Source organism: Delphinapterus leucas, chromosome X, assembly GCF_059928025.1.
Source record: "Delphinapterus leucas isolate spDelLeu-1000000601 "Yukka" chromosome X, BTC_Dleu_Yukka2, whole genome shotgun sequence".
Classification (NCBI taxonomy): domain Eukaryota; kingdom Metazoa; phylum Chordata; class Mammalia; order Artiodactyla; family Monodontidae; genus Delphinapterus; species Delphinapterus leucas.
The window spans coordinates 77,040,603-77,184,781 of NC_143150.1; the positions used below are offsets into that span (position 1 = coordinate 77,040,603).

General features: G+C 38.8%; 1 protein-coding gene across 1 annotated transcript; it reads right to left on the reverse strand.

Annotated features, from left to right (window-relative positions):
* Window positions 1–20,955: 20,955 nt before the first annotated feature.
* On the reverse strand, window positions 20,956–108,906 carry HEPH (hephaestin). Its single transcript, XM_022564087.3, has 20 exons — window positions 108,656–108,906; window positions 106,575–106,819; window positions 105,381–105,593; window positions 96,860–97,042; window positions 95,523–95,777; window positions 93,158–93,326; window positions 91,869–92,005; window positions 78,941–79,072; window positions 76,293–76,504; window positions 75,142–75,292; window positions 72,570–72,782; window positions 65,788–66,001; window positions 64,100–64,239; window positions 63,193–63,324; window positions 31,800–31,906; window positions 30,456–30,681; window positions 27,883–28,022; window positions 26,866–27,028; window positions 23,959–24,003; window positions 20,956–21,609 (listed from the first exon to the last, which is right to left on the reverse strand). The coding sequence occupies exons 1-20, from the start codon at window positions 108,895–108,897 to the stop codon at window positions 21,377–21,379; spliced, it is 3,552 nt and encodes a 1,183-aa protein (XP_022419795.2). The 5' UTR covers window positions 108,898–108,906; the 3' UTR covers window positions 20,956–21,376.
* Between the last annotated feature and the right edge of the window lie 35,273 nt (window positions 108,907–144,179).

Consider the following 144,179-nt stretch of genomic DNA (forward strand, 5'->3'; position numbering starts at 1 on the left):
AGGATTCAAATCAATAAAATTAGAAATGAAAAAGGAGATATTAAAACTGACATTGCAGAAATACAATAGATTATAATAGACTACTAAAAGCAACTCTATACCAATAAAATGGACAAACTGGAGGAAATGGGCAAATTCTTAGAAAAGTACAACCTGCCAAGACTGAGCCAGGAAGAAGTAGAAAATATAAATAGACAATCACAAGTAATGAAATTCAAACTATGATTAAAAATCTTCCAAAAAAATAAAAAGTAGAGGAACAGATGGCTTTACAGGCGAATTCTATCAAACATTAGAGAAGAGCTAACACCTATCCTTCTCAAACTCTTCCAAAAAACTGCAGAGGAAGGAACACTTCCAAACTCGTTCTATGAGTCCATCATCAGCCTGATACCAAAACCAGACAAAAATATCACAAAAAAAGAAAATTGCAGGCCAATATCGCTGATGAACACAGACACAAAAATCCTCAACAAGACACTAGCAATCCGAATCCAACAACACATTAAAAGCATCATACACCATGATCAAGTGGGATTTATCCCAGGCATGAAAGCATCCTTCAATAAATACAAATCAATCATTGTGATACACCATATTAATAAATTGAAGAAAAAAACACATGATCATCTCAATAGATGCAGAAGAAGCTTTTGACAAAATTCAAAACCCATTTATGATAAAAACTCTCCAGATAATGAGCATAGAGGGAACCTAACTCATCATAATAAAGGTAATATAAAACAAACCCACAACAAACATTCTCAGTGGTGAAAAAATGAAAGCATTTCCTCTAAGATCAGAAAGAAGCAACGGTGTTCACTCTCTCCACTATTATTCAACATAGTTTTGTAAGTCCTACCCACAGAAATCAGAGAATAAAAAGAAATAAAAGGAATCCAAATTGGAAAAGAAAATTACAACTGTCACTGTTTGCAGATGACATGATACTATACATAGCAAATCCGAAAGTTGCCACCAGAAAACTACTAGAGCTAATCAATGAATTTGGTAAAGTTACAGGATACAAAATTAATACACAGAAATCACTTACGTTCCTATACACTAACAACGAAAGATCAGAAAGAGAAAATAAGGAAACAATCTCATTCACCATTGCAACAAAAAAATAAAATACTTAGGAATAAAACTACCTAAGGAGGCAAAAGACCTGTATGCAGAAAACTATAAGAGGCTGATGAAATAAATCAAAGATGATACAATCAGATGGAGAGATATACCATGTTCTTGGATTGGAAGAATCAACATTGTGAAAATGACTATACTACCCAAAGCAATCTACAGATTCAATGAAATCCCTATCAAAATATCAATGGCATTTTTCACAGAACTAGAAAAGGAAATTTTACAATTTGTATGGAAACACTAAAGACCACAAAGAGACAAAGCAATTTTGAGAAAGAAAAATGGAGCTGATGGAATCAAGCTCTCTGATTTAAGATTATACTACAAAGCTACTGTAATCAAGACAGTACAGTACTGGCACAAAGAAACAGAAATATAGACCAATGGATCAGGATAAAAACCCCAGAGATAAACCCACGCTCATATGGTCACCTAATCTATGGCAAAGGAGGAAGGAGCATACAATGGAGAAAAGACAGTAACTTCAATTAATGGTGCTGAGAAAACTGGACTGCTACATGTAAAAGAATGAAATTAGAACACTTGCTAACACCATACACAAAACTAAACTCAAAATGGATTAAGGACCTGGATGTACAGCCAGGCTCTATAAACTCTTAGAGAAAAACATAGGCAGAACACTCTTTGTCATAAATTGCAGCAGGATCCTTTTTGACCTACCTCCTAGAGTAATGAAAATAAAAACACAAATAAACAACTGGAAACTAAGTAAACTTAAATGTTTTTCACAGCAAGGAAAAGCATAAACAAGTGGAAAAGACAACCCTCAGACAGAATGGGAGAAAATATTTACAAAGGATTAATCTCCAATTATAGAAACAGCTCATGCAACTCAATATCAAAAAAACAGACAACCCAATCCAAAAATGGACAGAAGATCTAAATACACATTTCTCCAAAGGAGATATACAGATGGCCAAGAAACACATGAAAGGATGCTCAACATCACTAACCATTAGAGAAATGCAAATCAAAACTACAATGAGGTACCACCTCACACCTGTCAGAATGTCCATCATTAAAATCTACAACTGTTAATGTGCTGTTGGATCCTGTTTGCTATTATTTTGTTGAGGATTTTTGCATCTATGTTCATCAGTGATATTGGCCAGCAGTTTTCTTTCCTTGTGACATCTTTGTCTGGTTTTGGTATCAGGGTGATGGTGGCCCCATTGAATGAGTTTGGGAGTGTTCCTCCCTCTGCTATATTTTGGAAGAGTTTGAGAAGGATAGGTGTTCGCTCCTCTCTAAATGTTTGATAGAATTCACCTGTGAAGCCATCTGGTCCTGGGCTTTTTTTTCTTTAGGAAGATTTTTAATCACAGTTTCAATTTCAGTGCTGGTGACTGGCTTCTTTAGGCTTCCTGGTGGAGGGAACTGGTGCCTGTGTTTTGGTGGATGGGGCTGTATCTTGTCTTTCTGATGGGCAGGGCCATATCCAGTTGTGTGTTTTTGGGTGTCTATGAACTTAGTATGATTTTATTTTTTTAATTTATTTTTCAGGTTGTAAATTTCTTTCTTTTTTTTTTAACATCTTTATTGGGGTGTAATTGCTTTACAATGGTGTGTTAGTTTCTGCTTTATAGCAAAGTGAATCAGTTATACATATAGATATGTTCCCATATTTCTTCCATCTTGCGTCTCCCTCCCTAACACCCTCCCTATCCCACGACTCCAGGTGGTCACAAAGCACCGAGCCGATATCCCTCTGCCATGCAGCTGCTTCCCACTAACTATCTACCTTACGTTTGGTAGTGTATATATGTCCATGCCTCTCTCTCACTTTGTCACAGCTTACCCTTCCCCCTCCCCATATCCTCAAGTCCATTCTTCAGTAGGTCTGTGTCTTTATTCCTGTCTTACCCCTAGGTTCTTCATGATATTTTTTCCTTAAATTCCATATATATGTGTTAGTATATGGCATTTGTCTTTCTCTTTCTGACTTCACTCTGTATGACAGACTCTAGGTCTATCCACCTCATTACAAATAGCTCAATTTCATTTCTTTTTATTGCTGAGTAATATTCCATTGTATATATGTGCCACATCTTTATCCATTCATCCGATGATGGGCACTTAGGTTGTTTCCATCTCCGGGCTCTTGTAAATAGAGCTACAATGAACATTTTGGTACATGACTCTCTTTGAATTTTGGTTTTCTCAGGGTATATGCCCAGTAGTGGAATTGCTGGGTCATATAGTAGTTCTATTTGTAGTATTTTAAGGAACCTCCATACTGTTCTCCATAGTGGCTAAACCAATTCACATTCCCACCAGCAGTGCAAGAGTGTTCCCTTTTCTCCACACGATCTCCAGCATTTATTATTTCTAGATTTTTTGATGATGGCCATTCTGACTTGTGTGAGATGATATCTCATTGTAGTTTTGATTTGAATTTCTCTACTGATTAATGATGTTGAGCATTCTTTCATGTGTTTGTTGGCAGTCTGTATATCTTCTTTGGAGGAAAGTCTATTTAGGTCTTCTGCCCATTTTTGGATTGGGTTGTTTGTTTTTTTGTTATTGAGCTGCATGAGCTGCTTGTAAATTTTGGAAATTAATCCTTTGTCAGTTGCTTCATTTGCAAATATTTTCTCCCATTCTGAGGGTTGTCTTTTGGTCTTGTTTATGGTTTCCTTTGCTGTGCAAAAGCTTTGAAGTTTCATTAGGTCCCATTTGTTTATTTTTGTTTTAATTTCCATTTCCCTAGGAGGTGGGTCAAAAAGGATCTTGCTGTGATTTATGTCATAGCGTGTTCGGCCTATGTTTTCCTCTAAGAGTTTGATAGTTTCTAGCCTTACATTTAGGTCTTTAATCCACTTTGAGCTTATTTTTGTGTATGGTGTTAGGGACTGATCTAATCTCATACTTTTACATGTACCTGTCCAGTTTGCCCAGCACCACTTATTGAGGAGGCTGTCCTTTCTCCACTGTACATTCCTGGCACCTTTATCAAAAATAAGGTGTCCATATGTGCGTGGGTTTATCTCTGGGCTTTCTATCCTGTTCCATTGATCTGTCTTTCTGTTTTTGGGCCAGTGCCATACTGTCTTGATTACTGTAGCTTTGTAGTATAGTCTGAAGTCAGGGAGCCTGATTCCTCCAGCTCCATTTTTCGTTCTCAAGATTGCATTGGCTATTCGGGGTCTTTTGTGTTTCCATACAAATTGTGAAATTTTTTGTTCTAGTTCTGTGAAAAATGCCAGTGGTATTTTGATAGGGATTGCATTGAATCTATAGATTGCTTTGGGTAGTACAGTCATTTTCAGAATGTTGATTTTTCCAATCCAAAAACATGGTATATCTCTCCATCTATTTGTATCATCTTTAATTTCTTTCATCAGTGTCTTATAGTTTATTGCATACAGGTCTTTTGTCTCCTTAGGTAGGTTTATTCCTAGATATTTTATTCTTTTGGTTGCAATGGTAAACGGGAGTGTTTTCTTGATTTCACTTTCAGATTTTTCATCATTAGTATATAAGAATGCCAGAGATTTCTGTAATTTTGTATCCTGTTACTTTACGAAATTCATTGCTTAGCTCTAGTAGTTTTCTGGTAGCATCTTTAGGATTCTCTATGTATAGTATCATGTCATCTGCAAACAGTGACAACTTTACTTCTTCTTTTCCGATTTGGATTCATTTTATTTCCTTTTCTTCTCTGATTGCTGTGGCTAAAACTTCCAAAACTATGTTGAATAAGAGTGGTGAGAGTGGGCAACCTTGTCTCGTTCCTGATCTTAGTGGAAATGCTTTCAGTTTTTCACCATTGAGGATGATGTTGGCTGTGGGCTTGTCATATATGGCCTTTATTATGTTGAGGAAAGTTCCCTCTATGCGTACTTTCTGCAGGGTTTTTATCATAAATGGGTGTTGAATTTTGTCAAAAGCTTTCCCTGCATCTATTGAGATGATCATATGGTTTTTCTCCTTCAATTTGTTAATATGGTTTATCACATTGATAGATTTGCGTATACTGAAGAATCCTTGCATTCCTGGAATAAACTACACTTGATCATGGTGTATGGTCCTTTTAGTGTGCTGTTGGATTCTGTTTGCTACTATTTTGTTGAGGATTTTTGCATCTATGTTCATCAGTGATATTGACCTGAAGTTTTCTTTCTTTGTGACACCCTTGTCTGGTTTTGGTATCAAGGTGATGGTGTCCTCGTAGAAGGAATTAGGGAGTGTTCCTCCCTCTGCTATATTTTGGAAAAGTTTGAAAGGGATAGGTGTTAGCTCTTCTCTAAATGTTTGAAAGAGTTCGCCTGTGAAGCCATCTGGTCCTGGGCTTTTGTTTGTTGGAAGATTTTTAATCACAGTTTCAATTTCAGTGCTTGTGATTGGTCTGTTCATATTTTCTATTTCTTCCTGATTCAGTCTTGGCGGGTTGTGCATTTCTAAGAATTTGTCCATTTCTTCCAGATTGTCCATTTTATTGGCATAGTTGCTTGTAGTAATCTCTCTTGATCTTTTGTATTTCTGCAGTGTCAGTTGTTACTTCTCCTTTTTCATGTCTAATTCTATTGATTTGAGTCTTCTCTCTTTTTTTCTTGATGAGTCTGGCTAATGGTTTATCTATTTTGTTTATCTTCTCAAAGAAACAGCTTTTAGTATTATTGATCTTTGCTATTGTTTCGTTCATTTCTTTTTCATTTATTTCTGATCTTATTTTTATGATTTCTTTCCTTGTGCTAACTTTGGGGGTTTTTTTGTTCTTCTTTTTCTAATTGCTTAAGTTGCAAGGTTAGGTTGTTTATTCGAGATGTTTCCTTCTTCTTAAGGTGGGCCTTTATTGCTATAAACTTTCCCTTTAGAACTTCTTTTGCTGCATCCCATAGGTTTTGGGTCATTGTGTCTCCATTGTCATTTGTTTCTAGGTTTTTTTTAATTTCCTCTTTGATTTCTTCAGTGATCACTTTGTTATTAAGTAGTGTATTTTGTAGCCTCCATGTGTTTGTATTTTTTACAGATCTTTTCCTGTAATTGATATCTAGTCTCATGGCGTTGTGGTCAGAAAAGATACTTGATACAGTTTCAATTTTCTTACATTTACCAAGGCTTGATTTGTGACCCAAGATATGATCTATCCTGGAGAATGTTCCATGAGCACTTGAGAAAAATGTGTATTCTGTTGTTTTTGGATGGAGTGTCCTATAAATATCAATTAAGTCCATCTTGTTTAATGTATCAATAAAAGCTTGTGTTTCCTTATTTATTTTCATTTTGGATGATCTGTCCATTGGTGAAAGTGGGGTGTTAAAGTCCCCTACTATGAATGTGTTACTGTCGATTTCCCCTTATATGGCTGATAGTTTTTGCCATATGTATTGAGGTGCTCCTATGTTGGGTGCATAAATATTTACAATTGTTATATCTTCTTCTTGGATGGATCCCTTGATCATTATGTAGTGTCCTTCTTTGTCTCTTGTAATAGTCTTTATTTTAAAGTCTATTTTGTCTGATATGAGAATTGCTACTCCAGCTTTCTTTTGGTTTCCATTTGCATGGAATATCTTTTTCCATCCCCTTACTTTCAGTCTGTATGTGTCTCTAGGTCTGAAGTGGGTCTCTTGTAGACAGCATATATATGGGTCTTGTTTTTGTATCCATTCAGTCAATCTGTGTCTTTTGGTGGGAGAATGTAGTCCATTTTTTACATTTAAGGTAATTGTCGATATGTATGTTCCTATTCCCATTTTCTAAATTGTTTTGGGTTCGTTATTATAGGTCTTTTCCTTCTCTTGTGTTTCTTGCCTAGAGAAGTTCCTTTAGCATTTGTTTTAAAGCTGGTTTGGTGGTGCTGAACTCTCTCAGCTTTTGCTTGCCTGTAAAGGTTTTAATTTCTCCATCAAATCTGAATGAGATCCTTGCTGGGTAGAGTAATCTTGGTTGCAGGTTTTTCTCCTTCATCACTTTCAGTATGTCCTGCCACTCCCTTCTGGCTTGCAGAGTTTCTGCTGAGAGATCAGCTGTTAACCTTATGGGGGTTCACTTGTGTGTTATTTTTCTTTTGCTGCTTTTAATATGCTTTCTTTGTATTTAATTTTTGACAGTTTGATTAAAATGTGTCTTGGCATATTTCTCCTTGGATTTATCCTGTTTGGGACTCTCTGTGCTTGCTGTACTTGATTAACTATTTCCTTTCCCATGTTAGGGAAGTTTTCAACTATAATCTCTTCAAATATTTTCTCAGTCCCTTTCTTTTTCTCTTTTTCTTCTGGAACCCCTATAATTCGAATGTTGGTGTGTTTAATGTTGTCCCAGAGGTCTCTGAGACTGTCCTCAGTTCTTTTCATTCTTTTTTCTTTATTCTTGTCTGAACTAGTTATTTCCACTATTTTATCTTCCAGGTCACTTATCCGTTCTTCTGCCTCAGTTATTCTTCTATTGATCCATCTAGAGTATTTTTCATTTCATTTATCGTGTTGTTCATCGTTGCTTGTTTCATCTTTATTTCTTCTACGTCCTTGTTAAATGTTTCTTGAATTTTGTCCATTCTATTTCCAAGATTTTGTATCATCTTTACTATCATTATTCTGAATTTTTTTTCAGGTAGACTGCCTATTTCCTCTTCATTAGTTAGGTCTGGTGCATTGTTATCTTGCTCCTTCATCTGCTGTGTGTTTTTCTGTCTTCTCATTTTGCTTTTCTTACTGTGTTTGGGGTCTCCTTTTTGCAGGCTGCAGGTTCGTAGTTCCCCTTGTTTTTGATGTCTGTCACTAATGGCTAAGGTTGGTTCAGTGGGTTGTGTAGGCTTCCTGGTTGAGGGGACTAGTGCCTGTGTTCTGGTGGATGAGGCTGGATCTTGTCTTTCTGGTGGGCAGGTCCACCTCTGGTGGTGTGTTTTGGGGTGTCTGTGGACTTGTTATGAGTTTAGGCAGCCTCTCTGTTACTGGGTGTGGTTGTGTTCTTGTTTTGCTAGTTGTTTGGAAAATGTTGTCCTGCACTGTAGCTTGCTGGTCATTGAGTGAAGCTGGGTGCTGGTGTTAAGATGGAGGTCTCTGGGAGATTTTCACCATTTGATATTATGTGGAGCTGGGAGGTCTCTTGTTGACCAGTGTCCTGAAGTTGGCTCTCCCACCTCAGAGGCAGAGCACTGACTCCTGGCTGGAAAACCAAGAGCCTTTCATCCTCACAGCTCAGAATAAAAGGGAGAAATAGTAGAGAGAATTACTAGAAGTAGGAAGAAAGAAGGAAAGAAAGGAAGGAGGGAAGGAAGGGAGGAAGGAAGGAAGAGGAAAGAAAGAAAGAAAGAAAGAAGAAAAGAAGGCAAGAAGGCAAGAAAGAAAGAAAGGAGGGAGGGAGGGAGGGAGGGAGGGAGGGAGGAAGGAAGGATAGAAGGAGGGAAGGAAGGAAAAAAGACAGAAAGAAAGAAGAACAGTAAAATAAAATAAAGTATAATAAATTTATTGAATTAAAAATAATTATTTAGAAAAAAAAGGGACTTATAGAACCTTAGGACAAATGGTGGAAGCAAAGCTATACAGACAAAATCTTACACAGAAGCATACTCATACACCCTCACAAAAAGAGGTAAAGGGGAAAAAATCATAAATCTTGCTCTCAAATTCCACCTCCTCAATTTGGGATGATTCATTGTCTAAAGGAAGGAAGGAAGGAAAGAAAGAAAGAAAGAACAAAAGGAAGAAAGAAGGTAAAGTATAATAAAGTTAATAAAATTAAAATTAATTATTAAGAAAAACAATTTAAAAAAAAACAACAATGGACGGATAGAACCTTAGGACAAATGGTGGAAGGAAAGCTATACAGACAAGATCGTACACAGAAGCATACACATATACATTCCCAAAAAGAAGATAAGGGGAAAAAATCATAGATCTTGCTCTCAAAGTCCACCTCCTCAATTTGGGATGATTTTTTGTCTATTTATGTATTCCACAGATGCAGGGTACATCAAGTTGATTGTGGAGCTTCAATCCGCTGTTTCTGAGGCTGCTGGGAGAGATTTCCCTTTCTCTTCCTTGTTCTCACAGCTCACAGGGGCTCAGCTTTGGATTTGGCCCTGCCTCTGCATGTAGGTCGCTGGAGGGCGTCTGTTTTTTGCTCAGACAGGACGGGGTTAAAGGAACCGCTGATTCGGGGGCTCTGGCGCACTCAGGCCGGGGGAAGGGAGGGGCACGGCGTGCGGGACGGGCCTGCGGGGGCAGAGGCCGGCGTGACGTTGCACCAGCCTGAGGCCTGCCGTGCGTTCTCCCAGGGAAGTTGTCCCTGGATCCCGGGAACCTGGCAGTGGCGGGCTGCACAGGCTCCCCAGAATAGTGGTGTGGATAGTGACCTGTGCTTGCACACAGACCCCTTGGTGGCGGCAGCAGCAGCCTTAGCGTCTCCCGCCCGTCTCTGGGGTCCGTGCTTTTAGCCGCGGCTCACGCCCGTCTCTGGGGTTCGCGCTTTTAGCCGCGGCTCATGCCCATCTCTGGAGTTCCTTTTAGCACCATTCTTAAACCCCTCTCCTCGTGCACCAGGAAACAAAGAGGGAAGAAAAAGTCTCCTGCCTCTTCAGCAGGTGCAGACTTTTCCCTGGACTCCCTCCCGGCTAGCCGTGGTGCACTAACCCCTTCAGGCTGTGTTCAAGCTGCCAACCCCAGTCCTCTCCCTGCGCTCAGACCGAAGCCCGACCCTCACCTCCCAGCCCTGCCCGCCCCGGCGGGTGAGCAGACAAGCCTCTCGGGCTGTTGAGTGCCGGTCGGCACCAATCCTCTGTGCGGGAATCTCCCCGCTTTGCCCTCCGCACCCCTGTTGCTGTGCTCTCCTCCACAGCTCCGAAGCTCCCTCCTCCACCTCCCGCAGTCTCTGCCCGCGAAGGGGCTTCCTAGTGTGTGGAAACCTTTCCTCCTTCACAGCTCCCTCCCACTGGTGCAGGTGCCATCCCAATTCTTTTGTCTCTGTTTTTTTTCTTTTGCCCTACCCAGGTACGTGGGGAGTTTCTTGCCTTTTGGGAGGTCTGAGGTCTTCCACCAGCATTCAGTAGGTGTTCTGTAGGAGTTGTTCCACGTGTAGATGTATTTCTGGTGTATCTGTGGGGAGGAAGGTGATCTCCGCATCTTACTCTTCTGCCATCTTCCCAGCACCCCAGTGAGGGTTTTATTGTTATTATTATTTGTTATTTTATTTTTCAGTTCTTTATTTGCCATGTGGACCTTTTTAATAATGATTATTTCTTTGCCATACTTTCTAGTTTGAAAATTTGATTCAGATATTTTGAAGTGGTTTGTTGAAGCATTTTTGTGATGGCTGCTGTAAAATATGTGTCAGACAGTCCCAGTTCTGATTCTTCTCAGTGTTAGCATCTGTTGTCTTTTCTCATTCATGTTGTGATTTTCCTGGTTCCTGGTATGATGAGTGATTTTCTGTTGTGTCCTGCATATTTTGGATATTGTATTATTACACTTAGAAACCTATTTCATTCTGTTTTTTAGTAAGACATCCTTTTTTTGAGGTAGTATGAGATCTGGGTTGGTTTGCATGGTTAGCTTCCTGCCTGACCTTACTGACACCAACCCAGAAAACGTGGGGTGCTGATTTACACTATGTCTTTGCAGATGGGTAGAGTGGATGCTCAGTTACTCCTGTAACCATGATGACATCTTCTTGCTGAAAGTGGGGCTCCAACTAACAGTTTCTCATTGCCTCCATGTGGAGGTGTAAGATCAGCTCCTTGTTAGGCAGCACTGCCAGCAGGGAAAGGGGAAGTTGAGGACTGATTCATACTGCTTTGTTGTTACAGGACAGATGTGGAAACTCAGCTCCTTACTGGACTCTGATGATATAAGAATAGGCAAGAATGCCTCACCATGCACCTCCAGGTTTATTCATATTGCTTCCAGCTGGGCTCCATCCTCAGCTCCCCACTGGGCCCCACTGACATGGAGATGGGCATGAAGTCTAGCGGTAATTAGCTTTGTCTCATATTACCTCATTAATTCATATTACTGTTGGATGGGGATACAGATCCAGCTTTCTGCTGGATCCAACTGACTCTACCTTGGCAAGGGAAACAGAACATCACCTGATTTTTCTGGGTGAGGGTAGATCAGCTCCCCACTCAGCTTCACTGACACGACCCTGGTTCAAGAATTGGAGCACTGTCTAATTCTGGTGGGAGGGAGATATAAAATCAATTGCCTGCTCCATCCCCAAAACCACCCAATGAGGGACTCAGTGTACTACTGACTTCTGCAGGTGAGGGGTTTAGAAGATCAATTTCTCGCCTGTCTCTACTGAAACTGTGGAGGTGGTGGGCATGTAATTTTCCATAGGTGTTTGGCTGGAGTAGGATGAGTATTGCTCAAAACAGTTTCTGTTGTTAGGCCACATTTTCCCCTGTCCTTTCTAGGAGAAATAATCTCTTCCTGGAGTTTTCTGTCTGTGACTGTTAGCAGTTCCAGGTTGGATTTTTCTGCAGCACCATGTCTGGTATATATAAGAGACAACAAGGTAACCCAGGGAACTCACTAACATGTTCTTCAAATCTCAAATTCTCTAGGCAGCCAGGCTTTATCTTTCCACCTTTAAGAGATTTTCTATGCTTGATTTTTGGATTATATCCAGGGTATTTTAGTTGTAAGGGGTAAACCTGAGGGGAATGAGGCTCTTGCATCTTGGCAGAACTGTAAATCTCTGCAGTTATTTTTAATTCAGGTATTCATTTACTAATTCAAAAACATTTATTGGGCTTCCCTGGTGGAGCAGTGGTTGAGAGTCCACCTGCCGATGCAGGGGACACAGGTTTGTGCCCTGGTCCAGGAAGATCCCACATGCCACGGAGCGGCTGGGCCCGTGAGCCATGGCCACTGGGCCTGCGCATCCGGAGCCTGTGCTCCACAACAGGAGAGGCCACAACAGTGAGAGGCCTGCATACTACAAAAAAAAAAATTATTATTTACTATCTACCACACAAACTGTTAGATACTGGGGACTGGTATAGTTTCTGTTCTCATGAATAAAACATCTTAATGGGGAAGAGAAAGACAATAAATACATAAGCAAATACATTAAAATAGTATTTCAAATAGTTTTATGTGCTATGAATAAATTAAGAGAAGGTATAGGGATAGTAATTTCATTGGGGATGTGTGAATGCATATGTGGCCTTGCTAGACAAGACTTCTATGAGAATATAACATTTTAGTTTGGGTTTGAGTAACAGGAAGCTATGCCAGCTATGCCAATATTTGGAATAATGGTGTTTCAGGCAGAGCAAACATCACCTACAAAGACCTTGAGAAGAAAATAAGCTTACCAAGTGTGAAGAATGGAAAGAAGGTCAGTGGGGTTGTAAGACTGTTGGGAAATAAGCCAATGTGATAGGCAGGAGCCAGTTGATGTACAGTTTTAGAGGGCAGTGTAAGAAGTTTCAATTTTATTATAACTATGATGAGGAGTTTTAAGAATGGGAGTGATATTACCCAATCTATCTATCTTTCTATCTAACTATCTATCTATCTATCTATCTGTATATGTATTTTAACATCATTATTGGAGTATAATTGCTTTAAAATGGTGTGTTAGTTTCTGCTTTATAACAAAGTGAATCAGTTATACATATACATATGTCCCCATATCTCTTCCCACTTGCGTCTCCCTCCTTCCCACCCTCCCTTTCCCACCCCTCTAGGCGGCCACAAAGCACCGAGCTGATCACCCTGTGCTATGCGGCTGCTCCCCACTAGCTATTTTATGTTTGGTAGTGTATATATGTCCATGCCACTCTCTGACTTTGTCCCAGCTTACCCTTAGCCTTCCCCGTATCCTCAAGTCCATTCTCTAGAAGTTCTGAGTCTTTTTTCCCGTCTTGCCCCTAGGCTCTTCATGACCATATATATATATATATATATATATATATATATATATATATATATATGGTCTACAATCTACAGATTCAGTGCAATCCCTATCAAATTACCACTGGCATTTTTCTCATTGTATTTATCCTCTATGGGACTCTGTACTTCCTGGACTTTATTACCTATTTCCTTTCCCATATTAGGCAAATTTTAACTATAATCTCTTCAAATATTTCTCAGTTCCTTTCTTTTTCTCTTCTTCTTCTGGGAGCCCTATAGTTCAAATGTTGGTGCATTTAATGTTGTCCCTGGAGGTCTCTGAGACTGTCCTCAATTCTGTTCATTCTTTTTTCTTTATTCTGCTCTGCAGTAGTTATTTCCACTATTTTATCTTCCAGGTCACTCATCCATTCTGCTGCCTTATTTATTCTGCTATTTACCCTTTCTAGAGAATTTTTAATTTCAGTTGTTGTGTTTTTCATCACTGTTTGTTTGCTCTTTAGTTCTTCTAGGTCCATGTTAAACGTTTCTTGTATTTTCTCTATTCTATTTCCAAGATTTTTGATCATCTTTACTATCATTATTCTGAATTGCTTTTCAGGTAGACTGCCTACTTCCTCTTCATTTGTTAGGTCTGGATGGTTTTTGCCTTGCTCCTTCATCTGTTGTGTGTTTCTCTGTCTTCTCATTTTGCTTAACTTACTGGGTTTGGTGTCTCCTTTTCGCAGGCTGCATGTTCGTAGTTCCCATTTTTTTTTGTTTTCTGTCCCCAGTGCCTAAGGTTGGTTCAGTGGGTTCTGTAGGATCCCTGGTGGAGGGGACTAGTGCCTGTTTTCTGGTGGTTGAGGCTGGATCTTGTCTTTCTTGTGGGCAGGTCCACTTCTGGTGTTGTGTTTTGTGGTGTCTGTTGCCTTATTATAATTTTAGGCAGCCTCACTTCTAATGGATGGTGTTGTGTTCCTGTCTTGGTAGTTGTTTGGCCTAGGGTGTCCAGCACTGTAGCTTGCTGGTCGTTGAGTGGAACTGGGTCTTGATGTTGAGATTGAGATCTCTGGGAGATTTTTGCCGTTTGAAAATCCATGCAGCTGGGATGTCTCTTGTGGACCAGTGTTCTGAACTTGGCTCTCCCACCTCAGAGGCACAGCCCTGATGCCTGGTTGGAGCACCAAGAGCCTGTCATCCACACAGCTCACAATAAAAGGGACAAGAACAATAAAGAAAGGAATAAGACAATAAAATAAAATAAAAGAATGTTATTAAAATAAAAATTAATAATTAAAAAATGTTTAAGTAATAAAAAAAGAAAGAAAGAAGAGAGCAACGAAACCAAAAGACAAATTCACCGATGATAACAAGTGCAAAAGACTATACTAAAAAAAAAACGGAGAGACAGAACCCTATGACAAATGGTAAAAGCAAAGCTATACAGACAAATTCACACACAGAAGTGTACACATACACACTCACAAAAAGAGAGAAAAGGAAAAAAAATATATATATATATATAATTGCTCCCAAAGTCCACCTCCTCAATTTGGGATGATTCATTGTCTATTCAGGTATTCCACAGATTCAGGGTACATCAAGTTGATTGTGGCGATTTAATCTGCTGCTCCTGTGGTTGCTGGGTGGCATTTCCCTTTCTCTCCTTTGTTTGCATAGCTCCTGGGGTTCAGCATTGGATTTGGCCCCTCCTCTGCATGTATGTCCCCTGAGTGCGTCTTTTCTTTGCTCAGACAGGTTGGGGTTAAACGATCAGCTGATTCAGGGGCTCTGGCTCACTCAGGCTGGGGGTGAGGGAGTTGCACACAATGCAGGGCGAGCCTGCGGCAGCAGAGGCCAGTGTGAAATTGCACCAGCCTGAAGCACGCCGTGTGTTCTCCCTGGGAAGTTGTCCCTGGATAATGGGACCTTGGCTCTGGCGGGCTACACAGGCTCTTGGGAGTGGAGGTGTGGAGAGTGACCTGTGCTTGCAGACAGGCTTCTTGGTGGCTGCAGCAGCAACCTTAGCATCTCATTCCCATCTCTGGGGTCCGCACTGATAGCCGCGGCTCGCACCCGTCCCTGGACCTCCTTTAAGCGGCACTCTTAATCCCCTCCCGTCATGCACCAGGAAACAAAGAGGAAAGAAAAAGTCTCTTGCCACTGTGGCAGCTCCAGACTTTTTCCCGGACTCCCTCCCAGCTAGCCGTGGCACACTAACCTCCTTCAGGCTGTGTTCAGGCAACCAACCCCAGTCCTCTCCCTGGGATCCAACTTCCAAAGCCCGAGCCTCAGCTCCCAGCCCCCGCCTGCCCCGGCGGGTGATCAGAGAAGCCTCTCTGGCTGGTGAGTGCTGGTCGGCACCGATCCTCTGTGCAGGAATATCTCCGCTTTGCCCTCCACACCCCTGTTGCTGCACTCTCCTCCATGGCTCTGAAGCTTCCCCCCTCTGCCACCCACAGTCTGCACCCACAAAGGGGCTTCTCGTGTGTGGAAACCTTTCCTCCACAGCTCTCTCCCGCTGGTGCAGGTCCTATCCCTATTCCTTTGTCTCTGTTTTTTCTTTTTTCTCTTTGCCCTACCCAGGTATTTGGGGAGTTTCTTGCCTTTTGGGAGGTCTGAGGTCTTCTGCCAGCGTTCAGTATGTATTCTATAAGAGTTGTTCCACATGTAGATGTATTTCTGATGTATTTTTGGGGAGGAAGGTGAACTCCACGTCTTACTATTCTGCCATCTTGAAGCTCCTCTCCCAATCTATGTTTTTAAAAGTTCTCACAATTTGCAGTGGAAAGGATGTGTAGTGGGAAGGCAAGGGTAAAAGTATGAACAGGGAGGAGGTTATTGCTTTTGTTGAGTTGAAAGTTGATAGTGGCCTGTACTTGGCTGGGGGTGTACAAATGTTAAAAACAGATTGATTTTGGATACATTTTGAATATACTACTGGTAGAAATTATGGTTGTATTGGAAGTTAGGGGTGAGGGAAAGGGAGGGCTGAAGGATGACTCTTACGTTTCCATCTTGAATAGCTTAACAGATGGTTATACCATTTGCTGAAATGGGCTAGAATGGAGGAGGAGCACATTTAGTGGGAAAAAGCAATATTTCTCCATTAGACATATTAAAATATGAATTTCCTTTTCTACATCCTAAAGACACAATACATTCTCAAGCTCCCTGCTGTCATATATGCTGTTAGTCTGGCATAGAATGTTTTTTCACCTATCTACCAAGTTTCTCCTCATCCTTCAAGGTTCAGCTGAAGTATACTCTCTTTGTTATTCCTCCTGATCCCTCCCAGTTATCTGGTTCTTCCATCTGCTTTCAGAGCACTTTACTTATAACTGTCTTCTGTACTGGAAAATGAGCTTGAACAGTTTATTCCTGTATCCTTAGTGTCTAACATAATGTCTGAATTTTATTTTTTAATTGTAACATGAGACTGGATGTAGGTATGGACAAGACGGCTGACTAGGTAGACCCTGAACTCACCTCCTCCCATGGGCACAATGAAACTGCAACTATTCAAAGAGCAACTATCCATGAGAGCAACCTGAAGACTAGCAGAAATGACATGCTACAGCTAAAGATATAAATAAGGAATCACAAGATGAGTAGGAGAGACAGAGCTTCCGTATAGTTGAGACCCATATTCCCTGGTATATGACCACAAAAGGAGAATAATCCCAATTGCACTGGTTCTTCCCACATTGGGCTCTCCAGCCATGTGGTCCTGCACCAGTAAGATGAGCCTCCAGAACATTTGACATTGAAGGCCAGTGGGGCTTTTTGGAGAGACAGAAGACTGTGGGAAACAGAGACTCCACCCTTAAAAGGCACACACAAAATTTAACATGCTCTGAGACTCAGAGCAGAATCAGTAATTTAAAAGAAACCTGGGTCAGACCTGCTTACTGATTTTGGAGAACCTCCTGGAGAGGCAGGAGGCAATTGAAACTCACCCTGGGGACACAGACACTGGCAGTAGCCATTTGTGGGAGCTCATCCCACCAAGAGTACACTGGTGCTGGTAAGCACCATTGTTGCTTATTAGTGCTGGAACCTGGCCCCACCCATCAGCCATTTGGCACCAGTTCTGGGATGCTCCATGTCAGTCAGCTAGCAGAGCAGGGACACAGCCCTACTCACCAGCAGGCCAGCTTCTGTAGGACCCCCCACCCCGAGACCCAAGCCCTCCCGGGATTGGACCCGCCCATCAGAAGACCCAGGAACCAACCCCACCCACTAGTGGATCGTTACTAACCCTGGAACACAGCATCACCCACCAGGGCATGGGCAAGAGCCCCAGGATGCCCTGAGCCTTGTTCCTACCCACCCTTGTACTGACAACATCTCTGGGACCACCAAGGTCATGCAGCCAAAGATGCTGGGACCCAGCTCCACCCACCAGTGGGCTCTCATTAGCCCCAGGACTTCCTGGGCCCTGGCACCACCCACCAGTAAGACAACTTCAGATCCAGAAACTCTGGGTCCCATAGCCAGAGACCCTAGGACCTGGCTTTGCCATCCTGTGGGCTGGCACTAGCTCTGGCACCAGGCCTCACCCACCAGCAGGCAGACTCCAGCCCCAGGATCATCAAGGCGCTGTAGGCAGCTGTGTCAACACACAGTGCAAACACCAGCAGCCTGGCACCAGCCCCAGGATTCCCTTGTCCCTTGCCCTATCCACCTACCTATACCAACTCTAGGGTACCCAGGGTCCTGCAGAGACCCACCAGTGTGTTGGCATTAGCCCTGGGTCATCCTTGGCCCTGGAGCTGGACACCAGTGGGCCAACACCAGCTCTGGGAACATGTGCCCCACAGCCAGGTACCCCAGGACCTAACTCTTCAAGTCAGTTGACACCCAGGACCGAGCTTCAGCTGCTTCTGTGTGAGCACCAGCCCTGGAACCACAGCAGCCTTGCATCCAGCTGTGGCAAGAACCAGCCTGTCCTCTAGCAGGCCAACACCACCCCAGGATGTCCTGGGGCCCCACCCAACAGCAGGTCGACACTTGCTCTGAGATCCCTGGCACCAGAGCTAGCCACCATGGGACCTGGCTATACGCACTGGTGGACCAGCACTAGCCCTGAGATCCCTCTGGGCTCAGTAGCCAGTCAACCTATGACATGGCCACAACCATCTGTAGCTTGGCACCAGGACCTGGAATCCCCTGACTGTGAAAGCAGCCATACCAGGACATGGTCTTGATCACCTGTGGCTCACAGCCTCTGCACAAGGCAGTGTCTGGCAACCAACTGGACAGGGGTACAGTCCCACCTACCAGTGTCCTCACAGTAATCAGCCCACCACAACAGAAGGACCCACACAGCCCACATAGAGGGAACCCAGAAAGTATACTGTCTTTTCTCATTCAAGTTGTGATTTTACTGATTCTTGGTATGATGGAACTCTGAATCATATTAAAACAATCTATTTTAGGAGGCAGTAACACTGTTTATGTTTAGCATAAGTCCTGGCATAATTTTGTGTTCCAATGGCAATGTAACTTTCAGAAACTTTGCTGTGCTCTTCAGTTTTGCTTGGTTTCTCTGGTGTCACTGAGGTTCCTGTTGACCTCTGCCAGAACCATTATTATCTCTGGGTAAGAAAAGGGATTCTCCAGCTTACAGGCACAAAGAGTGCTTCCTGGGCTGCAGCTTACTATGTTGGGATTCTCCTTGCAGTTGCTTCCTAATGTCTAACTGGGGGAGGAGAGTCTCTGGTCAAGGGAGATGAAGAGCAGCTTCCATGGTTACTTGATGTAAGCAAGGCTCCTCCCCAGTCCCTTGTTCCAGAGTCCCAGGCCCACCTGGGGTTGTCCCTAGGACTCCTTTTTGACTTTGGGCTGCATTCTTCTAGGTTAGGTGTTAAGAAGATGCTTTGTTGCCATGTTTCTCTGTTCTTCTTCAGGCTGCCTTCCTCTTCTCTATCTTTTTGAGCCCTTCTATTGTTGTCTTTTTTTTATTATTTCCAAGGTTTATTTATCTCCAGAGAGAGGTGAACCTATGGCAGCTCATCTAAACTGGAAGTCCAATTTATGTTTTTCAAACATCACTTTTCCGCATGGAGAATCAATTGTAGGAGGCTGGAGTGAATGTAAGGTTATAAGCAGGAGGCTACCACACAAATCCTGGTAACAGATGGTTGTGCTTTAGTCTGGGGTGGTAGCAATGAAGACAGAAACAGATGAATAAATTAAAGATATTTTGGAGGAAAAAGAAACAAGGCTTACTTTGCGATTTCTGACTTGAGCAATTGAATGGATGGAAGTGCCACTTAATTGTCAAAAACATCTCCTACATCCCCACAGGGAGAACACCCACTACAAAAATGCATACTTTTCTGTAATACATGGGCTTGAGCTTACATTCCCCAATCAGGAGCAGGGTTACACATTCAGAAAAAACGTATCCCCATCCCACCTACTTCTCCTTGTCTCAGATTCGTGACTGAGACCACCTTCCATTTGCATACAGATTACAATAATTGAGTAGAGTCCCCAGAGTGCACTGAGATTTCAATAACCTTCACGTTAACAATACACCAACAGAGTTCTGCTGTTAAGTGCATTGATTATGCAATGGTTTAAATACTCTCATTTGATTTTATCACTAATAGTCCAAATCTTCTCCCTACTCCACACCCTGATATGTTTCTGAGACTTCCAGTAAAGCTCTCCACAGAACCATTGACCACAGTAAACCAAGATGAATGATGGGCTCTGGCCTGTGTTTTACCCTCCAACTTTCAACATTATTTAGCACCTGAACACCAGCTTTGTGGTTTTCTACAGTTAATCTGTAAAGTGTTGCTAAGTAGGCAGACAGTTTTGCTGGAAAGACAGGAAAAGGAAAGTTGGATTCAATATGGGTAACAAATGATGGAGATCAGTGGAGTTTCCATGATATAGAAGGATGAAGCAGTATTTGGAGTCGAATAGATGAAGGCTTGAATCCCCACTCAATTTTTAGCTGAATGACCTGGGGTAAAATCACTTACTCTCTATAATCATTTGTTTACTAAAAGGTAAAACAAAGTATCACCCTGATAGAACTAAGGGAAGTAAAATGCAATCAGGTATTAGATGCTTTGTAAAGTGTAAAGCACTATGCATTTCAGTTATTATTTTAACTGTCCCTGGTGCCTCTTCCATTTTCCACTTGCCATGTAAAATGGTATTATGGATACTATAGTAAGAATGGGCCATCTTATCCCATCCCTAATCTGTGTCTTGTCTGTGCTCTCTGACCAAGGTTTTAGAGAGGCTTGAACTTGTAAGTGAGAAAGAAATATTGCTTTAAATTACCAGAGGAAGGACTCTACCCTATATAGAGGCCCCCAAAATTGCAGGTAGACCTCTCATACCCCCAACTACCAGAAGACCCCATTAGATCTGTGCCCACCTCTCCTTGCCCAGTGTAAAGGTTTGAACTTAGTTTCAGCCCTCTATTCCCCTCTGGCAACTTTTCTTTGCATTCAGAATACTTTTGGCACTTATGGGTCAAACGATGGTACCTACCACTCTGATTCTGAGGCTTCCCCTTGGGCAGCTTCTTCACTTCCAAAACACAAACTGCAGGGCCCACAAAGGATAGGCAGACCCATTCTATGCCCAACACTAGTCACCCCCACCAGTCTCGCTGAGTGCTCTCTTTTTCAATAACAGTCACAACCTCCCAGAGGCCACAGAGACAATCAAATTCACCAAGTTCACTCTTATGGTGTTCTAACAAGCACTTTAATGTGTAGGATTTTCTGACTAAAACATGGAGAGGACACTCAACATTCCCTTCAGTGCATATGCGCCAAGAACTTGGAGTACTGCCTTCCTGAGGAGCTTTTGCCTCCAAAGGTTGTAGTTGCTCATGACAACAATATTCCATCTACCCACTTAACCAAAATAGTCCACTGCCAAGAAGAATCAAAATACAATTTGGATCTTAAAATCCCACCCCACCCATTCCCCATCAAGACTATGTTCTTAGTCCTAGCTTAGATTTGGATTATCATCACAGCTCACTTAGCCTCAGTTCAAACTGAACTTGCCTAAGTCCTGGAAAGCAGGAGAAACCTAATCAGTGAACCTTACTCTTGGTATCTACTTTGTGAGAGGAGTCAGTTTTTAGAAATTTCCAGACCTTCCAAGTGTCAGTGGGTGATATAATATAGCTGTTGAAATTTGTGATATTAGATACTAGGGGACTCAGCCCCAGATGCCCAAGTGGAGTAAAGAAACTAAAGAAAAAGAAAGCATATCATTTCCATGTAAATAAATTAGTGAAGAAATACTCTTTTGAGTTTGATTCCCTCCTCTGCCTCTCTAAAACCCATTCCCCTTTGACAGTGACAGTGAGGTCAGCTGCTAGTCCATGGCCTGCTGGGAGTGTGTCCCAGATGTGCAGTTCCAGGATCCAGCTGTTATTGCTTGAGAGACAGAAGCTTGAAGCTGTCATCCAGGATGGACCTCCTGTTGCGCCGTAGCTTTCTCTGCCGATGCTGGTACCACACCACACCACCAAGAGCCAGAGCAATGAGCAGGAGAGTGACACCCATGGCAATCAAGACAGAAGTCAGTATCTCGATATCCTTTACAGGGATCTGCATGCCCAGCATCCTCACATTGCTTTCTCCAATGTCTCTGGGAATTGCTACTGAAATGGAACAAGAGGCAAGTGGGAACTCTGGGATGGAGAATACTCTAAAATGTCTTATTTTATAGTCAACTCTGGGAGAGGAGAAATAAGGTCATCCAAATAGGACAGAGGAACTATCCTTAGCCCTCAAAAGATCAGCCAATGATGACAGATACGGAGGTTACAGAGAACTAGCGTAAAAAATGTCATAGCTGAGAAAATTATTAGGAAGCATTGAGGCACCAGTGCCCCCATGGAAAGAGCTAACACTCAGAGTGAGAAGGGCCTTGACATATTTCTTTAAATATGTAAAAACCTGTGATGTAGAAAAAAAAAAAAGAATTGAATTTGGTTTGCGTGGTTCCAGAGGGTAGAACTGGGAGCAGTAAGTAGAAACTCCTGAGAAGCAGTTTGACCCAATTATCTAGCTTATCAATACTCACTTTGACCATTGGACCATGACAAGAGCCTGTCTCTGTGCTGTCTGGTCTCTCACATCTTTGGGTCATTATAACACTGATGTCACATTGATCTTTCTAGGTGAAATATCTAATTTTCTTAGTTCCTGGCATACAAACTTTTGATGATCTCCAATCAGCCTATGGAATAAAGCTCAGACTCAAGTCAGACATTGCAACTCTCACGATCAGGTTCTAACTTAGCCTACTCTTATTTACTATCTTCAGGGATAGCAACTCATTCTTTGTTCTACAGAATGGGTGAGCCTCTTCAGGCTTCCAAGACTTTCTCATGCTGCTCCCATTGCCTGAACACCCTTTCTTCTTCCTCACCATTCTATCTCTAGCTTAAACATTATACGTCTCAGCAAAGCTTTCTTCAATTCAGCTGTATAACTAACAATGGTCTTTCTTTTGTGTGCCCAAAGTACCTGTACTGTTTGTACTCCCACAATTTACTTGCTTGGGCCAAGTGACCTAATCCACCCTCACTTCAGGATTTCAGTCCCCTCTTTTTTAAAATGGGGATAATAACCATACTTAATTCAGTGGTTTATTGTGAGGCTTGAGTGAGTTGATATTTATAAAATATTTAACATAGCTCCTGGAAGACATCAAATGCACAATAATTGATCCGTTGTTATTATTGTTTCCCCACTTAAAAAAAATAACATAGTATCCAGCACTGCAATTATTGTCTCTGTGTCTCATCCCACTTTTAGGCATGAATCTCTTGGAAAATAGTGACTATGTCTTACTTTTGTGGTGTCTCTGGCAGTTAGTATGTGTTTGATGAATGTATAACTGGATGAATCAATATTCTTACAGAACTGAGAGAAGATGAAATATAATGAGTTCAAATGGAAGCTGGGAAACATTCTGGTTTTGAGTTTACACTCTACCACTTACTTCTCTTGTGACCTTGGAAAAATCACTTTCCATCTCTCAGTTTCTCATGCAGAAAATATTGGGCTTTAGTAGACCACCAGTTTTGAGGGGTTTTCCTCACTGTTTAACCTTTTTAACAAACAAGAGCTTATGAGGATGTATGTATGTATGTACACACTGATATGTACAAATGCATATACAAATGTATGCACAAAATATGTATATATAAATATATATGTGTGTATATATATGTATACAAATACATATACATATATGTATGTCACTCTGCTCTCTCTGCTTCACCTTACCTCTCCCTAACCCTCCAGGACATACCCTAGTCCCCTGGTTGACTGTTTATAAGATACTTAGATCATTAGGACCTTTCCAAACAGAGTTGAAAAACCTCCAGACTAAACTGAAAATCTCTAACATCTATTCTAGCCTCTCACAACTTTATGAATATTTCTCAGTTCAGGTACAAATGAGGTAGAGAGTGAAAGCATTATTTGAACCCAGCCTGGATAGAACAAGAAGCTCTATTTTCTGGAAGTACAGAAATGGATGGTTCTAAAGCGTCAACTATTTAGTATTCTATAGATGAAAGATTAATTACCTGGTGCAAACTGAATGGCATTTGTCCTAGTTTCACACTGTCCTTGTGGGGAATTCATATCTGTACTATAGCACCTTCATTCACAACTCAGCAAGACCTTGAATTTTATTTCCCCTCATACATTAGTAAGAGGATAAGATAGCAGCCTTCAACTGAGGATGAGGCAATTTTCCTCAACTCAGGAGGTTGGGCATGGGGGTCAGAGAGAATAAACCTGCTGAGGGAAGCTTAACTGGAAGCTTAACCTTAGATTCCTGTTTTCTGAAATCTTAAATAAATCTCAGGATGTTTTCTGCTAGTATTGAGGTCCACATTTCAGCCATATGAAACTCATCTTCTAGAGGCACTGAACTTTTCCCCAAATGCACAACATATATAACTACCCAATCTGTGTATCCTTCTCCCTACCTTTTCCAGTCTCTTCAGAGATGATGGTGGTAGTGCTTAAGTGTTCTGGAGGAAAAAGAGAAAAGAGGTTAGTCCTATTATTCTTCCTACCTATCCACAGGCTTGTTGTAGGAGGTTAGCAATGGTTGGAGGACTCTCTGTGATATAGTAAGCAAAATGGAGGTGACTGGAATTAACTATCTTGTGATCAAAATCAGCATTGGTATGTGGATTTGATTTTGAGCAGTGACACAAAATATAAGCAAGAGCATAGTCTTAGGAGTCCAAAAGGTAAGTCACCCCTCTGCCAAAATTTACATATTTATTGACACTTTATCCTCATTATTGCTCTTTTTGCCACCTTTTCCCAGCCTTCCTTCAGGAAGCCCCTGTTCTTTGTCAAACCTGCATCCCTACATATTCAACCATTTTAGAATACTTCTTCTTCTTCTTGCTTTAATGAGGCTGAGCTCTTTTCTGAGAACTATACTTCCTTTATATCTTCTCAATACTGCTTTGAGATTATTTATTATTCCTCCCCTTTTTGCAAAGATCCATCTCTTTTGAGGCTTATATTACTTGGCTAAAAAATCACAACCACTTCTTGTCACTGTTACCTAGCAGTTTTCATTCATGGAAGTCTTTGGTACGTGGCTCAGTCTTTCTTGTCTTCAATTCCCATCATAAGTGTTGACCTATCCAACACTTAAGCCTCACAGTTTTTAGACCTCTTAACTCTAACAAATTTCAAATATACTCCAACTCTATCAACCACTCTTATGGTCACATTGGGCTAATTATGCAGACTTGCTCCATCTCATAAGTCTAAAATCTAACAACAGCCTCCTATTCTCTCCATGTTCTAATGCTATTTATTCTATTTCACATGTTATTTTCTCCTCTCATGAAGACCTCTAGCTCCTGGACACTTCCATTTTTCTCACCTCACCAGTTTCATCCTGTTTTTTTCTTCCATTCCTGGCCAGGCTGGACTCCATTGTCTATCACTTCAACTACTAACTTACCAGGTATGTTATAATCATTTGCTGAAACCCCAGTAACTATACTTTCATTGTATTTTTTTCTGGTATTATGATGAATGCTGGTGGAGAAACATCACACAATTGTAAAGATCAGTATTCTTTGGGTCCAACTTCAACTAAGTCCTCAGTGCTGCTTGGCAATAATTAATTTATTTTCCATCACTCAGAGTAACTTTTTCCCCACCACCCAGAGTGGTTATTTCATAACCACTTTGCCCACTCTTCTAAAGCCCCTTACACTACCATCTATCTTTCATTCTCAGTAGATGACTCTGTCTCCTCCATCACAGATGAAACACAGACCATCAGACAGAAATATCTACTTTTGTCAAGCCTCTCACCCAAACCTACACATTGGTCTTTTCTGTTTTCTCTCTTCTTTTAGTAGAAAAAAAATGACCTTACCCCACTCTAATATTTTTTTGTAGCTCTGACTTTCATCCCCTGCTTCTTCCCTGGGAAGCCCTTTCCAACAATTAGTCTTTTATTCCCTGTCTTCAACTCTTCCCTCTGGTTGGCCTGTTAGATTATATGTGATTGGAACAATATCAAATTAGACCATAGTCTGTCAAACAAACAAAAGGTAAATAGGTAAAATTTATGGACTGGCTCATTATTATAGAGAGAGGTAAGTTATTCTTATTCATGGAAGTTCCTTGATGATATGTATTGATGCAGTCTCTTATCTATTAGATGGTCCATATTTGACATGACCCGTTACTACACATGGAGACAATCTATTGCTTTGAATCTATAGCATCTTGATGATATATCAATTCACCACTAGAGTTTGATTCTAAGGACTGACAGGATACAACAAAGAATTATGTGTGCCTGTCTGGGTGGTAGGGAATAGTACTACAGTAGTAACTGGAAGACACATTCTAGCAGTATGTGTTACCAGAGAACAAAGTTTTCCAAAGATATAGGAAATCATAATGTACAATTATTCGTCTCCCTCCCTGGGGGTAAATAGCAGAGTTGTATTTTCTACCCTGGTTTGCTAGCCCTGTTTAAATGTCTAAAGACATTTTCCCACTTTCTATTCCTGCTGACAGAATGTCAATGGCTGGGAACCCCAGAATACCTACCTCAATATAACCAGTTTTCAAAACAGCATGACTTAAAAAAAAAAAAAAAAGAACAGGAGGAAAAACACCTCTCTGGATTCATGTGGGTCCCAAGAGTTTCTATTGAGCCTCTTGCAAGGGGGATAATGATGAGTACTGGATTCAGGTTAAGAGACTTAAGAAGTGAGACTCAATGCTTTGATGGCCCAAGGACACAAAATTCAACACAGCCTACTCTTCTATGTTATTGGTGGTGAACAAAGATTTATTGGTAAAGAAAATACCCTGGCTATTACGTCTCCATATAACAAATACAAGGAAAAAGCTTTTTCCATCCTTGTTAACGTCTGTCTGGGATTAGTTGTAATTGAAGGCTAATATCTCTTTCCAGCCTTAGACAATTCCCACAAAACAAACTAATTAAGGGGTGACTGTTAGAATTATATTTTTCCTTTTTATAAAAAAAGAACTCATTAATAAGATTCCTTTGAAATAGTTAATACCTCTAATAAACTCTAAAATAATAAATTTACATACAAATTAAATGTATTCAAAGGAAGCAAATCTACACTAAGCATCAATGCATACAGCCCAGCCAGGCTGAGTCAATTCATGTGAGCTCAACAAGTATCAAAGAAATTAGGAGGGGACATGAGCAGGGGAGCAACAGGGAATGAGAAATATTGGTTGGGAGAACACTAGAAGGGGTCTGTTCTGTCTTCTTGGGATCAGAAGATGGATGCAAGTCACTTCTTGGATTATCTGGTTCTTACAGGCTAGATACAGTGCCAGAAGATATCCTAATTAGGCTTTACCTCTTTGGGACAAAACCATAAAGACAGTCTCCATGCCAGCATGGACATGGTCTGTAACATGACAGTGAAGCAGCCATGTCCCAGGGTTGCTGGTCACCATCTCCACAACCTCAAAGGTCCCTGGGAACAGATCCACCACGTCTGCCCGGTAGCTCTCTCCACTCTGCAAGAGAGATTGTGGGTGAGAGAGAGAAAGTGAAGGGTAGAGATAGTCTCAGAACTTATAGGAATTAAAAGGCTTGGGTATCCACACCAGAGACATGGAACTTCAAGATTCACAGATCAGAGAACAGCTTAAAGATTCCATCTTATCCATCTCCTCTGTGAACCCACCCATACAAACTGACTCAACAGAGGAGACTCTCTCTCCTCCTACTTTTTCTTAAAGTGTCCCAAAGTAAAGTTCATTTAGTCTTTCATTAGGGGGATAAAAACTAGTATATCCATACATTTTAGCAGGCTTAAGCCTTGACCCTTAGGAAGAATCCACATATTTACTTTAGAAATGAAACTCAGTTTAGTTTCTCCTCTATGCCACCACCTTTATCAGGACTTCTAAGTCTTTAAGTCCACATTAATGCCTACAGCTCTGACCCCTTTTCCTAAGACAAAATTTCTTCTTCAAAACCCACATGTAGTCCCATGTAGGTCCTGAACTGAAGTTCAGGAATGGATTAAGGACTTTCAGAGATTGTGAGACACTACTCTGAAATTTCTTACTCAGGATGACTGCTTACTGGACCTCAAGTCCCTGACTGAGACCCAATTACATTTATTCCTTCAATCTCCTTATCCCATAAATGAGCCATTCATTTCTTCTATATCACAGGGGAAAGCTAAGGCCTGGAGGGCAATGACTGACCTTGGGATACAAAGCCAAACTAGAATTCCCTGATCAATACTCTATGTACAAAACCTTTCTTCTTTTAACTGATTATTATCATGTTTCTTTTTATTCTCTTCTTTCTTAATGTATATCAAAGCACTCTGAGGGACTCAGCCTCTTTTCCAGCTCACCCGATAGAGAAAGCTTTCTGCATGGAAATGGACAGTGTGTAGGTCAATATCTTGTCCCATGGCCATCATGTACCAAGCCACTCGTTCCCCTTGGTACATGGTAAGGCCCCTGAGGTTGGCATAGAGCTTTCCATTAATGGCTGTAAGAGAAGAAAACTATTTTATATCTCTCATTTTGACTTACCACTGCCACTACCCTAGAGCTAATCCCTATCATCTCTGATGATAGCAATACCCTCCTAAATTCTCTCATTTTTATTCCATTTGTCCCTCTCCAGTCTATCTTCCACATTGGTGTTACAAGAGTGGTCTTTCTAAATAACTAATATGATCATGTTATTCTGCTGCTTAAAATACTTTAATAGCTCCCTCCTGCCAAAAATATCAAGTCCATGCCTCCTTAGCTCAGCCAACAAGGTCCTTCAAAATACAGCCCCAAACTACCTTCCCAAACTCATCTACCATTATCTAACATATTTATTTCAATTAAGGTGATTTTTTCACCATCCCCCCCATATGGTCCCATATTCATGTTCTCTGTGTTCTTGCTCATGTTTCTGATCTTCCCTTCCAGAAATTTTCCCTACTTTTATCCATCTTTTCAAAGCCCAGTCATACCTTCATCTCTTCTAATAATACTTCCCTGATCTAGCGCCTCTCAGCACCTCTCATTGCTTGCATTCCTTTCCACATCTGAACTCCTCCAGTACTGTCTGTACCACCCTTTGGAACTCACTAGAAACTGCCTTATACATTTACCTATCTTTTAATTTGTGGAATTTTATATACCCAACTAGGTTGTAGGTTTCTATTAGGCAGGACATAAATGTATATACTATATTCCTTGTATTCTTCAGAACACCCAGCAGACACCTGAGCCTACAATAAATGTTTAAAAAAATACCTGTCACATTCTTGGAATTTATAATGATATTAACACATGGGACTCATCATCTGCCTCTTCCCAGGCCACATCCTATGCTTTAAAAACAACAAACCACTCATCACCATGTTAATTCACACTGTCAAGACTATGCCCAGGATACACACCCCCACTTTTCATGTTCTCACAGAGGGAAGATGATTTATACTCTACATCCCAAGAGAGGAAATAATGGAAGGAACATTTATAGCCTATTTACTCTGGCCAAATTTTGTATTTGAGAGAAGGGACTAAATATGCTCAACTCAGTCTGACCATAGAAAGTGGTGCAGATGGATTTGTTATTCCATCATGGGGAAGATTTTATCCCTGTGAAGGAGGAGGGTATTGTCCCTCTATGTCAATGACAGGATGAAAAATCTATCTATTGTTGGGGTAGTATTAGTAAGCCCATTTTGTTGCAGAACTAAATTCAGTTTGCAAATTAACTTTCTCATTAAGTTTACATTTGATCTTAAGCATCCCTGCCTCTTTCTCAATTGGTTCAGGAATCTGGAAGTTAGAGAAAGGGTATTATTTGTTTGCCCTCAGACACCAACATTATTTTTTTTCTCTAGTGTCAGTACTCAGAGAGTTTTCAACAAATGCTTGATAGGTAGATAGATTGATACCTGAAGAGTTTGGATGAATAAACACATAAACAAAAAGATGGAAATGAGCATTAGCTAAACCCCTGCACTAGCAAGATCTGTGTCCTCTTTCCATTTTGGTTTTGGGCAATTTATTTCTCTGATTTGAAAGGAGCTAAAAAAATTCATTTTGTAAAGTTTGTGAATCACTGGATTCAATGTGAATCACTCATATTTCCATCAAGGGGAAATAGCTAGAATCTGTGTGACAATGAGATACTACTTTTGAGTTCCAGTAGAGTCACTATAAAAGCTGCAACTTATCCTCAAATCAAAGAAATACTACACTAGAAGAGATAGTGAGAAATCACTTCATACATTCTGCTGCACTTAAATTCTCCCTCTTCTTTGAGATTTTCTCTATTTTTTTTAAAGATACACAAATCTCTAGAACAAAGGAAGGCTTGAGTGCACAATTTACCTCCAAAATCCATTTGAGCATCAAGAAGCTCTTATTTGTATGTAATATAACCCAGTATGCTGCTCTCTGAGGCTCTCTCTCCAATCCTTCCATATGTAAATTGAACCTTTGTTTTAAAAATAGATTAAAAGATAAGCTGTCCTTCATTTGACTATATTAGAATATATTGAGAAAACAGATCTCAGATCCAGAGTGGTAAGGAAATAAGATAATATTGAGAAACTAAACTCAGAATTTTTAAGTAGAGGGGCCCTAATCAGCCAGTGCACCAGGTACATTGAGGGTCATAAATGTCCATCTTGCCTTCTCTAATATGTTAAAATGTGCTAGTGTCACCACAGCAAATTTACAGAGTCAGCTTCCTGCTTTCTGGGCACTTGAACTAACGTAGCCCACATTACCTATTTTATGTATGAAATATATAATACTGTAGTAGGAGACATTTCTTCTAATTTGTCCCCATTCCACTTTCCTATCCTTTCAGAAATTATGCTCCCTTGGGTTGTGATGGGCCTATCAGATACCCCCATGCAGCCAGTAGGGACTTCTTTGGAAGAGGGTTAGGTTCTTTTCTACAGACCATGCATTTTATTGCTCTCCAAGAAAGTCTCATCCTGTAGGTTAACATGGCCTGGATCCTGGGGCCCATAAGTTTCCACATTCTCTTCCAGATACCAAGACTGGTTCTCATCAAAAATCAAGAATAACAAGGCAAATTCTCGGTCCATGTCATGCCGTCCTCCATTGGGCTCTAGGATGCCCTTTCGGCAGATGGCCAAGGGTCCCACCAGGCCACTGTACATGTCCTAAGGATAGGAGGAAGAGGGAGAGAGTGAACTAGATGGAGTTGTTTCTGGGTGGTAGTGCTCTACAGAGAGACAGGCTAACATCCAAGCCCATTGTGCCCTCAGCACTTCATCATAATGTCTTGTATTTATAAGCACCTCATCTATATTATCTGAATTCATCCTCACAACAATCTTGGGACATAGGAAAGATATGCTATCTCACTCATGATTTACCTCTGCTGGACTATTCGTTGATCTCCAAACTCACCAATCATTTTCACAACACAATGCCTTTCCTCAGGCTGTTTCTTCTTCCTGTAATGACCACCTCCCCCCACCATATCCCTATCTTTTATCATACTGCTATTCAGCTTTCAAGGCCCAATGTATGTCTACCTATCATTATGTTGCCTTCTCCAGTTTCCCCCTCATTCATCCTCTCCTCCAAGCAGAAGTAATCACTCTCTCATGGACCCCCCACAGCAGTTTCTATTAAATGGTTTTATAGAGCTGCTAATACTATGCTATATTTAAAATTTATTCTGTGTATATATATATATATATATATATATATATATAGTCATATTTTATATATTTAATGTCAACGTTATGTTTATATTCATCTGTCTCCCACAACTAGATCATACTCTTTGAAAATGGGAACTGTATCTTACATTTGTATCATCCAAAGCACCAGGTAAAATGTAGTAGGCTCTCAAAAATAAATGATAGCTGACATCTGCCTGTGGATGGGTGGCTACATAGATAAGCCCATTTTCCAGGAAACAGAGGCAGAATGACTTGCCTAAAGTCACTTCAAAAGCAAGACAGAACAAAATTTGGGCTAGAAACCCAATCTCTTGACAACAAATTCTAGGTTTCTTGAATGATAACATACTGCCTTATATTATCCAAGAAGAAGAAACAAGGAAGAAAATCCTCAGAACTAACATGTGATGCTACCTATTCCTTTCATCCCTCCTCCTAACTACTAGAATAAGCCCAGCATTTGAGGAATTTCACCTGAACCCTGGACTTTAGTGCTGGCCTTCTTACTACATCTGTTTAATAACTTCTTTTTACTAGGCAGCCTGCCCAATTCTGAGACAACTCCAGGAAGCCAATATTGTCTTTACCTTGATGGGATCCACTGCAGAATAATAGATCCAGGAAACACAAGTAGAATCATTGGGCCCAGGGCCAGATCTCTCTGGGATGTTCCACTGGTAAGTGAGAACCTCACCTAGAAGTGGTAACAGGAGTCTCCAATTAGACCAGATCAGAAATTTCTCCCAGTTCCCGGGTATCCCTAAGAGGCTGTGGCAGGTGAGTCCCAGGACCTTTAAGATATTTCTCCATCATTTCCATATCAGTCTTCATTTTATTTTTGTGACTTTATTCTTCTCCCTCCTGGGACACCCTCAACATCTCTTCTACTGTCCCTATCTTTAAATATTCATGTCCAATACTCTAGTAAGGCAGTTCTGCTACTATTCTCCCTGCTTATAATGACCTTCCTTCTTTGGCTCTGTTTTGGTCTCCTTATCCTGCTGCTGCCTCCTAAATGCAGCTGTTTCTTCAAGGCTCTGTCTCTAGTCCTCTTCTCCTCTTTTTCCATACTGTCTCCATGGAAGCTTTAAGCCATCTTTCTGATGTCAATTATGATCTGCGTGTATTGATGCCTCAAATACTTAGCCAGACTTTCCTTGTCATTAAGCTCCAATCCAAAATGGGCATAGAGAGAACGTACCTCAACATAATAAAGGCTATATATGACAAATCCATAGTAGGCATCACACTCAATGGTGAAAAACTAAAGCATTTCGTCTAAGATCAGGAACAAGACAAGGATGTCCACTCTCACCACTATTATTCATCATAGTTTTGGAAGTCCTAGCCATGGCAATCAGAGAATAAAAAGAAATAAAAGGAATACAAATTGGAAAAGAAGAAGTAAAACTGTCACTCTTTGCAGATGACATGATACTATACATAGAGAATCCTAAAAATGCTACCAGAAAACTACTAGATCTAATCAATGAATTTGGGAAAGTTGCAGGTTACAAAATTAATGCACAGAAATCTCTTGCATTCCTATACATTAATGATGAAAAATCTGAAAGAGAAATTAAGGAAACACTGCCATTTACCATTGCAACAAAAAGAATAAAATACCTAGGAATAAACCTACCTAGGGACACAAAAGACTTGTATGCAGAAAACTATAAGACACTGATGAAAGAAATTTAAGATGATAACAACAGATGGAGAGATATACCATGTTGTTTTTTTGGAAGAGTCAATATTGTGAAAATGACTCTACTACCCAAAGCAATCTACAGGTTCAATGCAATCCCTATCAAATTACCAATGGCAGTTTTTACAGAACTGGAACAAACAATCTTAAAATTTGTATTGAGACAAAAAGACCCCGAATAGCCAAAGCAGTCTTGAGGGAAAAAAACGGAGCTGGAGGAATCAGACTCCCTGACTTCAGACTATTTATTTGTTTGTTTGTTTGTTTGTTTGATGGGATTAACAGAAGCAAACTACTTTATATAAAATAGATATGCAAAGAGGATATACTGTATAGTACAGGGAATTATAGCAATTATCTTAAAATATATTATAATGGAGTATAATCTGCAAAAATATTGAATCATGATGCTGTATAACTAAAATTAACATAATATTGTAAATCAAAGACTGAACATTGGGGACAGATGGCAGAATAGGAGGATGTGGAGTTTGCATCTCCTCACAAATACATCAAGAATACATTGGAACAATTCTCAGAGAGCACCTACCGAACACTAGTGGAGGACCTCGGACACCTAAGGGGACAAAAAAATCCTCGAGCAACCAGGTAGGATGAAGGAAAGGGGGAAGAAAAGTGGAAACAGGATGGGACAAGTGCCCCTGAGGGGCAGCTAAAGGAGAGCAGAGGTTCCTACACTCAGAAAAGCTCACTTACAGCAAGGGGAACAGTGGTGACAGAGAGGGACTTTCAGGGGATTGGGAGATTGGAGGGGAATGCAGCAACCAGTATGTGTAAGGCAGGACAGAGTAATACCTATTCACATAGTCTGTGCCACAGCCCTGAACACCCCAGCCTGAGTTGTGTGTAGGAGGGCTGGGTGCTGGAGAGTGAGGTTTGGAGAGTGGACCCAGGGAGGGGGTAGCTGTTGGTTGTGAGGAGACAGCCTGAGGCAGCAGGAGGGAAGGGCTCCACAGCCAGAAATGTTTGCAGAGGAAGCCCAGGCCACCATGGAGGTGAGATGCAATTGTTGAGTGGTGTGCAAAGAGCAGGACTGCCATTGCAATGTCCTTTCCCACCCGTTGGACTGGCCTCCTTGGGCAACGTAAGTTGTGCATGCCTGAGCAGGCTCACCCACCCTGAAAACCAGGGTTCCCCTCACCTGCTCAGGCCTTGGCAAGCCTGCTAGGGCCCCAGGCCTGAGCCCTACCCCTGCCAAAGCCTCCTCTGGCCACATGGGTTCAGGTGGACCTGAGCACAACTCCCCCAAAGCATCCATGGGCTGTGTGGGTCTTGGCAGCCTGCCACCACCCCTGACAAATCTTCCTTTGTCCACGCAGGTCCTGACAGGCTGAGCGCCACCTTTCTCCAAAGCCTCCTCCATCTGTGCCAGCCCCTGAAGCCATGTGCATGGAAGTCTGCACCCCGGCTGGCCTATGCAAGCATGTGTGCTCCAGGCCAGCTTCAGGAGCAGATGCTGGTGAGAGGAACACAAGCAGAGGTGGGGATGACACAGTTGGTCCAGAGACCTACCAAGAGGTCTTGGAGGAACTCCTGGGGAGGTGGGGGTTGGCTGTAGCTCACCGTGGGTGCAGGGACATTGATAGTGGAGGCATCACAGAAGTTTCCATTTTTAAATTTTTTATATTTTTATCTTTAACTTTTTTTTTAACTTTTAAATTTATTTTATTTTATCTTTTTGCTGTTGTTCTATTTTGCTTTGTTATTTCATTTTTATTTTTTCTAAAATATTTTTTATTTTTCTAATTTTATTTTTCTTTTTATTCTTTGTTACTGTCCTGCTCTTTGTTATTTGTTGTCCCTTTTTTCCTGTTGGTTTGTTATTTTGATATTTTTGTTTAGTTTTGTTTTGCTTTGTTTATTATTTTCTTTTGTTTTTATCCTTTTTTCTAGTTTTGATTTTTTGTGTGTGTGTCATTTTTGTGTGTTTGTCTTTTGTTCACTCAGCTTTTCTTTTAGTTTGTTTTTTGATTTTGTTTTGTTTTCAGTTTTCTGTTTGGGTTAGTTTTGTTTTTATTATTGGTTTTGTTTTGGGGGCTCTCTTGTTCATTTTGGTGTCTTCTTTTTTTTTGCTTTCCTTGGGTTTTTTTTCGTTGTTGTTGTTTGTTTGTTGTTTTGTCTTTTGTTTATTTGGATTTGTTTTTGTTGTCTTTGGTTTTATTTGTCTGTTTGTTTTCTTTGTGTGATTGTTACTTCTTATTTTTGTTGGTTCAGTTTTGTTTTTATTATTTGCCTTGGGCTTTGTTTGTCTGCTTTTTGTTTGTTTGTTTGTTTTTGTCATATTGTGCAACTTGCAGGATCTTGTTTCCCAGGCCAGGGGTTAGGCCTGAGCCCCTGTGGTGGGAGCACCAAATTCAAACTGCTGGACTGTCAGAGAACTACAGGTCCCAGGAAATATTCATCACTGTGAGGTCTCGAAGAAGTCCTCATCTCAGCACCAAGATCTGGCTCCACCTAACTGCCTGCAAGCTCCAGTGCTGGACGCCTCAGGCCAAACAACCAGCAAGAGAGGAAAATAGCTCCACACATCAACAAAAATGAGATGACAGAGAAATATGTTACAGATGAAGGAGCAAGGTAAAAACCTACAAGACCAAATAAATGAAGAGGAAATAGGCAACCTATCTGAAAAAGAATTCAGAGTAATGATAGTAAAGATGATCCAAAATCTCGGAAATAGAATGGAGACACAGAACAAGACAAGGATACCCACTCTCACCATTTCTGTTCAGCACAGTATTGGAAGTCCTAGCAACAGAAATCAGGTAAGAAAAAGAAACAAAATGTATTAGAAGAGAAGAGGTAAAATTCTCACTATTTCTAGTTGACATAATACTCTATATAGAGAACTCTATAGTCTCCACACAAAAACTATTAGAACTAATAAAGAAATTCAGCAAGGTTGCATGGTACAAGGTTAATATACAGAAATTTGTTGCATTTCTTTACACTAACAATGAAATATCAGAAAGAGAAAGTAAAAAGTGATCCTGTTTAAAATGGTGTCAAAAAATACCTAAGAATAAACTTAACCAAGGAAGTGAAAGACCTATACACTAAAAGTTATAAAACATTGAAAACAGTAATTGGAGATAATTCAAGGAAATTGAAAGATATCCCATGCTTTTAGATTGGAAGAATTAATATTGTTAGAATGGCCAAACTACCCAAAGCAATCTACAGATTTAATGCAATCCCTATCAAAACACCCATGATATTTTTCACAGAACTAGAACAAATAATCTTAAAATTTATATGGAACGAGAAAAGACCCAAAAACTTCAAAACAATCCTAATAAAAAAGAACAAAGCTATACTTCCAGACTTCAGACAACACTACAAAGCTACAGTTATCAAAACAGCATGGTATTGGCACAAAAACAGACATATGGATTGATGGAACAGAATAGAGAGTCAAAAAATAAACCCACACACCTACAGTCAATTAATCTTTAACAAAGGAATCAAGACTGTACAATGGAAAGAAAGAAGTCTCTTCAACTAGTGGTGTTGGGAAAGCCAGATGGCCACATGTAAATCAATGAAAATAGAACACTCGAACACTTTCTCATACCATATTCAAAAATTACTCAAACTGGTTTAAAGACTTAGATCTAAGACATGAAAGCATAAAACTCCTAGAAGAGAACAGAGACAAAACATTCTCTGACATAAATCATAGCAATATTTTCTTAGTTCGGTCTCCCAAGGCAAAAGTAAAAGCAAAAATAAACAAATGGTACCTAATAAAATCTAAAAGCTTTTGCACAGCAAAGGAAACCATCAATAAAACAATAAGACAACCTGTGCAATGGGAGGAAATATTTGCAAACAATGGAACAAACAAGAGATTAATATCCAAAATATATAAACAGTTCATACAATGCAATATTGAAAAAAGAAAGAACACAATCAAAAAATGGGCAGAAGACCCAAATAGACATTTCTCCAAAGTAGACATACAGATGGCCAACAGTCACATGAAAAGATGCTCAACATCGTTAATCATTACTGAAGTGCAAATCAAAGTCACAATGAGGTATCACCACACACTGGTCAGAATGGCTACCATCAAAAAGTCTACAAACAACCAATGCTGGAGAGGGTGCAGAGAAAAGGGAACCCTTGTACACTGTTGGTGGCAATGTAAATTGGTTCTGTCTCTATGGAAAACAGTAGTTTCCTTAGAAAACTAAAAATGGAGCTACAACATGATGCTGGGCATATATTCAGAAAAGGTGAAAATTCTACTTCAAAAGATATGTTCACCCCAATGTTCATAGCAGCATTATTTATAGTAGCCAAGACATAGAAAACACCAAATTGCCCATCACAGATGATTGGTTTAAGAAGATGTGGTATAGATATACAATGGAATATTACTCAGCCATAAAAAAGAATGAAATATTATTTGGAAAAACATGGATGGACTAGAGAATATTACACTCAGTGAAGTAAGTCAGACAGAGAAAGACAAATACTATATGATGTCATTTATATGTGGAATCTAAAATATAATACAAATGAATCATATACAAAACAGAAATAGACTCACAGATATAGAAAACAAACTTATGGTTACCAAAGGGGAAAGAGAGAGGGGAAGTGATAAATTTGGAGTATGGTATTAACAGATGCAAGCTACTGTACATAAAATAGATTATGAACAAGGGTTTACTGTATAGCACAGGGAAATATATCTATAGCTATCTATCTATATATAACTGAATCACTTTGCTGTACAATATTGCAAATCAATTATACTTAAATAAAAAAATCAGAAATAAAAAAACTAAAATCACAAGTGAATGTAGGGATATTTTACCAACCTCACAGAAATAAAAAGGATTATAAGAAAACACCAAAACAATTATATATCCACCAATTATATAACCTAGATGAAATACACAAATTCCTAGAAATATACAAATTACCTTTCAATACTATCAGTTTTTGATTTCATGTATGTTGGAGTTCTGTTGTTCAATGTGTGCATATTTAGGACAGTTTTTATTTTATTTTTGAGAATTGATCTCTTTATTATATTGTAGTATCTTTCTTATCCTTGGTAGATTCCTTAGTCTAAAGTGTACTTTCCCTGACAGTAGTATTAGCCATGTTAGAGTTTACATGGTACATCTTTGTCCATTCTTTCACTTTTATCCTATTTTTGCCTTTACGTTTACAGTGAATTTATTTTATATAACATATAGTTGGGTAATCTTCTAAAATCCAGTATCACAATATACATCTGTTTTTATTGGTGTATTTATATTTGTTTAAATTTAAAATTATTATTGCTATTGTTGAAATAAAATCTATCATATTGGTAGTTTTTTTTCTATTTTTCTATTTCTTTTTGTTTTTTCCTTCTTTCTTGCTTTCTTTTGCATTAATTGAGCATTTTATGTGATTCCATTTTTTCTCTATTATTAATTCACTCTACCCCTTTAAAAATGATTTTATTTATTGCTCTAGACTTTACAACATATATTAGAATCTATCTTCAAATAATATTATATTGGTTACTATCTAGAAAGAGATCTTTGCAACTGTATATTCCCAATACATCACTTCCAATCATTGTGGCATTTTTTGTCATATATTTTATATTTGCATATACAAAAATACACTACATTGATAAAGTTTTCTTTTAGACAGTCTTTTGAGCACTAAAAATGAAAAAAAAATTATCTTTATTCTATTTCCAGCACTCTTTATTTCATTGTATAGTTACCACTTGCTTTCTGGTGTCATGTCAGTTCTTCCTGAAGTGCTTTCTTTAAAATTTCTTGTAATATAGATATACTAGCAATGAATTCTTATAGCCTTTTTTTCTGAGAATGTTTTTATTTTTCCTTATTATTTTCACAGAACATATAATTCTTCATTGACAGTATTTTTATTTCAGCACTTTAAAAATGTTTCATTACTGCTTTCTTGCTTTTATAGTTTCTGATGAGAAATCTGCCATAAGTTTTATCTTTGTTCCTTTGTATGTAATGTGCTTTTGTTCTATTTTTCTGCCTGTTTTCAAGATTTTCTGATTGTCTTTGGTTTTAGTAGACTTTACATGGCATGACTAAGGGTGTTTGCAAGTGTGTGTGTGTGCATGTGTGTGTATGTGTGTGTATTTATTTGTTTGCTTTTGGTAATTATCCCCGTTGGTCTTCTCAGAGCTTCTTGATTCTGTAGTTCTGTGTCTATTGTTGATTTTGGAAAAGTTTCAGCTATTATTTCTTTAAATCTTTTGCTTGTCCTATCTCTCTTTCTTCTCTTATGATTTCAATTTCATTTATGTTAGTGTCTGATATTATCACGCAGATCTTACATGCTTCATTCTGTTTCTTTTTCCTCTTTTTTGTCTCCTAGTGTTTCAGTTTTGGTAATTTTTACTGACCTATCTTCAAGGTCAGTAGTCATTTTCTCAGTTGTGTGAAGTCTACTGAAGAGACCATTGAAAAGCCTCTCTCTCTCTCTATTTTTCATTTCTAGCATTTTCATTTGATTCTCTCTTATAGTTTTTAATTTCTCCACTGAAATTATCATCCCATTTTGCATGTTTGTCACCTTTTCCATTAGGGCCTTTAACATATTAATTGTAGATATTTTAAAATTCCTGTCAGGCAGTTCCAACATCTATGTTATATCTGAATTTGGTTTGTTGTTTTCTTTGTTTCTTAGAAGTATGGGCTGTCAAGGAACAGGAAGCTGGTGTTCCCTAATCTGCAAATTTTGCTATCCTCCAAATTCTTTTTTTAAGTGAAAAGAATCTAGAAGTCAAAGGCTAAACTGTATGATTCAATTTTTATGACATTGTACAACGGAAAACCATAGGGATGTAGAAAATAAGGAAAGTGGTTGACAAAAGTGGTGGGATTGGGGGAAAGGCTTGACTACAAAGAGGCAGCCTGAAGAAGTTGTTTTAGGGTAATGGAACTGTTCTGTATCTCAGTTATGGTGGTGAATACACAACTGTATGCATTTTCAAAATCCATGAAATTCTACAGTATGAGTGAATTTTACTAAATATAAAGTTATTTTTAATTAAAAAAATTCTAAAACAGAAGTATTAGTCCTTCCCTCTGTTAGAACCATGGGTCTTGACTAGGTCATGATCTGTGTGGTCAGGCCTTAAACTCTGATGGGTAACATATTTTTCTTTGGCTGGGAGCCATGCAAGTTATCAGATGATGAAGTACAACACATGTATGGCTGAACAATTAAAATATCTGGGACCCCTAAAATATTTATATTTGAAATGATTGTCACTTATACACAGAATTCTGCTCCAAGTATGGACAAGATCCTTAGTTATTTAAAAACATGGATTAATGGACCTCATCTACAATCATGATTGCTGAATTCTGAAAGTCAGGATTTTGGTGCATCATGGAAATTTGATAAATGCCTTGATTTCCATTTTAGGCTTTTTAAAAGAGTATGATTTCAATTTAATTTTACTGTAAAATATATTCATTAATGTATAATATATACTTCCTTTAAAAAGGCTAAAAAAATTCTTATAGCAGGAACAGAGATCACTTCAGTCACTGTTGAAGAAGCAATTTTTTCCCTGAGCTACTGAAGCTTTTTAATGCTGATGGGAGTGACAGTGAAGGATACAGAAGTAGCCTAAGAGTTGAACATTGGCCAAAAGAAAATGGATTGCCCAAAAAGAATTCTCAACAACTAGATCACTTATATCTGCTGTTGGAAAACTGCTTGCAAACATCTGGCTGTTAAAGCAGACACAAAAAGCGACCCTCTTTACCAGAGGGTAAAGAAGCCTCATCATCACAGGGTTCTCAGGAGGCAGTCTAAGACACAATGTAGGAATATTCTGAACACGGTTCCTTTCAGGAAAACACCAAATCTAAAGCTACTTATGGGAAAATTTCCTCTGAAAAGAGACCTGAAAACTGGCTGAGTGGTTCCTTCATATTGGCAAATGAAAAAAGGATCACATCGAGGCAGTAGGAGAGGCTGAGACATGGTCTTACCATAAATCCCACCCCAGCTCAACAATCCAGGATTAGGAGGGAACTCACACAACGGAAGCTTCTCCCTGAGAAGCAAAGTGTTCATACCTCATATCAGCACCCTCCCCCTTTAATACCTGAACCTGAAATATGAAGCTGTAAAATATCTGGCTTTTTAAACCAATGGGGCTCATGTTCATGAGATCCAAAGCAATGTAGTGAACTAAGAAATACCTTCTAAATGGCTCATATGCAGACTCACTCGCCCCAGGGCCCAGCACAGAGGTAACCATTTGAAAAGCACTCAGACTTTATGTCAAAGCAATTCATTGCTAATCTTAAAGCACCGACCTGAGGAGCAGGGGCATGTTTGGATAATCTCCATGGATGAAGATGCTGGTGGACACCATTTTCACACTCTCGCTCTAAACTGCTAAAGCTGACAAGAGCTATTTTTTCTCAATGGGCGCCACCTTTACCCACCAACTGGTGGGCACCATCTCTGTGCTCCCTCTCTCTCTCTCTCTGCCTTGATAAAGCTGGCAGGCACTAAATCATTTTTCCCCCAGTAAGTGCCACCTTCACTGTTGCCCTCTGCTACTGTCCAGAATGCCAGTATCTCCCAGAGGGAAGCTTTTATACATGTCTGGTGCCCCAGTTTTTATATCTGGTGCCGTGGTTTATGTGGCTGCAGCCCAGGAGATTCCCCTTAAATGCCTGGCTCTGGTGGCCAGGGGGGGCTTGTGTTCCTGGGTCACATGGGATTGTCACCATTGGAGAGACAGTTCCTGGAAGGCTACCATCCCTGGGGTACTGCACACACAGCAGACTGAAACAAACCCCCAGTCTTTCCTTGAAAGAGGCCTCTTTGTTTGTCCTGGAGTTTTAGCTTTGTGTGTGGAGGGGAGGGCTGTCTTCAGGTAAGGTAAAGAGTTTTCCAGACAAGCAAAAATCTTAAGAAGTTCATCAGTACTAAACAAGAAAACTAGTATGGTGGATAAAAGACAAAAGTAGTTAAAATAACAATAACTACAATAATTAGTTAAGGGATATACAAAATAAAAAGATATAAAATGTGACATCAAAAACATACAATTTGGGGGGGGAAGAGTAAAAATGTAGAGTTTGAGAATGCATTCAAACATAAGTTGTTATCAACTTAAAATAGATGGTTATAAATAGAGGTTGTTATATGTGTCGTAGTAACTACAAAGGAAGACCTATAGTAAATACACAAAAGATAATGAGAAAGGAATCCAAGCATATCACTAAAGAAAGTCACCAAACCACAAAAGTGAGCATGAGAAGAAGAAACAGAGGAACTACAAAACAGCCAGAAAATAATTAACAAAATGGCAATAAGTACATGATAAACATAGGTTTATCATGAACATAGATGCAAAAATCCTCAACAAAATATTAGCAAACCAACATCAACAATACATTAAAAGGATCATACACCATGATAAAGTGAGATTTATTCCAGGGATGCAAGAATGGTTCAGTATCCACAAATCAGTCAACATAATTATACACCACATTAACACAATGAAAGATAAAAATCATATAATCATCTCAATAAATGCAGAAAAAGCGTTTGCAAAATTCAACATCCATTCCTGATAAAAAAAAGCTCAACAAACTGAGAAGAGACGGAATATAAGTCAACATAATAAAGGCCATATATGACAAGCCCACATATAACATCATATTCAACGATGAAAAGCTGAAAGTTTTTCCTTTATGATCAGGAACAAAACAAGGATGCCCACTCTCACAATTTTTATTCAACATAGCATTGAAGTCCTACCCAGGGCAATTAGGCAAGAAGAAAAAATAAAAGGTACTCAAATTATAAAGGAAAAAGTAAAACGGCCACTATTTGAGGATGATATGATCTTATATATAGAATACTCTAAAGACTCCACCAAAAAACTTTTAGAACTAATAAACAAACTCAGCGAAGTTGCAGGACACAAAATCAACATACAGAAATGGGTTGTGTTTCCATACACTAATAACAAACTGTCAGAAAGAAAAATTAATAAAATAATTCCCAGTTATAATTCCATCAATAAGAATAAAATACTTAGGAATAAAATTAACCAAGGAGATGAATGACCTGAAAAATAAAAACCATAAGACAGTGAGGAAAGAAATTGAAGAATACACAAATAAATGGAAAGATCTTCACAGATTGGGAAGAATTAATATTGTTATAATGCTCATACTACCCAAAGCAATATGCAGATTTAATGCAATTGCTATCAAAATTTCAATGGCATTTTTCACAGAAATAGAACAATTCTAAAATTTGTTCAGAACCACAAAAGAATCTGAATAGCCAAAGCAATCTTAAGAAAGAAAAACAAAGCTGGAGGCATCATGCTCCCTGGTTTCAAATTATATTACACAACTACAGTAATCAAAACATTATGGTACTGGCATAAAAACAGATACATAGATCAATGAAATAGAATAGACAGCCCAGAAATAAATCCACACTTATATGGGCAATTGATCTACAACAAAGGAGACAACAATATACAATGGTGAAAAGACAGCCTCTTCAATAAACGGTGTTGGGAGAACTGGACAGCTACATGTAAAAGAATCTAACTAAACTACTTTTCACACCATATACAAAAATAAACTCAAAATGGATATAGACTTAAATGTAAGACCTGAAACCATAAAAATCCTAGAAGAAAACATAGGTACTACACTCTTTGATGTTGGTCTTAACAACATTTTTTGGATCTGTTTCGTCAGGCAAAAGCAACAACAAAAAAATAAGCAAATGGGACTATATAAAACTAAAAAGCTTTTGAATAAAAAACCCATTTTTTCAAAGAAACGAAAAGGCCACCTACTGAGTAGGAGAATATATTTGCAAACAGTAGATCCAATAAGGGGTTAATATACAACATATACAAAGAACTCATACAACTCAACATTCAGAAAAATGAACAACCTGACTAAAAAATGGGCAGAGGATCTGAATAGTCATTTTTCCAAAGAAGACATCAAAATGGCCAACAGGTACCTGAAAAAATGCTCAACATCATTAATTATTAGGGAAATGCAAATCAAAACCATGATAGCAACTCATATCCATTAGAATGGCTATTATCAAAAAGGCAAGAAATAAGTGTTGGCAAGGATGTGGGAAAAAGGGAACCCTTGTGCATTGTTGATGGAAATGTAAATTGGTGCAGCCATTATGGAAAATAGTATGGCAGTTCCTCAAAAAATTAAAAATAGAACTACCATATGATCAAGCAATTCCACTTCTGGGTGTTTATCCAGAGAAAACAAAACCCCTAATTCAAAAAGATATATGCACTCCCACGTTTATTTCAGCATTATTTACAATATCCAAGACGTGGGAACAACCTGAGTGTCCTTCAGTGGATAAAGTTGATGTGATATATACGTGTGTGTGTATACACACACACACACACACACACACAATGGAATTCTATTCAGCCATTAAAAAAATAAAATCCTTCCATTTGTGACAAATGAATGGACCTTTAGGGCATTATGCCAAGTGAAATAAGTCAGAAAAAGTTCAATACCATATGTTCTCACTTATATCTTAAATTAGAAAAAAACAAACAAAAAATAAACAACAAAAAACCCAAGGTCATAGATACAGAGAGCAGATTGGTGGTTGCCAGAGGCATGGGTTAGGAGTTGGGCAAAAGGGTAAAGGCAGTCAAAAGGTACAAACTTCCAGTTGTAAAATAAATGTCATGGGGATGCAATGTAAAACATGGTGACTATAGTTTATACTACTGTATTGCATATTTGAAAGTTGTTATGAGAGTAGACGTTCAAAGTTGTCATCGCAAGAAAAAAAATTGTAACTATGCATGGTGACAGATATTAACTACACTTATTACGGTGATCATTTCATAATGTATACAATTATTGAATTATTATATTGTACATCTGAAATGAATATAATGTCAAATGGCAATTATACTTCAATAAAAAAGAAGCCTCATCATGCAAATCCAAGATTGCTGTTGTCATTACCGTAGATGAACAGTGTCTCTGGGAAATCTGTTGTCTGGGGCTTCAAAACAGACTTGAGGTTCTGTAATGCAGTGATGGGTACCTTTCAGGAGCCTGGTGAAGCAGACCTGATGGTTGTTTTTCTCAAAATCCTAACTTGTGTGCATATTCAATAAGAGGTCTCTATCATATCCAGATATATCCAGTTGACCAATCTGTTACAGAGTTTTACTGAAGACAGTTTTTATGATGTTTTGTGATCAGCTTTGTAAAGTGTTCCAGTTTTAACTTGCGATCTTTTTGTAATGAATTGTTTATAATATGTTGTAGATGTACTTAACTCAGCCCATCTTTCACTTAAGATAGTTGTTTACAGACATAAGTATGTGAGCATTGTTGATTTGGAGTTGACCACCTGTTAATATGCGGAAGAGATAGATGATAGTTCTTGATTCTTGTGATGAATGTCTCTATATGTTAATGATTTGTTGGTGAGCACTTAAGGTAATAGAATTGATATACATGTAATATAGCATGCTTCTGAAATACAATTTATTATTTAATCTAGATGTTTAACACTATTAGAATATAAGCTTTTCCAAGGGTGTAATTTTTCCATGTATAATTTACAGTCTCTTTAAAAAATATATATGGTGTCTATAGAATGTGCTATGTGTATTTATAACAACTATTTATATATTATGGCGTAAGTATTTTTAAATTACATGTTTTACATAGATATGTGGGAAAACATTTTTAAGGTGGGTGTACAGTTACAACTCTAACTACATGATACTTGTTTTTATAGTAGTAAAATATTATGCTGCATTATTACTTGCATAATCCTCATTTCACCACAAGTTAACCAACACTCTAACTTATAATACAGACGCTAAACTAGGATTTAATAAAGATTTTAGGTTAAAATACAAGTTGTTCATGCCAGTATTCTGAAGTAGTAAGTACAGTTTTTCAACAGTGGTGTGATTGGTCTCATAATTGGGTCAGGTTTTTCCTCTCTACTAAGAAGAAATTTACTGAATACAGGAAAATTTGTACGCCATGTGGGAGTATGTATTATAAAACCTTTAAATTTATTTGGGGAAGAGGGTGAGGTGTACAAATTCCAAGCTTATCAGAACCTATACCATTTAATATAGTTTGGGGATTAGGGCATGTCTGGTATAACCATCTTGGAAAAATCACTTTACAGAGGTAGGCTTCAAAGTGGTTTTAAAATGATCCTTCTATTAAAGGTTTTAGTCATTTACATTGACTAAAATTTAAATAAATTTATCACCTTCCTCAAAAAAAGATCCATAGCAAAGGGTGAGAAAAGTTAGTTGTATCCCCCTTGAGATTAGGAAAAAGCTAAGGGTTACCACCACTATCACTAATACTAGAGATCCTGGCAAACACATATGTCAAAAAGGAAATAATAAGTAGAAGGATAAAATACTCGTTTTTTGCAGAATCAACAAACTACAGAATTAATAAGGAAATTCAGGAAGCCTACCAGATAAAAGATTAAATTATAAAAATCAATAGCATTTAACTACATTAGCAATAATCAATTAGAAATATAATTTAAAATTAGCAACAAAAGCAATAAAACATCCATAGATTAACTTAATTAGGCATATGTAAAACCTTAATGGGGAAATTTTCATAACACTATGAAAAAAGTGTTATGTGTCTTCACAGACTATCTGAATAAACGGAAAGTTATTCCAACAAGTGAATAATATAAAAATGCCAATTTTCTCTAAAATAATCTATAAATTCAACACAATACAAATCAAAATCATAGTTGGATTTTGTTGTTGAACTTGATAAACTTACTCTAAAATTTATATGAAAAAATAACACACACTTCAGTCAATCTTGAACAAAGGAGGCCTATCCTCCAAATATTAAGACAAATTTCAAACTTATAATAATAAAAATAGTATGATATTTTTGCAATAACATAATAACATACAAATACAGCAGAATAAAAACTTGGAGTCAGATCTATTTATTTAAAGAAAGTAAACACTGAATGTCCATCAACAGAGGAATGGATAAAGAAGATGTGGTACCCATATACAATGGAATATTACTCAGCCATAGAAAGGAATGAAATTGGGTCATTTGTAGAGATGTGGATGGACCTAGAGAGTGCCATACAGAGTGAAGTAAGTCAGAAAGAGGAAAGCAAATATCATATAATAATATGTGATATAGGCTTGCATATATGTGGAATCTAGAAAAATGGTATAGATGACCTTATTTGCAAAGCAGAAATAGAGACACAGACATAGAGAACAAATGTATGGATACCAAGGGGGAAAGGGGTGGGGTGGGAGGAATTGGGAGACTGGGACTGACACATATACGTTATTGATATTATGTATAAAAAAGACAACTGATGGGAACATACAATATAGCACAGGGAACTCTATCTAATGCACTGTAGTAACCTAAATGGGAGAGAAGGCTAAAAGGGAGGGGATATCTGTATGTGTATGGCTGATTCATTTTGTTGTGCAGTGGAGGCTAACACAACGTTGTAAAGCAACCATACTCCAATAAAAATTCATAAAAAAAGAAAGTAAACTATAAAGGTGGCAAAAACAAGTAAAATGGGGAAGAGCTGAATTGTTTAAGACATGGTATTGAGAAAACTTGCTCACTATATGGAGAAAAAAATTAAATGGATCCCTAGCTAATGGCACATAGAAAGGTAGATTCTGGCATTATTAAAGATCTGAATGTGACAAAATTATAAATAGAAGATAACATAGCCCAATATCCTTGTGACCAGAGGTGGAAAGGACTTTATAAACAAAACTTAAAAAGCACAAACCATGAGGCCAAAATTTGATTACAAATGATGTTCTGTTCAACAAACAACACCATGAACAAAATGAACAGATGAATGACAAATTGGGAAAAGATGCCTGCAATGTATAAAACAGACAACTAATAACTAAAATATAGAAACTCTTGAAAATCAAAAAGAAAAATCTATCTAGAAACCCCAATCTATCTAGAAACCCCAGAATCAGAACACCTCTTACTCCTTTCACTGTATTTGGCTGGCCTGAGGTGCCATCATTTCATACCTGGATTAATCTAATTATCTCGGTCACTTTTTATTGTCTAACTCACTCCCTAAGTGATCTCATGCATATTATATCTTTAAATATCATCTACATGCTGATGACTCTTAAATTTCTATCTCAAGTTCACACCTCTTCTCTAATTTGGCTACACGTGTAGCCAAATACCTACTTGATATTTCCACATCTTAAACTTTATTTCAAACTTCTCCATTTCATTGAATGACAACTATTTCCATTGGTCCAGACCAAAAACCTTGAAATCATCTTTTTCTGCTTTCCCCCTCCCATCTCACATCTAGACCATCAAAATATCTCATTGGATCTACCTTAAAAACCCATCCTAAATATGACCACTGCTCATCACTTCCAAGCTACCATCATCTCATCATCTCTAAACAGAATTACTGCATTGCTTCCTAGATCATCTCCCTAATTCCTCCCTTGCCTACTTATAACCTCTCCTCAACACAGCAATCGGATTGATCCTGTTAAAATGTAAGTCAGATCATGTCGCTCCTCTGTTTAAAATCTTCCAATGGCCTCCCAATCCACTCAAAGTTCCTATTATGGCCTGTAAGACCCAACATAATCTGCTTCCTGCTCTTCTTCCACTTTTAACTTTCTGACCTTTTCGCCTACCCTTCTCCCTGTGGCCTACTCAATTCCAGAATACTAGCAGTCTTGCTCTTCTTGATCAGAACGAATACACTCTTGCTTCAGGGTCCTTACCCTTGCTGTTCCTTTTTCTTGGAATTTTCTCCCCTTCCTCAAATACTCTTTTCATAGTTGTCTCCCTATCTCCTTATATCCATCAGGTCTCAAATTAAATGTCACAGCCTCAGGAAGATTTATACACTTCTCCCTCCACCCTGTCACATTATCTTCTTCTGCTTCCTTCATAGAGCTTACCTAATTTTGTAAATATGTATGTATCTATTGGTTTCTCACTTACTACCTGCTTTCTCCCCTAGACTGTAAAATTCATGAAGGCAGAGGTCACATTGGTTTTACTAACAAATTTGCAGTGCAATATTTATTAGTGACGCCCCAATTTTTTTCATTAGACATTTGTATTTCTTCCTTCATAAATTTCCTGTCTATATACTCATTTTTCTTTTGCTACTCTTTAAAAAAAATAAGTTTCCTACCTGTAGTAACAATATCTTATGCGTTAAACATCTTTTTAGGGTCTCAAACTTAGAAAAATCTATCTCCACCCAGAATTCAGACATATTTTCTTTTAATTCTTTTATTTTTAAGCTATTTTACCTTTAATCTGTTTGTAATTTATTTTAGCATATGGTAATAAACAGAGATCTAATTTTGTTTTTGGAAAGAGAGAACTTGTCCTAAAGCCATATAGTCCTCTCTCGGTATCCATGGGGGATTGGTTCCAGGAACCACCATAGATACAAAAATCCATGCTTAAGTCTCTTATATAAATGGTACAGTATTTGCATATAATCTACACACATCCTCTCGTATACATTAAATCATCTCTAGATTACTTTTAATATCTAATACAATGTAAATACTATGTAAATTGTTGTAAATACAATGTAAATGCTATGTAAATAGTTCCTGGCCCATGGCAAATTAAAGTTTTGGTTTTTGAAACTTTCTGGAATTTTTTTTTATACAGTTGACCCATGAACAACACAGGGTTAAGGATGCCAACCTTCCACACAACTGAAAATCCACATATAAGGACTTCCCTGGTGGTGCAATGGTTAAGACTCCATGCTCCCAATGCAGGGGGCCCAGGTTTGATCCGTCATCAAGGAACTAGATCCCACATGCATGCTGCAAATAAGAGTATGCATGCCACAACTAAGGAGCCCGCCTGCTGCAACTAAGACCTGGTGCAACCAAATAAATAAATAAATATGTTTTAAAAATTATATAAAAAATGAAAATCCACATATAACTTTATGGTTGGCTCTCCATATTCGTGGTTCCTCATCTGTGGATTCAACCAACCACAGATTGGGTAGTACTTTAGTACATATTTATTGAAAAAATCTGTATATAAGAGGATCTGTGCAGTTCAAATCCATGTTGTTCAAGGATCAACTATATTTTCAGTCTGTAGTTGGTTGAATCCATGGATGTAGTTGGTTGAATCAGTGGATATGGAGGGCTGACTGTATTGATCAATTTTTCCTTTCTGCCACTGAAATGCTAGATTTTTCTAATATTAAACTTTTGTATACACTCAGCATTAGAGGCAAGAGGCAAGATTTCTATGCGCTTGTGATAATATTAATACAGGACCACAAGAATGTCTGACTTTTATTAATTACTCCTCTCCTTGAAGCTTTTGAAAAACTTTGACTTAAAGTCCTAAACAAAGCTTCCTCATTCCAGCCCCTTAAAACTAAGATAGCTTGATCTGCAGTGCAGGCATAACACAGAAAACCAGTTATATGAGTCTTAACTCATATAACCAGTTTACCCATTTGCAGGCACAGATCAACTTACCACATGGAAGAGTGAAATAGAGAGTGCTGAGATGAGAGAAAGAGTAACCCTGCCCACTAGTAAGGCATTGTCCAACAAATATCCTGGGTTCTGACTAATCAGGTTAATAACATTTCCTTAGTGAGGAGACCTAAGGAGGGAGGTAGAAAGAAGAAATGTGGGCTAGTATTGGAATAATTGTATTCCCACAGCTGTTGACAAAGATAGAACTTTGAGTCTGTTTCAGGGATTTTTTTGTCCTATTACTTTTTAACAGTACCATGCTGCTTTAATTATTGTACCTTTATAATATGCTGTAATATTGGGTTGTGCTAGTCTTCTCTCATTAATCTTTTTTATTAAAGAGTAGTTGATTTACAATATTGTGTTAGTTTCAGGTGTACAGCATAATGATTCAGGTTTTTTCTGATTATATTCCATTATAGGTTATCACAGATATTGAATATAAATCCCTGTGTTATGCAGTATATCTTTGTTGTTTATCTATTTTATGTATAGTAGTTTGTATCTGTTAATTCCATACTCCTAATTTGTCCCTTCCTCCTTTCCTCTCCCCTTTGGTAACCATAAGTTTGTTTTCTATGTCTGTGAGTCTGATTCTGCTTTGTATATAGACTCATTTTATATTATTGTATTATTTTTTTAATTTCCACATATAAGTGTTATCATATAGTATTTGTCTTTCTCTGTCTGACTGACTTCACTATGTATTATATTCTCTAGGTCCATTCATCTCATTCATCTTTTAAAATACTTCTTGGATCTTCTTGTCCAGCCATTCCTTATTCTTCCAAATGAACTTTATGTACAATCATTTCATTTAAGTATAAAAATGTCCAATTGTGTTTTTGATTAGAACTGCTTCAAATCTATAAATTATTTAAGGTATATCACCTCCTATTAAATAATGGTATTTGCAAAGTTCCATTCTCAGCTCAATGTTATTGTCACTTTACACACTATCTCACTAGGTGATCTCACATATGACCATGATTTCAACTATCATTTATTGTAGTTACTGGTGACTGTTAAAGCTCCACATTTTTACAGATATTTCTTCCAAATTACAAACCCATACTCAAATTGAGTACAGCCTCCTATTTTTTTTTTATTTTTTATTTTTATTTTTTGCGGTATGCAGGCCTCTCACTGTTGTGGCCTCTCCCATTGTGGAGCACAAGCTCCGGACGCACAGGCTCAGCGGCCATGGCTCACGGGCCCAGCTGCTCCGTGGCATGTGGGATCTTCCCGGACCAGGGCACAAACCCGCATCCCCTGCATCGGCAGGCGGACTCTCAACCACTGCACCACCAGGGAAGCCCAGCCTCCTATTCTTTTCAGTGCTCTCTTTTCCACCTGGATGTCTTACAGGTACCTTATATTCAAGACAATCAAAAAAAACTTAATGGGCTTCTCTGGTGACACAGTGGTTGAGAGTCCGCCTGCTGATGCAGGGGACACGCGTTCGTGCCCCAGTCCAGGAAGATCCCACATGCTGTTGAGCGGCTGGGCCCGTGAGCCATGGCCACTGAATCTACGTGTCCGGAGCCTGTGCTCCACAACAGGAGAGGCCACAACAGTGAGAGGTCTGCATACTGCAAAAAAAAAAATAATAAAATAAATAAATAAACTTAATATCTTCCCCCTCTAAATAAACAAACAAACCAACAAACAAAAACACCCCATACTTCATGCTTTTTTATCTTCTTTTGTGAGTGGTACCATCATCTAGGTGCTTAATCCAAAAAATCAGTTTGTAATCCTTAACTCTCTCTTATCCCCTAACACCTGTACAATCATCGTGTCCTATTGATTATCCATTAACATCCCTCAAACCCAACTAATTCTCTCAATCCTCATTTCCTACCACTTTTGTTAAAGTCATTATCATCACTTGTATGTACAACAACCTTCTAAATGTTTTCCCTGCTTCCAATGTATCTCCTTTCTCCTTTTACTCATTTATTGATGATTTTAGTACCTGGATCACCATCTTCCTTTCCACCCCAATCTCTACCACTCTTCTGAGTAACTTTGAAGTCTATATGTATGACTCATCCAACACTCTAGCCTTTCAGTCCCTTGATCTCAATTCCAGTAACTTTCACTTCCACTTTACTTTAGCCCCTGGTCAAACCCCAGACCATCTCGTCACCTGAAATTGCTCTTCTTAAGTCTTAAAATCAATCCACACTCACTGTTTCCACTCCCAACTCTCTCAATTACTGTTTATTCCATTATAATCTGGCTTCTTTTCCCACCAATTTATGAAAAGCACCAGCCATTCCTCTGTTGCTATATCCAATGGGAAATTTTATGTTATCTTATTTAATCTCTCTGAGGAAGCTGAAACTGTTGACCTCTTCATTTTTGAAATGATCTTTTAAACATTTTCGATAAAATCTTATCATGGTATTTCTTCTAACATCTTGCTCACTTTTTCTCATGCTTACCTTTCAATTAGTACCTCCCTTAAAAGTTGGTTTTCCTCAGGGTATCATTCTAGGATTCCTACTGTCCCAATGAATATACTCTTCCAGGGTGACTGTGCTTATTTCTTTGCCTTCAATTACTACTTAAATGTTGATGTCTTTCACACCTATTCCTTCAGATCCTACATTTCTTTTGAGCTTTGGACCTTTATGTCTATTAGATATCTCTATTTCGTTGTCTTACAGACATCACAAATTCAAGAAATTCCAATGTGAACTCACCATCATCCATTCTTCCCCATCCCAAATCAGTTTCTGCCCATGTTCCCTATAGTGGTGAATGACATTACCATATATCTGGTTGTCCAGGCCAAAAATGTGGGAATCATTCCAGGATTTTCCTCCAAATATCTGGCTGTCATTCAAGAATCCTCCTTCTCACCTTCCATACCCAATTAATCAAATCCTGTTGATTCTACTTACTTGATCTTTTTAGAACCCATTCCTCAACGTCAAATTTCTTCTTTCCTTCCACACTATCAATTTACCAATTTACCTGTATACTTACTTCTCATTTTTTAGATTAGTGGTTCTTAAGGTGTGGTTCCTGATCCAGCAACATCAGAATCACCTAGGAAATTGTTTGAATAAGAAAATTATTGAACCCTATCCCAGACCTACTGAATCAGAGGATCTGGGGATATTCCCAGAAATCTATGATTTAACAGACTTTCCAGGTGATTCTGATGCATGCTAAAGTTTGAGAACTACTGATTTAGATCTCAGCTATCACCTACTCTGGGAAACAATCCTTGACCATCCGAACTTTAGATTAGGTACCCTATTCTACACTTCCATGGCACATTTTTAAAGCCCCGATTTAACAGTTAAAACATGGGATTATAATTACCAGTTTACTTATCTATCCTAATAGCCCAAGTTTTTTTCTAGGGTATGAAAAAGTATTATTCCGCACTCTTTCTATAATTTCTAAAATTTCTCCTGCACCCAGTAAGGCTCCAGTAAGTGTTTATTCAATGAATGAATGCATGGAAGATAATGTGGTCAGGATTATGGTAACCCTACATTTAATATTAGAAGTTTAGTATATGACTGAAGTTAGGATTTAGTCTGTACTAAGAGGACAAGAACTTTATCTATGGCTGGGTTTAAGGATCAGTTTGTGGTCTGGTACAGGCCACTCTCTAGTCATGATTAGGAGCTCAGACTATAGCCAAGTTCAACTTCAGATCTAGAGAGGGTTAGAAGCTCAATCTGTACTCAGGGCTAATGACAGTACAAGGCTCCATGTGTGGCAAGTGTTGAGCATGTCTTTGATTAAACAAAAGACCTAAGGTGGTGGAAGATGGCAGAAGAGTAAGATGCGGAGATCACATTCCTCCCCACAGATATATCAGAAAAACATCTACACATGGAACTGCTCCTATAGAACACCCACTGAATGCTATCAAAAGACTTCAGACCTCCCAAAAGGCAAGAAACTCCCCACGTACCTGGGTAGGACAAAAGAGAAAAGAAAAAACAGAAACAAAAGAATAGGGATGGTACCTGCACCAGTGGGAGGGAGCTGTGAAGGAGGAAAGGTTTCCACACACTAGGAAGCCCCATCATGGCCAGAGACTGTGGGTGGCGGAGGGGGGAAGCTTCAGATCCATGTAGGAGAGCACAGCAACAGCGGTGCAGAGGGCAAAGTGGAGAGATTCCTGCACAGAGGATTGGTGCCAACCAGCACTCACCAGCCCCAGAGGCTTGTCTGCTCACCTGCCAGGGCAGGTGGGGGCTGGGAGCTGAGGCTTGGGTTTTGGTCAGATCGCAGGGAGAGGACGAGGGTTGGCGGTGTGAACAGAGCCTGAAGAGGTTAGTGCGCCACAGCTAGCCAGGAGGGAGTCCAGGAAAATGTCTGGACCTGCCAAAGAGGCAAGAGACTTTTTCTTCCCTCTTTGTTTCCTGGTGCGTGAGGAGAGGGGATTAAGAGCACTGCTTAAAGGAGCTCCAGAGACGGGTGCAATCCGCGGCTAACAGTGCGGACCACAGAGACGGAGATGAGATGCTAAGGCTGCTGCTGTCACCATCAAGAAGCCAGTGAGCGAGCACAGGTCACTATCCACACCACCCCTCCCGGGATCCTGTGCAGCATGCTACTGCCAGGGTCCCGTGATCCAGGGACAACTTCCCCAGGAGAACACATGGCGTGCCTCAGGCTGTTGCAACGTCATGCCGGCCTCTGCTGCCACAGGCTTGTCCCGCATCTGTACCCCTCCCTCCCACCGACTTCAGTGAGCCAGAGCCCACAAATCAGTTGCTCCTTTAACCCCTTCCTGTCCGAGGGAAGAACAGACGCCCTCAGGTGACCTACATGGAGAGGCAGGGCCAAATCCAAAGCTGAACCCCGAGAGCTGTACGAAAAAAGAAGAGAAAGGGAAATTTATCCCAGCAGCCTCAGGAGTAGCGGATTAAATCTCCACAATCAACTTGATGTACCCTGCAACTGTGGAAAACCTGATTAGACAACGAATCATCCCAAATTGAGGAGATGGACTTTGAGAGCAAGATATATTATTTTTTCCCTTTTTCCACTTTTTGTAAGGGTGTACATGTATGCTTCTCTGTGAGATTTTGTCTGCAAAACTTTGCTTTCACCATTTGTCTGAGGGTTCTGTCCATCCATTTTATTTATTCATTTTTTATTTTTTTTAAAACAATTTCTTAATAATTATTTTTTATTTTAATAACTTTATTTTATTTTATTCTATTTTATCCTCTTTCTTTCTTTCTTTCTTTCTTTCTACTTTTTCTCCCTTTTCTTCTAAGCCATGTGGATGAAAGGATCTTGGTGCTCCAGCCAGGAGTCAGTGCTGTGCCTCTGAGGTGGGAGAGCCAACTTTAGGACACTGATCCACAAGAGACCTCCCAGTTCCACATAATATCAAATGGTGAAAATCTCAAGGAGATCTCCATCTCAACACCAAGACGCAGCTTCACTCAACGACCAGCAAGCTACAGTGCTGGACACCCTATGCAAAACAACTAGAAAGAAAGGAACACAACCCCACCCATTAACAGAGAGGCTGCCTAAAATCATAAGGCCACAGACACCACAAAATACACCACCAGACGTGGACCTGCCCACCAGAAAGACAAGATCCTACCTCAGCCAAAGGAACACAGGCACTAGTCCCCTCCAACAGAAAGCCTACACAACACATTGAACAAACCTTAGCCACTGGGGACAGACACCAAAAACAATGGGAACTACGAACCTGCAGAATGAAAAGAGGAGACCCCAAACACAGTGAGATAAGCAAAATGAGAGGACAGAAAAGTACACAGCAGATGAAGGAGTAAGGTAAAAACCCACCAGACCTAACAAATGAAGAGGAAATAGGCAGTCTACCTGAAAAAGAATTCAGAATAATGATAGTAAAGATGATCCAAAATCTTGCAAACAGAAGTGAGAAAATGCAAGAAACATTTAACAAGGACCTAGAAGAACTAAAGAGGAAACAAGCAACGATGAACAACACAATAAATGAAATTAAAAATACTCTAGAAGGGATCAATAGCAGAATAAATGAGGCAAAAGAACAGATAAGTGACCTGGAAGATAAAATAGTAGAAATAATTACTTCAGAGGAGAATAAATGAAAAAGACTGTAAAGAACTGTGGACAGACTCAGAGACCACTAGGACAACATTAAACACACCAACATTCAAATTATAGGGTTGCCAGAAAAAGAAGAGAAAAAGAAAGGACTGAGAAAATATTTGAAGAGATTATAGTTGAAAACTTCCCTAATATGGGAAAGGAAATATTTAATCAAGTCCAGAAAGCACAGAGAGACCCATACAGGATAAATCCAAGGAGAAACACGCCAAGACACATACTAAGCAAATTAACAAAAATTAAATACAAAGAAAACATATTAAGAGCAGCAAAGCAAAAACAAAAAATAACACACAAGGGAATCCCCATAAGGGTAACAGCTGATCTTTCAGCAGAAACTCTGCAAGCCAGAAGCGAGTGGCAGGACATACTTAAAGTGATGAAGGAGAAAAACCTACAACCAAGAATACTCTACCCAGCAAGGATCTCATTCAGATTTGATGGAGAAATTAAAACACTTACAGACAAGCAAAAGCTGAGAGAGTTCAGCACCAACAAATCAGCTTTACAACAAACGCTAAAGGAACTTCTCTAGGCAAGAAACACAAGAGAAGGGAAAGACCTACAATTACAAATCCAAAACAATTATAAAATGGGAATAGGAACATATGTATCAATTATTACCTTAAAGGTAAATGGATTAAATACTCACACCAAAAGACAGAGACTGGGTGAAAGGATACAAAAACAAGACCCACATATATGCTGTCTACAAGAGACCGACTTCAGACCTAGGGACACATAGAGACAGAAAGTGAGGGGATGGAAAATGATATTCCATGCAAATGGAAATCAAAAGAAAGCTGGAGTAGCAATTCTCATATCAGACAAAATAGACTTTAAAAAAAGACTATTACAAGAGATAAAGAAGGACACTACATAATGATTAAGGGATCGATCCAAGAATAAGGTATAACAATTGTAAATATTTATGAACCCAACATAGGAGCACCTCAATACATAAGGCAAATACTAACAGCCATAAAAGACATTAGCATAATCATAGTAGGGGACATTAACACACCACTTTCACCAATGGACAGATCATCCAAAATGAAAATAAATAAGTAAACAAAAGCTTTAATGACACATTAAACAAGATGGACTTAATTGATATTTACAGTACATTCCATCCAAAAACAACAGAATACATATTTTTCTCAAGTGCTCATGGAACATTCTCCAGAATAGATCATATCTTGGGTCACAAATCAAGCCTTGGTAAATTTAAGAAAATTGAAATTGTATCAATTATCTTTTCTGACCACAACGCTATGAGATTAGATATCAATTACAGGAAAAGATCTGTAAAAAATACAAACACATGGAGGCTAAAAAATACACTACTTAATAACAGAGTGATCACTGAAGAAATCAAAGAGGCAATCAAAAAATACCTAGAAGCAAATGACAATGGAGACACGATGACCCAAAACCTATGGGATGCGGCAAAAGCAGTTCTAAGAGTGAAGATTATAGCAATACAGTCCTACCTTAAGAAACAGGAAACAACTCAAATAAACAACCTAACCTTGCACCTAAAGCAATTAGAGAAAGAAGAACAAAAAAACCCAAAAGTTAGCAGAAGGAAAGAAATCATAAAGATCAGATCAGAAATAAATGAGAAAGAAATGAAGGAAACGATATCAAAAATCAATAAAACTAAAAGCTGGTTCTTTGAGAAGATAAACAAAATTGAAAAACCATTAGCCAGACTCATCAAGAAAAACAGGGAGAAGACTCAAATCAATAGAATTAGAAATGAAAAAGGAGAAGGAACAACTGACACTGCAGAAATACAAAGGATCATGAGAGATTACTACTAGCAACTCTATGCCAATAAAATGGACAACCTGGAAGAAATGGACAAATTCTTAGATATGCACAACCTGCCGAGACTGAACCAGGAAGAAATAGAAAATATGAACAGACCAATCACAAGCACTGAAATTGAAACTGTGATTAAAAATCTTCCAACAACCAAAAGCCGAGGACCAGAGGGCTTCACAGGCGAATACTATCAAACATTTAGAAAAGAGCTAACACCTATCCTTCCCAAACTCTTCCAAAATATAGCAGAGGGAGGAACACTGCCAAACACATTCTACGAGACCACCATCACCCTGATACCAAAACCAGACAAAGATGTCACAAAGAAAGAAAACTACAGGCCAATATCACTGATGAACATGGATGCAAAAATCCTCAACAAAATACTAGCAAACAGAATCCAGCAGCACATTAAAAGGATCATATAGCATGGTCAAGTGGGGTTTATTCCAGGAATGCAAGGATTCTTCAATATACGCAAATCAATCAATGTGATACACTGTATTAACAAAAAGAGGAGAAAAACCATATGATCATCTCAATAGATGCAGAGAAAGCTTTTGACAAAATTCAACACCCATTTATGATAAAAGCCCTGCTTTCCTCAGGGAAAGCAGGGAAATTTTCCTGAACATAATAAAGGCCATATATGACAATCCCACAGCCAACTTCGTCCTCAATGGTGAAAAACTGAAACCATTTTCACTAAGTTCAGGAACAAGACAAGGTTGCCCACTCTCACCACTATTATTCAACATAGTTTTGGAAGTTTTAGCCACAGCTCTCAGAGGAGAAAAAGAATTAAAAGGAATTCAAATCGGAAAAGAAGAAGTAAAGCTGTCACTGTTTGAATATCACATGATAGTATACATAGAGAATCCTAAAGATGCTAGCAGAAAACTACTAGAGCTAATCAATGAATTCGGTAAAGTAGCAGGATACAAAATTAATGCACAGAAATCTCTTGCATTCCTATACACTAATGATGAAAAATCTGAAAGTGAAATTAAGAAATCAATCCCATTACCAATGCAACAACAAGAATAAAATATCTAGGAATAAACCTAAGTAAGGAGTCAAAATACCTGTACACAGAAAATTATAACAAACTGAATAAAAAAATTAAAGATGACACAAACAGATGGAGGGATATACAATGTTCTTGGATTAGAAGAATCAATATTGTGGAAATGACTCTACTACCCAAAGCAATCTACAGATTTAATGCAATCCTTATCAAACTACCACTGGCATTTTTCACAGAACTAGAACAAAAAATTTCACAATTTACATGGGAACACAAAGAACCTGAATACCAAAGCAATCTTGAGAAAGAAAAAAAAAATGGAGCTGGAGGAACCAGCCTCCCTGTCTTCAGACTATACTACAAAGCTACATTCATCAAGACAGTATGGTACTGGCACAAAAACAGAAATATAGACCAATGGAACAGGATAGAAAGCCCAGAGATAAACCCACACACATATAGCCTCCTTATCTTTGATAAAGGATACAAGAATATATAGTGGAGAAAGGACAGCCTCTTCAATAAGTGGTGCTGGGAAAACTGGACAGGTACATGTAAAAGTATGAAATTAGAACACTCCCTAACACCTTACACAAAAATATACTCAAAATGGATTAAAGACCTAAATGTAAGACCAGGCACTATCATAATCTTAGAGGAAAACATAGGCAGAATACTCTATGACATAAATCACAGCAAGATCCTTTTGACCCACCTCCTAGAGAAAAGAAAACAAAAACAAATATAAGCAAATGAGACCTAATGCAACTTAAAACTTTTACACAGCAAAGGAAACCATAAACAAGACCAAAAGACAACCCTCAGAATGGGATAAATGTTTGCAAATGAAGCCCCTGACAAAGGATTCATCTCCAAAATGTACAAGCCGCTCATGCAGCTCAATATCAAAAATACAAACAACCCAATCCACAAATGGGCAAAAGACCTAAATAGACATTTCTCCAAAGAAGATATACAGATTGCCAACAAACACGTGAAAGAATCCTCACCATCTTTAATCATTAGAGAAATGCAAATCAAAACTACAATGAGATATCATCTCACACTGGTCAGAATGGCCATCAAAAAAAAATCTAGAAACAATTAATTCTGGAGAGTGTGTGGAGAAATGGGAGCACTCTTGCACTGCTGGTGGGAATGTGAATTGGTTCAGCCACTATGGAGAACAGTATGGAGGTTCCTTAAAAAACTACAAATAGAACTACCATATGACCCAGCAATCCCACTACTGGGCATATACCCTGAGAAAACCATAATTCTAAAAGAGTCATGTACCAAAATGTTCATTGCAGCTCTATTTACAATAGCCCAGAGATGGAAACAACCTAAGTGTCCATCATCAGATGAATGGATAAAGAAGATGTGGCACATATATACAATGGAATATTAGTCAGCCATGAAAAGAAACGAAATTGGGCTATTTGTAATGAGGTGGATAGACCTAGAGTCTGTCATACAGAGTGAAGTAAGTCAGAAAGAGAAAGACAAATACTGTATGCTAACATATATATATATATATATATATATATATATATGGAATTTAAGAAAAAAAATGTCATGAAGAACCTAGGGGTAAGACAGGAATAAAGATACAGACCTAGTAGAGAATGGACTTGAGGATATAGGGAGGGGGAAGTGTAAGCTGTGACAAAGCGAGAGAGAGGCATGGACATATATACACTACCAAACGTAAGGTAGATAGCTAGTGGGAAGCAGCTGCATAGCACAGGGAGATCAGGTCGGCACTTTGTCACTGCATGGAGGGGTGGGATAGGGAGGGTGGGAGGGAGGGAGACGCAAGAGGGAAGAGATATGGGAACATATGTATATGTATAACTGATTCACTTTATTATAAAGCAGAAACTAACACACCATTGTAAAGCAATTATACTCCAATAAAGATGTAAAAAAAAAATACTAAAAATAGAGTTACCATACGACCCAGCAATCCCACTACTGGGCATATACCCTGAGAAAACCATAATTCAAAAAGATTCATGTACCAAAATGTTCATTGCAGCTCTATTTACAATCGCCAAGACATGGAAGCAACCTGTGTCCATCATCAGATGAATGGATAAAGAAGTTGTGGCACATATATACAATGGAATATTACTCAGCCATAAAAAGAAATGAAATTAAGCTTTTTGTAGTGAGGTGGATGGACCTCCAATCTGTCATACAGAGTGAAGTACGTTAGAAAGAGAAAAACAAATACCATATGCTAACATATATATATGCATATATATGCAATCTAAGAAAAATAAATAAATAAAAAGGCCATGAAGTACCTATGGGTAAGACGAGAATAAAGACATAGACCTACTACAGTTGAGGATATGGGGAGGGGGCTGTTAAGCTGTGACAAAGTGAGAGAGTGGCATGGACATATATACACTACCAAACGTAAAATAGATAGCTAGTGGGAAGCAGCTGTATAGCCCAGGGAGATCAGCTCGGTGGTTTGTGACCACCTAGAGGGGTGGGGTAGGGAGTGTGGGAGGGAGCGAGACACAAGAGGAAGAGGTATGGGAACATATGTATATGTATAACTGATTCACTTTGTTTTAAAGCAGAAACTAACACACCATTGTAAAGTAATTATACTCCAATAAAGGTGTTAAAAAAAGAATAAAAAAATAAAATAAAATAAAATTTACATACCTTAAAAAACAATGTTTTGTGTATATATATATATATATATATATACACATATATATGTGGGGTGTATATATATATATATATGTATATAGTGTAATATTATTCAGCCTTAAAAAGAAGGAAACCCTGTCACACAATACAACATGGATGAACCATGAGAACATTATGCCAAGTGAAGTTATCTAGTCAGAAAAGGTCAAGTACTGTATGACTTTACTTACATGAGCTACCTAGGTCAAATCCATAAAGACAAGAAAGTAGAATGTTGGTTGCCATGAGCTGGGGAAGGGGGAATGGCAAGTTACTATTTAATGGGTATAGAGTTTCAGTTTTGCAAGGTGAAAACAGTTCTATGGCTGGATGACAGTGATGGCTGCACAACAATGTGAATGTACTTAATGCCACTGAACTGTACACTTAAAATGGTTATGATAGCAAATTTTATGTTTGTTTTGCCACAAATATTTTAAATGGAAAAAGCAGGCAGAAAATCAGTGTTATAGTGACACAATGTGAAAAAGATTCAACCCACTGCTGTTGGCTTGAAGCTGGAGGAATCGGGTGTGAGCCAAGGAATGTGGGTGGCCTCCAGAAGCTGGAAAGGACAAAGAAATGGATTCTTCCCTAGATCCTCTAGAAAAGAACACAGGCCCTGCCAAAACCTTGATTCTAGTCCAGGAAGACCCATGTCAGACCTCTGACCTACAGAACCAGAAGATAATAAATTTGTATTGTTTTAAGCCACACACACACACACACACACACACACACACAAATACCTTAGGTGAACAGTCTGTTCTGAGATTGAAAAATTGAGTGTTTCATAGGGACAAATTCAGACTGGGGCTTAGTTCTGGTTAATATTCCTCTTTCTGTTCGCTAAGGATATATATATATATATATATATATATATATATATATATATATAGTTTTTAAAGGAACAAGCCAGAGGGCTGAAACAGAGATGCTTCACGTGTTCCTTCACTAAGTGTTCCCACTCACCAGGCTCAGCAGCCAGTGGCCAGCCGGTGCTAGATTCTAGCACTCCATGGGCGTGCACAGAGTAGGGCCGGCTGGCATTGTTCTTGAATACCACAGTTAGAATATCACCAACCTCTCCTCTGATAAGTGGACCTAGTATACACAAAAGAAGGAAAAGTCTCATTAGTAGAATAGTGGAACAGGGACATTAAAGACATTAAAAAAGGGATATACATATGAGCTCCCTAGATTTAGGAGTTTGCCCGGAGAAAGTGTCCCAAAACTGAAAGTCACGATTGACTCCATTTTTAAATTCAGAAGTCCTTGAGTTGATACTGCTACCCACAGGGTAAAGGTACTTCAACAAGATTATGCCTCCAATTATCCCTACTTTTCCCACTCCAACTCTGTATAATAGCCCAAGTTTCTAGATATTCAGGGCTCTGTGGAATAATTGTTGGTAAGGAGTGAGAGTTTGACACAGAGTACAGAATTGCTGGGTTCCCTTCAAGGACTAGTGGGTCCCTTCTGTGTGAAGATAAGAATGATGAAACTCATTGGCTCCTATGAAAGTGAAAAAACTACAGCAATAATTGCAAGAGTGTGAGTGTAATACTAGTTCCCTGTACCATTTTTCCTACTCTTCGATGTTCCTAAGTTCCCTTGCTTTTAGCATTGAAAAAAAAATCATCACCCTTACAGATCCCTAGATATAGAGGCCTGGAAATACCTGGTTTAGGTTGCAGCAGAATTCATGAATTACCCCCATATGATTGCTTATTTTCATGGATGATTTATAAAATATGACCATAGTTCCACTATAAGGAAAACTGATAATGGGGAATGGAGAGGCCTTCCTGATATGACATGACCTCCCTAAGCGCATAACAGGTTTCTAGACACTAGGAGAGAAGTGGAATTCCCTTACCTAAGATTCCCAAGTGTTCCTCTGATCCAGTCCTTGGCCGTCGGACCCTGAATGTACCATCAGTGTATTCCCTGAATACAGCTTTCTTGTATCTGGAACCCAGGAGTCCATCTTTGTTGCTCAGGAAGATGTGACCATAACTAGAGGAATCCAAAGAGTGGCATCAGCACCTTGCCCTTAACCCCTCATTTTCAAGTATGGGAAAGCTATGTCAGACCCAACCTCATGTCACAGGTATAAGAAGGTGAGGCCTATTCATTCTAATATCAGATTACACACTTTGGCTGCATATCTGCAGTTAAAGATGGCATATTTCAATATTTATTTATATTTCCTTGTTTGCCATCATCCAGTTATGAATTTATAGTAAAATTAATCTGGTAAGAATCAGAGCCGTGAACTCTAGCTCCAACCTTAATGATGTGTTAGATGGAATTAGTCTGACAAAGAACAAGGTACAGGTGGTAGGAGAATGGAGAATACTAACTGCTTCTGTTGCTGGTGGATAAGGGGTAGGGAGAGGTAGGAAGAAAATGAAATCTTACAGATTTCTCATTATGGGATGTTTTCCTGTTTACAAGAACTTTACTATTCATTTTATCATTTGATCGTCCCAATAGGCTGATGAGGTATGTATGTCCTAGAGGTGGAATCCAGTGATCTAGAGGTGACAGGTACTGATACTATCAGCCAGAAAGGGAGCCAGGGCTTGGATTAAAGGCTGCTCAAGTTCTTTCAACTATACCACATCACTTTAAAGATGAGTAAGCCAGAGTCCAGAAAAGGGAATTAATTTTTTGTAACTTGCAGTACAAGTTAGCAAGAAGGCTTCAACCTTCAAAAACCAACAGAAAGATTGGCAAAGGGTAGTGAGAACACCAAAAATAAACTATAGTTGAAATTGCTAAACTGTACCATAATTTCCATTCTCCCCTCCTTCCTTTTTAGTAATAGAATCACCTAGGTTTTAGCTGAGCACATGGCTGCCTAACCAGAGATTACACTTCCTGGACTTTCTTGCAGCTAGGTATGGCCATATGAATAAGTTCAGGATAATGGGGTTTCAGAGAAAGTAATGTATTACAACTTCAGGTCATTGCTTCACAGACAATGCTGCTTGCCATGGATTTAGTTTCCATTTCTTGATAGCTGGGAGTGACTACAACTGGAAGAGATGTCTTAGTTCCAGAGATGAAAGCAAGTGTTATGGGTGACTAGTTAACCTATCGGTCCCGAACTGCTCATATTTGTACTTAAGCAAGAAATAAAATTCTAACATATTTAAGCCACTCTATTTTGGCCTTTTTCTTCTATACAGCTTAGCCTCTATCTTAATGACATTTTGTCTAGGGACATCTGAGCTTGGGGACATTCAGTCCCTTGAGTAAATTCCCTATAAAATTTAAGTCCCAATATCAGTGCTTCTGGCTAACCAGAGGAAAGGATGCCAAGACTGAGAGCGTGAGGATGTGGGCAAGGTTTTACTTCAGCTCTACAGTATAACAACATAGACAAAGCACTGAGTACCAGCTTACCTGTGTTCTAGTCCTTCCTCTAGATTTGTTGGTATCTTATTAGTTGACTTTAGATAAGTGCCTCCTCAGCTCAGAATTTCAGTATCCTCCTCCATTTCAGTAAAATGGTCCAGAGTCTTTGAAAGTGTGATCACTTCTTTTCTGAAGCCTTACCTGTCCTTCTCAGACTGGTTGTGCCATTCTAGTTCCCAGCTCCTGTCAGGGCAATAGTCCCACTCCATCTCTTCTGCCATGATGTAGTAGATCCTTGCAGCTTGGTAATGTTGACGAGAGTTGGCTTGGTGGCCAGGACACTGGGAGACATTATAGATTGCCCTCATCCCTGCTTCTCTATGGCTGCCTGCCTGGCAGTAAATTTCAAATGTCCCTGAGGTAGGAACAGAGAGAAAAACCTGAATCAAAACACCCCTGTATAGTGTCTGAGGGAGTTCTTACTTCTCTCTAGGCATATTGCAGAGAGTGGGTAGTTTTAGATAAGGTTTTTCCATGCATTAGATAAAAGATTATTACAAGTTTATTGAGAGCAATGAGCACAGAGTTTAAGAGCTCTGGTGCCAAAGCTACATTGTCTGGGTTTAAAACTAAACCTGCCACTAGAATGACCCGCTCCTCCCTGTTTACCAAGGGCTTCTCTAGTTTTAGCACTGAAAGTCCCATGTCCCTGGAAACTCCTCAGTTCTGAGCAAACCGGGATGGTCAGTAACCCTATCTGACACTTATTATCTATATAACCTTCAGGAAAATTTTAAGCCTCTGTGTGTTTCAGTTTCCTCATGGTAAAGTGGGGGGCATTTTACTTAATAGGATTTTTTTAGAATTAAACACAATAATATGTGGATATTGCTTGGCACATTATAGAGTAAATGTTTAATAAGTGAAACTATAAGTAAGTAAATAAAGCTGTAATTATTATTTGAAGGAAGAAATTGACCAATTTTCTCCCTTCCTACCAAGTCTCAAAGAAATAAATGTGGGCTTATATATATATATATATATATATATATATATATATGAATTTCTTGATCACAAGAATTCTTACATCAGAGAGCTTTGGAATGGCTTTCCCTAGGTTTTTTACAATGAAATGTTTGGGTATCAGTCTTAAATGTCTGAATTGTAGAGCTGCCTGGATCTAATCTCAAGATCCAGATTTCTATGTCAAGGACACATAGGCTCATAGACTATTGATCAGGAGAAACTAACTTTTTTACATTTTCCCCAGTATTACTTCCTTTACTGCTGACTGCCTATACCACCACTACAAATTCCTCCTAGCTTTTAAAGGCCTCTATGAACTAGCTGAAAACTATTGATGCAATCCCACTTACCACTCTGTCCCAAACTCATCAGTGCTTTAACTAAATCTGTCCCTGATTGCCCCTCTCACATATCTCATTCTTATCTTGGAATTTTCACTCATGTTATTTTTACTTTTCTGGAATAGACCTGCCCATCCCCTTCCCCATAAATATCTATAAGAGTTCACTTATTCTCCAAGACCCAATTCATGCTTCATCTCTTCCAGAAAGTCCTCGCTGACTACTCTGGCCCACATTGGACTTTATGTTCTTGGCCTCTCTACTCTTAAAACACTTTACATCTAAATCACATGGTTAAGGACTAAGTGCTCCTCTCTTTAAAAAACAGTCCTTTCCACTAGTTTATAAACTTCTTGAAAAAATCTAATATTTTCTTTCCATATCTACTTTCTGACTTTTCAATTTCCCTTATACCCCAAATCTATTCCATCAATAAATCCTATCATCTCTTCCCTCACAGTCATCCTTCTGTTTCCACTCTCACTTTCTTAGTCAAAGCCACTATCGTCTCTCACCTGGAAAACTTCAATGGTCTCACAACTGTCTTCTCTGTTTCTCCCTCCCACCTCAAACATTCTCCAAACAAGATACAGGGTCCTCTTTAACAAATATGATCCAGAGCACATTGCTCCCTTGTTTAAATGCTCCATTCATACTCAGAATACAATTCAAGTTCCTGACTGTGGTCTATAAGGCCCTATATAATATGACTCTTGCCAACCTCTATGATTTCATACGATGTCGGCTTCTCCTTGCTCACTACACTCCAACCATACTGGCCTTCTTTCTGACCCTTGAACAAACCACGTTTATTCCCACCTTGAGACATTTACACTTGCTTGTCCCTCTGCTCGGAATATTCTGCTCAGAGATCTTCATTTAGCTCCTTCCCCCCACCATTACTTAGATCTTAAATGTCACAATCTCAGAGTGGTCTTCCCTAAATAACTTCTCTAAAGCTCCAATCAGTTCATCACACCATTGTATTTTATTTCCTTCATGACATATATCATGATCTGAAATTATCTTATTATTTTATGTGTGTGTGTTTGTTGTAGATCTCCCCTGGGAGTAAGTATCATGTCTATCATTTCACCTCTCTATCCCAGTCTTAGCACATGGAATGTGTGCAATAAATATGTGTTGAGTGAATGAATTTCTGTGCAAATGAATGACTGTATACACTGTCCAAACGTCATAGCTTAGGGGTTGGTATGGAGAAGAAAGTCTGAAGATCACTGGAGGGAATGGGAAAAAATAGAAGTCTTTTTGGGAGAATCATATGACCTAGGACTATCACATCATCTCATATGGACATTGTTGTCCAAGGTGATTCTTTTTTAAAAAACATTTATTTATTAATTTGGCTTCACCAGGTCTTAGTTGTAGCACACGGGATCTTTAGTTGCACCATGTGGGTTCTAGTTCCCTGACCAGGGATTGAACCCGGGCCCCCTGCATTGAGAGTGTTGAGTCTTAGTCACTGGACCGTGAGGGAAGTCCCCAAGTTGCTTCTTTTTCAACGCTTTTCTGCCTTTGGCATATGAGTCTCCTCCTACCTCTGTGACCAATCTTTTTTCTGTCTCCTTAACCTGGTTTGTCTTCTCCCTTCTACCACTTAAATGTTGATTTTTGCTTTAAGTCTTATTTCCTATAACTTTACATGCTAAAGGACTTCAACTATGAAAATACTCAAATCTCTCTCTCTAGCCTGGACTTTTCCTCCAATGTTTATATTTCTACCCACAGCTATCTACTGTAAAGTCCACACCACTTGGACTTCACAAGAAATGTGAAGTAATAATGTGAAGTAATAAATGTTCTCTTTGTTGCTGAGAAATCTAACATGAAATTGGTGGAAAATAGCACATTACAAGCTCTAGCCTCTTTTTCTGCCACTTTCCCTGGATATCAAGGCTCTAGTATCAGTGGTTCTTTCGGAAAAGCTGAGGTGTATTATTCGGGACATTTTTAAGTGCAAAATCATCATTTCTATTAAAGGTAATTAATATTTGAAAATTAAAATATTATTAGAATTTAAAGCAAAGCAAAAACAGGATTAAAAATGTCACCGATAAACCCACAACACTCACACTTCTAGCATTTTGCTGCATTTTTTTCTGGGAATTTATTCTTCTGTTTTATTAAACATAATTGTAAGCATCCAGCAAACAACATGTTGAATCTCCATGGTAATGCTTTAAGTCATCTGCAAAGCTGCTTAATTGCATATTTATATTTACCAATCTTCATTGCTACCCCTTTTTCTAGAATTCCAAAGCCAGATTCTGGTTCTGGCTTTTCCATTAACTTGGAAATTTTGTTCTGTCTTTGGGGAGCTACTTACAATGGTCTCTCTCAGTCTTAATCAGAGACTAAGCTCTCAAGGTAGAATGAAGGAGACTTCAGATTAAAGAGATTACCTAGGAGTAAGAATCAACAGGGGTTGATGGAGAAGGGGCAAGAGGAAAAAAATTTAGAGCTGACGTTCCTAACATGAGAAAATCATTTTCCCCCCTCCAGATCTCTGTCTCTTCCACCCATTAGCAAAATAAGTGAAAGATGACCTCGAAGGGGCTGTACCAGTTCAAACATTCTATGACTCGAGGATTGTTCAGAAAGAGGAGAGTTTGAAAGGACTGGAAAATGCAAAGGTAAAAAGAGCTTGGGCTTTTTCTAATAAGAAAACTCAGAAATCTTGACCAAGATTAACCTTTTAAGCCTTTACTCTTATAAACCCATTCACTGCCTCTCCTCCCATGTTTTTAAGCCATCTACAGTCACTCTCCTTGGGCCTTAGTATGGCACAAAAATAATTTCACTCATCCAGAGTAAGAATGAGCCCCACAGAGGCATATAAACCTGGCTGGGTAGCCTGGATAATTTCATAGGAAGGATATTAAACCTAGGATTTGACTTTGGGACCAAGGCTAGAGAGATGGGTCTTTCTTTCTCAGAAGTTCCCCACCCTAGCACTCACTACAAGCACTTAATTCTATTGTCCCTTTCAGCCCCATTAATGGTTATTTCTAATTTGCTAACAACAATCTTTCTTGACCAAGAAAGTATCCTAGGTAGATGGGGAGAAATGAGGACCCAAGTGATGTTTTTTGTCAAGTTTTTGTCAAACCCAGTGCCAGGCTGAAATTATTAATTTGTCAAGGAAACTTCCTTTGTTTAAGGATTTTTTTTTCTCAAATATGAATGGAATTTACAGAACTAAAATAAAACTTTCGTGGGAACTGCATTTAACTGACAGATTTTTCTTACCAACACCATTGCCACCTACTGCCTGGAAAAAAGGATATACCTCAGGCACTGCAAAGAGAAATTACTATATTTCTGTTTTAGTATAGATCAATGGGACAGGATAGAAACCCCAGAGATAAACCCATGCACATATGGTCACCTTATCTTTGATAAAGGAGGCAAGAATATATAATGGAGAAAAGAGAGCCTCTTCAATAAGTGGTGCTGGGAAAACTGGACAGCTACATGTAAAAGAATGAAATTAGAACACTTCCTAACACCATACACAAAAATAAACTCAAAATGGGTTAAAGACCTAAATATAAGACCAGACACTATAAAACTCTTAGAAGAAAACAGGCAGAACACTCTATGACATAAACCACAGCAAGATCCTTTTTGACCAACCTCCTAGAGAAATGGAAATAAAAACAAAACAAAATTAAAAAAAAATGGGACCTAATGAAACTTAAAAACTTTTTCACAGCAAAGGAAACCATAAACAAGATGAAAAGACAACCCTCAGAATGGAAGAAAATATTTGCAAATGAAGCAACTGACAAGGGTTAATCTCCAAAATATACAAGCAGCTCATGCAGCTCAATAGCAAAAGAACAACAACCCAATCCAAAAATGGGCAGAAGACCTAAATATACATTTCTCCAAAGATATACAGATTGCCAAGAAACACATGAAAAGATGCTCAACATCACTAATTATTAGAGAAATGCAAATCAAAACTACAATGAGGTATCACCTCACACTGGTCAGAATGGCCATCATCAAAAAATCTAGAAACAATAAATGCTGGAGAGGGTATGGAGTAAAGGGAACACTCTTGAACTGTTGGTGGGAATGTAAATTGATACTACCACTATGGATAACAGTATAGAGGTTCCTTAAAAAACTAAAAATAGAACTACCATACGACCCAGCAATCCCACTACTGGGTATATACCGTGTGAAAACCGTAATTCAAAAATAATCGTGTACCACAATGTTCACTGCAGCACTACTTACAATAGCCAGGACATGGAAGCAAACTAAGTGTCCATTGACAGATGAATGGATAAAGAAGATGTGGCACATATATACAATGGAATATTACTCAGCCATAAAACGAAACGAAATTGGGTTATTTGTAGTGAGGTGCATGGACCTAGATTTTGTCATACAGAGTGAAGTAAGTCATAAAGAGAAAAAAATTACCACATGCTAACACATATATATGGAATCTAAAAAGAAAAAAAAAGGTTCTGATTATCCTAGGGACAGGACAGGAATAAAGACATAGACGTTGAGAATCGACTTGAGGACACGGGGAGGGGGAAGGTTAAGCTGGGACGAAGTGAGAGAGTAGCATTGACATATCTACACTACCGAGTGTAAAACAGATAGCTAGTGGGAAGCAGCTGCATAGTACAGGGAGATCAGCTCGGTGTTTTGTGACCACGTAGAGGCATGGGAGAGAGTCTCAAGAGGGAGGGGTTTTGGGGATATGTGTATACATATAGCTGACTCACTTTGTTACACAGAAGAAACTAACAGAATATTGTAACCCAATTAAACTCCAATAAAGATGCTAAAAACATAATCAAAATGTACAAAAAAAGAGAAATGACTGCTACGTTATGAAATATCAGACACAGATGGAATCTGGAGAAACATTCTAGTCAAATTTCATCATGAAAGAAGGATAGGGAGAGGGAAAGGGAGGAGGAGAGGGAAGAAAGGAGGGACAGAGGAAGAAAGAGAAGAAAGGAAGAGAGGGAGAGAAGGGGAAGAAAGAACAAAAAATAAAAAGAAGGAAGAAATCTAGCCACAGAGAGGGGAAGTAATTAGACAAAAATTGGACAGCAAGTTAGTGAAAGAGCCTGGACTAGAAGTTCCTGTGTTCTGATTCCTAGGCTGCAAATGTTACAGCACACTTCGCCCCCCACTCCCACCAGAAGTTTGCAAAACTCCTCACAGAATATCAGAGTTGGAAGCACTTATAGGTACATCTCATGGACCTCTTTTCCAGTGCAAGGGTTAAATCTATAGAATCTCTACATGGCCAAGGGGCTATGCAACCAAGTCTACCCTCTGCCTATACAAGAATTGCCCTGATACTGGGCAGCATCCCTACTTCTCTCCTGTTGTTTCAGAAAAGAGCTTCCTCAGCTCTTTATTCTGCCTGCAACTGAGAAGAGAATCCAAATAACCAAAACATGGAGTACACATTGAGGAAGGAGAAGACACAACTGTTTTGAGAAGTTCACAAGTACCCTCAACATGACTTTCCTTTTCTCTTCACCAGCCTCCCACCTCACCCAGTCCAATGCCCAATAAAGTTCCTCAGCCTAGGCCAGCTGCTAAAGCACTTACCAGCGTTGTCAGGCTGCATGATGGCCATAACAAAAGTGTGAGGAAAGAGCATGGCTGCACTCTTTCTCATGCCCTGAAGCTGCACAGTGTTGCCCTGGAACGTGACCCCATGCACATCAGTCTCTGTGCCCAGGCCAACCAGGTGCCAGGCCACTGTGTCACCCTTGCACATGTCCAGCCTGGGCAAGTTAGAGAACAGAAACCCGTTAATGGCTGGAAAACAAAAACACAAGACAGGATGGGGAGGTGAGACCAGACTACTTGGGCACCAGCCAGCAGCATGGCATCAGCTCTGTACTAAGTTTTCCCACAACTTGAAATTTCTGAGTCATTCTCAACTCCTCTGCCTTCTTCCCTAAGCCACTTTAGTTCTACTTATGAAGATCTGCCTCTTGGGACGAGGGCCCTATTGTCCTTTCTGGCTTTACCTGCTGCCCCTCCTCCACCATACTTCACATCCTGGCACAACTGAACTACTCCCCACTCCCACAACTCTTTCACACACTTACATACACACACACACACACACACACACACACACACGTATTAATCTTTCCTATTCCCACTTTCTTGAAACCCTCCTCCCTTGGATTCTACAGCACTATATGTCCCTGGTTCTCTTATAACTTTTCTGAATGTTCCTCCTCCATCTTTTACTCATTCTCCATGCCTCTGTAAAGTGTTGGAGTTCCCCAAGGTTCCTTCCTCAGCTTTCAATCTGTTTCCTCCTTTTCATCTTCACTCCCACTGCCTTATTTCTGGCTCTCAACATCTCTGGCCTGAACTCCCACACGAAAGCCTCCTCCCTGGTACTCCTACCTATATCCTATCCTCTCACTCTCTTTCACACACACATGCACACCTTTATCCTGCGAGCTCTATTTGCCTCTGTATTCCCAGGACCTTGAACATGGTAGGCACGTAGAAAATACTTGTTGATTTTTCACAGGCTGTTCCCTTTGCCTGGAATAAACTTTCCCTCTGGTTTCTCTCTACAGCAAATTACTACATATCCATCATGCACTAGCTCAAATATCATCTACCCTGTAAAGCAGTTTTTACACTCTTTCTGGCTTCCTTGAAACTTTTCTCCCCACAAAATTCTGAAATGTCACTTACCACAGAGTCCAGTGATTTACGTACAAATTTATCTCCCACACTAGATTGACCTAGCATGAAGCACATCATTTTTTCCAAGCACCTCGCATGTTACCTAGTACTTATCAGTTGTCAAATAAATTCATACTGGAATAAACTTGGTTTGTAGACTGTATTACTTTTTCCAGCTGATGTAACTGACTGGTAATGAGAAGCAAGAGATAGAGCCAAAAGACAACACACTCGTTCTTGACCCTCTCCCACCCTGCATACTCCGCTCAAAAATACAGGGAGACCTGCTTGAAGCTGATCCCTTTTCAATGTTCCTACATCCACTGGAACCAGCTTTAATGAGTAACTTTATTTGATAATCCCCTGGAATGCTGATGGAACCATCGCTAACTGCTTGATTCTGCTTCCCCTACCTATAATGTTTGATTGCAAAGTTATTCAGACTTCAAGGCTCAGTCAAGCACTTCCTTCTTCCAGGAATCCTTTAACTGGATTGTTCCTCATTGATGTTCTCCTTTTCTGAATGCTATGTCACTTAAAAGCTGTTCCACACAATTTAGCACTTAATTATAGTCTGTCTTGGATATTCTATAATTGTTTCATGGGTGTTAGTTTCATTTCATTGCAGAATGCTGAGAGTTCCTTACAAACTTGGACCATGACTCCCCATTAATTCACTCACCCACCCACCTATTCATTAATTTAGTAGTTCACTAGTTCAATAACTACTTACTATATATTAGACCATGTAAAAGATACACAGATAAACAACAAACAATACTCACCTTTAAGGAGACTACACTCTAGCAGAAGTCAAAAGGCACGTAACAAATAACTACAATATTTTGGAGTGTATGGAACTTGCTATTGAAAGAGTCTGATAAAAATACAATAGTAGTTAGTAAGAGGGTGTCATCATCCTGGGACTTGGTAATAAGAAATGAGGAGGAGGTAGCTTTTGAGTAGGGCCTTAGAAAATGAGAAGAATTTCCGCTGGCTAAGAGCAAAAATGTAAGGAGGGGTATTTCAAGTGGAGGACAAATCATTACAAAAGCATGGACTCAGAAAGTACAAGGTATGTCTATATAGAGAAAATATCCCTATTTGGCTGGAGTATGGGGTTGGGAAGCAAGAATAGCGGGTGATAAGAAAGAAGGAGATAAGACTGGAAAGGTATCATCCCAGCTTACTCTCCTCATTCTCTAGCGGATTCTTTGTGTGCAATCCTCATTTTACAGTATCTTTTTCCAGTGTCTCCCATACTGTGTAACACAGAACAAAGCACAAGAAGGGACTAAGTATAAGATATGTTGTCTTAGGTTTAATACCTTGATGTAGCTTGTCTCTTGGGAAGAGATGACCGATAGGATCAATGTTTACAGGAATGGATCATGATTAAATCTAGGCTAGATTTTACTTATAATCTCTCAGTTGTAGCTTAGTGTAAAAGCACTCCCCATACCATGCATCCGATTAGAGTCTTGGAAACCCTTGAAATCCTCTGAGATCAGTCGGGAATCCAACATAGCAGCTGCTTGATTGGCATTGCTGTACCAGCTCTTGTTCTCATCCAACACAGTGAAAAGGAGAAAGAATTCTTTATCCACTCCTTTCTGTAGTCCCAGTGGAAGAAAACAGAGTGGGAATAACCACAGTTTCAGCAGTTGTGGACTGTGCAGCTCCAGAACCCAATGATCCCTGATTATTTTCCATTTCCTTTTCCAAACACAGATCCAAGCCCATATCTCCTGCCTAGAGCTGCAGTTGTTGCTGTAAAGTTTTTCCTCAGGTAACTTCAAATTGCAGGTGGGTGAAGGGGGTTAAAATAAAGTGATAAGACTGGAGGGGAGGGATGTATGAAAGAGGGCAGGGAAGAGGCACAAAATTGTGCACAAGATTGATGAAGAGGTACAGAGTGTGATAGAAGAGAGCCTGGAATCAATTAAGGGAAGGAGTGGGGAAAGACGTCTGGGAGATCGGGGAGGGGGTGACAGAGGATTCTATGGGAATGGAGAAGCTAGAAAATAAAAGAAAAAATCATTATACTAATTACTAACTTACTATTATTTTATTATTAATTTTAGTAATATTATTATTATTACTGCTAACATTTACTGAGTCTTTACTAGGTATCAGACACTGTGCCAAGTACTTTATATGGATTATTTTAATTAGTGTTCACAGAAACTCAAGATACCTTCTTCTATTGTTAACCCTTTACTGTAGATGAGGAAACTGAGACAAAGAGAGGTTAAGTAATTTGCTCAAGGTTAAACAGCTAAGATTTATGGGCTGGTTATGAAAGAAGGCAAGAAAATAGTAGGGCAGAGTTAGGAATTAGGAGCAAGGTTTAAGGGCCACTGAGGTTAAAACAATGAGGAGATGTTGGGAGAATATAAAATAGAAAGGAATAGAGACTAAGGAAGATATGTGTTTGTGAACAAAAGAATAGCATGCAAGATAGCATGAAGTCACCAACTATTAATTTCTGATTCAATAACTTTTGTTTTTATTCCTTCACTACTAGAACCCAGTTCCATGCTTAACTCCTATTCAGCAACCCAACCTCATCATCTTCTCAGCAGGCTTTCCAGCCAGAAACCATGGCAATACCTGCTTGCCATCTGCACCCAAGGCACCGGCCTTGCACACAAGCAGGGGGCCCACCAGACCAGAATTTGTATCTCTTATGGGATCAGCAGCAGAGAAGTACATCCAGGTGAGACAGGCAGGATCCTGAGCAGTGGGGCCAGCATTGGGAGGGACTGTCCAGCGGTATGTTACTTTCTCAAAGGGCTTAGCCACCAAGCCAGGGTGGGATGAGCCTATAGGAAAAGACATAGAATTCATTACTCACATTGGCTAGAGTGAGTATCATCATCTCCAAACAGTGAAGTAAAGATCATAATCTACAAAGGCATTTTGGAGTAGCAGTAGGAGAAGCAGCAACATAAAATATAGAATATTAAAAAAGGTTCTGAGTAGGAGTCAAGAGACTAGAGTTTGGTTTCTGGTTCTGCCACTACTTGTGATATGAACTGGAAAAATTTAAATTTCCCTAGGTTTCAGTTTTCCAAACTCATAGGACCTAAGGATTGAAAGAACTTTTAAAACTTATTTGGAATATCCCTCACTTAAAAACATACATTCATCTCCTCTTGTAGTCCTACCTCTGCTTAAAAGTATCCAGAGATAGAAGACTCACTACCTACCATCATAGCCTGTTTCATCTTAGAATGTTTCTAATTGTTGAACGTATTTTCCTCTCTATGTGTATTCATGTATGTATGGACGTGTATATGTTTTGTATGTATGTGTGTGCGTGTGTGTGTATATATGATACTAAGGCTGTAATTCCTTAAATAGACACAAGTCATGGTCAGGCAATGCACAGAAATTTTATTTTATATGTTCAAACCTATTAGTAATCAAATTAGTACAAGTGAAAATATAATTTTTTTGCCTGTACAAAATATAATTTTTTTGCCTAAAATTAACAAAATTTTACAAATTATAATAATCAGTTCTGGTGATAAGTGGTTCAAATGGCACTTACTCCTCTCACTCACCTATAAAAAGGGTAAGTGTAAATAAAATAACCATTTTAGAAAAAATGTTGACAGAATGTATCAAAAGCCTTAAAAAGTTTATGTCCACAAAAAAAGTAAGATACAAAATAAATACTGAAAAGAATGTTCAACCTAATGCAAATAGAAGTAACAGTGAATTTTGTTGTTTGCTTACAAGACTGACATTTTGACAATGATTAAAATGGCTGCCCTCTGCTGGTGAGGTTGTAAGAAAATGTATCCTCCCTCTTGGTAACTGTTGATGGAATTCCAAATTGATGTGACTGCAAATTTTTCCAGAGAGCAATTTGGACATAGGTATCAGAAATTTTCATGTGTGCACCCTCTGATATAATTCCACATCTTAAATATATATTCTGATGAAATAATCATAAAAGTAGGCAAAGAAGCATACATAAGGATATTTGTAGTATAATTTATCATATGGTGGTATAATTTAGGATGGATTTAACTTATTTTTTCTTATTCATTCATTGTTCCTAACTCTTTAAATTTTTAAACATACAAAAAACCTTAAAGGCTAGTGCAATAATTACCCTACCACTTGGAGTTGATTGTTAACATTTGGCCACCTTTTTTCTCTTTGTATTTTTTAAAATTTATTTATTTATTTATTTATTTTTATAGTAGTTCCTTGTTGGTTATCTATTTTATCACAGACTTGGCCATCTTTAATTTATCTAAATCTATGTGTATGCTTACTTTTTCTAAATCATTTGGAAGTGAAATGCAAACATAATGACATTTTACTTCTAAATACATCAGTAAGCATCTGCTATATTACCATAATAACATTACCAGACCTAAGAAAATACCCTAATATCATCTAACATCCAGACAAGGTTTGCACATTGCCCTTGGTGTTGTCTCTTTAATTCTTTTCCCTATGGCATTGATTTCTTGAAGATACTAGACCAGTTGCATTGTAGAATGTTCTTTTATTCCAGATTTGTCTGTAAGTTTGCCCTTTATGCTTTCAGTATTTTTTGGTATTTTTGGCTTGAGGTTAGCAGGTGTTAATATTATTCTCAGGGAAAACAAGAAATTAACTACCCAATAATCCCACTTCTAGGATTTTTTCCTAAGGTAGTAGTCCAAACCAAATATATATATTCATTCATTGCAACATGATTTACAATATTAAAAAATAATGAAAGCAACCTACATGCCCAAATAATAGAAGATAAGGTAAAATCTATGTGTTAGAGTATTATATAGTCATTAAAATGTTTGTAAGATTATAATGACATAGAAAATGGACACAATATAATGTTAAGTGAAAATAGTAAGACACCAAACTATACAAAATATATCATCACAAATTTTTAAATATATAAATTTGTATAAACACAGAAAAATGTTAAAAGGTATATAAAATATATTGGCAATTTACTTATGAATGAACTTTATTTATTTTATAATTTTCCATGTTTATCAAAATTCCATAATACATGTACTTTCATAATCAGAATATATTTAAATATACTTAAAAGTAGTTGTCTCTTATTGATCCCAGCTCTGTCTCACTAAAATATCATACATTCATTCAACAACATCCGTCCATGGCAGTTAATTCTGCCTTTTTTTCTCTTTCACTCCTTTATTTATTTGTACTCTAGAGGTACCTGTTATTATCTGCAGCCCACATTACTTGAAACCCTGCCTGCTCACCATCATTGTACACAGTTCCCTCGGAGTCTTTCTCATAAAAGACCCCATGAGGCTGAATGCTGAATGGCTGGGAGGCACGGTTGTAGAAGATCACCTGGATGGTGTCACCCACCTCAGCCCGGATCACTGGCCCTGGAAAATGGGAAGGAGAGACAATGGTAATGTAAACAGGATGATCAGGTAGGATGGAAGTAGGAGAGGGAAGAAAAGTAAAAAAGAAGTGAAAAAGATAGAGAAGTTTTTCCTCTGCAATAATAAGAATAATCTTTTTCAAGTATATTGCAATTTACAGTTATAAAAAGCATTTTAAAGTCCACCACCTCATTTTGATCTTCAATCACCATTCAAAGGTATAAAAGGCAGATGATATCATCATTCTTCAGATGAGGAAACTGCAGCTCAGAGAGTTGGAACTGATCTGCCCAAATTCAAATGATTGATTAGGAAGAGAACCAGGTCCTGAAGTCAGGGTTTTCTCCTACTCCACTGTCAGGTCCAATCCCAGTTCCCACAACTGCATTTCCTGGTAGAACTCAACTAAAAATATGAGCTTGCCTCAATCCTAAACTGAATTGAAACAGATGAAATTATTATAACTTCTAGTCAGGTCCTGGACTAGGTAGTCTAGCCATCACTTCTACACTTACCTTTCTTCCATTACCTACCACATCTAACCTAGCCTGGAACAACTTTGAGATCAACAAGAAATACCAAGACAATACCTTGAGTACTTCTGGTGGCTCTAACCCTAGTTCAGGGTTTCTGGCTTAGTTTTTACTCAATTGCTACTCCTAATGTTGCACCTCTGTTCAAAGACTAGGAACCTATACCTCACTTACAATAATGGAAAAAACAACTATACAAAAGATAAGCAATGAAATGAAGACAAAATACACGATAGACCAAGTAGATATATACAGAACACTCTACCCAACAAGAACAGAATACACATTCTTCTCAAGTGCACAGAGGACACATTCCAAGATAAACCATAAGTTAGGCCACAGATTAATCTCAATAGACTTAAAAATATATCATATAAAGTATTGTCTCCATCCACAATGGGATAAAGTAAGAAAACAATAACAGAAGGAAAACTGGAAAATTCACAAAGTTGTGGAAATTAAGCAACACACTTTTAAACAACCATAATATCAGAAAAGAGATCATAAGGGAAATTACAAAATATGTAGAGGAAAATGAAAATGACCACACAACATACCAAAAGGTATGAGAGGTAGTAAAAGCAGTGCTAAGCGGGAAACTTATACCTATAAACACATTTAAGAAACAAGAAAGTTCACAAACCAACAACCCAACTTTACAACTTAAGGAACTAGGAAAATAAAAGCTAACAAAACACAAAGCTGGCAGAAGAAAGGAAATTATAAAGATTAGAGCAGAAATAAATAAAATAGAGAATAGAAAAACAATTTTAGAAGTCAATGAAAATAAATATGGAGAACCTTCAAGATGGTGAAGGAGTAAGACGAGGAGATCACCTTCCTTCCCACAAAACATCAAAAATACATCTACATGTAGAACAACTCCTACAGAACACCTACTGAATGCTGGCAGAAGACCTCAGACCTCCCAAAAGGCAAGAAACTACCCATGTGCCTGGGTAGGGCAAAAGAGAAAAGTGGAAAAACAGACAAAAGAATAGGGATGGGACCTGCACCTCTGGGAGGGAGCTGTGAAGGAGGGAAAGCTTCCACACACTAGGAAGCCCCTTCACTGGCAGAGATGGTGGGTGGACAGTGGGGAAGATTTGGATCCATGGAGGAGAGCACAGCAACAGGGGCACAGAGGGCAAAGCAGAGAAATTCCCACACAAGGATCAGTGCTGACCAGCACTCACCAGCCAGAGAGGCTTGTCTGCTCACCCACTGGAGCAGGAGAGGGCTGGGAGCTGAGGTTCTGGCTTTGGAGATCAGATCCCAGGGAGAGGACTGGGGTTGGCTGCATGAACACAGCCTGAAGGAGGCTAGTGCACCACAGATAGCCAGAAAGGAGTTGGGAAAAAGTCTGGAACTGCCTAAGAGGCAAGAGACCATTGATTTGGGGTGTGCGAGGAGAGGAGATTCAGAGCACTGTCTAGATGAACTCCAGAGATGGGCGCGAGATGCAGCTATCAGTGTGGATAGCAGAGGTGGGCATGAAACACTAAGGTTGCTGCTACAGGAGATCAGCTCGGTGCTTTGTGTCTGCCTGGAGGGGTGGGATAGGGAGGGTGGGAGGGAGGGAGACACAAGAGGGAAGAGATATGGGAGCATATGTATATGTATAACTGATTCACTTTGTTATAAGGCAGAAACTAACACACCATTGTAAAGCAATTATACCCCAATAAAAATGTTAAAAAAAAAGAAGCATGTGTGCAAGCACAGGTCACTATCCACACACACACACCTCTCCCCCCAGGAGCCTGTGCAGCCCACCACTATCAGGGTCCCGTGATCCAGGGACAACTTCCCTGGGAGAACAAATGGTGTGCCTCAGGCTGTTGCAACATCACACCAACCTCTGCCGCCTCAGGCTCGCCCTGCATTCCGGACCCCTCGCTCCCCCTGGTCTGAGTGAGCCAGAGCCCCCTAATCAGCCACTCCTTTAACCCCATTCTGTCTGGGTGGGGAACAGATGGCCACAGGAGACCTACATACAGAGACGAGGCCAAAACGAAAGCTGGAGCTGTGCGAACAAATAAGAGAAAGGGAAATCTTTCCCAGCAGCTTCATGAGCAGTGGATTAAATCTCCATAATCACCTTAATGTACCCTGCATCTGCAGAATACCTGAATAGACAATTAATCATGCCAAAACTGAGGTAGTGGACTTTGGGAGCAACTGTAGACTTGGAGTTTGCTTTCTGCATCTAATTTGTTTCTGGTTTTATGTTTATTTTAGTTTAGTATTTAGAGCTTATTATCATTGGTAGATTTGTTTATTGATTTGGTTGCTCTCTTCCTTTTTTTAACATATATATATTTTCCTTTTTCTCTTTTTGTGAGTGTGTATGTGTATGCTTTTATGTGTGTGTTTGTCTGTATAGCTTTGCTTTTACCATTTGTCCTAGGGTTCTTCTCTCTGTCCGTTTCTCTTTTTCTTTTTGTATAGTTTTTAGTGGTTGTTATCATTGGTGGATTAGTTTTTGGGTTTGGTTGCTCTCTTCTTTCCCTCTTTTTTAAAAATATTTTTTACTTTTTATTTTTAATATTTTTTTCTTTTAAATATTTTATTTTTCTTTATTTTATTTTTTTCTCCCTTTTCTTTGAGCTGACTGGCTGAGAGGGTCTTGGAGCTCCAGTGTGAGCCTCTGAGGTGGAAGAGCTGAGTTCAGGATATGAGTCTACCAGAGACTTCCCGGCCGCACCTAATATCAAAAGGCGAAAGCTCTCACATAGATCTCCACCTCAATGTTAAGACCCAGCTCCACTCAAAAAAACAGCAAGCTGCAGTGCTGGAAACCATAGGCCAAATAATTAACAGGACAGATACACAACCCCACCCATTAGCAGAGAGGTCACCTAAAATCATAATAAGTTCACAGACACCCCAAAACACACCACTGGACGTGGTCTTGCCCAGCAGAAAGACAAGATCCTGTCTCATCCACCAGAACATAGGCACCAGTGCCCTCCACCAGGAATCCTACACAACCCACTGAAACAACCTTACCCACTGAAGGCAGACACCAAAAACAATGGGAACTACGAACATGCAGCCAGTGAAACGGAGACCCCAAACACAGTAAGTTAAGCAAAATGAGAAGACAGAGGAATACACAGCACATGAAAGAGCAAGATAGAAACCAATCAGACCAAACAAATGAAGAGGAAATAAGCACTCAGCCTGAAAAACAACTCACAGTAATGATAGTAGATGATCCAAACTCTTGGAAATACAATGGAGAAAATACAACAAGCGTTTAACAAGGACCTAGAATACTAAAGAGCAAACAATGATTAACAGCACAATAAATGAAATTAAAAGTTCTGTAGAAGGAATCAATAGCAGAATAACTGAGATAGAAGAATAGATAAGTGGCCTGCAAGATAAAATAGTGGAAATAACTACCATAGAGCAGAATAAAGAAAAAAGAACAAAAAGAATTAAGGACAGTCTCAGAGACTTCTGGGACAATATTAAACACATCAACATTCAAATGATAGGGGTCCCAGAAGAACAAGAGAAAAAGAAAGGCACTGAGAAAATATTTGAAGAATTATAGTTGAAAACTTCCCTAATATGGAAAATAAAAGAGTCAATAAATTCCAGGTAGTACAGAGAGTCCCATACAGGAAAAATCCAAGGAGAAACACGCCAAAACATATATTAATCAAACTATCGAAAATTAAATACACAGAAAAAATATTAAAAGCAGCAAGGTAAAAGCAACAAATAACATACAATAAAATCCCCATAAGGTTAACAACTGATCTTTCAGCAGCAACTCTGCAGGCCTGAAGGGAGTGACAGGATATATTAAAAGTGATGAAAGGGAAAAAACTACAACCAAGATTCCTCTACCCAGAAAGGATCTAATTCAGGTTCGATGGAGAAATTAAAAGCTTTACAGACAATAAAAAGTTAAGAGAATTCAGCATAACCTACCAGCTTTACAACAAATGCTAAAGAAACTTCTCTAGGCTGGAAACACAGGAAAAGGAAGAAATTTGCAAAAACAAACCCAACACAATTAAGAAAATCATAATAGGGACATACATATCAATAATTACGTTAAATGTAGATGGATTAAATGCTCCAACCAAAAGACTGGCTACATGAATACAAAAACAAGACCCATATACATGCTGTTTACAAGAAACCCACTTCAGACCTAGGCACACATACAGACTAAAAGCGAGGGGATGGAAAAATATATTACATGAAAATGGAAATCAAAAGGAAGTTGGAGTACTGATAGTCATATCAGATAAAATACACTCTAAAATAAAGACTACTACAAGAGACAAGGAAGGACACTATATAATGATCAAGGGATCAATCCAAGAAGAAGATATAACAATTGGAAATATTTATACACCCAAAATAGGAACAGCTCAATACATAAGGGAAATGCTAATAACCATAAAAGGGGAAATCGACAGTAACCCAATAATAGTAGGGGACTTTAACACCCCACTTTCACCAATGGACAGATCAACCAAAATGAAAATAAATAAGGACTCACAAGCTTTAAATGATACATTTAACAAGATGGACTTCATTGATATTTATAGGACATTCCATCCAAAAACAACAGAATACACTTTCTTCTCAACTGCTCATTCAACGGTCTCCAGGATGGATCATATCTTGGGACACAAATCAAGCTTTGTCAAATTTCAGAAAACTGAACACATATTAAGTATCTCTTATGACCACAACTCTATGAGGCTAGATATAAATTACAGGAAAAATGGGTAAAAATTAAAAACACATGGAGGCTAAACAATACACTACTTAATAACAAAGAGATCACTGAAAAAATCAAAGAGGAAATCAAAAAATACCTAGAAGCAAATGACAATGAAAACAAACTGACCCAAAACCTATGGTATGCAGCACAAGCAGTTCTAAGAGGGAAGTTTATAGCAATACAATGCTACCTTAAGAAACAAGAAAAATAAACAACCTAACCTTACACCTAAAGCAATTAGAGAAAGGAGAACAAAAAAACCCCCCAAAATTAGCAGAAGGAAAGAAATCATAAAGATCAGATCAGAAATAAATGAAAAATAAATGAAGGAAACGATAGCAAAGATCAATAAAACTAAAAGCTGGTTCTTTGGGAAGATAAACAAAATTGATAAACCATTAGCCAGACTCATCAAGAAAAAAAGGGAGAGGACTCAAATCAATAGAAGTAGAAAAGAAAAAGGACAAGAAACAACTGACACTGCAGAAATACAAAGGATCATGAGAGATTACGAAAAGCAACTATATGCCAATAAAATGGACAATCTGGAAGAAATGGAGAAATTCTGAGAAAAGCACAACCTTCCGAGACTAAACCAGAAAGAAATAGAAAATATAAACAGACCAATCACAAGCACTGAAATTGAAACCATGATTAAAAATCTTCCAACAAAGCCCAAGACCAGATAGCTTCAAAGGCGGATTCTATCAAATATTTAGAGAAGAACTAACCTATCCTTCTCAAATTCTTCCAAGATATAGCAGAGGGAGGAACACTCTCAAACTAATTCTACAAAGCCACCATCACTCTGATACAAAACCTGACAAAGATGCCACACACACACACACACACACAAACAAAAACTACAGGCCAATATTGCTGATGAACATAGATGCAAAAATCCTCAACAAAATACTAGCAAACAGAATCCAACAGCACATTAAAGGGATCACACACCATGATCAAGTGGGGTTTATCCTGGAGGTGCAGGATTCTTCAATATAGGCAAATCAATCAATGAGATACACCATATTAACAAACTGAAGGATAAAAATCATATGTTCATCTCCATAGATGCAGAAAAATCTTTGACTAAGATCAACATGCATTTATGATAAAAACCCTCTGGAAAGTAGGCATACAGGGAACTTATCTCACCAAAATAAAGGCCATATATAACATACGCACAGCCAACATCATTCACAATGGTGAAAAACTGAAACAATTTTGACTAAGATCAGGAACGAGACAAGTTTGCCCACTCTCACCACTATTATTTAACATAGTTTTCGAAGTTTTAGCTACAGCAATCAGAGAGGAAAAAGAAATAAAACGAATCCAAATCGGAAAAGAAGAGGTAAAACTGTCACTGTTTGCAGATGACATAATACTGTACATAGAGTATCCTAAAAATGCCGCCAGAAAACTACTAGAGCTGATCAATGATTTGGTAAAGTAGTAGGATGTAAAATGGAGAGATATACCATATTCTTGAATTGGAAGAATCAACACTGTGAAAATGACTCTACTGCCCAAAGCAATCTACAGATTCAATGTAATCCCTATCAAACTACCAATGGCATTTTTCACAGAAGTAGAATTTTTTTTCACAACTTGTATGGAAGCACACAAGACCACGAATAGCCAAAGCAATATTGAGAAAGAAAAACCAAGCTGGAGGAATCTGACTCCCTGACTTCAGACTATATTACAAAGCTACAGTAATCAAGACAGTATGGGACAGGCATAAAAGCAGAAATATAGATAAATGGAAGAGGATAGAAAGCCCAGAGATAAACCAATGGACTATGGTCACCTTATCTTTGACAAAGGAGGCAAGAATATACAATGGAGAAAAGACAGCCTCTTCAATAAGTGGTGCTGGGAAAACTGGACAGCTACATGTAAAAGAATCAAATTAGAACACTCCTTATCACCATACACAAAAATAAACTCAAAATGGATTAAAGACCTCAATGTAAGGCCAGACACTATAAAAGCCTCAGAGGAAAACACAGGCATAACACTCTGTGACATACATTGCAGCAGATCCTTTTTGATCCACTTCCTAGAGAAATGGAAATAAAAATAAATATAAACAAATGGGACCTAGTGAAACTTAAAAGCTTTTGCACAGCAAAGGAAACTATAAACAAGACGAAAAGACAACCCTGAGAATGGGAGAAAATATTTGCAAATGAAGCAACTGACAAAGGATGAATCTCCAAAATATACAAGCAACTCATGCAGCTCAACAGCAAAAAAACAAGCAACCCAATATAAAAATGTGTAGACATTTCTCCAAAGAAGATATACAGATTGCCAACAAACACATGAAAGGATGCTCAACATCACTGATCATTAGAGAAATGCAAATCAAAACTACAGTGAGATATCACCTCACAACAGTCAGAAAGGCCATCATCAAAAATCTACAAACAATAAATGCTGAAGAAGGTGTGGAGAAAAGGGAACCCTCTTGCACTGTTGGGGGGAATGTAAGTTGATACAGCCACTATGGTGAACAGTATGGAGGTTCCTTAAAGAAACTAAAACTAGAACTATCATATGACCCAGCCATCCCACTACTGAGCGTATACCCTGAGAAAACCATAATTCAAAAATTGTCATATACCACAATGTTCATTGCAGCACTATTTACAAAAGCCAGGACATGGTATCAACCTAAATATCCATTGATAGATAAATAGATAAAGATGATGTGGCACATATATACAATAGAATAATGCTCAGCCATAAAAATAATTGAAATTGAGATATTTGCAGTGAGGTGGATGGACGTGGAGACTGTCATACAGTGTGAAATAAGTCAGACAGAGAAAAACAAATACCGTATGCTAACAAATATATATGTAATTAATGAAAATGGTTCTGAACAACTTAGGGACAGGAGAGGAATAAAGACACAGACCTAGATAATTGGCTTGAGGACATGGGGAGGTGGATGGGTAAGCTGGGTGAAGTGAGAGAGTAGCATGGACATCTATACACTACCAAATGTAAAATATATAGCTAGTGGGATGCAGCTGCAGAGCACAGGGATATCAGCTCTGTGCTTTGTGTCACTGTAGAGCGGTTGGATAGGGAGGGTGGGAGGGAGATGAAATAGCGAATGGATATGGGGATATATGTATACATATAGCTGATTCAATTTGTTATACAGCAGCAACTAACACAACATTGTAAAGCAATTATACTCCAATAAACATATTAAAAAAAAACAATGAAACCACAAGTGGTTCTTCAAAATGGTCAACAAAATTGAAAAATCTTTAGTTAGATGGAGTAAGAAAAAAGTATAGGAGATTCAAATTACTAAATCAGAAATGAAATTGGGGACATTACTACTGATTTTAAGAAGTAAAGAAAAAAATGTTTGTAATAGATTATATAAAAAGATTATAAGAAATATTATTAAAAAGATTATAATTTGTTTGTAAACCAACAAATTGGAAAACCTAGATAAAATAGACAATTCCTAAAACAGAAAACCAACCAAGACTTAATCATAATGTAATAGAAAATCTGAAAGACCTATAAAGAGATTGAATCTGTCATCAAAAATCTGGGAATTAAGAAAAGCCCTGGACCTGATGGCTTTACTCGTGAATTCTACTAAACATTTAAAGAAGTAATACCAATTCTCAAATATTCCCAAAAAAATTGTAGAGGAGGGAATACTTCCTAAATCATTCTATGAGGTCAACATTGCATTACACTGATATCAAAGCCAGGCAAAGATATTATAAGAACACCACACACCAATATTACTTATGACCACTGATGCAAAAATCCTCAATGAAATACTAGCAAAACAAACTCAGCCACATATTAAAAATATTACACTGTAAAGCAATTATACTCCAATAAAGATGTTAAAAAAAATAAAAATACATTCAATTCTAAAAAAAGCAAAAAAAAAAAAACCATTACACACCATGACTAAGTCGGTTTTATTCCTGGAATGCAGGAATGTTTCAACGTACAAAAATTAATCAATGTAATATATTATATTAACAAAATGAAGGGAAATAATGATCATGTTGATTGATGCAGAAAAAACACTTGACAAAATTCAACACCTTTTAATAATTAAAAAAAAATCCAGAAACTAGGAATAGAAGGAGTCTACTTCTATATAATAAAAGCCATATATGAAAAACCCACAGCAAACATCATACTCAATGTTGAAAGACTGAAAAGTTTTCCTCTGAGATCAGGAAAGAGCAAGGATGCCTGCTTTTACCACTTGTATTCAACATATTACTGGGGCTTCTAGCCAGATCAATTAGTCAAGAAAAAGAAATAAAAGATATCCAAATTGGAAATGAAGAAGTAAAATTATCTGTTTGCAGATGATAAGATCTTTATCATACTTATTTAGAAAATCCTAAAGTGCCCACAAAAAACTGTTAGAATCAATGAATTAGGCAAAGTAGTGAGATACAAAATCAACACACAAAAGTCAGTTGCACTAACATTGAAAAATCTGAAAAAGAAATTACAAAAGGAATTCCATTTATAATAACATGAAAAGAATAAAATACTTAGAATTTATTTAACCAAGGTTGTGAAAAACTTGTAGAATGAAAACTACAAAACATTGCTGAAATAAAATAGATATAAAAAATGGAAACAGGGTTTCCCTGGTGGCGCAGTGGTTGAGACTCCGCCTGCCAATGCAGGGGACGCAGGTTCGTGCCCTGGTCCGGGAAGATCCCACGTACCGTGGAGCGGCTAGGCCCATGAGCCATGGCTGCTAAGCCTGCGCGTCCAGAGCCTGTGCTCCACAACAGGAGAGGCCACAACAGTGAGAGGCCTGCATACCACACACACAAAAAAAGGAAACACATTGCATGTTCATAGATCAAAAGACTTAATATTGTTAAAATGTCAATACTACCTATAGATTCAGTGAAATTTCTATCAAAATCTCAATGATGATTTTGAAGAAGTGGGAAAACCCTTTCTAAAATTCATATGTAATCTCAAGGGACTCCAAATAGCAAAATAATCTTGGGGAAAAAAGAACAAACTAGAAGACATCACATTTCCTGATTTTAAAACTTACTACAGAGCTATGGTAATCAAAACAGTGTGATATTGGCATAAAGACAGACATAGAGACCAAAGGAATAGTATAGAGAGCCCAGAAATAAACCCTTGCACATATGAGGATAGTCTTTTAAACAAATGGTGCTGGGAAAACTGGATTTCAATATGCAAAAGAATGAAGTTGAACCCTTACCTAACACTATATGCAAAAATTAAATAAAAGTAGATCAAAGGTCTAAATGTACCTAAAACAATAAAACTCTTGTCAGTAAACATAGGGCAAAATATTCAGGATACTGGATTGGGCAATGATTTCTTGGCTATGACACCAAAGACACAGGTAACTAAAAAAAATAAACATATTGTATTTCATGAAAAAAAATTTTAAGTGTGCATCAAAAGACACTACCAGCAGAGTGAAAAGGCAGCCCACAGAATGGGAGAAAATATTTGCAAATCATACATCTGACAGGAGATTAATATCCAGAATATATAGAGAACTCCTAAAACTCAACAACAAAAAAATAATCCAACTAAAGTTGCGCAAAGGACTTGAATAGACATCTTTCCAAAGCAGATATACAAATGGCCAATGGGCACATGGAAAGATGCTCAACGTCACTAACCATCAGGGAAATGCAAATCAAAACTACAATAAGCCAACTCCTCACACCCATTAGGATGGATACTATGAAAAAAATCAGAAAATAAGTGTTGCCAAGGATGTGTAGAAATTGGAACACTTATGCACTGTTGGTGGGATTGTAAAATGGTGCAGTCACTGTGGAAAACAGCATGGTGGTTCCTCAAAAAATTAAAACTAGAATTACCATAAGACCCAGCAATTCCACTTCTGTGTATATACCCAAAGTAATTGAAAGCATGTCTCAAAGAGACATTTGTACACCCATATTCATAGCAACATTATTCTAAACAGCTAAAACGTGGAAGCAAACCAAGTGTCCATTAATAGATGAGTGGATAAGCAAAACTACAATGGAAATTCTGCAATATACTACAACATGGATGGACCTTGAGGACATTATTCTAAGTGAAATGTTAGTCACAAAAAGACAAACATTGTAAAATTCCAATTATATGAGGTGCTTAAGGTAGTCAAAATCATAGAGACAGAAAGTAGAATGGTGGTTGCCAAGCACTGGAGGGAGGGAAGAATGGGTAGTTATTTTTAATGAGTATAGTGATTCAGTTTTACAAGATGAAAAGAGTTATGGAGATGGATGGTGGTGATGGCTGTGCAATGCTATGAATGCATTTAATACCATTGAAGAGTGTACTTTAAAATGGTTAAGATGGTAAATTTTATGTTATGCATATTTTACCACAATAAAATATTGAAGAAAAACAAGGACTGGGGACCAATACTGAATACCAGCTAATGATAGCTCCTTGCTACTCGCCACCCACCCTCTTTCCCAAACCCAGGTGGGTTTCTTCTCCTTATATCTCCCTATCCAGCTAATGAAACAGCAATTGTCCATGTTCAGGTCTCCTAAAATCAACTGGCACAAACCTATCCCCAGAATATGGTCCATTACTTTATTTCATTTTCAGAGTTTTTTCCCATCTGATATATCTTATTTCCTGCTCTACCAAGTGACTAAGCCACACCAAATCTTCCTATAGTAATTCAGTGCTATACTGTGCTTTAGGCCTTCTAGATACCTTCTCTAAGGTCAGGCCCTAAGCTTTGTTCCACATCCCTCACCATAGCAAGCATGTCTGCATGTCATGCCAATCTGCTCCTGGTCCCGTATTGCCAAGAACATGAACAGTCTTACTGCCTTATATAGCCCTTCAGAAATACACCTAGAGAATAACGTTTAAAAGTGTGATATGGGGCTTCCCTGGTGGCGCAGTGGTTGAGAGTCTGCCTGCCGATGCAGGGGACACGGGTTCGTGCCCCGGTCCAGGAAGATCCCACATGCTGCAGAGTGGCTGGGCCCGTGAGCCATGGCCGCTGAGCCTGCGCGTCCAGAGCCTGTGCTCCGCAACGGGAGGGGCCACAGTAGTGAGAGGCCCGCGTACCGCAAAATAAAAAAAATTAAAAAGTGTGATATGTAAAACACTGCTCTCAGAAGATGTTCAATGAAAAAAGGTTTCAGTAGCAAAGTAAATATAAGAAATGCTATATACTCTACTCCCATCTTGGAGATTCATGATGAACAAAAATAAATTCAAGGCTCTGGGAAGCCCTGCATCAAAGAACACTATTTGACTGTTTAACTTAGTGTTTTGCAGACAAATTCAGACCTATAACCCTTTCTCACAAAACACTCATCTCTTGGGACTCACTTTGGGAAATGTTGGTCTAGAGTGTGTTTCTGAGCTGTCATCAGCCTCCAGTTTCTAAGCCCTTCCCAATTCTCTGGCTCTAGTCAATTAAATTCACAAGTTAAGGATTCCTCACCCAGGATTCCAAGATGCTTATCTTCCTCCAGCTGCACCTTTTCCTGGAATGTCTCATCTTGGAAGGCTTCATATCGAACTTTCCAGTAAGTACCCCCGATTCGGCTGGAGCTCTTCTGGAAGAATTTATCTGAGCCACTGGCATATAAGGAGGCAAATTTCAAATTATTTAGCCATGTGTCAAATAGGTTTCCATCTCACCCTTTTTCTCATCAAGTTATGGATCTTTGTGATTAGGAAGGACCTCAGAGATCATCCAGGTTAACTTCCACCCACTGAAGGTATTTCCTCTGGTGACAACACAAATTAACAATACACAGCTTCTGCTTGAGCCTTTCCAAGATCAGGGAACTTATTTTCAGAGAAAGCAATTCCTTTTACTGTTGTATAGAAATAGGCTGAAATCTTCTTGCTTGTAAGTTCTAGACACTGGGATCAGTTTTGTTCTCCAGAGTTAAGTAGTCTTACATCTGTCCTTAATCATCCTCAGGTACTCAAGATCCTTTCTTCCCTTAATCAATAATATCTTTCTTTCAAAAATGAAAACCCACTAACTTAACAAGACGAGCTTCAGATTCTTAGAAGCAATGCTGACACCCAAGTGCCTACTTTCCTATGTTTTCTGCAGATTCATTCCATTATGTCCTACTGGAAGAATAAACATGATTGGGTGTCCTAGAATATTTCTCCATAAACTCTCTTAGTCATCTATCAAGTGCCTCTTTTGAAAAACCTTGAATCACTGATAGACCAGTGAGTCAGTATAACTTAAGGCTTAGCAACTGATTAGGGCACTAACCTTCTACTCTATCTTGCCCACATCTGAGTCATGGATGAGGCATGAGAATTTGGAGAAATTCCTCCAAAAGGATGAGCATGGAATGGCCACAGGCATGTTGTTTCCCCTCTTCCTACACTTCTCAGAGTGCATTTTACACTTCAGCTTAAATGTCTCCTTCAGACTATGGTAAAGAAAGGAAGGAGCAAAGAGGTAAATAATTAGTAAATTAGAGTTGGAGAAATGCCATTTTAAATGATCCGGTCCCACCTGGACCTTCTTTTCTGCTTGGACTCTTTGCTGGGAATATGACATAACCATACAAAAAGTTTTATAGCTCCCCAAGAGCAAGCACTTCTGGGGGCTACAAGAATTTGGCTATCAGTTGTGCCATGTAACTTCAGACAAACAATGATTGTGATCCCCAAGTGAAGTGAGAGATTTCTGAGAGGGAATAATAGGTGTGTGTGGTTGGGCCCAGGAGTAGGGAGAGGGAATACACTACCTCTTACCTGCCTGGCTCCCTCAAATTCTTCCCCGTACTCCCATCATGCCCCATTGGGCCGTAGTCCCATTGAATCTCATGGGCCTCAATGAAGTACTGCCGGACTTTGCCTGTGAGTAGATTCATGGAAGGTGCCATGGAGCAAGACTTGATCTTGTAGAGTGCTTGCATGCCATCTGCAGGAAGAACATCATGGCTAGCTCCATTCCACCCAAAACATCTTCTACCCAGCTGACTCAGCTTTCTCCTTCTCCTAATGTTTCCCCCTTCCACCTTCCACTAGGCTCTTTACCCCTGCCTCCAAATGGGCTACTTTCTCTCACTCCTAAAGAGCCTAGCTGGGAGAGAGAAAGCCTATGTGGGAATTGAAATATCTCCACCTGCTCACCACAATTGACTCATCTACCAGACCCTTGCTCTTGCCTCTGCAAAATGCTTACACTGTAGCAACATCACAGAGCTTGAAGTCAAAATACCTGAGTTCAAGTCCAAGACTTATCCTTATCTATAGAACCTTAGGCAAGTCACTTCCTAGACCTGAGCTTAACCCCTGATTTGTAAATGGGGAGAATAGGGAAATCTACCACACTAGGCCCATGGGAGCATCAAATTTTAAAAAGAGGAGTAAGTTATTTGTAAAGTGGGAAGCTCCCAAAATAATGGAACATCATCTACACATGAAGATGAAGCTTCACACTTGGGACTGTCAGGAAAATTTAGATTCTAAGTAGTGTTTCCAAATGTGGAAGATGTTACATTGAGGCATAATGGTAATGGATGATGCTGTGTTATATTTGCTTGGCTAATTCTAGAGGTCATTCAGGTACATTATCTCATTTGAGTCTCACAATATCCCAAGGAGATTTGAAATTTGAAATCAGAAATCAGAGGTATGAAGAAGGAGGAGGTAAAGATATTCATTTTTGTTGAATGTGTACTATATGCCAGGCCCTGTGTCAGGTGATTTACATATGTTATCTCCTTCAGTCCTCATAACTAGCCTATGAAGCAGACTTTTAATGTCCCCTTTTGAAGATTAAGAAAATTAAGGATCAGAGAGGTTAAGTAAATTGCCCAAGATTACATAGCTAGTCAGAGGTACAGTTGAGATTTAAGTGCCTATATTTTAACTGTAAATTTGAGTACTCATTTTCTTCTCTTGTATCCAGGATCTTGGTCTCATCATTCCCCCGTCTCTAAGATTCAAAATCCCATTATCTCTCTGAAACCTCATTACAACTTTATATGGTAGGAATCATTATTGCAATCCTCATGAGGAAACATAGACTCAAAAAAGTGATATGTCTTATCAAAGGTAACTAACTGGTGGAACCAGGTTTTGAATCCAGGCTTGTCTGGCTCTAAGGCTTATGTTTGTTTCACTATTGCACTGCATCCCTAAACTCCATCCACATTCATACTCTCTTATCCAGGTACATCTGGTACTGAGGGCAGACCCTGGACAATGGAACATGAATACCTGGCTCCTATTGGGTCAAACTTACCATTCCAGAATCAATATCCCACCAGTCTATAATTCCTCACCTACTCAAATCCACTTTCACATACTCATATATCATTTTCATGACTTTCACTTGATTTACCATACTTCAAATAATTTTAGAAAGTGAGAGCTGAAGATCTTAGAAACTATTTAAACCCAATCCCCCTATATATATATATATATATATATATATATATATATATATATATATATAGCAAATGAAGCATAGAAGTGGGAAGCGATTTTTCCAAAATCACATAGTGATTTCTTCAGTTTTCCACAGAGCTGAGACAACTTGAACCTTCTAATCACCTACCTAATGCTCTTTCCATTGTCTCATAGGTTCCTCTGCTCCTCTGATGTTTCTCACTGCACAGGGCCTTTACCTCAACCATTCTTCTTCTAAAAACCAAACCTTCTAAACCTATTGCTGTTGGATTCTAACTAGAGTGTCACTACTTGCCCACAATACTCCATGATCTCCTGAAAAAGTCTTACTCTTCTTTAACTAATTACTCCTTCACTCCCTGTTCAATCAGCAGCAAATACTATCAGGTCTTAATTCCTTAGAATTCTGAGCAAAAAAAAGGCAGATTAAAAGTTCACTCATCCATTCCTATACCATCTTATGTTAGAGATGGGGAAGATGAAACTCAGAGAGTAATGCCCCAGGTCAACTTGCAATTTAATGGCTGAGCCAGGAAAGAATCTGGAATCCCAGAATTCTAGTCTAATGTTTCATCATTTATATCCAACTATCTCACCTGAAAGACCAATTTTATGTCTCCAGATCAGAAACCCAGCCTCCTGATAATCATCACTGCCACCTATGTCCTGTATCTGAAAGATCAGAGATGTTGGATCTCACCTTGCAAGTGACTATTCACTTGACAGCTAATTAACCAGGTGCCAGGTTCCCGGGGTACCATCTCAGCAGTCACAAAAGTGGCTGGAAAGATATGCGCCACATCAGTACGGTGGCCTCGGATGGTCAGCATCTGTCCATGGAAGAAAGCTGTGTGGACATCTACCTCGTTGCCCATGCCAAACAAGTGCCAGGCCACACGCTTCTGTGCACACATGCTCAGATCTGGTAAGTTTCCAAAGACAAAGCCATTGATTGCTGCAAAAGAAAATATCAGAGTTAGGAAAGGACAGCCCAATGAGAGAGGCCTTACCATCAGACAATAATAATAGATAACATTTAGATGAGGATTCAAAGAGCACACTGTGCTGACCATATGTATTATCTTATATAAATCTTACAAACATCCCTGGGAAAGAGGCAGAATTCACTGTTATTATGTAAAAAAATGTGAAAATCAAAGCTCAGAGAGCTAAAGTTACTTCTCTCCCAAGACCACAAATCTATTATGTGGTAGAGCCAGGATTCCAACCCAGAAATCTGAGGAAGCTTTCTAAGAAATGGAGTTTATTTTACAAACTTTCTTTCCATCTAAGCCAATTTCCTTCTGAAATTTCCACAGGACAGCTGTCAAGTTAGCTAACTAATTATCATAGTTATTACAAGCAATTGGTTTAAAACTAAGGGAAATTTGAGCTGTCCAAGCCATACTTTGCATCTTCCCTCTGAGTTTTCACCTCCCCTTGGGACTCTCTCATTTTGCGCCCACCTCTGTCACCAAGTAAATCACTCCCAGAAATAAATGAAAGCAAAATCACTTACTTTCATTTCTAAACTCAGTTCTCTGTCCATGCCCCAGGCTTTCGTGCCTATAGTTTGTTTTAAATTTAATTAAGATGGTCAACTCCCTTATGGGAAGTCATTTATTTTCTCTACAAAATGTGTAATTTTAACAGTTTGCATCCTTTTTAGAACAAAGAAGTGTTCACTAATTATATCAGTAGGCAATCCTCACCAAAGTGACCTGAGCATATAGTATATGACTTTGGAGTCCACAACATGGGCTATTCCACTTTAGAAAGCAGGGTACCTAATGGCAAGAGCATAGCCTACGCAGTCAGACAGACCAGGGTTGGAATTTTAGCTGTGCCATTTATTTTCTGTGTAATCCTAGAGCCTCGGTTTCCTCATGAGTGAAACGGGAAAACCATCTACTACTCATGGTCTTTGTGAGAATTAAAAGGAACAAGGTATGTGAAAACATCCACCAAATGCTAGGCCCAGTGGAGACCCTCCATCAATGTTCACTGTCATAGTGTGGCCACATACTCCCACCTTACCATGCATCCTATTGCTCTCCTGAAAGGTCTCATCTTCTATGTCAACTGAGGCAGGGTCTGAGCAATAAGTGGCAATGTTCTCATTGATATGCCAGCTAAGGTTCTCATCTATCACACTAAAGAGGAGGAAGAAATCATTGTCCACGTCCTGCCGCTGAGGAGGGAAATTCCCATCCAGGGTTCCTAGGGAAAGTAAGAAAAGAGCCTTTAAGAACCTTCTTTCTTGGAAGCAGAGGAAGATGGCAGAAGAGTAAAACGCGGAGATCACCTTCCTCCCCACAGATAAGTCAGAAATACATCTACACGTGGAACTGCTCCTATAGACCACCCACTGAACGCTGGCAGAAGACCTCAGACCTACTAAACGGCAAGAAACTCCCCACGTACCTAGGTGGGTTTAAAAAAAAGAAAAAACAGAAACAAAAGAATAGGGATGGGACCTGCACCAGTGTGAGGGAGCTGTGAAGGAGGAAAGGTTTCCACACACTAGGAAGCCCCTTCATGGGCAGAGACTGTGGGTGGCTGAGGGGGAAAGCTTTGGAGCCACGGAGGAGAGCACAGCAACAGGGGTGTGAAGGGCAAAGCGGAGAGATTCCCGCAGAGAGAATCGTTGCCAACCAGCACTAACCAGCCCCAGAGGTTTGTCTGCTCACATGCCGGGGAGGGCGGAGGCTGGGAGCTGAGGATCGGGCATCGGTCAGATCGCAGGGACAGGACTGGGGTTGGCGGCATGAACACAGCCTGAAGGGGTTAGTGCACAACGGCTAGCCGTGAGGGAGTCTGGGAAAAAGTCTGGATCTGCCGAAGAGGCAAGAGACTTTCTCTTCCCTCTTTGTTTCCTGGTGTGCGAGGAGAGGGGATTAAGAACGCTGCTTAAAGGAGCTCCAGAGACAGGCGTGAGCCGCGGCTATCAACGCTGACCCCAGAGACGGGCATGAGATGCTAGGGCTGCTGCTGCCACCACCGAGAAGCCTGTGTGCAAGCACAGGTCACTAACTAGACCTCCCATCCTGGGAGCCTGTGAAGCCCGTCACTGCCAGGGTCCGGTGATCCAGGGACAAGTTCCCCGGGAGAATGCACGGAGCGCCTCAGGCTGCTGCAAGGTCATGCTGGCCTCTGCCGCCACAGGCTCACGCCACAGCCGAACCCCTCCCTCGCCCCAGCCTGAGTGAGCCAGAGCCCCCGTATCAGCTGCTCCTTTAACCCCATCCTGTCTAAGCACAGAACAGACGCCCTCAGGCGACCTACACGCAGAGGCGGGACCAAATCCAAAGCTGAACCCCGGGAGCTGTGCGAACAAAGAAGAGAAAGGGAAATCCCTCCCAGCAGCCTCAGGAGCAGCGGATTAAACCGCCACAATCAACTTCATGTACCCTGCATCTGAGGAATATGTGAATACACAACGAATCATCCCATATTGAGAAAGTGGACTTTCAGAGCAAGATATATTATGTTTTCCCCTTTTCCTCTTTTTGTGAGTGTGTATGCGTATGCTTCAGTGTGAGATTTTGTCTGTATAGTTTTGCTTTCACCATTTATCCTAGGATTCCGTCCTTCTGTATGATTTTTTTTTACTTTTAAAAAAGAACTTTCCCTTAATAATTAGTTTTTTAAATAAATTTACTTTATTTTATCTTATTGTATTTTATCCTCTTTCTTTCTTTCTACTTTTTCTCACTTTTATTCTGAGCCATGCGGATGAAAGGCTCTTGGTGCTCCAGCCAGGAGTCAGTGCTGTGCCTCTGAGGTGGGAGAGCCAACTTCAGGACACTGGTCCACAAGACACCTCCCATCTCCATGTAATATCAAATGGCGAAAACCTCCCAGAGATCTCCATCTCAACACCAAGACCAAGCTTCCCTCTAGGACCAGCAAATTACAGAGCTAGACACCCTATGCCAAACAACTAGCAAGACAGGAACGCTACCCCATCCATTAGCAGAGAGGCTGCCTAAAATCATAATAAGGCCACAGACATCCCCAAACACACTACCAGACACGGACATGCCCAACAGAAAGAAAAGATCCAGCCTCATCCACCAGAACACAGGCACTAGTCCCCTCCACCAGGAAGCCTACACAACCCACTGAACCAAACTTAGCCATGGGGGACAGACACCAAAAACAACAGGAACTACGAACCTTCAGCCTGTGAAAAGGAGACCCCAAACACAGTAAGATAAGCAAAATGAGAAGACAGAAAAACACACAGCAGATGAAGGAGCAAGGTAAAAGCCCACCAGACGTAAGAAATGAAGAGGAAATAAGCAGTCTACCTGAAAAAGAATTCAGAATAATGATAGTAAAGATGATCCAAAATCTTGGAAATAGAATAGACAAAATGCAAGAAACATTTAACAAGGACCTAGAAGAACTAAAGAGGAAAAAAGCAACGATGAACAATGGAATAAATGAAATTAAAAATACTCTACAAGGGATCAATAGCAGAATAACTGAGGCAGAAGAACGGATAAGTAACCTGGAAGATAAAATTTTGGAAATGACTACTGCAGAGCCGAATGAAGAAAAAAGAATGAAAAGAACTGAGGACAGTCTCAGAGACACCTGGGACAACATGAAAAGCAACAACATTCGAATTATAGGGGTCCCAGAAGAAGAAGAGAAAAAGAAAGGGACTGAGAAAATATTTGAAGAGATTATAGTTGAAAATTTCCATAACATGGGAAAGGAAATAGTTAATCAAGTCCAGGAAGCACAGAGAGTCCCATACAGGAAAAATCCAAGGAGAAATCTGCCAAGACACATATTAATCAAACTATCAAAAATTAAATACACAGAAAACATATTAAAATCAGCAAGGGAAAAGCAACAAATAACACACAAGGGAATCCCCATATGGTTAACAGCTGATCTTTCAGCAGAAACTCTGCAAGCCAGAAGGGAATGGCAGGACATATTTACAGTGATGAAGGAGAAAACCTGCAACCAAGATTACTCTACCAAGAAAGAATCTCATTCAGATTTGATGGAGAAATTAAAAGCTTTACAAGCAAGCAAAAGCTGAGAGAGTGCAGCACCAACAAACCAGCTTTAGAACAAATGCTAAAGGAACTTCTCTAGGCAAGAAACACAAGACAAGGAAAAGAACTACAATAACAAACCCAAAACAATTAAGAAAATGGGAATAGGAACATACATATTGATAATTACCTTAAATATAAATGGATTAAATGCTCCCACTATAAGACACAGACTGGCTGAATGGATACAGAAACATGACCCATATATATGCTGTCTATAAGAGACCCACTTCAGACCTAGGGACACATACATACTGAAAGTGAGGGGATTGAAAAAGATATTCCATGCAAATGGAAATCAAAAGAAAGCTGGAGTAGCAATTCTCATATCAGACAAAATAGAGTTTAAAATAAAGACTATTACAAGAGACAAAGAAAGACAGTACATAATGATCAAGGGATTGATCCAAGAAGAAGATATAACAATTGTAAATATTTATGCACCCAACACAGGTGGACCTCAATACATAATGCAAATACTAACAGCCATAAAAGAGGAAATCAACAGTTACACAATCAGAGTAGGGGACTTCAACACCCCACTGTCACCAATGGATAGATCATCCAAACTGAAAATAAATAAGGAAACACAAGCTTTAAATGATATATTAAAAAGATGGACTTAAGTGATATTTATAGGACATTCATTCCAAAAGCAACCGAATACACACTTTTCTCAAGTGCTCATGGAACATTCTCCAGGATAGATCATATCTTGGGTCACAAATCAAGCCTTGGTAAATTTAAGAAAATTGAAATCGTATGAAGAATCTTTTCCAATCCCAATGCTATGAGACTAGATATCAATTACTGGAAAAGATCTGTAAAAAATACAAATACATGGAGGCTAAATGAAACACTACTTAATAACCAAGAGATCACTGAAGAAATCAAAGAGGAAATCAAAAACAATTGACAATGGAGACACAATGACCCAAAACCTATGTGATGCAGCAAAAGCAGTTCTAAGAGGGAAGTTTATAGCAATACATTCCTACCTTAAGAAACAGGAAACATCTCAAAGAAACAACCTAACCTTACACCTAAAGTAATTAGAGAAAGAAGAAGAACAACAACAAAAACCAAAATTAGCAGAGGGAAAGAAATCATAAAGATCAGATCAGAAATAAATGAAAAAGAAATGAAGGAAATGATAGCAAAGATCAATAAAACTAAAAGCTGGGTCTTTGAGAAGATAAACAAAATTGATAAACCATTAGCCAGACTCATCAAGAAAAACAGGGAGAAGACTCAGATAAATAGAAATGAAAAAGGAGAAGTAACAACTGACACTGCAGAAATACAAAGGATCATGAGAGATTACTACAAGCAACTGTATGCCAATAAACTGGACGACCTGGAAGAAATGGACAAATTCTTGGAAACGCACAACCTACTGAGAGTGAACCAGGAAGAAATAAACAATATGAACATATCAATCACAAGCACTGAAATTGAAACTGTGATTAAAAATCTTCCAACAAACAAAAGCCCAGTACCAGATGGCTTCATAGACGAATTCTATCAAACATTTATAGAAGAGCTAACACCTATCCTTCTCAAATTCTTCCAAAATATTGCAGATGGAGGAACATTCCCAAACCCATTCTATGAGGCCACCATCACACTGATACCAAAAGCAAAGATGTCACAAACAAAAAAAACTACAGGCCAGTATCACTGATGAACATAGATGCAAAAATCCTCAACAAAATACTAGCAAACAGAATCCAACAGCACATTAAAATGATCATACACCATGATCAAGTGGGGTTTATTCCAGGAATGCAAGGAGTTTTCAACATACACATAACAATCAATGTGATACACCATATTAACAAAGTGAAGGAGAACAACCATATATTCATCTCAATAGATGCAGAGAAATCTTTTGACAAAATTCAACACCAATTTATGATAAAAACCCTGCAGAAAGTAGGAACAGAGAGAACTTTCCTCAACATAATAAACGCCAAATATGACAAACCCACAGCCAACTTCGTCCTCAATGGTGAAAAAATGAAACCATTTCCACTAAGATCAGGAACAAGACAAGACTGCCCACTCTCACCACTCTTATTCAACATAGTTTTGGAAATTTTAGCCACAACAATCAGAGAAGAAAAGAAATACAAGGAATCCAAATCAGAAAAGAAGTAAAGCTGTCACTGTTTGCAGGTGACATGATACTCTACATAGAGAATCCTAAAGATGCTACCAGAAAACTACTAGAGCTAATCACTGAATTTGGTAAAGTAGCAGGATACAAAATTAATGCACAGAGATCTCTTGCATTCCTATACACTAATGATGATATATCTGAAAGTGAAATTAAGAAAACACTCCTATTTGCCACTGCAACAAATAGAATAAAATATCTAGGAATAAACCTACGTCAGGAGACAAAAGACCTTTATGCAGAAAATTATAAGACACTGATGAAAGAAATTAAAGATGATACAAAGATATGGAGAGATATACCATGTTCTTGGATTGGAAGAATCGACATTGTGAAAATGACTCTACTACCCAAAGCAATCTACAGATTCAATGCAATCCGTATCAAACTACCACTGGCATTTTTCACAGAACTAGAACAAAAAATTTCACAATTTGTATGGCAACAGAAAAGACCCCGTATAGCCAAAGCAATCTTGAGAATGAAAAATGCTGGAATCAGGCTCCCTGACTTCATACTATACTACAAACTACAGTAATCAAGACAGTATGGTATTGTCACATAAACAGAAATACAGATCAATGGAACAGGATAGAAAACCCAGAGATAATCCCATGCACATATGGTCACCTTATCTTTGATAAAGGAGGCAAGAATATACAGTGGATAAAAGACAGCCTCTTCAATAAGTGGTGCTGGGAAAACTGGACAGGTACATGTAAAAGTATGAAATTAGATCACTCCCTAACACCATACACAAAAATTAACTCAAACTGGATTCAAGACCTAAATGTAAGGCCAGAAACTATCAAACTCTTAGAGGAAAACATAGGCAGAACACTCTATGACATAAATCACAGCAAGATCCTTTTTGACCCACCTCCTAGAGAAATGGAAATAAAAATAAACAAATGTGACCTAATGCAACTTCAAAACTTTTGCACAGCAAAGGAAACCATAAACAAGACCAAAATACAACCCTCAGAATGGGAGAAAATATTTGCTAATGAAGCAACTGACAAAGGATTAATCTCCACAATTTACAAGCAGCTCATGCAGCTCAATAACAACAACAAAAAAAACTCAATACAAAGATGGGCAGAAGACCTAAATAGACATTTCTTCAAAGAAGATATACAGATTGCCAACAAACACATGAAAGAATGCTCAACATCATTAATCATTAGAGAAATGCAAATCAAAACTACCATGAGATATCGTCTCACACCGGTCATAATGGCCGTCATCCAAAAATCTAGAAACATTAAATGCTGGAGAGGGTGTGGAGAAAAGGGAACACTCTTGCACTGCTGATGGGAATGTGAATTGGTTCAGCCACTATGGAGAACAGTATGGAGGTTCCTTAGAAAACTACAAATAGCACTACCATATGACCCAGCAATCCCACTACTGGGCATATACCCTGAGAAAACCAAAATTCAAAAAGAGTCATGTACCAAAATGTTCATTGCAGCTCTATTTGCAACAGCCCAGAGATGGAAACAACCTAAGTGCTCATCAACAGATGAATGGATAAAGAAGATGTGTCACATATATACAGTGGAATATTACTCAGCCATAAAAAGAAACGAAATTGAGCTATTTGTAATGAGGTGGATAGACCTCGAGTCTGTCATACAGAGTGAAGTAAGTCAGAAAGAGAAAGACAAATGCCGTATGCTAACACATATATATGGAATCTAAGAAAAAAAAAAGTCATGAAGAACCTAGGTGTAAGTTGGGAATAAAGACCAAGACCTACTAGAGAATGGACTTGAGGATATGGGGAAGGGGAAGTGTAAGCTGTGACAAAGTAAGAGAATGGCATGGACATATATACACTACCAGACGTAAAATAGATAGCTAGTGGGAAGCTGCCACATAGCTCAGGGAGATCAGCTCGGTCGTTTGTGACAACCTAGAGGGGTAGGATAGGGAGGGTGGGAGGGAGGGAGTTGCAAGAGGGAAGAGATATGTGAACATATATATATATGTATAACTGATTCACTTTGTTATAAAGCAGAAACTAACACACCATTGTAAAGCAATTATACCCCAATAAAGCTGTTAAAAAAAAAAGATGTGGCACATATATACAATGGAATATTACTCTGCCATAAAAAGAAACGAAATTGAGTTATTTGTAGTGAGGTGGATGGATCTGGAGTCTCTCATACAGAGTGAAGTAAGTCAGAAAGAGAAAAACAAATATCATATGCTAACACATATATATATGGAATCTAAGAAAGAAAAGTCATGAAGAACCTAGGTGTAAGTTGGGAATAAAGACCCAGACCTACTAGAGAATGGACTTGAGGATATGGGGAAGGGGAAGGGTAAGCTGTGACAAAGTAAGAGAATGGCATGGACATATATACACTACCAGACGTAAAATAGATAGCTAGTGGGAAGCCACCACATAGCTCAGGGAGATCAGCTCGGTCGTTTGTGACAACCTAGAGGGGTAGGATAGGGAGGATGGGAGGGAGGGAGTTGCAAGAGGGAAGAGATATGGGAACATATATATATGTATAACTGATTCACTTTGTTATGAAGCAGAAACTAACACACCACTGTAAAGCAGTTATACTAGAATAAAGATGTTAAAAAAAAACCCTTTATTTAGCAACAGTTAGCTGTAAGGGGTACTCATAAGTAAAGGATAGAGAGGGGCCTTAAGAGTCTATCAGCAACAGAAAAGTAGGTAGAGCCTTCTGCTGCTAATATGTATTTCTAAATTCTCCACATGAAACCACCAATTCAGTTGAGCCTGTGACTTGAAGATGAGGTACATAGGATCTAGAATAATTCCTTCCCACCATCCCTGCCTATGTCTTCAACTCAGGGCCTTGATCTAAACACACTCCTGTAACACACAGGTCTTCAGGCCTAACTACACCTTAAACATACCATATTTCAAACGAAACCCACAATCCTCCCCAAATTCTGATGACTACACTTTCAATCCTATCCAACAGGCTATTAACACATACCTTAGTCTTATGTAACTTGACATCCATCATTACTAATTCAAGTTTTTTAAGTAAAATAAGAAAAAAAGAAAGTAGCAAAGTGTTTTTAAGTATTTTGTTTCTGTTTTTTGTTTGTTTTTAGAAAAAAAGTAGTGAAATAGAAAAAACAGTGAAAAAGGGAGTTTGGCAGGATTTATTCCTGTTAATAAACTAGGGTGCTAAATTAACACTCCCCAGCCTGCTGCTTAATATGTAGGTGAGTCAACAATATCACTGCTTCCCCTAGATATCCCAAACTGTATCTCACAGCTCACATTTGGGGCTTATACCTCTTTTACAGGTTATAAGGGGTCCAATGAGGCCAGTAGCAATATCTCGTGGAGCATCTACATGAGAATGATAGATCCAGGTGAGGCATGCTGGGTCAGCATCAGTGGGTGCATGGCTTTCTGGAATGGTCCAGTTGTAGATGTGGCTGCCTCCCGGGGGAACAGAGTCATCAGCTTTCAGCCAGCCAGAGGAACCATCTGGATATAAGGATCCTAGAAAATGAAATTGAATATGTTTAGTCCCAGGGTGAGTGAGAAGGAGCCTGGCAGATGTAGAAGCCAGGAGAGGGACGTATGGAATACCTAGTTCCAGTCTTGTGGAAGGTAGAGTTCTAAAGTTCAGCACAGTGTTCCTCACAACCTAAGGAAGGCACAGATTCAGGTAATATCTAGCCAAGAAACCTAGACCTCAAATCAACAGTGGGTAGAATGCTAGCAGCCCTTGGGGAAGGAGCTATGACCATAGAAAGTGCTATACAGCCTAACCTAGTAAGGCTCTAGTGCAAAGCCGATAACATGGAGGCAAGAGAGAAGAAAATATTCCCTTCCTTCAAGCACTCACTTTGAAAAACAGAAAGCAGACAATCACAGAATTTCCATTTAAAGGCAACTTAGTGATCAATTGATCTATTCCCATGTTATGAAAGAAAAAACAGAGGAAAAATAACTTGTCCACAGGGAGTTAATGGTCAAGTCAAGACTTTCTGAGTTTGCTCTCTATTCCCCTCACTCACCGTTGTGTCAGTACTATAGGCCATTGGGCCTGGGATAGTAGGAGATACAGATGAGTAAACCGATCTCCCTCTTAAGAAAAACAATGGGCCTTTTGGAAGACTGTGGCACAAGAATAATGCTCCCTTACATTCACAGAACACTCCTCTCTTTTCAAAACACAGTCAAATATTTTACGGAAATGCCATTCAAGTAATTCTTTGTGATAAAAGGTAAATTGAATCTCTACATTCTTAATGAAGAATTTGAGGTTCAGAGAGGGACAGTGACTTGCCCAAAGTGGCACAGTGTGTGAATAGCAGAACTTATAACAGTACCCAGCCATATTTTCTCTGAGGAGAGTCCTTGCCACTTCAGATCAAAAAGGAACACTATCTTCATTCCCAGCTCCTCTCCCTCAGATGGCAGTAAAGAAAAAGCGATATTTGTTGCAGGTAGGAGAAAAAGGATGGGCTGATTTACCTTCTGAGTCTTTCTCATAGAAAACACCATGGGGGTGGATTGTGTAGGGACGAGTGGCAAAATTCTTCAGGTGGATAAGAATAATATCTCCCACCTCAGCCTTCAACACTGGCCCCAGGAAGCCCAGCCAGGCTGGCTGAACCATTTCATCCATGTATGAACCATCCCTGTATTCCTTGTAGATGGTCTTCTTGTAGCTGCTCCCTATTCGGTTCTTGTCAGACTTCAGGAAGTTGGAAGCTACTCTGGGAAGGAAGGAAAGAGAAAGCCACAATTTTGCCTTTTTCCAGAGGTGGCTGATCAAAATGTGTCCATCTTTGTTTAGGGCAAAACAAGAGGAAATGGGATTGTACTGATCAAAACATGAAATCTTTACGTTAGAATCTAATTGTTAGACAATGAGAAGTATTAAGTTAAGCCATATGAATTTGCTGATATTTGAGCAATTTTAACCTACAAAATAGACAATTTCACTCAGTAAATCCTAATATATAATAATGTGGAGGCAACCAACTATGGACAGACTCTTTTTAAGTGATCAACTCCCTATCCAGGTGGCCTAACTTAGTGTTGCCCTTCTGTATATGGGAAGTCTTATAACATAGTGGTTAAGTTCACAAACTCTGGAGCCAGAGAGTTTCAATTAAATGCCAATATTGCCATTTCCAAATCTGTAGGACTTTGAGCAGGTTACTTAACTTCTCTATGCATAATTTCTCCATCTGTAAAATGGAGATAACCATGGTATCACTTATTACTGGTGACTAAAATAATTAAAATACATAAAGAATTTAGAAAAGTGCCTGGAAAATAGTAAAATCTTAATAAATATTAACTATTACTTCAAGGTATTGGAGAAGGGGATAACAAAGTTATCCCTCAAAGATAATTTTAATACAGACTCTGTGACTCCAAAACTAGATGAGTAGAAAAATGGTTTGTTAAAAAAGAGAGCTGTTTTTCTTACTCTAATTCTTCCTAGAGAGCTCTGAGATGTTACCGTCAACTTCGGAAAACTTTGAGGCTTTGGAGAGACAAATCAATTCATGATCACAAAAGATTTTTTAATACATAAATTCGATTTTTTTCAATGGGTATTTGTGGAACACCTGCAAAGCTCTAAGATCAAGAAAGTTTAATCCTGGGCTTCCCTGGTGGCTCAGTGGTTGAGAGTCCGCCTGCCAATGCAGGGGATACGGGTTCGTGCCCCAGTCTGGGAAGATCCCACATGCTGTGGAGCGGCTGGGCCTGTGAGCCATGGCCGCTGAGCCTGCGCATCCGGAGCCTGTGCTCCGCAACGGGAGAGGCCACAACAGTGAGAGGCCCGCGTACCGCAAAAAAAAAAAAAAAAAAGAAAGGTTAATCCTGTAGGATCTGTGAGAGGCAGAATGGTGAGAAGAGTACCAGCTTTGCATCCACATTACCCAGGTTCAAATCCTAGATGTCTGTTTACTAGCTCTTGGACTTGAGCAAGTCATTTGATCTCCCTGAGCCTCAGTTTTTTCATCTATAAGATGAGAATATTCATACTCACCTCCTAAAGTTTCTGTAAGAATTAGGTGGGACAAAGTATATAAATTTCTAGTACAGTACCTGTCACAAAGTGTTACATAAGTGATAGCTATTGCTGTTATTTCCTTGATTGTAAGGCTGATCTTATTTTTTCTCATTTTTACATATCTTAAATCAGTATAGTTCCACTGAACTATGGCAGCATACATATACTACACACATCTTACAAACACTGTATATATATCATGTTTTTTCTTGCTTAAAAGCTAAATACCTATTATTAAAAGAGCATTGTGGATATCACCTTAGAATCAAGGCAATATGGAATGACCTTTAGGGCCCTAAAAATACTTAGGCATCTCACTGTGGAAAAGCGAACTCCATATGGGATACTGGCTCCTGAGTCAACTAGTTGTCTTCTCAGGAAATGTATCACTGGGCTTATGGCCCAGAGAGATCAGGAGCTGACTGCAACCACACCCTGGGGAAAGGTCTTCAAGAGCTACCTATTGACCTCAAGAGTGCCCCTCCCTAACTCCATCTTTAATTCCACAAGAGATTAAACCTACGTGTCACTGTCCAGAGGCTGGTTCGTGATGACATTCCTTCCCTTAGGAGCATAGTTCCACTGCACGTCCTGGATGCCCAGATAGTAGACTCTAGTGGCCCCATCAGTCAGTCGGGGCCACAAGGGTTGCACGAACAGCAGAGCCCATAGAAGATGGCCTGGCTCCATGGCCCACATTACTCTGGGAAACAGGCAAATGAATAGCTGTCGGTATAGAAGAAAGAGAACAAAGGGGCTTTGCATGTGTCTCGAAAAGTAAAGAGGCAAGAGCCAGACTGAGTGACTGAGAAAACAAAAACCGATTAGCCTAGAATCTCTGCCTTACCTGTTTCCTTTCAACAAGTGTTCAAGGATCTCTACACATTGGAATTGGGAGGGCAAAGTTAAAAATCACTTGTACTGACAATTGTGTATCACTTTCTTCGGAAGAGAAATCTGGATCCATTTTCTTCAGCAATGTAGAAAGAAGAATATACTCTGGCCCAAAAATTAGGGAACAGGCATCAGTAGCCCGAATGAGCCACTGACTCACTCGGTACCCAAATCAGGTCACTAATTCTCCCTGTGTCTCTGTTTTCACCATTGTCACTTTCCATCCTCTATGAACTGTGTTTAAAAACAAATGAGAATTCACCAAAATACATTTATTAGAATGTTCATAGACCCAAACTGGAAACAGTCAATATGTCCATGAACACTATAATGGATAGGTAGATGATATTTTATTCATATAATGGAATTCTATATAGCAATGGTAATGAGCAAACTAACACTATACATGAAAATATGGATGCCTCTCACAAATACAATGGTGCAGAAAGAAACGAGACACAAAGGGTACACATTGTATGATTTCATTTATATAAAGTACAAAATCAGGCAAAACTAATCTATGCTGTTAGAAGCCAGGATAATGTTTTCTCTTAAGGTAGGGATCAGTGACTAGTAAGGCAGAGGAGGAAGGCTTCTAGGAAATGTTCTGTTCCTTGATTTACTTACTGGTTACATGGGTACTTTCAGTTTGTGAAAATACACTGAGCTGTGAACTTAGCACATTTATCAGAAGAAACGTTCTCTGCTGGTTCTCTGCCATGCACAAATCCATTTAATGTGTCCAATCTTGAGTCAGAGTTAGAACTAAGCTTCTAAGCTTTCATTCTGATACATCAGCCAGGCAGTTAGACTTTTGGGGGCTGATATGAAGCACTCAGTCATACTATACACAGCCACAGTCAATCCCAGAAACACAGGCGACATAATATAAACACAAATATACATACACTTGCATGCATATACATAGACACATGCAGTCTTATCTAAAAGCAGAGATGCAGACACTTTCATCCACACTAGAACCACAGTGTCACATAGAACCTTAGTCACTTTCAAAATAATAATAACCTACAATGGAAAAGAATCTGAAAAAGTATATATATATATATATATATATAACTGAATCTCTTTACTGTACACCAGAAACAAACACAACATTGTAAATCAACTATGCTTCAATTAAAAAATAATAAAAATAAATATTTATAGTGTGTGCATGACATGTCAGACATTGTTCTAAGTGCTTTACAGATTAAATCATTCAATCCTCACAGCAACACAATGAAGCAGATGCCATTATTATCCCCATATTATAGAAGGAGAAACCGCAGAACAGCAGTATAAGATAATTTGTCCAAGTTTACCTAGTTAACAATTAGTAGAGTTGGGTTGTGAGCTCAGGGAAGTTATGGGTCCAGTGTCTATGCTTTTTTTTTTAATTGAAGTATAGGTGACTTACTATAGTATGTTAGTTTCAGGTATACATGTTCGTAATTACCATACTATACTACTTTTCACAAAATATACTTGCACACACAGAAAACATGTACAGACATATCTTGCTTTATTGTGCTTCACTTTATTTCACTTCACAGACATTGTGTTTTTTACAAATTGAAGGTTTGTGGCAATTCTGTATTGTCAGATGATGTTTAGCATGTTTTAGCAGTAAAATATTTTTAAATTCAAGTATGTACATTTTTAAAGATGTAATACTATTACACACTTAATAGGCTACATTATAATATAAAGATAACTTTTACATGCACTAGGAAACCAAATAATTGTGTGAAGATTTATTATGATATTAACTTTATTGCTGTAGTTTGGAACCAAACCCACAATATCTCCAAGATATGCTTGTATATGCCTATAGCTATAGTTATATCTGAGAAAACCCCATACACTCTGAAACATGCAATCATATGTAGTTGTGATCACTTCCAGAAACAGACACATATATTCATATGGGCAGAGATACATCTAATCAATATAATTCATGATGATGATAATAATGATGGTAACTATCATTCATGCAGAAATTACTACACACTAAACGTGATGCTCACTTTTTTATATATAAATTATTTCACTAAATCCTCAACCTAAGCACATGATATTAGGGACAATTAATCAAAAATAGAAAATCAAAAATATGCACAGACTCACACGTGGATAGGAAATCCCCAGATATTTACCCTGATTGATAAACAGAACTATAGATTTCCCTACATATTCTCAGACCCCTCCACATAAAGTAGTGGCCCAAGTGTGTAATCCCCAGTCTTCATATGACATTTGGAAGAAAGCCCTTGATATGTGGGAGGACCTGTTCTTGGATTCCTCCTCCTAAAACCTGGCTTTCCTACTGACCAATTGTGTAGCCTTGGATGATATTTAGCCACTCTGGACCTGTTTTCTTATCTATAAAATATATCTAATAATATAAGCCTTGGAGAAGTAAATTAGAAAATTACATGTAAAGTCCCTAGTACAATTAGTACTTAGAACATAACAGACAGTAAATGTTGGTTTTCTTCCTCTTCCTTCTCCATTCTGGTGACAGTTTGTTAATTTATCCTTACTGTCTCCCACACATCTTATGTTCTATATTTCAACTCTAAGGGCTAACTTAAATCCTAACTGCTCCAGAAGGCCCACTCTAGCCTCTCCATATCACTGTTCTCTGAAGAACTATTTACTCTCTATAACACCCAAATACATGAAGTCAAACTTTGTATTATTATTTTCTTTGTCTCATAAGCTGCCTCATGAACTGTCTTTATTTACTAGATTGGACTATAAACTCCTTGAGCGTGGATGTCACATATTAGAGGTCTTTGTGTATCTACTGGCAGATATGGTGATGGGGGCCCTGTAGGTGTAACATAAACAGCTACTGCTAAAGTGACATAAAACAGCATAGACATACATTTTCCCACCAGTTGACTTTAGTCAAGTTCGCCACTGGTTCAAAGAGTAACCTTAGTGAGCCCCAGTTTTCTCATCTATAATATAATAGAGCTGGACTATAACTTACTTTTGGGGGGTCATGGATCTTCGGGAATATAATGAAATGCAAAAACACAGAACTACAAAAATGTTTTATATAAAGAGCTCTCAAAGAGTCTTTCTAGCTCTCACATTCACTGATGAAATACAGGTGCATTCACATGCACCAACATATAGTACCACATATGGATACACAAATAGCATGTCCTCAGCAAGGAGGGAGTGTCCTTGATTCAATGAGAATCTGAATGCAACATGCACCTCCTTCAAGCTTCCTTATCAAAGAGGTGTCAGCAAGGCTGTTGTGCCTTAAACTAACATAGAGAGAAAACTGTCCCAGGTAAGAGTTCCACAATTGAAGAAGCACATGGTTAACTTGGAAATATTCCCAGAAAAGACTGGTATAGAACTTCAGCAATAAATGAAAAATCATTCAAAGGGTGACTAATGACCAAAAGGACTAGATAATAGAACCTGGGAAAAAATGCAACTTAGCATTTGCCTAGCACTTTCCACTGTACAGTATGTTTTTCATATCTTCCATATTATTTAATTCTCACATTCTTGTGAGATAAGGATTTTCTTCCCCATTTTGCATTGAGGACACAGGCTTTGGAATCAGATTGCCTAAACAAATCCTGGCTTCGCTTTTCCTAGCTCTGTGACTTGATAAACTGCTTCACTTCTCAAGCCATAGTGTCTTGATCTTTGAAATAGAATTTATATTATTTGCTACATCTTAGAGTAGTTGTGAGGATTAAATGAATTAAGATCTGTAAATGAATAGAACACAAATAAGTACTCAAGTGCAGAAGAGATCAAAAAGTATTCGTGGCTATGATTATTACAGACAAGGAAATAGCTTTAGAAATGAAAATTGCCAGATTCACAAAGCTTTAACATTTTATGGATAGCCATAACACATACACACTCATGAGTTCCTATATACAATAGCACATTGTAAGCATATAGGCACATGTATATGGCTGAGATTAATTTCTTTGGAAGGAAAATGATATATATAAAAAGAACCAGAACTTTTGAGTCAGATAAACTTAGGTTTGAGTGCTGTTTTCAGCTGCGTTTGAAAGAAATAGCACCAAGGACTTAGTAGGTATCTAATAAGTATAAGTTTTCATTTCTTCTAGTCACTAACTTCCCTTTTTATTCCTAAAACTGCATTTGTTGTTGCTACTTTTATTGTTGTTTTTTTAAACTTGGTTTATCATTATAAAACAGAAGAAAGGGAAAGCCCATAACATTCTTTTAGAATCACTTGGATATTTCATGGTAAAATTGAAAGTCTTTAGACTCTAGGAAAATAGATTCTAGTTATGAATTCATCATTTATTAGTTGTATGACATGGAAAAAGTCACCTAGTTTCTTGAGCCTTGATTTCCTCATCTCTTAAATGGAGATAATCTCTGCTTCAGACTCCCTATTAGTTTGCTATGAAAATAAAATGAGATGAAGGATTTGAAAGCCCTATATAAACTTTTCACTTGGACAGGGCTATTTTTTTTCAGCTGAGCCCACAGGAGAATGTCTTATAGAAAGGCCAGACTGAGGAGGAAAAATAAAAGGGAAAGGTAAAAGGAGAAATGAAATAAAGTGAGCAAGAATCCTGGAGGAAAGTGAAAAAAGAGGGCAAAAGGAAGAGGTGCTCAAAGGAGGAGAGAGAAAAAGAGAGAGAGAGAGAGAGAGAGAGAGAGAAGGGATTTCTGGGATACTTCTAATTAGACATAGTTTAGTCAGTGTACACTGAGACTAGTCAAAACTTCCTTTCCTGGCATCCCAATGTTACCTGGGCCTGGTCTCCATCATCCATGATAGTTTGCATCGCTGTTTTCCCTAGAATTTGTAAGTTGATCCTTTAATGAGACAATGCTCTTCACTCTGAGTTTGAATAGACTGGTCTGGACACTCTCATCCTAGACAAAGTATCACTCAGCTGGACACAGAAATGCTGAGCTATCATTGAGGTTTCATCTCCAATTTCAGAAGTCTTACTAATAGAACCCTCCATCAAGATTGACCTTTTGGTCCTCCACTTTCTTAATGCTGTGTGGTTTTTTATTTACCTTGTGACTCAAAATAGGGGATTTTCTCACCTTCAGAGGGTATGGGACTTTACTGGAAGGGAAAATGGGGAGAGTGTTTAAAGTCTCAAAAGAGTAGTACAAGTACAATTTATATTATTTTTTAATCATTATCACTGTATCTTAGTATGTCAGAGGTGGGAAAATGGAGGCCCACAGAGGAAGAGACTCACCTGAAATCCTGAGAGCTAGTACTAGAACCTAAGATCCTCTAGCCTGGCAATCATGTCCAGTATATTATCACCATACTGTTCCTGGGACAATATGATTTCACTACATATTTGCATTTGTATTAAGGAAGTTTCTTTATTTCCTCACACCCCAGTTGTGGTATAATAGAAAGTATACTGATTTGAAACTAGAAAAGCTGGATTCAAATTCTCTTTCTTGCCTGTAATAGCTATGTGACCTTTCAACAAGTCACTTTCACCTATTTGAGCCTCAGTTTTCTCATCCAATTGGGGGTAATATTTATTTCACAAGATTGTTTTGAGGCTCAAACAAAATAATGGATATATGAGCCCCTAGCAAAGGGCTTAGAATACAGTAGATGCTCAGTAAAAAACGGAATGTATTTTGGATACATACATCCATAAAGACCTTTAGAAACTATATTTTTTCAATCCCTGATGTGACATATAGAAAACTGAGACCAGAGAGATGAAGGGGCTTGCTCAAAGTCAAGCAGCCAGTTACTGGCAAAGCCAGAATTTGAACCCATATTTTCTAAAATATTTCTTCTACTTAGGCACTAAATGTGAGAAGTAATTCAGATTTTAAGCTGATAGCTTAGTTCAGCTATAATTTACTGCCTTACTTTGTGCCAATCTGGATCTCAAAGTATGAAACTAAATGATCATTTTTAAGTGCTTGAGCTTCCCATTTATGTAGTCCTCAGATCCATTACTTCAATAAACTCCACAAACTGTGAGACAGAAAATGAGCACACTATTTCAACAGGAAAATTAACTACTCTCTACAACTCCAGGATCGTCTCTGAAACAGCTGAGCCAGTGTGGTCCTGGCCATTTTGGTGAGAGGAACAAAGAGAGCGTATTGTCCACTTTAACTTTCCTGCACACCAAGCCATGCTTCCTCCAACTTCTCAACCACTGACTTTCTCTTCTAGTGGCCCAGGATTCCCCCAAACCAAGCTGAATAAAGGTTTTCTTCAAAGAAAGGGAGGCAAGGTAGAGTTTGGAAAGAGAGGGGAAAAAATCTTACCTTTGCTGCAGAAAACACTTCCATATTCATGTCAGTGGCCTAGTGATGCTAAGCTGCAGACCCCAGCAGGAGTCTGCCAGCCCTGCTCAGTCTGTATCCTGGGTTACAGAGCCTTTCTCATAAATAAAGTCCGGGGCTCCAATTTGGCTGGTATTACTGGGAAGGGGTGAATGGAGGCTGGGGCAGTTCTAGGTGACCTCTTTTCCAGAAACTAAACTGCTGGAATGTCTTGTTCTGGGCCTGGTTTGGTACAAAACCCGGGACGGTTCTTTGACCATATCCGGTGTTTTCCAAATCCCGGTTAGGATCTCCAGAGGAATTACAAGAGGGTGGGCTGCACTTCTCTTATTTCAGCTTGCTAGTTGGTATTTGCTGAGAGGGGGAAGGAAATGCACTGTCACTGTAGCCAGTCAAAGCTCACAGAAGGATTCCAACAGCCTCATTTAAGGAATAGGGCCCTCTGCAAGGGTTACAAGATGTGAAAAGAGCCCCCATCCCCATCAACATTTTCCCTTGTTGTGAAGTACAGTTATCAGCCCTCCTAATATTCTGAGGCCATGGTTGCTTGGTAATAGAGAAAAATAAAACTGGTAATAAAACAAAGAGCTTTCTACATGCCAGTCCCTATGTTAACCACTTTTCATGCATTCTCTCATTTAAGTTTCACAATTATTCTGTGAAATGAATATGCTAATTCTCCTTATTTTACAGCGGAAGAAAAGCAGGCTCCGAGAGAGAAAGTAACAGTTCAAAGTCAAACAATTAAGAAGTAAAAGGCGGGGTGGGGTGGGGTGGGGGATGGGGGGTGGGGGGGTGGAGGGGGTGAATTTTACTGGGTCTGTCTAGACTCTTAGCCACCACACGACCACACTGTGCTACTTCAGGGAGAATCACAGAGAGCCCTTTTGCAAAGAAGGAAGTGATTTCACAGTTATTGAGTGCCTGCAGTCCACCAGTCACTGCTAGATTTTTTAAAATGTACATTAACTCTGCCTCTGCCGTTTTTATCAGCTGCTAGGGTGAAACCTCAGGGCTGTATTACTCACATTTTCCATCGAGGAGACCGGATGTAGCTACAAGATAGCCTGGATTAACATAGGTCAACATCCTAAAAACTAAGAAGACCCAGAAGAATTGGAAATATTAAATTTAATAAAAAAGGAACTAATAAAAATAGCAAAACGGGGCCCAAAATTTCTGGGTGAAGCTGGAGTCTGGATTTGTTTAAAACCAGAGTCCATCTTTGTCCCTGTTAGAAAGAGACAGTAATGAAAAATCACTGGTCTGAGTCAAGTGACCTAGGTTCCAACCCCCGCTTGCTCTTGCAGTAATCAGATATGTGGCATTGGCTCAGGCCCTTCTCTTCTTTGGGCCTCAGTCTTTCCATTTGTACAATGAGGACCTTAAACTAGGTAAGGACCCTCTCAGCTCTATAAATTTACATATCTAGGATATCTAGAAGGCACATTCTTGATATTAAGAGTAGAAGAAAAAGAGGTTTTAAAGATGCAAAGTGTAAGAAAAGAATGGGTGCAGAGTAATTCGTGGAGAAAAGGTAGAGAACTCCATGCCTCTTTAGAAAGGACTGTGTCTACCCACCAGAACCAGGTATAGGAAGGAGAAAGGTATGATGGCAGTTCCACCACCTAGTATCCTTACTTTGTGATGGGGTAATCTTGGCTAGGAGCAGATGTTGTTCCCCAGGCAGTCTCAACACATTTTTCTCTCCTGGATTTAAAGTGTCTGGAGCAGGGTCCAGGGAGGAGGAGTTTCAAAGACTGAGTCAGTGGGGCAAAGTCTGGGTCATAAACCAATGAAGGTGCTTAAAGGTGCCTAGACATTTAGGAGCTGCCCCCACAGACTGCACCCCAGGCTAACCCAAGTAGAAGCACCAATAGGGAGAAGGCAGGAAGCACATTTCTTCAGCTCCTTCAGAAGTTGTCAGTGATCAAGGGAAGCTGGATCAGGCCACAGCAGCCCCTGGGACGATGTGTCTCTCCCCCAACTTAGCACAGATGTAGACCTTGAAGCTAGAGTGGGAATGTGGAGACCAAACCCATTAAGCTGGGATCCAAGTCCAGGCTTAAAGGCATTTATGACAGGGAGGGGTAGGGATAAGGCCTGTGTTCTGACTCACAAAAGACAACAATAAACAGGTCTTATGGACACACTTGAGTCAACACAGTGAAGACTGCAGGAGGCCAGCTAGGCTAGGTTTCTGAGCCTGTATTATTCATTCAGCAGTTCACTGAAAGGGCACAGAGTACCTACTTCTGCAAATCCTGGGCATATTTCTAGTGCCTTTCCTCAAGGATCACCTAAAAATGGTTTAAGTTGATACCTATAGACTAGGATGGTAAACTATGTCAGTCAAAGGCCGGTTAGTAAATATCTTATGTGCAGAACATACAGTATCTGTCTGTCATAACTATTAAAATAAGCCATTGTAGCATGCAGGGTATATTTATATTCCAATAAAAGCTAATTTACAAAAACAAGCAGCAGACAAGATTTGACCCATGAGTTGTAGTTTGAAAACCACTGTAATATAGACATTTACAATAAGACAACATTATTAAGAGTGTGGAAACTAGAATCAGACATCCTAGATTGAAATCCCAATTCTGACACTTCCTGATTCTGTGACCTTGGAAAAGTCATCTAATTCTTCTAAACTTCAGTTTTACATCTATAAAATAGGGATAATAGTACCTATTTTATAGGGCTGTTATAAGGACTGAAATAAAAGTTTACATGTGAACTATTTAACAGAGTGACTGGTACATGGTAAATGCTCAAAAATGAGTTATCATTTTAAAATGTTTAATAAAGAAATCTAAATTCTTCTGTCCTGATTCTTAGAAAATAAGATGTATTAATTCAGGGAGAAAAGGAAGAGTGTTTCAAGAATCCTAGTTTTAAGTTTTAGTTATGCTACAAAAGAAAACACAGTGATCTAGGATAAGTCACTTTGCCTTTATGGGACTCAGTTCCATCACCTGTAAAACGGAGAAGATAGTCTTGACTTGTCATTTTTCAAAATTATTTTTGGTGGCAAAACTATTTCCCCAAAGAGAATCTTATAGTAAACCTCCACTATCTATGGAAGTCTCATCTTTCCTGTGGAGCACTACAGGCAAGTTAGGAGGGAGAAAGGAAATGGGCAGGGATGAGGATACCCAGGGACCTACTCAGTTGTATGCCTGCCCATGCAGACAATGTGATTAACCCTGGAGCACAAGTAAGGACCTTCATTAACACTAAAAGCATGTTTGAGTAGCACAAGACCAGAATGTGCTTAAGCATTCTTCAAGTCTTAAATTCTGTCACTAACCCATCCCTTCATTTTTTCATTTACTCAGTCAATATTTCCATGTTATCTGTGTATGGACAATCACAAGGGCATGGCCCTGGGATGTCTACAAAGATGAGAAGATCACAGGGAACTTCATGCTAGGGAAAGGCTATCCAGTGTGAGAAGCATGGGGTTTGGAGTCAAAAACACCAGGGTTTGTATCCTGGCTGGCTCCTTCTGAGTTGTGTGACATTGGGCAAGTCACTTAACCTTTCCGGCTCTCTGGTACCTCATCTGTAAAACTGGAACAATAACACTTCCATGACTGAAACACTGTGAGGATTAAATAAGCTGCAATTTGCATGAACCCTTGGAACAGTGCTCAATAACTTAGGGACTGTCAATAGATATTCCTTTTCTTCCCATCTTCCCCACAGTGAAACTTAGTGGCAGCATTAGTTGCCTTGTGAAAATAAAAAGCCCTGAGCAGTGCCCTGGCATAGCCAGTCTACCACGTTATCTCAGGACTCTGATGAACTTGCCCTTAGCAGTTTTTAAAAAGAGGGCCTCTGGGAAAAGACTGAGGGATGCATGGAGGAAAAGAGAAAGGGGTTTTCCCCTAGAGACCACACCTCTGAAGACACCATTCTCCCTTTTCATTACCCACCACCACTTCTCACCAGCAGGCTCTATCATGCTTTGAAAGGATTGATCTACACTGCTGTGATGTGTTTCCTTGGCTCCCTCAGGGGACACTGTCTGGTTCTTGAGCTGTGGTTCTTGAATTCGACTTGTTGCTTTCTTAAGTCTTCTAAGGCAGTGGGTCTCACACTTGGGCATGCACCAGAATCCCTTGGAGTGTTTGTTAAGAAACTGAATTTCTGCTTCAGTAAATCTGGGGTGAGGGCCAATAATTTGCATTTCTAACAAGTTCCCAGGTGATTCTGATGCTGTTCATCTGAAGACCACACTTTAAGAACCACTGCTCAGGGCTAAGGGACTCTGGCTCTGAAGCTCACCCCCCTGCCAGCTAACTTGCACTTGTAGACTGATTTCGACAGCTCTCAACAGCCTTGGTATTCAGGTATCCAATATTTGGCGCTAGGTCAAAAAGTATATTTCCTTTAGCTTTCTGGTACCTCATTCATCTGGAGTCTCTCTGAGTGTCCTTCCAACACCTATTTGCCCACTCCCTTTACCTCAGACCCTTCTTGCCTGCCCGAGTAAACTTCCCTTTCTCCTCCACACTCAGTTAATATGTCTTGTTTGCTGGCTGCCATCTTTGAACAGCTCTATAAATGGCCTCAGCTTCTCCTTCCATCTCTCCTCTATATTCTCATGTGGCTTCCTGATTGTGGGCTATGGGCACAGACAGTGAACCTGTGAATCTTGGCTCTGCCTCTCCCTGAAGTATGTGATCGTGGGAAAGATACCTGAGTTCCACAAGCCTCAGTTTGTCATCTGTAAAATCAGGCTGTGAAAATAAAATGTAAAAATGTCTATAAAAAGGCCTAGTGCAGCACCTGTCACATAGTAAGATATCAGTAAATTTTAGTCTCTTTTTCCTTACTTTCTCTACTTTTCTCACTCCAGCCTACCCCCACCTCTGCTACTAAGGAGCTGGCAACAAGTAAGAAGGATAAAACAATGAAGGAATATAAAGCCTTTAATTAGTATAAAATAACATAGTAAGTGAGAGAAGGGGGGCCTATACAAAGTGTTACAACAATTAAGAGAAGGAAGAAGTCATTTTTTTTTTTTTGCGGTACACGGACCTCTCACTGTTGTGGCCTCTCCCGTTGCGGAGCACAGGCCCCGGACGCGCAGGCTCAGTGGCCATGGCTCATGGGCCCAGCCGCTCCACGGCATGTGGGATCTTCCTGGACCGGGACACAAACCCGTGTCACCTACATCGGCAGGTGGACTCTCAACCACTGCGCCACCAGGGAAGCTCAGGAAGAAGTCACTTTCAATAGGTGTGTGTCAGGATAAGCTTCATAAATGACTGAATGATATCATTTTCCCTCCCACTCCCATTTCTCAAGCCAGAAATCTGAATGTCATCAAAGATTCCTGCCTTCTCCATCACTATCCACACCCATTTCATTGACAAATCTTGACATATTTATATTTTAAATATCTTTTGAATCCACCCACTTTTCTCCATCTCCACTGCCATAGCCGTGATCTGAGCCATGCTCATCTCTTAATTGGATCACTGTAATAACCTCCTTATTGTTCTTTTTGTCTTCATTCTTGCCTCCCAAAATCTGCTCTTCAAATAACAACCAAAGCTATTTTGTCCAAAACACAAATGTATATTTTCCCCTTACTTAAAATCCTCCAAAGTGCTTGCCTTATTGATTGAAGTTAGAGTAATATGGAGATTAACAGGGCTCTTGGGTAAGCAAACTGGTGAAATGTTCCTCGTGTGTGTGTGTGTGTGTGTGTGTGTATGCGCACATATGGAAATATCTCCAAGATATATCATTAAGTAAAAGATAAGGTACAGAACAATGAGCGTTTTGTGTTTCCTTCATTCACACACACACATACTTCTATGTATATACTTATGTAGGAGAATAAGGAATTTTTCTTCTGGAAATCATCACAAAAATATTTTTAACAGTGGTTTTCCTTCAGGGAGAGTGACCTAGTTGGGGAGGAGCATGAATTTCATTTTTTACTTTGAACTGTTTGAATTTTCAAACCTCATACATTAATTGCTTTTTTAAAGATTATCTAGAAAGTGAATATATACTGACTTTTGTTTCTTTCTTTGTATTCCTGTGTATAAGAAAATTATAACTGTTATATTGAGAAAATTAATGACTTCTCATTTTCTCTAGGATAAAGGTCAAACTCTTTAGCATGGCTTATATGGCCCTTTGTGATTTAGCTCCTCCTACCTAATCTTTCTAGCTCACTGTCGTTCCTCACCTCATACTCTGTGTTCCACCCATACTGGAGTTCTATCAGTTTGTCCATTTTCCAAGGTACTACATGCTTTCTCTTACCTCCAGACTTTATATGTTGTTCTATCTGGCTCAAACACTCTTCACTCTATTACTCTTACCACTCATCTTTTGGGTCTCAGTTTAGAACTCCCTTCCTCCAAGTGGTCTTCCCTGACTTCCTGTGTTTCTCAGTTAGGTGGTCCTTCCATGTGCTCCCAAAACACAATGTGTATTTAACCAGAGTTTATTGAAATTCCTTGTTTAACTGCCTGTCTTCACAGCTTATAATGGAAACCCTCTGAGTTCAGGGATCACATCTTTCTTGCTTCCCATTGTAGCCTCAGAGCCTAGCACAACACTTCATATAGACTTGGTGCTCAATAAACATTTGCTAGATGAATGAATGATGAACAAAGTAATCAATAAGACACTCTTTGGGCATGGTCAGCAAAATCTTAAGAGAAAACAGCTGCATTCATAACCTTCATTTGGGAAGATGACTTAGGTGGGACTTTTCCAGTTTTAAGGTTGGCTTAGTTGTACTTGATAGTTTCACTATTCAACCAACAAGTCTGTTACCAAAGCGTCCTGTGTGTCTGTCACTGCCAGTCCCTATGCTTTTCTAATTGACCCATTGTAATGAGCCTGGCCCAGTTCCTCTAAGCACCTAACCCCCAAATCCACCTGGGGTACCTCGGGTTAGAAGAATAGTGAGCAAAAAAGGCCTCAGAAGGCATGGATGGTGTTTACTTCCATATTAGGTTGCTTCCCAGGGCTCTTAAAGGAGCTGCATTTACCTGTTTTATATTCTGGGTTAAGCAGCCATGTAGACCTTCATTCAAAGAAACTGTTCTTAGCAAAATAAATCAGAAAACTCCCAATACAACAATCTTTCCTTATGACTATACAAACTCTGTTTGGATGCCTCCAATAATTGAGAGCTCACGATCTCCCAAGACAACTCATTCAACTTCCCATTTATTTTCCTTATATTAAATAGCTAAATATTCGCCTTCCTCTACCTTCTGTTTATTGGTTCATTTTTCTACTGAATTTAGGACTCCTGAGCAAAAATTCTAGTCAATGTCATCTGACCCCTTTTTAACAGCAAAAAACTAGCTGTCTTGTGGACAATATTTCCTCTCTTGGGCATGTACAATTCAGTGCTGACTCCCAGGTCTCATCTTTTCTTTGTTCTCATGTCAATATTTTCTTCATTCCCAGAGAATTGTGGTAGGAAATGCCACATTCAGGAGACCTTCAAGATGGCGAAGTAGTAAGACATGGAGATCATCTTCCTCCTGACAAATATATCAGAAATACATCTACATGTGGAACAACTCCTACAGAACACATACTGAATGCTGGCAGAAAACCTCAGACTTCCAAAAAGGCAAAAAACTCCCCACATACCTGGGTAGGGAAGAAGAAAAAAGGAAAAACAGAGACATAAGAATAGGGACAGGACCTGCACCTCATGGAGGGAGCTGTGAAAGAGGAAAAGTTTCCACACACTAGGAAGCTCCTTCACTGGCAGAGATGGGGGTGGGGAATCTTCAGAGTCACAGAGGAGAGCACAAGAGCAGGGGTACGTAGGGCAAAGCGGAGAGATTCCCGCACAGAGGATCTGTGCCGACCAGCACTCACCAGCCTGAGACGCTTGTCTCTCACCTGCCAGGGCGGGTGGGACTGGAAGCTGAGGCTCAGGCTTCAGAGGTCAGATCCCAAGGAAAGGACTGGGGTTGGCTGCATGAACACAGCCTGAAGGGGGCTAGTGTGCCACAGCTAGCCAGGAGGTTGTCCAGGAAAATGCCTGGAGGTTCCTAAGAGGCAAGAGACCATTGTTTTGGGGGTGTATGAAGAAAGGGGATTCAGAGAACCGCCTAAACGAGCTCCAGAGACTGGCTTGAGCTGCGGCTATCATTGAGGAACACAGAGACAGACATTAAATGTTAAGGCTGCTGCTGCAGCCACCAAGAAGCCTGTGTGTAAGCACAGGTCTCTATCCACACTTCCCTGTCCAGGAGCCTGTGCAGTCTGCCACTGCCAGGGTCCCGTGATGCAGGGACAATTTCCCTGGGAGAACACATGGCACGTTTCAGGCTGTTGCAACATCTTTTTTTTTTTTTTTTTAAAGAAGATGTTGGGGGTAGGAGTTTAATTAATTAATTTATTTTTGCTGTGTTGTGTCTTCGTTTCTGTGTGAGGGCTTTCTCTAGTTGTGGCAAGCAGGGGCCACTCTTCATCGCGGTGCACGGGCCTCTCACTATCACGGCCTCTCTTGTTGTGGAGCACAGGCTCCAGACGTGCAGGCTCAGTAGTTGTGGCTCACAGGCCTAGTTGCTCCGCGGCATGTGGGATCCTCCCAGACCAGGGCTCGAACCCGTGTCCCCTGCATTAGCAGGCAGATTCTCAACCACTGCGCCACCAGGGAAGCCGGTTGCAACATCTCGATGGGCTCTGCCGCCTCAGGCTCGCCCTGCCTTCTGTACCCCTCCCTTCCCCCGTCCTGAGTGAGCCAGAGCCCCCTAATCAGCTGCTACTTTAACACTGTCCTGTCTGAGCAAAGGACAGAAGCTCTCAGGCAACCTACATGCAGAGGTGGGGCTAAATCCAAAGCTGAACCACAGGAGCTGTGCAAACAAAACAGAGAAAGGGAAATATCTCTCAGCAGCCTCCGGAGCAGTGGATTAAATCTCCACAGTCAACTTGATGTATCCTGCATCTCTGGAAAACCTGGAAAGAAAACGAATCATCCCAAAAATGATTCGGTCAATTTTGGGAGCTACTGTAGGCTTAGGGTTTGCTTTCTGCCTCTAATTTTTTTCTGGTTTTAGTTTATCTTAGTTTAGTATTTAGAGTTCATTGTCATTGGTAGATTTGTTTATTGATTTCATTGCTCTCTTCCTTTTTTTTTTACACATAGATATGCATAAATATTTTTCCTTTTTCTCTTTTTGTGTGTATGTGTATGCTTCTTTGTGTGAGTTTGTCTGTATAGCATTGCTTTTACCATTTGTCCTAGGGTTCCCTCCGTCCGTTCTTTTTGTTTGTTTTGTTGGTTTTAGTATAGGTTTTAGTGCTTGTTATCATTGGTGGATTTGTTTTTTGGTTTCGTTGCTCTCTTCTTTCTTTCTTTTTTTATTACTTTTAATTTTTTTATGTTTTAATATTTTTTTAATTTTTTATTTCAATAGTTTTATTTTATTTTTCTTCTTCCTTTCTTTCTTTTTTTCTCCCTTTTCTTCTGAGCCATGTGGCTGACAGGGTCCTGGTGCTCCAGCTGTGTGTCAGGCCTGTGCCTCTGAAGAGGGAGAGTGAAGTTCAGGAAATTGGTCCACCAGAGAAATCCCAGCTCCAAGTAATATCAAACGGCAAAAGCTCTCACAGAGATCTGCATCTCAATGCTAGGACAAAGCTCCATTCAACAACCATCAAGTTACACTGCTGGAAACCCTATGCCAAACAACTAGCAAGACAGGAATGCAAACACACCCATTAGCAGAGAGGCTGCCTAAAATCATTATAAGGTCACAGACACCCCAAAACACACCACCAGATATGGTCCTGAGCACCAGAAAGAAAAGATCCAGCCTCATCCTCCAGAAAGCAGGCACCAGTGCCCGCCACCAGGAAGGCTAGACAACCCACTGAACCAACTATAGCCACTGGGAGCAGACACCAAAAATAATTGGAACTACGAACCTGCAGACTGAAAAATGGAGAACCCAAACACAGTAACTTAAGCAAAACGAGAAAACAGACAAACACACAGCAGATTAAGGAGAAAGGCTAAAACTCACCAGACCAAACAAATGAAGAGGAAATAGGCAGTCTACCTGAAAAAAAATTCATAATAACGATAGTAAAGATGATCCAAACTCTTGGAAATAGAATGGAGAAAATACAAAAAGGTTCAACAAGGACCTAGAAGAAATAAGAGCAAACAAAAAATGATGAAGAATACAATAAATGAAATTGAAAATTCTCTAGAAGGAATCAATAGCAGAATAACTGAGGTAGAAGAACGGATAAGTAACCTGGAAGATAAAATAGAGGAAATAACTACTGCAGAGCAGAATAAAGAAAAAAAGAATGAAAAGAATTGAGGACAGTATCAGAGACTTATAGGACAAAATTAAACAAACCAATATTCGAATTATAGAGGTCCCAAAAGAAGAAGAGAAAAGAAAGGGTCTGAGAAAATATTTGAAGATTATAGATGAAAACTTCCTTAATATGGGCAAGACAATAGTCAGTCAAGTCCAGGAAGCACAGAGAGTCCCATACAAGATAGAAACAAGGAGAAACAAACCAAGACACATATTAATCAAACTATCAAACATTAAATACAAAGAAAAAAATTTAAAAGCAGCAAGGGGAAAGCAAGAAATAGCATAAGAAGGAATCCCCATAAAGTTAACAGCTGATCTTTCAGCAGAAATTCTGAAAGCCAGAAGGGAGTGGCAGGACATATTTAAAGTGATGAAAAGGAAAACCCTACAAGATTACTCTAACCAGCAAGGATCTCATTCAGATTCATCAGAGAAATTAAAACCTATACAGACAAGGAAAAGCAAAGAGAATTCAGCACCACCAAACAAACTTTACAACAAAAGCTAAAGGAACTTCTCTAGGCAGGAAACAGAAGAGAAGGAAAAGACCTACAATAACAAACCCAAAACAACTAAGAACGGTAATAGGAAAATACATATTGATAATTACCTTAAATGTAAATGGATTAACTGCTCCATCCAAAAGACATAGACTGGCTGAATGGATACAACAACTAAACCCGTATATATATGCAGCTTACAATAGACCCACATCAGACCTAGGGACACATACAGACTGAAAGTCAGGGGATGGAAAAAGATATTCCATGCAAATGGAAGTCAAAAGAAAGCTGGAATGGCAATTCTCATACCAGACAAAATAGACTTCAAAATAAAGACTATTAAAAGAGACAAAGAAGGACACTACATAATGATCAAGGGATCAAACCAAGAAGAAGATAGAACAATTGTAAATATTTATACACCCAACATAGGACCACCACAATACAAAGGCAAATGATAACAGCCATAAAAGGGGAACTCGATAGTAACACAATCATAGTAGGGAACTTTAACACCTCACTTTAACCAAAGGGCAGATCATCCAAAATGAAAATAAATAAGGAAACACAAGCTTTATATGATACATTTAACAAGATAGGCAATTGATATTTATAGGACATTCCATCCAAAAAAAGCAGAATAAAATTTCTTCTCAAGTGCTCACAGAACATTCTCCAGGATAGGTCATATCGTGGGTCACAAATCAGGCCTTGGTAAATTTAAGAAAATTGAAATCATATCAAGTATCTTTTCTGACCACAACACTACGAGAGTAGATATCAATTACAGGAAAATATCTATAAAAATTAAAAATACATGGAGGCTAAAATATACACTGCTAAATAACCAACAGATCACTGAAGAAATCAAAGAGGAAATCAAATCATTGTGTAAACACAATGACCCAAAACATATGGGATGCAACAAAAGCAGTTCAAAAAAGGAAGTTTATAGCAATACAATCCTACCTCAATAAACAAGAAACATCTCAAATAAAAAACTTAACCTTGTAACTAAAGCAGTTAGAGAAAGAACAAAAAGAAAGCAAAAGTTAACAGAAGGAAAGAAATCATAATGATCAGAGCAGAAATAAATGAAAATGAAATTAAGGAAGCAATAGCAAAGAGCAATAAAACTAAAAGTTGGTTACTTGAGAAGAAAAACAAAATTGATAAACCATTAGCCAGACTCATCAAGAAAAAAAGGGAGAGGACTCAAATCAATAGAATTCGAAATGAAAAAGGAGAAGCAACAACTGACACTGAAGAAATACAAAGGATCATGAGAGATTACTAAAAGCAATTATATGCCAATAAAATGGACAACCTGGAAGAAATGGACAAATTCTTAGAAATGCACAACCCTCCGAGACTGAACCAGGAAGAAAGATAAAATATAAACAGACAAATCACAAGCACTGAAATGGAGACTGTGATTAAAAATCTTCCAACAAACAAAAGCCCAGGACCAAATGGCTTCACAGGCAAATTCTGTCAAACATTTAGAGAAGAGCTAACACCAATCCTACTCAAACTCCTACAAAATATAACAGAGGGAGTAACACTCACAAACACATTCTACAAGGTCACCATCACCCTGATACCAAAACCAGGCAACGATATCACAAAAAAAGAAAACTACAGGCCAGTATCACTGATGAACATAGATGCAAAATTCCACAACAAAATACTATCAAACAGAATCCAACAGCACTGTAAAAGGATCATACAACATGGTCAAGTGGGGTTTATCCCAGGAATGCAAGGATTCTTCAATATATGCAAATCAATCAATGTGATACACCATATTAACAAACTGAAGGATAAAATCCATATGATCATCTCAATAGATGTAGAAAAAGCTTTCAACAAAATTTAACACCCATTTATGATAAAAACCATACAGAAAGTAGGCATAGGGGGAACAGACCTCATCATGATAAAGGTCGTATATAACTAACCCACAGCCAATATCGTTTTCAAAGGTGAAAAACTGAAACCATTTCCACTAAGATAAGGAGCAAGACAAGGTTGCCCACTCTCACCACTCTTATTCAACATAAGTTTTGGAATTTTTAGCCACAGCAGTCAGAGAAGAAAAAGAAATAAACGGAATCCAAATCCGAAAAGAAGAAATAAAGCTGTCACTGTTTACTGATGACATGATACTATACACAGAGAATCCTAAAGATGCTACCAGAAAACTACTAGAGCTAGTCACTGAATTTGGTAAAGTAGCAGGATACAAAATTAATGCACCGAAATCTCTGGCATTCCTATACACTGGTGATGAAAAATCTGAAAGAGAAATTAAGGAAACACTCCCATTTACCACTGCATCAAAAAGAATAAAATACCTAGGAATAAACCTACCTAAGGAGACAAAAGATCTGTATGCTGAAAACTATAAGAAACTGATGAAAGAAATGAAAGATGATACAAATAGATGGAGAGATATACCATGTTCTTGGATTGGAAGAATCAACATTGTGAAAATAACTATACTACACAAAGCAATCTACAGATTCAATGCAAACCTTATCAAAGTACCAATGGCGTTTTTCACAGAACTAGAACAAAATATTTCACAATTTGTATGGAAATGGAAAAGACTCCTATTAGCAATCTTGACAAAGAAAAATGGCGTTGGAGGAATCAGGCTCCCTGAGTTCAACTATACAACAAAGCTACAGTAATCAAGAAAGTATGGTATTGGCACAAAAGCAGAACTATAGATCAATGGAACAGCATAGAAAACCCAGAGATAAACCCAGGCACATATGGTCACATTATCTTTGATAAAGGAGGCAAAATATACAATGGAGAAAAGACAGACTCTTCAATATGTGGTGCTGGGAAAACTGGACAGCTACTGTAATAGAATGAAATTAGAACACTCCTTTACACCATACAGAAAAATAAACTCAAAATTGATTAAAGAACTAAATATAAGTCCAGACACTATAAAACGCTTAGAGGAAAACATAGGCAGAACACTCTATGACATAAATCACAGCAAGATCCTTTTTGACCCACCTCCTAGAGAAATGGAAATAAAAACAAAAATAAACAAATGGGACCTAATGAAATCTAAAAGCTTTTGCACAGCAAAGGAGATGATAAACAAGGCAAAAAGAAAACCCTCAGAATGGAAGAAAATATTTGCAAGTGAAGCAACTGACAAAGGATTAATCTCTAAAATTTACAAGTAGCTCATGCAGCTCAATAGCAAAAAACAAACAACCCAATCAAAAAATGGGCAGAAGACCTAAATAGACATTTCTCCAAAGAAGACATACAGATAGCCAGGAAACACATGAAAGGATGCTCAACAGCACTAATCATCAGAGAATTGCAAATCAAAACTACAGTGAGGTATCACCTCACACCAGTCAGAATGGCCATCATTAAAATATCTGCAAACAATAAACGCTGGAGAGGGTATGGAGAAAATGGATCCCTCTTGTACTGTTGGTGGGACTGTAAATTGGTAAGCCTCTATGGAGAACAGTATGGAGGTTTCTTCAAAACTAAAAATAGAACTACTATACGACCCAGCAATCCCACTCCTGGGATATATCTGAGAAAACCATAATTCAAAAAGAGTCATGTACCACAATGTTCATTGCAGCTCTCTTTACAATATCCAGGACATGGAAGCAACCTAAGTGTCCATCGGCAAATGAATGGTTAAAGAAGATGTGGTACATATACACAATCTAATATTACTCAGCCATAAAAAAGATGAAATTGAATTATTTTTAGTGAGGTTGATGGACCTAGCATCTGTCACACAGATTGAAGTAAGTCAGAAGATAAAAACAAATACCGTATCCTAATACATATATATCAATCTAAAATAAGGTTTTGAAGAACTTAGGTGCAGGACAAGAATAAAGACCCAGACTTAGAAATTGGACTTGAGGATATGGGGAGGGGGAATGATAAGCTGGGACGAAGAGAGTGGCATCGACATATATATCCTACCAAATTTAAAATAGATAGCTAGTCGTAAGCAGCTGCAAAGCACAGGGAGATCAGCTCGGTGCTTTTTGACCACCTAGAAGGGTGGGATAGGGAGGGTGGCAGGGAGATGCCAGAGGGAGGAGATATTGGGATATATATATATTTATGGCTGATTCACTTCGTTAAAAAGCCAAAACTAACACACCATTGTAGAGCAATTATACTCCAATAAAACTGTTAAAAAAATATATATAGTAACTTCTGAATGTATTGATTTTAGCAGTATTGCATTAATAATTAATTTCCAATATTTTTTTCTTTTAATTATTATTTATTCTAATTTGAAATACAAAAAAAAAAAAGAAAATGCCACATTGGTGGCTGGCTTAACCACTGACTAGAGGAAGCAGTCATCTCTATGATATCATTTAAGGGACTCAAAAGCACTTGCACTGCCTCTAATCATGACATCTTTGTTCCGAGTAATTGGACCTAGTAGTGAGAAATATATTCTAATACTCTCTATGCCACAATCTTATGCGTTACCTGGGGTGGCCTATTTTCCTTCTTTGGTCTTAGTCTTGTCACTTGTACAAGGAGAGCCTTGTATTAGCTGGTCTTTGAGGTCCCTTTCAGTTCTCACATCCTATATTTCCACGATTCAGTCTTTTGAATTAGAGCCCACCAGCATCCAGAAAGCTTATGCAGATGTCTGAATACTATTTATACGCCCCCTGTGTTTGCCTGAGTAAGTTTATGGGAAGTTCACCATTTGGGGAAATGAATCATGTACAGTTTCAAACCCTGAATCTTTATTCACATTCATAAAATGCAGACATTCTCACAATCCAGCATCTCTTCCAGGAAATGTGAACACAATCTAATCTCAGGATATAACCCAGGTTATAGTAGATGGGTCCCTTCTCAGCCTTATTTTCCAAAACATTTGATCTATTCCTTTGGCTATCTGTTACTATTTTGCAGTGTATTAGGGAGTGAGGTAGGCAAAATAATGCCTCTCCCAAAGATGTTCATATCTTAATCCCCAGAACCTATGAATATGTTACATGAACAAGAGGAATTAAGGTTGCAGATGGAATTATGGTTGCTTATCAGCTGACAACCCACCTGCAACTGAATCTTTTAATTTCACTTTAATTCTCTGCCACTTCCTTATTGTGAAATTTAGGCAAGTTTCTTAAACCTCATTGTGCCTCAGTTCTCTCATCTATAAGATGGAGATAGTAATACCTCACAAGATTGTTTTGACGAATACCTCACAAGATTGTTTTGACGATTACATAAATAAATACATGGTAAGTATATAAATAGCTCCTAGCACATACAAGATACGCAATAAATATTAGTATTACTCGTGAAATCTTCATAAATTTTACTAATAGCTTTGACTGCTATGTTTTAGTCAAAGGAATCCATAATTTCTGCTTCTCTGATTCACTTAAATTTTATAAGAACTATAAGGAGACTTTTCTTTCTGAGGCAGTGTTTAGATATAAAAATAGTGTGAGGCAAAAAATTATAGATGCCAAAAGGAAATATCAGTTTATAAACAGAGCTTAATTTTGGAGTGTAAACATGTTCCATCTCTCCCCCCCACACCTTACTTGAAATGTTCTTCCTTTCACTAATCCAAATCCTTCCTGTCCTTGAAGGATGAGTTTAAATCCCATCTTCTCCAGAAATTCTTCTCTGACTCTAGTCTTCATGAATTGTTTTCACTTCTTAGGTTCTAGAGCAGTTTTAGTTGGTACCAAGTAACATTGTTTTTAGTTCAATAATGTCTCATATCACGTTCTAGTAACTCAGTGTAGGAATTTTGTCTTATAAAGAGGGCAAGATATCTATCATCTCCCTAATCACCAGGACTGATTCACATGACTCACATGGTTACCTTTTCTTCTTTAGTACACTCTTGGTGATGAAAGGAGTGCAATGGGCATTGCAGACACATAGTAGTCTGACTGCCAATCCCAGTGTGAAGGAAAATGTTTGAGCATTGTTTAAAAGCGGGTTTACTGGGTTCATTATTTGGATCTCTTAGAGTCAGGCATACTGTTCTGCACATAATATCTGTTGGATGGATGCACAAAGGAATACAATGCTGGCACATACTAACAAAGTACAAAGTAGATTCACCAAAATCTAATGAGCTAATGAATACTTAGATTAAAATTGTTATTCTGGCAAAAAGTATGGTTTTGGGGAAGGCAAATACTTTCCTTCAATATTTTTAAAAACAAAAACATTTTTTAATTGGGGTATAGTTTTACAATGTTGTGTTAGTTTCTACCATACAGTGAAGTGGAATTCCCTGTGCTATAGAGGAGGCTCTATGAGTTATCTGTTTTATACATATTAGTGTGTATATGTTAATCCCAATCTCCCAATTCATCTCACCCTGCCTATCAACGCTTGGTGTCCATACGTTTGTTCTCTACATCTGTGTCTCTATTTCTTCCTTGCAAACCAGCTCATCTGTACCATTTTTCTAGATTCCACAAATATGCCTTAATGTACAATATTTGTTTTTCTCTTTCTGACTTACTTCACTCTGTATGACAGTCTCTAGGTCCATCCAGGTTTCTACAAATGACCCAGTTTTGTTCCTTTATATGGCTGAGGAATATTCCATTGTATAAAGTACCACATCTTTATTCGTCTGTTGATGGACATTTAGGTTGCTTCCATGACCTGGCTATTGTAAATAGTGCGGCATGAACATTGGAGTGCATGTGTCTTTTTGAATTATGGTTTCTCTGGGTACATTCCCAGTAGTGGGATTGCTGGGTCATATGATAGTTCTATTTTTAGTTTTATAAGGAAGCTCCATACTGTTCTCCATAGTGGCTGTATCAATTTACATTGCCAATAGTGCAAGAAGGTTCCCTGTTCTCAACACCCTCTCGAGAATTTATTGTTTGTAGATTTTCTGATGATGCCCATTCTAACTGTGTGAGGTGATACCTCATTGTAGTTTTGATTTGCATTTACCCAATAATTAGTGATGCTGAGAATCTTTTCATGTGCTGCTTGGATATCTGTATTTTTTCTTTGCAGAAATGCCTATTTAGGTCTTCCACCCATTTTTGCATTGGGCTGTTTGTTTTTTTGATATTGAGCTGCATGAGCAGTTTGTATAATTTGGAGATTAATGCTTTGTCCATTGATACACTTGCAAATATTTTCTCCCATTCTGAGGGTTGTCTTTTCGTCTTGTTTATGTTTTCCTTTCCCAGGCAGAAGCTTTATAAGTTTCATTAGGTCCCATTTATTTTGTTTTTATTCCCATTACACTAGTAGGTGCCTCAAAAAGATCTTGTTGTGATTTATGTCCATGAGTGTTCTTCCTATGTTTTCCTCTAAGAGTTTTATAGTGTCCTCTGGTCTTACATTTAGGTCTTTAATCCATTTTGAGTTTATTTTTGTGTATGGTGTTAGGGAGTGTCCTAATTTTATTCTTTTACATGTAGCTGTCCAATTTTCCCAGAACCACTTACTGAAGAGACTCTCTTTTTTCCATTGTATATCCTTGCCTAGTTTGTCATAGATTAGTTGACCATAGGTGCTTAGGTTTATCTCTGGGCTTTCTATCCTGTTCCATTGATCTGTATTTCTGTTTTTGTGCCAGTACCACACTGTCTTGATTACTGTAGCTTTGTAGTATACTCTGAAGACAGGGAGCCTGATTCCTCCAGCTCCGTTTGTCTTTCTCAAGATTACTTTAGCTATTCGGGGTTTTTGTGTTTCCATACAAATTGTGAAATTTTTTTGTTCTAATTCTTTGAAAAATGCCATTGGCAATTTGATAGGGATTGTATTTAATCTGTAGATTGCTTTGGGTAGCACAGTCATTTTCACAATATTGATTTTTCCAATCCAAGAACATGGTATATCTCTATATCCATTTGTGTCGTCTTTGATTTCTTTCATCACTGTCTTATAGTTTTCTTCATACAGGTCTTTTGTCTCCTTAGATAGGTTTATTCCTAGATATTTTATTCTTTTTGTTGCAATGGTGCATGGGATGGTTTCCTTAATTTCTTTTTCTGATCTTTTGCTGTTAGTGTATAGGAATGCAAGAGATTTCTGTGCATTAATTTTGTATCTTGCAACTTTACCAAATTCACTGATTAGCTCTAGTAGTTTTCTGGTGGCATCCTTAGGATTTTGTATATATAGTATCATGTCATCTGCAAATAGTGACAGTTTTAATTCTTCTTTTCCAGTTTGAATTACTTTTATTTCTTTTTCTTCTCTGATTGCTGTGGCTAGGACTTCCAAAACTATGTTGAATGATAGTGGCAAGTTCCTGATCTTACAGGAAATGTTTTCAGTTTTTCACCATTGAGAATGATGTTTGCTGTGGATTTGTCATATATGGCTTTTATTATGTTGAGGAAGGTTCCCTCTATGCCAACTTTCTGGAGTGTTTTTATCATAAATCAGTGTTGAATTTTGTCAAAATCTTTTTCTGCATCTATTGAGATTATCATATGGTTTTTATTCTTCAAATTTTTAATATGGTGTATCACACGGATTGATTTGCATATATTAAAGAATCCTTGAATCCCTGGGATAAATCCCAGTTGATCATGGTGTACAATCCTTTTAATGTGTTGTTGGATTCTGTTTGCTAGTATTTTGTTGAGGATGTTTGCATGTATATTCATCAGTGATTTTGGTCTGTAATTTTCTTTTTTTGTAATATTTTTGTTTGGTTTTGGTATCAGGGTGATGGTGGCCTTCTAGAATGAGTTTGGGAGTGTTCCTTCCTCTACAATTTTTTAGAAGAGTTTGAGGAAGATGGGTGTTAGCTTTTCTCTTAATATGTAATAGAATTCACATGTGAAGCCATCTGGTCCTGGGCTTTATATGTTGGAAAATATTTAATCACAATTCCAATTTCATTACTTGTGATTTGTCTGTTCATATTTTCTATTTCTTCCTGGTTCAGCCTTGGAAAGTTATACCTTTCTAAGAATTTGTCCATTTCTTTGAGGTTGTCCATTTTATTGGCATGGAGCTGCTTGTAGTAGTCTCCTATCATGTTTTGTATTTCTGTGGTGTCCATTGTAACTTTTCCTTTTCCATTTCTAGTTTTATTGATTTAAGTCCTCTCCCTCATTTTCTTGATGAATCTGGTTAAAAATTATCAATTTTATTTACCTTCTCAGAGAACCAGCTTTTAGTTTTATTGATCTTTGCTATTGTTTTCTTTGTTTCTACTTCATTTATTTCTGGTCTGATTCTTATGATTTCTTTCATTCTATTAACTTTGGGTTTTCTTTGTTCTTCTTTCTCTTGTTTATTTAGGTGTAAGCTTTGACTGTTTATTTGAGATTTTACTTGTTTCTTGAGGTAGGATATTATTGCTATAAACTTCCCTCTCAGAATTGCTTTTGCTACATCTCATAGGTTTTGGGTTCTTGTGTTTTTGTTGCCATTTGTCTCTAGGTATTTTTTGATTTCCTCTTTGATATCTTCAGTGTCTTTGGTTATTTAGTGTCGTATTTTTTAGCCCCTCTGTGTTTGTGTTTTTACAGTTCTCTTTTCCTGTAATTGATTTGTAATCTCATAGCATTGTGCTTGGAAAAGAGGTTTGATATGGTTTCAAGTTTCTTAAATTTACTGAGGCTTGAATTGTGACCAAAGATATGATCTATCCTGCAGAGTGTTCTGTTTGTACTTGAGAAGAAAGTGTAGTCTGCTGGTTTCAGTTGGAATGTCCTATAAATATTGATTAAATCTATCTGGTCTATTGTGTCATTTAAAGCAGCTGTCCCCAACATTTTTGGCACCAGGGACCAGTTTCGTGGAAGACAATTTTTCCACGGATGCAGGGGGGATGATTCATCCGGTAATGCAAGTGATGGGGAGTGATGAGGAATGGTAGATGAAGCTTTGCTCGCTCTCCCACAGCTCACCTCCTGATGTGTGGCCTGGTTCCTAACAGGCCAGGTACTGGTACTGGTCCACAGCCTGGGTGTTGGGGACCCCTGATTTGAAGCTTGTATTTCCTTATTAATTTTCTGTCCATTGGTTTAAGTGAGGTGTTGAAGTCCCCCCACTATTATTTTGTTACTGTTGATTTCCACTTTTACAGTTGTTAGCAATTGCCTTATGTACTGTGTTGTTCTTATGTTTTGGGTGCATACATATTTATAATTATTATATCTTCTTCTCAGATTTAACACTTGATCATTTTGTAGTGTCATTCCTTATCTCGTGTAACAATCTTTATTTTAAAGTCTATTTTGTCTAATATGTGTATTTCTACTCCAGGTTTCTTTTGATTTCCATTTGCATGAAATATATTTTTCCAACCCCCCACTTTCAGTCTTTATGTGTCCCTAGGTCTGAAACTGGTCTCTTGTAGACAACGTATATATGGATCTTGTTTTTGTATGCATTCAGCAAGTCTGTCTGTTTTAGTTGGCACATTTAATCCATTCACATTTAAGGTAATTATCAATATGAATATTCCTATTACCATTTTCTTAATTGTTTGGATTTGTTTTTGTAGGTCCTTTTCTTCTCTTGTGTTTCCCAGTTACAGAAGTTCCTTTAGCATTTGTTGTAGAGCTATTATGGTGCTGCTGAATTCTGTTAACTTTTTCTTGTCCATAAAGCTTTTGATATTTCTGTTCAATGTGATCCTTGTGGGCAGAGTAATCTTGTTGTAAGTTTTTCCCTTTCATCACTTTAAATATATCCTGCCACTCCCTTCTGGCCTCCAGAATTTCTGCTGAAAAATAATGTGATATCCTTACGGGGATTCCCTTGTGTGTTAATTGTTGCTTTTCTCTTGATGCTTTTTAATAGTTTTTCTTTGTATTTAATTTTTGTTAGTTTGATTAATTTTATCTCAACATGTTTCTCCTTGGGTTTATCCTGTGTGGGACTCTCTGGGCTTCCTGGACTTGATTAGCTATTTCCTTTCCCATGTTAGGGAAGTTTTCGACTATTGTGTCTCCAAATACTTTCTCAGACCCTTTCTCTTTCTCTTCTTCTTCTGGCACCCCAATAATTCGAATGTTGGTGTATTTAATGTTGTCCCAGTAATCTCTGAGACTGTCCTCAAATCTTTTCATTCTTGTTTCTTTATTCTGATCCACAGCAGTTATTTCTACCATTCTATCTTCTGACTCACTTATCCGTTCTTCTGCCTCAGTTATTCTGGTATTTATTCCTTCTAGAGTATTTTTAATTTCACTTATTGTGTTGTTCATCGCTGTTTGCCCTTTAATTTTTCTAAGTCTTTGTTAAACGTTTCTTGTATTCTCTGTCCTCTATTTATGAGTTTTTAGATCATTTTTACTATCATTACTCTGAATTCTTTTTCAGGTAGACTTCCTATTTTCTCTTCATTTGTTTGGTCTTGTGGATTTTTACCTTGCTCCTTCACCTGCTGCATACTTCTCTGCTTTCTCATTTTGTTTGACTTACTGCCTTTGGATTCCCCTTTCTACAGACTGCAGTATCATAGTTCTTCTTACTTCTGGTGTCTGTCCCCAGTGGGTGAGGTTGGTACAGTAGCTTGTGTAGACTTCTTTGTGGGTAGACTGCTACCTGTGTTCTGGTGGTTGGAGCTGGATCTTGTCCCTCTGATGGGGAGAGTCACATCTGGTGGTGTGTTTTGGGGTTTCTGTGAGATTACTATGACTTTAGGCAGCCTGTCTGCTAAGGTGTGGGGTTGTGTCCATTTCTTGTTAGTTGGTTGACATGAGGCATCCAGCACTGGAGCTTGCAGGACGTTGGGTGGAGTCATGTCGTAGTGTTGAGATGGAGACTTCTGGGAGAACTCTCACCGATTAATATTCCATGGGATCAAGAGTTCTCAGGTGGTCCAATGTCCTAGATTTAGCTCTCCCACCTCAGAGGCTTAGGCCCAATCCTTGGCTGGAACACCAGGACCCCAGAAGCCACATGGCATGGAAGAAAAGGAAAAAAAAAAAAAAGAAAGCAAACAGACAAACAAATACCTGAGAAAAATGGTAAAAGCAAAACTGAACAGACAAAAACAGGAAAAGAAACACACACACACTCACGAAAGGAAGACAAAAAAGAGAGCAAGCAAACCAATAAACAAACCCAAAAATGAAAACAAAGACTAAAAACTAAACTGACAAAACCAAAATATCAAAAATGGATCAAACACAGAAAGCAAACTAAAATAAGGCAAAGAGAGTTGAGGAAGATGGTGGAAGAGTAAAACATGGAGATCCCCTACTTCCACACAGATACATCAGAAATACATCTACACGTGGAACTGCTCTGATAGAACACCCACTGAACACTGGAAGAAGATCTCAGACCTCCAAAAAGGTAAGAAACTCCCCAAGTACCTGGGTAGGGCAAAGATAAAAGAAAAAAACAGAGACAAAAGAATAGGGACGAGACCTGCACCAGTGGGGGGAAGCTGTGAAGGAGAAAAGGTTTCAACACACTAGGAAGCCACTTCATGGGCAAAGACTGTACGTGGCAGCGGGGGGAAGCTTTGGAGCCACGGAGGAGAGCACATCAACAGGGAGGTGGAGAGAAAAGTGGAGAGATTCCCGCACGGAGTATCGGTGCCGACCAGCACTCACCAGCCCGAGAGGCTTGTCTGCTTACCCACTGGGGAGGGTGGGGGCTGGGAGCTGAGGCTCGGGCTTCACTCGGATCGCAGGGAGAGGACTGGGGTTGGCGGCGAGAACACAGCCTGAAGAGGTTAGTGCACCACGGCTAGCTGGGAGGGAATCCAGGGAAAAGTCTGGACCTGGCAAAGAGGCAAGAGACTTTTTCTTCCCTCTTCGTTTCCTGGTGCATGAGGAGAGGGGATTAAGAGCGCTTCTTAAAGGGGTTCCAGAGACAGGTGCGAGCCACAGTTAAGAGTGCGGATCCCAGAGATGGGCATGAGACGCTAAGGCTGCTGCTGCTGCTACCAAGAAGCCTGTGTGCAAGCACAAGTCACTATCCACACCTTCCCTTCTGGGAGCCTGTGCAGCCCGCCACTGCCAGGGTCCCGGGATCCAGGGACATCTTCCCCGGGAGAATGCATGGCATCCCTCAGGCTGCTGCAATGTCACGCTGGCCTCTGCTGCCGCAGCCTAGCCGCACATTCGTACCCCTCCCTGCCCCCGGCCTGAGAGAACCAGAGCCCACGATTCAGGTGCTCATTTAACACTGTCCTGTCTGAGCGAAGAATAGATGCCGTCAGGCATGCTACAGGCAGAGGCGGGGCTAAATCCAAAGCTGAATCCTGGGAGAAGTGTGAACAAAGAAGAGAAAGGGAAATATCTCTCAGCAGCCTCAGGAGCAGAGGATTAAATCTCCACAATCAACTTGATGTACCCTGCATCTGAGGAAAACCTGAATAGACAACGAATCATCCGAAATTGAGGAGGTGAACTTTGGGAGCAAGATATATTATTTTTTCCCCTTTTCCACTTTCTGTGAGTCTGTATGTGTATGCTTCTGTGAGATTTTTTCTGTATAGCTTTGATTTCACCATTTGTCCTAGGGTTCTGTCTGTCCGTTTTCGTGGTTTTTTTACCTTTGAAAAAATTTTCTTAAAAATTATTTTTATTTTAATAACTTTGTTTTATTTTATGTTCCTTTGTTTTATTTTATCCTCTTTCTTTCTTTCTTTCTATGTTGTTTCCCTTTATACTGAGCCATGTGGATGAAAGGCTCTTGGTGCTCCAGCCAGGAGTCATTACTGTGCCTCTGAGGTGAGAGAGCCAACTTCAGGACACTGGTCCACAAGAGACCTCACAGATCCACGTGATATCAAATGGCGAAAATCTCCCAAAGATCTCCATCTCAACACCAAGACCCAGCTACACTCAATGACCTGCAAGCTACAGGGCCTGACACCTTATGCCAAACAACTAGCGAGACAGGAACACTGCCCCATTCATTAGCAGAGAGGCTGCCTAAAATCATAATAAGGCCACAGACACCCCAAAACACACACCAGACATGGACCTGCCCACCAGAAAGACAAGATCCAGCCTCATCCACCAGAACACAGGCACTAGTCCCTTCCACCAGGAAGCCTACACAACCCACTGAACCAACTTTAGCCACTGGGTACAGACACCAAAAACAACGGGAATTACGAACCTGCAGCCTGCAAAAAGGAGACCCCAAACACAGTAAGATAAGCAAAATCAGAAGACAGAAAAACACACAGCAGATGAAGGAGCAAGATAAAAACCCACCAGACCTAACAAATGAAGAGGAAATAGGCAGTCTACCTGAAAAAGAATTCAGAATAATGATAGTAAAGATGATCCAAAATCTTGGCAATAGAACAGACAAAATGCAAGAAACATTTAACAAGGAACTAGAAGAACTAAAGAGGAAACAAGCAATGATGAACAACAGAATAAATGAAATTAAAAATACTCTAGAAGGGATCAATAGCAGAATAACTGAAGCAGAAGAACGGATAAGTGACTTGGAAGATAAAATAATGGAAATAACTACTGCAGAGCAGAATTAAGAAAAAAGAATGAAAAGAACTGAGGACAGTCTCAGAGACAACTGGGACAACATTAAACACACCAGAATTCGAATAACAGGGGTCCCAGAAGAAGAAGAGAAAAAGAAAGGGACTGAGAAAATATTTGAAGAGATTATAGTCAAAAACTTCCCTAATATGGGAAAGGAAATTGTTAATCAAGTTCAGGAATCAGAGAGAGTCCCATGCAGGATAAATCCAAGGAGAAATACACCAAGACACATATTAATCAAACTGTCAAAAATTAAATACAAAGAAAACATATTAAAGGCAGCAAGGGAAAAACAACAAATAACACACAAGGGAATCCCCATATGGTTAACAGCTGATCTTTCAGCAGAAACTCTGAAAGCCAGAAGGGAGTGGCAGGACATATTTAAAATGATGAAGGAGCAAAACCTACAACCAAGATTACTCTACCCAGCAAGGATCTCATTCAGATTTGATAGAGAAATTAAAATCTTCACAGACAAGCAAAAGCAGATAGGTCAGCACCACCAAACCAGCTTTACAACAAATGCTGAAGGAAGTTATCTAGGCAAGAAACACAAGAGAAGGAAAAGACCTACAATAACAAACCCAAAACAATTAAGAAAATGGGAATAGGAACATACATGTCGATAATTACTTTAAATGTAAAAAGATTAAATGTTCCCACCAAAAGACACAGACTTTCTGAATGGATAAAAAAACAGGACCCATATATATACTGACTACAAGAGGCACACTTCTGACCTAGGGATACATACAGACTGAAAGTAAGGGGATGGAAAAAGATATTCCATGCAAATGGAAATCAAAAGAAAGCTGGAATAGCAGTTCTCATATCAGAAAAATAGACTTTAATATAAAGACTATTACAAGAGATAAAGAAGGATACTACATAATGATCAAGAGATTGATCAAAGAAGAAGATATAACAATGTAAATATTTATGCACCCAACATAGGAACACCTCAATAATTAAGGCAAAAGCTAACAGCATTTGGGGAAATCAACAGTAACACAGTCATAGTAGGGAACTTTAACACCCCACTTGCACCAATGGGCAGATCATCCAAAATGAAAATAAATAAGGAAACACAAGCTTTAAATGATACATTGAACAAGATGGACTTAATTGATATTTATAGGACATTCCATCCAAAAACAACAGAATACACATTTTTCTCAAGTGCTCATGGAACATTCTCCAGGATAGATCATATCTTGGGTCACAAATCAAGCCTTGGTAAATTTAAGAAAATTGAAATTGTATCAAGTATCTTTTCCAACCACAAAGCTATGAGACTAGATACCAATTACAGGAAATGATCTGTAGAAAATACAAACCCATGGAGGCTAAACAATACAGTACTTAAAAACCAAGTGATCACTGAAGAAACCAAGGACGAAATTAAAAAATAACTACAAAAAATGACAATGGAGACACAATGACCCAAAACCTATTGGATGCACCAAAAGCAATTCTAAGGGGAAGTTTATAGCAATAAAATTCTATGTGAAGGGAAAGGAAACATCTGAAATAAACAACCTAACCTTGCACCTAAAGCAATTAGAGAAAGAAGAAAAAAAGGCTCAAAATTAGCAGAAGGAAAGAAATCAGAAAGAACAGATCAGAAATAAATGAAAACGAAGTGAAGGAACGAGAGCAAAAATCAATAAAACTAAAAGCTTGTTCTTTGAGAAGACAGAGAAAATTGAAAAACCATTAGCCATAATCATGAAGAAAAAAGGGAGAAGACTCAAATCAATAGAATTAGAAATGAAAAAGGAAAGGTAACAACTGACACTGCAGAAATAGAAAGGATCATGAGAGATTACTACAAGCAACTATATGTGAATAAAATGGACAACTTGGAAAAAAGGGGCAAATTCTTAGAAATGCACAACCTGCTGAGACTGAACCAGGAAGAAACAGAGTATATTTACAGACCAATCACAAGAACTGAAATTGAAACTGGGATTAAAAATCGTCCAACAAATGAAAACCCAGGATCAGATGGCTTCGCAGGAGAATTCTATCAAGCATTTAGAGAAGAGCTAACACCTATCTTCTCAAGCTGTTCCAAAATATAGCAGAGGGAGGGACACTCCCAAACTCATTCTACGAGGCCAACATCACCCTGATACCAATACCAGACAAAGACGTCACAAAGAAAGAAAACTACAGGCCAAGATCACTGATGAACATGGATGCAAAAACCTCGACAAAATACTAGCAAACAGAATACAACAGCAAATAAAAAGGATCATACAATATGATCAAGTGGGGTTTATTCCAGGAATGCAAGAAGTCTTCAATATACGAAAATCAATCAACGTGATACACCATATTAACAAAGTGAAGGAGAAAAAACACATGATCATCTCAATAGATGCAGAGAAAGCCTTCGACAAAAATCAACAACCATTTATGATAAAAACCCTGCAGAAAGTAGGCATAAAGGGAACGTTCCTCAACATAATAAAGGCCATATATGACAAACCCACAGCCAACATCGTCCTCAATGGTGAAAAACTGAAACCATTTCTACTAAGTTCAGGGACAGGACAAGGTTGCCCACTCTCACTACAATTATTTCACATAGTTTTGGAAGTTCTAGCCACAGCAATCAGAGAAGAAAAAGAAATACAATGAATCCAAATCAGGATAGAAGAAGTAAAGCTGTTACTGTTTGCAGATGGCATGTTACTCTACATAGAGAATCCTAAAGATGCTACCAGAAATCTGCTAGAGCTAAACAATGAATTTGGTAATGTAGCAGGATACAAAATTAATGCACAGAAATCTCTTGCATTCCTATACACTAATGATGATAAATCTGAAAGTGAAATTAAGCAAACACTCCCATTTACCATTGCAACAAAAGGAATAAAATATCTAGGAATAAACCTACCTAAGGAGACAAAAGACCTGTATGCCGAAAATTATAACACACTACTGAAAGAAATTAATGATGATACAAATAGATGGAGAGATATACCATGTTCTTGGATTGGAAGAATCAACATTGTGAAAGTGACTATTCTACCCAAAGCAATCTACAGATTCAATGCAATCCCTATCAAACTACCACTGGCATTTTTCACAGAACTAGAACAAAAAATTTCACAATTTTATGGAAACACAAAAGACCCCGAATAGCCAAAGCAATCTTGAGAACAAAAAATGCAGCTGGAGGAATCAGGCTCCCTGCCTTCAGACTATACTACAAAGCTACAGTAATCACGACAGCATGGTACTGGCACAAAAACAGAAATATAGATCAATGGAATAGGATAGAAACCCAGAGATAAACCCATGCACATATGGTCACCTTATCTTTGATAAAGGAGTCAAGAATATACAGTGGATAAAGACAGCCTCTTCAATAAGTGGTGCTGGGAAAACTGGACAGGTACATGTAAAAGTATGAAATTAGAACACTACCTAACACCAAAGCAGATTAAAGACTTAAATATAAGGCCAGACACTATTAACCTCTTAGA

Bases quoted from the DNA above. Each gene is read 5' to 3' on its own strand.
- HEPH (XM_022564087.3), bottom strand. From the start codon at position 108,897: ATGCAAAGCCCCTTTGTTCTCTTTCTTCTATACCGACAGCTATTCATT. The intron at 79,073-91,868 runs GTGAGGAATCCT...CCCATTTTCCAG, and splicing joins TAAGCATCTTGGAATCCTGG to GGCCAGTGATCCGGGCTGAG. The intron at 72,783-75,141 runs GTATGGGGAGTG...TTTGTTTTCCAG, and splicing joins AGACTCTAATCGGATGCATG to CCATTAACGGGTTTCTGTTC.